Source organism: Tursiops truncatus, chromosome X, assembly GCF_011762595.2.
Source record: "Tursiops truncatus isolate mTurTru1 chromosome X, mTurTru1.mat.Y, whole genome shotgun sequence".
In the NCBI taxonomy this organism is placed as follows: Eukaryota; Metazoa; Chordata; class Mammalia; order Artiodactyla; family Delphinidae; genus Tursiops; species Tursiops truncatus.
In genome coordinates, this window is record NC_047055.1 from 127,846,416 (window position 1) to 127,986,829 (window position 140,414).

The following is a 140,414-nucleotide window of genomic DNA, read 5'->3' on the forward strand; positions in this document are numbered from 1 at the left end:
ACTGATATGGCATGTCCCAAAGTCCCCATCATAAATCGCATCGTTAAAGGGTCCAGCAGCCAACGTCCCCAAGCAAACAAAGACACGCCTATGAAGCGGGACACTGCAGGGGCCTGGAGGTCACCTCTCGGGAGTAGAGGGCAAAGACAGGCCTGTCTCTGGGTCAGGTTAAGTCTTCACTACGCACAAGCAAAGCACAGGAGTGCTACAATTTATGGCAGTGCTTTGAAGGAAGATGAGAAAGGGTGACATAAAGCCTGGGGAGGGCGAGGGTGGGGTCCCCTCATGAGAACAGGGCGAGAGCTTTACGGGCAGTACAGCAGGGCTTGTGGAAGGTAGTTGAAGGGAACGTGGCCTCCTGGTGCAAAGAGGCACCCTCTGCACAAGCCCAGGCAGGAGTGGCCAAATGTCCTTATGGGGCTTTCCCTGGGGGAGATCAGAGAGCCCTCCGGTGGGGTCCCCAGGACAACGAGATCCTGGCGGGTCCAGGAGAGGCTGAACCATACACCAGCCGTCAGCACCCAAGTGGAGGCTGCGGTTATACCTTGCTGCGTTAAGATCGATTTCATCTCCCACTTCCCCTCGCCTGTGTGGTCCATCATACGATCGCAGAGAGACACACAGTGTTTCCTGGAGCAGAAGGTTGGTTTAGCAAGGGCCCTCCCTCCTCACTCTGTGCAAAGATGGACTGTATTTTCAGGGTGGTTGTTCCCAGTCTGTAGACATGAGTAAAGTGTCTTCATGATTTGGTGCCTTCCCCATTACTTCTCAAGAACGTTCCTTAAATCTCTACATTATTTCCTCCCCAGATCTGCATAATTAGAGCTGGAATTTTTTTTTCTTTTTTTTAGTAAACGGTACCAGCCTCACCTCTCCAAGTCTTTGGAAGGAAAGGTATTATGTGTGTGGTTCTCTCGGAGACTTTCTCCCACCGTCCCTTTCTCTTCCCCCGACTGCACTACAACACGTTAATCATCTGTGAGCTTGGGTTTGCAGATACAGAGACCTAAGGGGTGGTCGACAGGAGACAGACACCACCCCAGTCACTGGAAGTGGTCTGGAGGTGAGGTCACCAGGAGAGATGATCCGTGTCTAGCCCTGTTAATGATGAGATCACAAGAATCAAATACACTCCATGAGAAAGGACCCAGGGTACCACGACAGGTTACCTAAGGTTGCTTAGGAACAGGGGGAGTGGGGAGATTTCATTGACAACATAGACTGATGAGAAAATGCTGCTTCCTGTGTTGCAGAATCCGGGAATTCATTAGATGTTGATGTGCAAGTGATATTTTAAGGAGATATGCTATGGGGGGGGTGGGGTCTTATATGCTATGGGGGGGTCTTATTTCCTGTGTGAGGAGGAGAAAATCAGATGTTGTGAAGATCAGAGCAGAGGGCAGTCTCGGAGCAGGAGAGAAAGGTACAAAACTGAGATAAAGGAGAGTCCCTCCTTTCACAGAAATGTCGTCCTCAGGTCTGTCAACAGCGTGCGGGCCTTCCCTTTTCTCTTTAGGGTAAGTGGGGTGTAATTCAGAACAGAGTGGAAGGTGTTTGTCCGGGATGAACAGAACCAGGAAAAAGCATGGGCTCCAGAGCCAACTGTGTAGCGATGGTCAACTGGAAGTTTCCAGTGGCAGGTGACAGCTGGGGGTGGGGGAGGCCCAGGACTGTGGCCCACACCACGAGGCCCCCAACAAGTGAGGGCTGCCAGACAGACTCACAGACAGGGCCCAGTCCTGAGAGGTCGGCGAGAGAAGGACTCATCCTCGGGGACTGGGCTCTCGCCTCCTGGAGCTGGACCCTGCGGGCGACGGGGGGAGTGGGTAAGCGTTGTGTGGACTGAAAAAAATGCAGAACCTAAAAGTTGAGAATTATGTTTTATTTGGTGGACTTGCTGAGGACTTAAGTCCGGGAGGCAGCGTCTCAGAAGGCTCTGAGGCACTGCTTCCAAGAGGTCGGGGAGGGGCCAGGGTATCTAGGGGTTTTTGCAACAAAGACCAGGTGGTCAGAACATTAGAAGGTCACAGTTAATTAAAGAAAACCAGGCATTTCAAGTGCATGAATTTAGCGCGTTTCTATGCATGGGGAGATGCAAGAGTCTGGGCTCATCGAAATCATTCCTTTGATGTGCACCTTAGCTGTCCGGGGCCAGCATCCTGTTTTTCTCCACCCTGAGTCCCCCCAGGGTGCACCGTTGGGAGTGGCTGTTGTGGCCTCATGGCCGCAACATCCTTTACTTACTGAAAGGGCAGGCAATATTTTTCATTCACGGTTGCAAGAATCCCAGCGACCAGTGAACTGAACGAGGGTCCAGTGTTAGAGCACTGGCCACCTTTGTCCTCTCCATCCACCCACCCATCCTTCCTACATTTCTACTGGCCCAACTTCGATGGATGAATGCTCATCAAAAATATTCTCAAAGTCTCCTTCTTCACCCATCTCATCTTAGGTTGAGAGAATTGCCCCACTTGACAAAATTCTCTTGACCAAGGGACCATCAACCTCTCATAATGTTTTACTTCACCTCATGGGTCCCATCCTTATTTAAAACGCTAATGTTTTGTTCCTTGTGGATTTTTGCATCAATTTTTATTGTTGTCAGTGATCACATGACAGGAGCATCGTTACGCTGAAGACTGAATTTGGGGCACAGTAGTTTTCTTTTATTTTGCCCCCCCCAGGACGTGCAATCAACAAACCCAGGGAAACTCTCACCAGTAGTGCTGGGTTTTCCCCCCCACAGCTGGGTTGCCAGCCCTGTTCAGTCACCCAGGTTTGCTCAGAGGTGGGGCTCCCCAAGGTAAGAGGATAGCTCGGGCCGGCTCTTCATTTCCTGCCTTTTTTCTGTTCCATTTGCACCTCATTGCTCACTGGACATCCTGTGGACATGACTGACATGCAGAAGTCCAGGGATGTTTAGAGCTGGAGAAAGTGTTACCCGCCGCGTTCCCCTTCTCCCTCTACCCACTGTGGCCAGGACCACCACGCCTGGCTCTCTCCATAAACCAGCCAGTTCCCTAGCATTCACTGTACCACCCTCTGGTCCCAGGCAGGTGCAGAAACGCAAGCTGGCTTTATGATTTTCTTCCTTGAGCACGGAAAGCTGTGAGGGTAAGATCAGCCTGGACGCAGGAACAATGGTATCTGCTCAATCTTCTTGTCGGCAAACCGAAAGCTGAGCACCGCCTTCTCACTGGAAGACTTGTCCACGGAAAGTTAGCACCTTCCTGAAGCTCAGAAGAGCGAGCCTTTTCGGTAATGAACACCTCCCAGCCTGGGTATGAAACAGACAGCAGCCCCAAGCCTGCCTGCCTCTCCACAAAGGCAGCAGCAAGAACTCAGCCACCTGCCCTGGTCCAACGTCCCGTTTTAGCAAACGTCATCATCATGTTTCCCTGACACCTTCCAGGGGTGACTGCGTCCCCGGACAAACACCACAGGGTCCGCATCCCAGACAACAGCCTGTCTGTGGGACAGATGTCCCCCCTGTGACCAAGCCTGGACCCCACCGCGGTTTGTCACCCGAACCCGTTGCATTCCATCAGTGTCTACGCAAACCAGCCGACGCCAGTAGATAAAAACAGACAAGACTCCACCTCATAAGGCTGTGGATTCACTCATGGTGGCTGACCGAATGGCCGCCACTTCTGGGTCTGCGTTTCGGATGCGACGTGGAAACGAAGAACTCGGACTCAGGGCACAGCGCGCCACACGAGCTGGTCACAGGACCTGCTGGATTTTTGTAAATATTCGCAGGCTCATTCCCGGTGGTTCTATCACGTGGACCACCTGCATGGTCTTACGACGTTCACTGGCGCAGTGACCATTGGCAGAAGCGCTGGACGGCTGCCCAAGGCGTATTAGGAGTGCAGACAACGGCCCTCCTTCCCCACCCTGGTCCCTAAGAAGCTTAATTTAAAACCAGGTATTTTTCTTTACTGTGGTGACCCACAGAACATGTAACTCACCATGTAAAACGTACAGCACATTCACAATGTTGTGTAACCACCACTTCTCTCTGGTTCCAGAACCTTCTCATCCCCCTAAAGGAGACTCTGTCCCCATGAGCTGTCACTCCCCATCCCACTGCCCCAGCCCCTGGTAACCAGGAACCCACTTTCCAACTCTGTGGGTTTGCCTGTTCTAGAAACTTCTTACCAGTGGAATCCCACACTGTGTGTCCTTCTGTGTCTGCTTCTCTCACGCGGCATCCCGTGTTCGAAGTTCATCCATGTTGTAGCCTGTGTCAGGGCTTCCGTCCTTTTCATGGCTCAGTTTTCACCCCAAGGAAAGAAAGCCAGTTATTTTTACTCTAAAGAGAGCAGCAGGGCATTCTGCTGGTTTTTTAAACTGGGTTTGTTTTCAGTAGGTGTTCTGGGAACAGGTCAGAGCAGAGAGCATCTGCCTACACACTTTCAACTAGCATGGGCCCGTGGACCTGTGGGGCAGGACGGTACAATCTTTCCAGGTGTAGAAACCTGCCCAGTGCGTTAACTATCACTGGGGACTACCACGGGTTTCAGAGCTATCCCTCTAACCACCCAAAAGAGAAAGGGCCCTGCTTAGGGATGGGAGCTGGGGAATTTTTAGGGACCAGATAGCGTTTGTGCTTCGCTTTGCATCTCTGCATTTCTCTTGGGTCCTGCTGTGATCTGCTCCCTGCAGACAGGTTTTCTCCATTCTCCATGTGGAGCAAAGAGGCAATCCCTCCACCTCTCAGCATACAAGGTTATCTATTTGTGACGGTTACTGTTACGTACCCACGTGGCTGGGCCACAGTGCCCAGATATGGGGCCATATATTATCCTGGATGTTTCTCCGAAGCTATTTTGTGAGTGAGATGAACATTTACATCAGTGGACTTTGAGTAAAGCAGACTGCCCTCCCCAGTGTGGGCGGGCCTCATCTAACCAGTTGAAGGCCTCAAGTGAATGAAAACCCATCTTCCCTGAGCCAAAAAGGAATTCTGCCAGCAGATGGTCTCTGGGCTTCAGCTGCAACCTCAGCTCTTCCCTGGGGTCTTCAGCCTGAATATCTGAGACTTGCACCCTGACAATTGCGTGAGCCAATTCCTTAAAATGAATCTCTCTCCACACCTATACATCTGATGGGCCCAGTTCAAATCACGTGTCTCACCTCAGCGTCTGCCCCGATGCCATCGGTAGGTCTAGCCAGAGGTCCTGCCCCCTTTCCAGGGGCAGGATCCTGGAAAGCACTGTCGGGAGATGACAGGACAGCCCTGACTGTTCCTGCTGTGGGAGGTGGGGGCCAATCCTTGGTGTCACCCCGGTGAGCAGGGCAGCATCCTCTGCTTGCCCCCCACCCCCTAATCCCACCCCCTACCTGCTTGTGAGCAGAGACCCTGCCTGAAAGATGCAGACACACAGGGAACCCAGAGAACCGGGGAAGCCCTGCAGGGCGACTGCTGATTGTTCAGAAACACGGTAGACCCCACAGCAGCTGCTCCTTCTGCAGATCCAGCACGAAGATGGGGGACAGGTGGTCAGAGATCCCCGCCTCTTATCTAAGTGCCAGGGGAAGGGTGTCCTTGGGACTGGAGTGGTCAGAAAAGTTACGAGTAGGAAGGACAGCATGGAGAATTCTTAACAGGCAAATTAAAATCAAGAGCCAGGGCAGTAAAGATGGGAGGTCACCCATCATTAAATCCATCAGGAAGGGTCAAACTCCGGCGGAATAGTGAGGTAAAAGGATTAAAAGATAATTTAATACCGAATATATTATTACATGAATGTGATATAACATATGTATGAGTTACAGGAATATATATAAAGTGTATGAATATAGTATATATATGGTGTTTGTGTATAGACACACATACGGTGTATACACAGATTACATTATCTATGTGCATGCCATATTTATTATTTCATATCTCTACACATAGTATATTTGCAACATAAATTCCATGAAGAAAACCAATAAAGCAGAAACAATAATCAAAAAAAAAATAAACAAAAATATCCCTGTACTGAATACAGCTGTGCAAAGCAAAGCACCCCTCCCCCAAGGGAAAAGAGACCCAGAAATTCCTCTTGGTAATTTTTCTTAAGTACTGAAGATAAAGAACATCGTCTAGAACCCAAGAAAAATAAACAGATTCTTTACAGAAACAAATCCTCAGTCATCCCCAGAACCAAATACCCAAACATCTGAAGCACCAGGTCTCTCCAGTTTTTTTTGGGGGGGGGTGCCGGGGGCAGGGGCTGTCTATCTAGTTTTGACAGGGAAGGGTTTTCCACCCCAAAATCCTATGCTGGAAAAGGTGTCATCTTGGAAGCACAAAATTGCAGGCATGATTCAAAACATGCTCCTCATGTTCCCTTTTTGGAAAAAAAAAAAAAATCTCATAAAACGAACTCTGGCCAAAGAAGAGAGGAAGTGAAATCTAGAATTTTAGAGTGGAAAAGCTTTGGTACACAGTAATTGGCAGTTTGCCATAAAAAATAAAGAGTTTAACAAAAAGCATTTTAAATGTGTAATATATAAAAATACACAATGCATTGGCATAATTACATTGTAATTAATAATTAATGGTAATGGAGTAATATTATACATATTAGTTGTTATGAACTAATATGAACATTATATATTTTTAACCTTTTTAAAATTGAAGTATAGCTAATTTACAATGCTGTGTTCACTTCTGGTGTACAGCAAAGTCATTCAGTTTATATATATATATATATATAAAATATAGTTCCCTGTGCTATACAGTAGGTCCTCGTCGTCTATCTTATATATAGTATATATAGTAGTGTGTATCTGTTAATCCCAAACTCCTAATTTAGAACACAATGTATTTTTAAAGTACAATATAGAAAACACTGACTTTGAAATAAAAGATGTAAAATGTTTCAAGAAATATAGGATCTAGCTCTGGAATACCCGACTGTATTCTCATCCCACAGACTGGGGTCCACAGTGGACTGGGGTCCGCTTTGCATGATAATAATAATTTTTTTAAAAACAGGATTCCATACAGTTACTTCTCACTGCAAATGCAACTGTCAGCAGGGAAAGGTTGATATTTGCAAAACACTGAAATAATAATTCCTGAAAATAATTCAAGCAAGTGTAGCATGAGAAATAGAGGGCATGAAACAAAGTAATAATACTTTTAACAGTAAATGCAAAGATGTTCCATTCTAGGAGCCCAGACTGTTTTTTTTGTTTGTTTGTTTTGTTTCTTGTTTTGTTTTTTGTTTTTGCGGTACGCGGGCCTCTCACTGTTGTGGTCTCTCCCGTTGCGGAGCACAGGCTCCGGACGCGCAGGCTCAGCGGCCATGGCTCACCGGTCCAGCCGCTCCGCGGCACGTGGGATCTTCCCGGACCGGGGCACGAACCCGTGTCCCCTGCATCGGCAGGCGGACTCTCAACTACTGCGCCACCAGGGAAGTTTATCTCCATTCCTACCGCCAATTTTCTCCAGTGGGCGTTCTTTTTACAATTAGAAGAAAAGTGATTAAGAAAAACTGAAGCAGAGGCAGCAACAAGGCAATAAAGGTGAAGCACACAGCAGGGAAAGAAAACAATTTTGGAAAGGCGCAAATGATGTGAAAGTCTTAGAAAATGGCAACTATAACTAGAAAGAATCATTTTTTCCACTTGTTGCCCCACGTACTTGGAAAATACCACAAACTTTATACAGCTTATTTTATGCTGTTATGTTTTTGTTTTTATTTTATATTGGAGTATAGTTGATTGACAATGTTGTGTTAGTGATACAAGTTCTATTTTATTTTTTTAAAGAATCTAAAAAGGAGTGGGTACATGTTTTTTTATAACAGATTCACTTTGCTGTACACCTGAAACTAACACAACATTGTAAATGAATTATACCCCAATAAAGATTTTTTAAAAACTAGTTATGCAACGTCTAATGGAACACCATAGATCTTCCCTCCTGGCTTTCTTATAGTAAATTAATATAGATACCCTTGTATTTCACTTTGATGACATAAAAGGATACACAACTCCTCCTTCCTTGTATTGAAAAACAGAGAGAGTCCCAGGGAGGTTTCAGAATTCAGAAAGATTCCCTGAAGGATGAGTTTGGACCTGCTTCCCATGGATGAGTGGGGTGAAGGTCGGCTGACCGCAGAGATTGCTGATGTCGTGGGTGGGGGGAGCCCCACTTCACGGGGTGTGCAGCCAACTTAGAAAGGTCCCTTTGCCACACGGTGTTGAAGGAATACATCCCATCATCCCAGCATTATTGGATTATCTCCCAATATTAAAAAAAAAAAGGATATGGTGTTTGCAGGTGGAATTCCTGACCCAAATGTCCTTCCTAATTGCCTTGCAGATCCAACCTCAGGATCAACCCCAAATGCCTCGCCCTTGACATCTGCTTCCCTACCCCTCCACACTCCAGCCACACACACGCTCAGGGTCTCCTTCCCTATAAAACATCCTGAGAAATGACACCACGTTATTACAGAAACTAAACAGCACATATCTTCCCAATAGGGTGACTGTTCCCTGATAAGGAAAAGTCACCCGCAAAACAAGGGGGAGCGTCAGTGCCCTGGTCCCAAAATCGAAGAATCCTTGGAGACCAGGTGTCTTGTCCATAAGGCACCTGGGGGCCTGGGGCTGTTTCTTACACCTTCCCTGCCAACTGGGTCTGATGTGCACCCTCCAGGGGGCTGTGAATCCCGGGAGACGACTGTCCTCTCTGGGGTCGCAGTCGCTCCCCAGACGGGGACGGCAGGAGTGTGAGTGAAGTGTGACCCTCCCCGGAGCCAGGTGGGACCAGGCCAGGGCCCCCGGGGGTGGTATGGCCCCGGTCACAGGACAGAAGGGCCGGCAGGAGCCCTCCAGTGCCTCTGCCACAGCCAGGGTCTCTCTATTCGGCTGGTCTCCAAATCTCCGTTCACAGCAATGGTGACCGCACGGAAGCTAAGCGACCCCAAAAGCACGCTGTGCCGGGAGATCAGTGCGGGACAGACCAGGAAGGACAGTGCGGGCCGACTCGCCCTCTTAGGGCAGACTTCTCAGCCTCAGCACTCCTGGCATCTGGGGCTGGAGGACTCTCTGATGTGGGGCGTGCTGGGCTCTGTGGGGTGTGCAGCAGCTTCCCTGGTCTCCACCCACCACGTGCCAGGAGCATCCCCTCCCCTCCGTGCTGACAACCGGGAATGTCTCCAGACGTTGTCATATGTCCCCTGGGGGCAAAGTCATCCCTGGGTGAGAACCACAGCTGTAGATAGATAGATAGATAGATAGATAGATAGGTAGTAGATAGATATAGAGAGACAGGCAGATAGATGAGGTTCTTTGCTCAGTTTCTGAGCTGCCGAAAGCCAGGAGTCTGACGAGGAGTCAGGGAGGGGTCCCTCGCTCTGAGCAGTTCTGTCTTCGCCTTGATGAGAGGGAATCAGACAGATGAAGAGTGGCCCAGCACTTGCCCCAGAGGAAAACCCCAAACCGCACAGGCGTGGGTGCTTTCTGTGGGTGGGTCCACAACCCCCGGATTGCCTCAGAATTAACCCATTCACAACCACAAAGCAAGCCCCGGTCCAGGAGAGACTCCGGCGTAACCCCGTGGCCCCTCCACCGCAGGTGAGCCCTGGAAGCTGAGGCTTCATGTCAACCTCCAGAACTTCTCTGTGGGACGTAATGGAAATAGTCTTTGCAGAGGTAATTCATGCAATGATCCACATGAGGTCCCCCTGGAGGAGGGTGGCCCTACCTCCAATGCCAGGGTCCTTCTAAGACACAGAAGAGGAGAGACCCAGACACAGAGGAGAAGCCCCGGGAAGACAGAGGCAGAGACAGGAGGGACGCGGCCACGAGCCCAGGGACGCCTGGAGCCCCCAGAAGCTGGAAGAGGCAAGAAGGACCCTTCCCTGGAGCCTCCGGAGGGAGCACGGCCCTGGGATACCTTGACCTCAGACGTCTGGTCTCCAGGACTGGGGGAAGATGGATTCCAATCATTTTAAGGTGTCCAGCTTATGGTCATTTGTGGCAGCTGCCCCAAGAGACTCACACACCGGTATTATTTAAAACGTGCAAGATTTCGGGTCTTTTGGACATGTAGAGAAATCTGGGGTCTGGAGACCCCAGGCCAGGAGACCCAGAGGGCACGCACGGGCCTGGCAGGTGAGGGTTTGCTCTCTCGGGGCTGTGTCCTTGGCTGGGAGCCCGCACACATCCCGATAGGCCAGCCAAGTGCAGGTGGGCCTTGGGCGTCCCACAGAGCCTGGTGTTTGCTTTTGGTTTCAAGATCAGCATTGCAATGTCCCAAACCCTCATGGGGAGCTCACGCTGATGGGGCCGTAGAAACTAAAACTGGGTGAGTCAAAAGCAGGTTATTTATTTTCCATCCATTGTCAGTTTTACTTTTTGTTTCCAGAGAGCGACCTCCAGGGTCCCATCAGCTCTGTGTGCAGCCTGGCTCTGCTCTGCAGGACCATACGAATGCCAGAGGGACCTTATTGCCGAATCAAACACTCCCCCATCCCAACGGTGGGCTCTGGGCTCTCAGCTCGGGGTGGGAGGGGGCCCAGTGGGAGACCTGAAGGTCCTGGTGCAGCTGATATTCCCATGAACGGAGGCCAGTCCGTCTGATTCTTTTTATTTTTTTTAAATTACAGGGAAATCCACATAGCATACAAGTAATCCCTTTAAAACGCACAGTCCAGAGGCACTTAGCACTTTCACAGTGCTGTGCAACCACAACATTTATCTAGTTTTAGGACATTCTCATCCCCCCCAAAGAAGACTCTGTCCCCATTAAGTCATCCCCCTTCCCCTTCCACAGAAAGCACCACGAACCCACTTTCTGTCTCTGGGGATTTGCCTGTTCTGGACGTCTCCTATCAGTGGAATCACACACTGTGTGTCCTTCTGGGTCTGGCTTCTCTCACTGAGCATCGTGTGTTCAAGGTCCATCCACGTTGTAGCCTGTGTCAGAGCTTCACTCCTTTTCATGGCTGAGTCATATTCTACTGTATGGATGGACCCCGTGCTGTTTATCCAACATCCATCCACCCACCCACCCATCCATCCACCCATCCATCCATCCATCCACCCATCCACCCATCCATCCATCCATCCATCCATCCACCCATCCATCCATCCATCCATCCATCCATCCATCCATCCATCCATCCACCCATCCATCCAAGGATCCATCCATCCATCCATCCACCCACCCACCCATCCATCCATCCACCCACCCACCCATCCATCCATCCACCCATCCATCCACCCATCCATCCATCCATCCATCCATCCATCCATCCATCCATCCAAGGATCCGTCCATCCATCCATCCACCCACCCACCCATCCATCCATCCATCCACCCACCCATCCATCCATCCACCCATCCATCCACCCATCCATCCATCCATCCATCCATCCATCCATCCAAGGATCCGTCCATCCATCCATCCACCCATCCATCCATCCATCCATCCATCCACCCATCCATCCATCCATCCATCCAAGGATCCGTCCATCCATCCATCCATCCATCCATCCATCCAAGGAGCCGTCCATCCATCCATCCATCCACCCACCCATCCATCCATGGACACTTGGGTTGTTTCCACCTTTGGGCTGTTGTGAATCATGCTGCTTGAACAACACAGAGTCATTGCCTCCTGGGTCCCAGTTAATGGGGCCGAGAGCTTTTTCTGACACCCCCTAAAGCTGGAGGATCACCCACACACCGAGACCGCCCAGCCTGGCCTCACGCCAGGGCTATGGGGAAGCGAAACGGTTTCCCTGGGCCTCCCGTACCCATGAGCTTGTTTTTTCTCTTGAGGTTTTGTCAGTACCAGCCTCTGGAGGGAAACAACCGGCCCAGAAGTTGAGGACCTGATGTTGTGGTGTGAGCTGGAGGGTGTGTCCCTTCCTTTTCCTGTGCATTCACCAGATTCTCAGCACCATTCGGTCCACCCAGGGCTGCACAGAGACCAGGAGGCCGTGGGGCAGGGACCCACCTTCCTGAGAAGCCAATCATGGTTTCTGTAGAACCGGGGCCTCGCTTCATTGCCTCTTGGGGTCGGCTTTGCTCTGAAAGTGGGGGTGGGAACAAAAGTGCAGGCTTGGGGCTGTGACCCGGCATGTGGGTCTGATCTCTGTGGTTTGGATGAGGAAGTGTGGGCAACTGGATTTCCCCTAACACATGCTCAGGGCACTCGCTCAACCCAGATGGCATCAGCGTCTACCCTGGGGGGTCTGACCCTCTCCAGTGGCAGATCACCCTTCTCTTCCTGCACCCCATGTTTGTTTGCTGGAGACAGGACCGCTGTCCCAGCAAGCCAGGATGGAGCGCAGACCCTCCACCTGCTGGAAAGACCCCAAGAGGATGGGTCTTGGGGTTTGGGGGTTTGTGGGGCTCGGGTGGCTGCCACATTGCCATCCTGTCATCCTAAAGTGTTTTTCAGCAACTAAATAATCTCACACCACGTGGAGAATGGACTTCTCTCTCCCCACTCTAACCGAACAGGACCCTGTAGGGGAACAGATCCCCACCACCACCACCCTGCAATGTCCTCCGCATGCCTTCTCATTTGTAGAAAAGCTTTAGCCTCCGAGGCCTTCCGAGTTCCAAAGAATACATTTAATCAGAGAAGTGAGAAAATGCAGGAAGAAAGGAAAACAGTCAAGCAAGACAAAATAATAATAGTTTGGCCATAAAACAAAGTCAAGGACCTTTAGTTCCTCCTCAAGGGCTGTAGATCATATTCTGAGCTGAATCCTGTGAGCTGTTTTGCCGATACTGAAACCTCCACCAGGTGGGAGAAGTTACCTTCATATGCTGCTCGCCAGCATGGAGACACCAGACCAGCTGGGACCAGAAGGTTGATGATGTGGACTCCCGATGACCTCGCCACCAACCACTCAGAAGAATGTCCACCAGCTGATCACACAGCCCACAGCTCCACTCCCTCACTGTCTTTAAAACCCTTTCCCTGAAAGCCGTCAGGGAGTTTGGGTCTTCTGAGCACCAGCTGCCTGGACTCCTTGCTTGGCGCCTGCAATACACGCTGTGCTTTCCTTCACCACAACCCAGGGTCAGGAGATTGGCTTTGCTGCACGCAGGCGAGTGGACCCCAGTTTTGTTCGCTGGGGACAGGATGGGGCACATCTCTCGGATGAAAACCCTAGAAGATGAAGGTCAACCAGGGTGGGTCCAGCATCAGGCATGCAGGTGGCACCATTGGGGCTGTTTGTCACCCTCCTAATGCCTTGTGGGAATTAAGGGGCACCAGGGGCCATTTGCCATGGAGCCTCTGAACTTCCCAGAGCCGGTACCTTGCCTACACTGCGGCCAGTCCTGGGGTCCGTCTGTGTCAGAGGCAAACCAAGAAGCAAGCTGAGGATGTGGAGAAATCGGAACACTCATGTACAGTGGGTGGGAAGGCGAAATGGAGCAGCCACTGGGGAAAACAGTCAGCGGATCCTCAGGAAGATGAGTCCATTTTCCCCACCAGGCACACACAGACCACGTCCCACCAACACATGGGGTTCACGAATGGCCCTATGTTAACCCCCCGCGTGTGGCCTCTGCACAGGGGACTTCGCCGTTCCACCACAGGGGCCACAGAACAGGGCTCCAAAACTCAGCCCTCAGACCTGATCTGGCCCTCAACCTGCTTTTGTAAATAAAGTTTTATTGGAACAGTGCTGGGTCCACCACACTGTCGTGGTGTCAGCACCACATTGTTCATCACAATGGCAGAGTCCAGTGATCTCAGCAGACACCACATGGGGCTCAAAGCTTACATATGTACCTGCTTCCCCGCTACAGACAAAATGTTCCAATGTGTGTTCACCACAGGTCTACACTCCAGGGCAGGGTCTCTGACGCCTTCAGCCCATTCTTCAGCCCATCAGGATTCTGAGGTATTGGCTGCATCATTTAAAAAACTTCTTTCTTGGCATGGGTCTGCCTTAGACCTGCACACTTTGGAGCTGATGGGACAGCGGATTCAGGTAAACTCCACCTGGTCTGTTTAGAGATGAGAGAATTGACCTTAGGATGGTGAAGTTAATCACTCAGCATCCTCTGTATGGCCGGGGCAGCATCCTGTAGATAACGATCCCATCCACCATCTCCTGGACCAGGTGGTTCTTTCTCCACATGACTTCATAGGACCTCTCCACCTCACGGCCACACCTGGGCACACCTGAGCCCTGCGGCCCAATCCACCTGCCCCCTTTCCCACGCACGGTGCCCATTTCCCATGAGGAACTCCATCATGGCCCCTCCAACCTGACCACCTCCGCAGGAACCTTGTAACGGTTTCCTGAAATCAGCCATGGACACCAGGGAACAGTTCCTCTCGAATCTGCCTTCCAGTGAGTCAGCCCCCTTAGAGGTTGAACTTTGTCCTCCCCAACCCCACCTCCCAAAAGTTACTTTGGATTCCTCAGCCTTGATGAGAAAGGATGGTTTTGAAAATGGAAATCATGTGCAAACTCACCAGGTGGAACCTTTAGATATCAGGGGTGATGGGCAGAATTGTGTCCCCCTCCTCAAATTCTTTTTTTTTAATATAAATTTGTTTATTTTATTTATTTATTTTTGGCTGTGTCGGGTCTTCATTGCTGTGTGTGGGCTTTGTCTAGATGCAGCGAGTGGGGGCTTCTCTTGTTGTGGAGCACGAGCTCTAGGCATGTGGGTTTCAGTAGTTGTGGCACACAGACTCAGCAGTTGTAGCTTGCGGGCTCTAGAGCACAAGCTCAGTAGTTGTGGCGCATGGGCTTAGTTGCTCCACGGCATGTGGGATCTTCCCGGACCAGGGCTCAAACCCGTGTCCCCTGCATTGGCAGGCGGATTCTTAACCACGGCGCCACCAGGGAACTCCAGACACAGGGTCTTTATGGAGGTGATCAAGTTAAGATGAGGTCATTAGGTTGGGCCTGATCCCATAGGACTGGTGTCCTTACAAGAAGAGGAGATCAGGACACAGACACACACAGAGGGACGACCACGTGAGGACACAGGGAAGAGACGGCCGTCTACACGCCCAGGAGAGAGGCCTCAGGAGGAACCAGCCCTGCCCATGCCTGGATCTCAGATTCCAGCCTCCAGGACTGGGAGACATAAATGTCTAACGTTTAAGCCACCACCCGTCTGTGGTGTTTGTTATGGCAGCTGAGCTGAGCTAACACAGACGCTTTCAAACACAAACCAGAGAATAGCGCACGGAAGCCCATATACCTTCACCCAGTTCCAATCATTACCCACAACTTACTGACCTTTTAAATTCTCCTCTGACACTTATGCCCAGCACATGTGCACCATTGTCCTTTCTTTTCTTCCGTTTTACATTTGGGCCATTTAAAAAGAAACAGGGACTTCCCTGGTGGTGCCCAGAACCGTAGCAGCCCGGGGCCAGGTCCTCTCTGAGGGGCCGACCCACCACCATTAGCTGTGAACTTGCCACATGGGAGAACCACAGTCTATAGAAGGATGATATGTATAAATCGATGGATGGACTGCTGGATGGTAGATACAGATAGATGATAGATACACAGTGAGATGCTGGATGGATAGATAGGTAGTAGATAGGTAGGTAGATAGATGGATAGTTAATAAGTGGTGATAGATACAAGGATGGATGGATAGGTAAGCAGACGGATGGATAGATGGACAGATAGATCATAAGCGGTGATAGATGCAAGGGTGGATGGACGCATGCATGAATGGATGGATGGGTAGGTAGGCAGACTGATGGATGGGTGGGTAGACAGATAGAAGAATGGGTGGAAGGTTATGTGTGTGCATGGGCAGGCAGATAGATAAATAAATGATTGATAGAAAAGTGACTGATACATACATGTGAGATAATAGGTAGATGATACATAAATAGATACAGATAGATGACAAATAGAAACACAGATAATAGATAGATATGACGGATGGATAGGTAGATAATAGATATCAAAGACAGAAGACAGATGATAGGTAGATAATATCATCTGATATCTAAAGATCACTGATAGGTAGATAATAGATAAATATAGAGATAGAAAGATGGATGGATGGATGGATATATGTCATCAGGCAGGCGTATTGATGGATAGATATAGATAGATAATAGATGATAGATATAGAGATAGAAGATAAATAAGTAGAGAATTGATAGGTAGATAATAGATCAATATATAGATATAGACGATAGATACATGATAGAAAAATATAATTAAATGATAGATAAACGTAGATACAGGTATAGAATGTAAATAGATGATTGATCGACAGACAACAGATGCCTAGGGGTACATACATCCTCCATACTCTGTAAATAGATGATCCTGGATTTCCCCGGGAACAGCGTTTCCATATTCGCGAATTCACCACCCCCATGACCTCCCGGCACACAATCTCTGAGAATCACCACCCTCTTTCCCCCTTCCAAGTGACCCCCGGGCGCCAGGGCTGGACCTTGGTTCGGGGGTGGGGTGTGGGGGTGGGCTTTCGAGCAGCTGCCTCTTTCCGATGACAGCGCGCCTGGCTGTGAAGTCATCATCCTCACCTGCGCACGTGCGCCCCGCCGGCCACCCAGCTCCCTCTCTGCCCTAGAGGACGCGGCCCGGGAGGCGTGAACCCCGCTCCATCGGGGGTGGGTGGGTGGATGGGGAACATGTGTCAGGGGCACGCCCCCCCGGCCCCCCCAGGGCAGTGTCCGGGCAAGGGTCACCGGGCGGGTCACCTTCTGGCTGCAAGACCAAAAGAGGTCGCCAGGCACCCAGCTTTCGCCTGCAAGAGGAAGTCAGTTCGCTTAGCATATTTTTAAAACGTAAAAAAATTTAAAATCCCAGGCATTTATTTGTTCCGTCTGGGAATCCACTTCAGGTCACCGCCAGCTACACCATCGGACTGGGCCCTCCCTCCCGGCCCGGTCTGCAGGCAGCAAACCCTTTCAGAGAGGCAGGGTCTCCCCGCAGCCGCCTCGGGACAGGACGAGCCCTGAGGTCGCGGCTCTGGGGGCCGGCACCCCGCCCCCGGCAGGGCGCGCGCTGATAGGACGGGGACCGGCGGGTTTGGACTACGGGAGCGAGCAGACAAACAGACGTTACACAGGAAATTTCAAAACGGGTTTCCTCTCCACCTGCCCTGGGTCTCCACAGCAGCCTCCGGAGCCCGGCAGGGGGACATTGGAGGATTTGCAGCCGGCGAGGGTGCAGCCGGCGCGTCATGCCCCGCGCGCACCTAGCCCGAGAGACGGCGGGGATGCTGGCACTGGGGCTGCGCCCCGACACCCACCCCGGCTCCTTCGTGGGCAGCGGGACGCCGCTTCCTGACACCAGGCCCTGAGGCACAGCTGCTGCGTCTTCCGATCCAGTCCCGGCGGCGTCTACACTGCAGACGCGCACCGCTACAGCAGCCCCGGCCGTTCCAGGTGCGTTCAATGCCTGCTCTTTATTGACGTGCGTTGTCTGCAACAGGGAGGGTCGCGGGGGGGGGGGGGTCTTACGGGGTGAGAGCCTGGGAGGCGGGCTCCGTGCGTTCTCGTCTCCGCGGTGCAGACAGAACAGGAAAACCTGTAGAAAGACACGCACGGCCACTTGGCGGGGAGACGCTCGGGACACGCTCTCCTGTGCAAACTCCTTCAGGAAACCGCACCTGCGTACAGGTGAGCGCTGAAGGCGGCCAGGCACGAGGGAGGACGGGAGGCTGAGCCTGGAACGGTTCCGGCCGCTGAGGGCCCCCCGTGAGACCTCAGATCAGCTCTCAGGCCCCGGCTCACCCAGAAACCCGAGTTCTAGGTGCATTTTACAAACCGTCCCAGACGAGCCTGGGAAGCAGGGGCGCCGCACGCGCGGGCTGGCGGCGGCCCCGGGGATTCGCGGCCGTGCACACCAGCCGTCTGCACCCTTCGGATCACGCCCGGCCGAGAGGAATTACGGAGCGTGTGGTTCCGCTTCCAAAGCGAGGTGGGTTTTTTTTCTGCCGTCTGTCGTGGTGTCACGTGCGCTCAGCGTGTGCGGTCAGAAGCGGGGCCCCGGACAGGAGCCAGGAGGAACCAAGACCCGGAGGGCCGCCCCCGCATGGCCGCGTAGGAAGCCCTTTGAGCGGCTGGATTTGAAGGGGGCAGCTGGGCCGGACGTGCGCGTGTATTCTCCGTTTAAGATGCTTCCACGGCGCGAGAATGGTGTTTTCATTTGCTGGGGCGTTGCCAAGGCCAGCGTTGGTGGAGGGAGGGGCCTTCAATCCCTGGGCGTTGTCCCTGAGTCCCGGCGACCCCCTCCCCCTCCAGGAGGAAGCGGGCCGTGGGAAGAGCCAGGAGGACCCTCCAGACCTGGGCTGTAGTTTCTGAAATATCCCCGCTCAGCCACACGGACTGAGGAGGGCGCAGGGGCAGGACCACCCTCGACAGGCCACCTGAGACCCCCGGGCAACCCTACGGAGGCCTGTGCTGTCACCTTAGGGACAGGGCAGGGGGTGTGGGTAGTGACGGGTTAGCGACAGAATGGCGGTCCCCAGGGTGCGGCTTCTCACCCAGCCCTGTGCCTGTCTGCTCCCCGCCCGTAGGTGTGGCCACCAGCCGGCAGAAGCGGGGGACTGCCGCCCACACCCCTGTTCTGGCCCGGAGGCAAGGGGCTGGGCGTGCGGGATACGGGGAGCCCCATGCTCCCCTGACACCTCGCCCTGCTCCCTGACCGCTGGCAGCTGTCCAGGCCCCCGGCGCCAGCCACAGACCCACGCCCCCCAGGGCCAACACTGCACCGCGGGGAGGCATGACCTGGCGAATGAGCACACAGAGGGGCTGCAGGGTGGGCTCCCCCAGTGCGTCCCCTGGGGTCAGCACTGGGAACCCCCAGGGAAAATTCTGCAGCCGTGTCCACACCCTCCTGGCTGGACAGACAGACCCATGGATGCAGGGTCTGCCTTATTCTAGGGAAAGCCATGCTTTGAAAGGCAGCTGGTGACTGGGTTTGCTTTTGAGCCATGCAGGGAACTCGGGTGGCCATGTTCCTGCCGGGACCTGGGGGAGGGTATGTACTTGCTGTGACCTCTGGAGGCCACGTCTGTGCCAGGACCTTGGGGGGCCACATCTGTCCTGGGCCCTCGGAAGACTGTGTATCTGCTGTGACCTCAGGAGGCCTCGTCTGTGCCGGGACCTTGGGGGGCTGTGTCCATGCTGGGACCTGGGGGCCACATCAGTGTGGGCGCCTGGGTGAGGGAGCAACGCCTGCCGTTCTGTGCAAGTTTTCCTGCTGGGGGGAAGGTGGCCAGGCCTGAGGGGCAGAAGCTGGCTCTCTCCGTCCCAGGCTCCTTGGCAAAAGGAGGGCAACATGCCAGAGCCAGGGCGTCTGTGGATGGGTGCTGTGAACCAGAACTGTGTGTGCATCGACCCCAATGCACACGCTGCCCGTGGACCGTCTCCTCCAACCCTAACCTCGCCGTCATCATCCCCACATCCCAGGTGGGGAAACTGAGGCTGGAACTCGGCCAAGCACACGGCGCCTCTGAGGGGCCGAATGGGAAACTTGCACCGACTTTTGCCCTCCAGGGCCCTTTTACCTAACTCAGTGTCCAGCCGCTGGCCTGGACAGTTGATGCAGGCAGTGGACTAGGCACCCTGTGCCTGTCGTGGTGCTGAGCACTTCCGGGGAATAGAAAGACCACACAGGGAGATGCAGGCCACGAAGGTTCAGGGCGGGAAGGAATCCAGGAGGCCTTCCTGGAAGAGGAGGCATTTGCCGGGGCTGAGTGGGACAGCTGGGAGAGCAGGGCTGTGGCAGAAAGGATGTCATGAATGGGAGCCGGGGGGGGGATGGGGGGTGTGTTCTGGGTGGAGGGAGGCTTGGGGCGCATTGGACAGAATGGTCCCGGGAGGATGGTGAGACTTTAGCGGCTGGCCCAGAAAAGCTGTGGAAGCTTCCGACATGGCTGGCGATGCTGGACTGTGCTTTGGAAAGAGCTCTGGGCAGGGCCATTGTGCCGGAACAGGGGTGTCAATGGGGTCAACGGTGTCCTGAACGGAATCTGTGCTTCGCTGACCGATGACGGGGCCAGACAGGAGGTAGGGACCGAGGTGGCGCATGGCTGGGGAGAGGGTGGTGTGGACCAGGCAGGGCAGAGGGGCGGGCCGGGCTGTGTGTGTTCCAGGTGGTGCTGGCCTGACCCCCAGGGAGGCTCATGAATGGGCAGGGGGCTGAGAGTGTGGACCCTGGGCTTTGAGTAGTCATGGGGGTGGCTGGGCGTTGTTTATGGGGGCGCAGCATGAGCATGGGACCCCTGACAGAAGGAGGGGGTGCAGGAAGAGAGGGGCGAGGGGGTCTTGGGGAAGAATCAAGGGTCACATTTACAGGGTCAGGACCCATCTTCTGTGATGTGGCACGAGTGACCCTGGGGCTGGGTGGTCCTGTTGTGCAGTGTGGGATGTGGAACAACCTCCCCGGTCTCCACCCATCAGGTGCCAGGAGCTCCCTCTCCCCCAACCAGAAATGTCCCCAGACATTGTCATATGTCCCCGGGTGGGAGGGCAAAGTCACCCCTGATCACTCACCACTGATAGATGAATAGATGACAGATAAATGACAGGTAAATAGATAGATAAATTAGATGATCGATAAATAGACAGATGGTTGATAGATAGATGATACATCAATTGACATGACTGATGGATAGACAGATGAGTAGATGTTAGGTAGATAGACAAATAGATTATAAATAAATTAGGTAGATAATAAATAATTGATAGATAGATGGTAGACAGACTGACAGCTGATAGATGGGTAGATAGACAAGTAGGAGATTTTTGATTCATAGATAAATACATAGAAAATAAATGATAGATGCATAGATGATAGATTGACAGATGGATGGATAGATAATAAATTATATAGACAGATAAATATAGATACATACATAATAGAAAAATATAGATAGATGATAGATAAACAGATGGTAGTTTGATTAATTGATTGGTAGATAATAGATGGATAGATAGCCAGATAGATAGATAGAAGGCTCTCAACTCACACTACTGGCATTTTAGACAGGATAATTCTCGGGGTGTCCTACACACTGTAGAGTATTAAACAGGATCCCTGGTTTCTACCCACCAGATGTCAGTAGCAGCCCCACAAAGTATGACACCCCCAAACTGCCCCCAGATATTATCAGGTGTCCTTTGGGGGGCAGAATTGCCCCCAATTCAGGACGACCCGGAAAAACACAAGAAGGGTCAAGGGACAGTGCAGCCAGAGGGCTGGGGGGAGAAGCAGGGCCAGGTCCCATCTCCCGGGTCTCAGGGAGAGAACCAGGCTGGGTCAGGGCATCCTGGGCCACTTTCTCCCTTGTCTCAATCTTATCTGTGCGCTCCTGTTCCTATAAGATAATAATTAAAGTTAAAAAGACCCTGTGATAGGCACGAGATCATGTGTATAGGATAAACAAATATCCCTCTGGCAGGCCGCGTCCCAGGGCAAATGGGTCAGGATTTAATGCCCACCAGTCCACAGGAAGGGCCCCGGCTTGAGCATGTGTCATCCCCGTCCCGTGGGATTATCTGCCCAAGAACCAAACATGGGCTCCAACAAGTGGCATTTTCCTGACAAACCAGGACCAGTAGGAAGACTCTTTGTAATATCCTGTGCTATAAAGGGAACAGAGGAAGTGGGTGGATTAGGTGATGCAGCTCCCAGCTGCCTGGTCACTCCCTGCCGCAGGCGTTGCCCATCTGCCACTCGCATCTTCTCCCGCGAGTACCCTGCCACTGGAGGCGCCGGTCTCCAGGTTTTTACGTGAAACATGCGCGTGTGCCAGCGGTGGGATGGGCAAGGCCATCTCTGCACTCGGGACGGGGCAGACCAGCCAGCAGGCACGTGGTGGGATAGGATCAGAGATAACCCCTCAGGCACAGCCACAGGAAACAAATGGGCTGGGTGCCCGCATGAGCTGTGACCTTGTAGGTGAGGGGCCGGCATAAATCAGCATGAGCTCACTGACGGTTTGTTGGATGATGGATGGGTGGATGGGTGGATGGATGGATGGTAGATGGATGGATGGATGGATGGATGGATGGATGGATGGATGGATTGAAGGATGGATGGATGGATAGACGGGTGGGTGGTTGGATGGATGGATGGGTAGATGGATGATGGGTGGTGGATGGATGATGGATAGATGGGTGGATGGACTGATGGATGGATGGATGGATGGATGGATGGATAGACGGGTGGATGGGTGGAGGGATGGAGGGATGGATGGATGGGTGTGTAGATAGACAGATGGATAGATGGATGATGAATGAGTGGACAGATAAAACAGGAGATGAGACTGGTTCCCCATGAATTCCCCTGAATTAGTTTCCTGGGACAGCCATACAAATTACCACACACTGGGCGGATTGAGACAACATAATTTTATCCTCTCACGTTCTGGAGGCCGGAACTCCAAGATCAAGGTCTCTGCAGGGCTGCGTTCCCTCCGGGGCTCCGGGGGAGGGTCCTTCCTGACTCTTCCGACCTCTGGAGGCTCCAGGCGTCCCTGGCTTACGATCAGCTCCCTCCAATCTCTGCCTCTGTCTTCCCACAGCCTTCTTCTGTCTGTGTGTTTCTGTGTCTCTCTGTGCGTCTTCTAGTCTTACAAGGACGCCAGTCATATTGAATTAAGGCCCACCCTAATGACCTCATCGTAAACATCTTAATTACATCTTCAAAGACTCTATTTCCAAATAAGTCCACATTCTCAGGTATTGGGCTTCAATACATCTCAAACAAATTCTCCACGAAACCCTGTGCTACTCATCCTAACCAGAGGAGGAGAGAGGGTGCGTTGGATGTGTGGAGACCCGGGGCCCCGCTCAGGCGCCCCCCACTCTGAGTCCCTCTCTAGTTCACGGACCCCTGGCCGCAGACTGCCTCATGGGGTCATTGTGAAGACTGCGTGAGATCCGTCTATCTGTTCAACACTGGTGGCGAGCAAGGCCCTGACAGATGTCATTCTCCTTGGGGAGTTCATCCCAAATCATGCGGGATTCCCAGCAGGGCCATTGTTGGCGCTCAGATGGGCTCGTGGAACCCTCATGTTGTCCCTCAGAGAGCATTGTCTAAATCCCTTTACATATGGGGACACTGATGCGCCAGGCGGCTTCGTGGCCTTCTCAAAGCCACCCAGGCCGTGGGCTACACTGCCTGCTATCGTTACGCCTGTGATGATGCTGATTCCTCCGTGCACGGGGATTCTGCGCATTCTGTCTGTCGACAGTACTTAAAGCTGAAATACCCGTCCACTTGGGCGTGCAGGGAGCGTGCTAGCGCTAGGTAGGGGTCGCGTCTGCACAACGTGGCGAATGCAGCCAACACCACTGAATGATTCCCTTTGAAATGGTGAGTTGTATCTGCGTTTAAAAAAACAGACAGAGGAAAGGAAATAACTGTCCGCTACGTTAGCCCTGCTCTTACTTCCTCATCCCGGGCTATAAACTCTCTGAAGGGGGGTTTGAGCTTCCGAGAGCTCTGGAAGGTTCTGAGTCACACTCACAGGAAGCCGGTAAAGGGGCGTTGCTGAGATCCCCACCACAAGGTGCCTTTCCCCGGCCTCGGCTGGCTGGTTTCCTTCACTGAGCTCACTCGTCTCCCTTCTGAATAAACGCGGCCGTTGCCGTTTCTAAACAGTCATGCAAATGATGGACGGCCAGGTTTCTGCACGTGGGGCTCTGTGCGGCCATGGCTTTGATTCCGGGTTCCTGAGGTGCCTCACAGCCAGGTTCCCTGCTGGCTGCTCTGTAAAAACATCTGTGTCCACGTTGCCAATGATTAAAACGGACCGTGCAAGAGAGATGATGGGGGACCGGAGAGGATATCGGGGACCAGAGACACTGCTGGGGACAGGAGAGAAGATTAGGGGCCAGGAAGATTCCCAAGGAGCAGAGAAAATATTAATGAGCAGAGAGAATATTGGGGATCAGAGATATTATTGGGGGACCAGAGAAAATATTGGGCACCAGAGAGATTGTTGGGGGACCAGACAGACTATTGGGGACCAGAGACTACTAGAGGACCAGAGAAAATATTGGGCCTCAGAAAGATTACTGGGGGCAAGAGATTATTGGGGACACGTTGCGAACATTTTGGCCTCATGCCCCACCATCAGGGGATCTCACCTGGGTCTGAGACAGCAGAGCACACTTTCCCCTGAGAACACGAAAAGGCCGTGCCCGTGCAGAGTGACCCCAACTTGGAGGATTTGATCTCTGCCCGAGCGCAGCGCACGGATTAGCTACAGACCCTCATTTTCCACCGAAAGTGGTTTCCATTTTACCCAGAGCATCAGAAAACTTCCTTAGTGCCTATCCTTTGTCCTCGGACTCTGGGGGGCGGGGGCCCATCAGCCCCAGGCCACGTGCCGGGGCTTCCGTAGGGGAGGGACGGGGGCTGGTTGCTCCCCCACGTGAGGGCTGACATCTGTGGTGCTTACAGCTTGTCCTTGGAGGTCTCTGCCTCCCCGGATGTCCAGGTTCACACCCACCAAGCACAAGCCAGCTCCCACTCAACACCGCCACACTCACCTGTCCCCCAGGTGTGCACGGAGCCCCTACGCCACCTCCTCGCCGCTCACCTAGCACCAGCCCACGGTCTCCACGCCGTCCCCTTACAGTCTGCGTGTTAGGTGTGCGGTCACCAGCTGTCTCGATTTGCCTGGGAAGCAGGAAGCTCCAGGGGGGTAGAGCTTTGGGGGCTAAAATGGGGACAGTCCTGAGAAATGGAACTAATTGATTACCCTGGTGTAAGGGATTGAAGGACGTCCCCAAGCACACATCCATGTCCTGACCCCCAGAACCCAGGAGCGGGACCTTATTTGGAAACAGGGCCTTTCCAGATGTGATGCAGTGAAGGGTCTGAGATGAGGTCCTCCTGGAGGAGGGTGGCCCTACATCCAATGACCGGGTCCTTCTAAGGGGCAGAAGAAGAGAGACCCAGACACAGAGGAGAAGCTCCGGGAAGACAGAGGCAGAGACGGGAGGGGCGCGTCCACAAGCCCAGTGACGCCTGGAGCCCCCAGAAGCTGGAAGAGGCGGGAGGGACTCTCCCCCGGAGCCTCTGGAGGGAGTTAGTTTAGGGTCACTTGCTAGAGCAGCCCCAGGACACTCGTATTCTAGACTGTACCCTGGAAGGAGACCTACAAGGCCTGTGACCACCAAGCCTCCTGGCGCGTCCTGTTGATTTTACTCATGTCCTATGATGGGCCCTGAGTGAGAGGGTCCAAAAGGAAGGCTGGAGGAGGAGACCGGCCCTGAGATACTCAGGTGCCCTTGGGAGGGTCCCTGCGCCTCCCGGCCTCAGTTCCCCTCCCTCCCTGTGCACCGTGGTCTTGAGTCTTTCTGCCATTGCTCCTGGCCCCGCCGTCCTACACTCAGTCCTAACAGTAGTGACCGCAGACTGATCCTGAGATGCCCACGCCACCTGGGGGCCATAATGAAGATCGGACCACCAGCCACTCCTGCCCTCCCGCCCAGGATGGCCCGGCCATGGTCAGGGTGACCCCACGCAGGGGATCTATCTAACCGCAGCTCATGGACGCCCACCTGGGTAAACAGGAACATGACTCCATCTCAGAGGCTGACCGTCGGTGACATTGAGGGACACTGGGGCTTCCTCACGTTTCAGGGAACACCCAACAGTGTTGTCATGGAAAATCAGAGTCTGTTGTATCGAATCCAGTGAATTATGACCCAGGCCAGCTTTCTTGTCCTCAGCCCTGTGGACATTTGGGGCTAGATGGTGCTCTGATGTGGGGCGTCCTGTGCACTGTGGGGTGCTGAGAAACATCCCTGGTCTCCACCCCCCAGATGGACCCTCTCCCAAGTTGTAACAACCAAAAATGTTTCCAGACATTGTCAAGTGTCTTTCTGGGTGGCCAAGTCACCCCCAGTTATCAACCACTGAGATAGATAGATAGGGAGACAGATGGATAGATGGATGAATATGTAGATGGATAGATGGATGGATGAAAGGGTGTAGGGAGAAATGATGGATGGATGGTTAGACATAGAGATATGGATGGATGGGTAGGTAGATAAATGGATGCCAATACAGATGGATAGACGGATGGATAGATAGATAGATAAAGAGACAGATGATAGGTAGATACTTAGATGATACATAGACGGATGAATGATAGATACATGATGGATAGATAGATAGTCGGATGATAGATAGATGTCAGATAGATAGGTAGGTAGACAGACAGATAGACAGATAGAGTCTTTCATGCTAGGTCAGGGTTTCTCAGTCTCGGCACTCCTGACATGTGGGGCTGGGTGGCTCTCTGATGTGGGGCGTCCTGGGCCCTGTGGGGGGCGGAGCAGCTTCCCTGGTCTCCACCCACCAGCTGCTGGTAGGACCTCCCCCTCCAGACTTGTGACAACTGGAAACAACTCCAGACGTTGCCAAGTGTCCCCTGGGGGACCAGATTGCTGAAAGCCCTCGATGGGTACTCAGCCTAGTTAAAGCACAATATCAGCTGCATCTCGTGGGCTGACTGCCCCCGGTTTTGAGGGATGCCAGGACTTCTAATATTGACCAGAAAATCAGAGTTAGCTGGACCGAATCCAATGTACTTTGACCATGACCAGCCCTTGGTCCTTCCCCCAAACCCACAGGGAGTCTGTCCGGGGCTCTGCCACGAGACTGAATCAGCGGCTCCCTCTGGCCCTGTGTGAAGCCGTGGTGGTGGGAGGTGAGAACCACGGGGCCACCTCTAGCATCATGACATGGACCATGCATGGTCTGGCCTCACCGTGAGGAGGTGTGTGTGTGGCAGGGACCCGTGTGGCTCTGCATCTTCCATGCAGATCTTGACACAACCCCAGCTGTATGTCTGACCACGGCCACCCCATGACCTAATGACTTAACCTCAATTTCCTCTTCTGTTAAAGAAGAAAAACACCACTTTCTCAGCACAAGGACGCTGTACTAATAAACGAGCCTCTATAGATATAAAACTCCACAAACGAGAGGTGTCCACCCACGAAACAGGTTTACCGGCTATCGATGGTGTGTCCTCAGCTCCTCCGAGCCTGGGTTTAGCAATCCATACAATGGGTATACCGGCACTCTTTGGTGTTGAAAGTTGAATCAGCTCCGTGCCTCCATCCCAGGACACACGGTAGATTAGGCAACGTTGATTATCCGCTCAATGACGATTTTCTGGTGTTGAGGCTTGGTGGGGTCCCAATGTTGGTCCATGAGTGATCGGTCTGTAGATTGTAGACGTCAGATCCTGGAAATTCTCACCCTCCACGATCACGGGATGGCTTCTGGGATAAGCCCAGCTCCCCCATCCAGGATAACCTCCTCCAACTCCCCACTTTCTAAACCTTCCTGGCTCTGCTCAGAGGCAGGTGGTAGGTTGTGCGTGAGAAGGGGTCGCCAGTAGCCTCGTGATGGTGGGACAGGGCTCCTTGGACCCACATGGCCTCTGGTTTGAACCTTCCCCAGGACAGATCTTGGCTTTGCCTGACTCCCGGGGCCCCTGAGTCTATGATGCTTCCAGGAAAACTGCATCTTTTGGTCACCCTGTCCCTTCCGCTGCCCCAATTCACGCCGTTGCTTTGAAGTTACCTGATTCTGCCATTGATTGAGAGTCTTGTCACTGGCGTCCTAGGGGGCATGGCGGGAGGGTAATGTGGGTGTTCTGGTGGGAGGTGGGAGGGTTCTCTTGAAGGCGAGGGTCTCAGAAGTCAGAGAGAGACATGTGTTTTCCCTCTGCACTGGGAGGAATCAGGAAGGTCGTCCAGGGTCTTGCTTCTGTGAACTTTCAGGTATAAGTCAGGGTTCTCCAAACAAACAGACTCAGGTGGGTAATTTTATGTGTCAAGTTGATGGGCCACAAGGCGCCCAGGTATTTGGTTAAGTGTTATTCCAGGTGTGTCTGTGAGGGTGTTTCTGGACAAGATGAGCATTTGAATGAATGGACTGAGGAAAGCAGATGGCCCTCCCCAGGGTGGGTGGGCCTTGTCCCATCCTCCAATCAGCTGGAGACCTGAATAGCACAAAAGGCTGGGTAAGGAAGAAGGAGTTCTCTCTACCTGACCATCTCTGAGATGGACTTTAGTCTTCTCAGAATGAGACTTACATCGTTCACTCTCCTGGGTGTCTGTAAGATAGTAGATGGCATATCCTGGGACTTCTCACCCTCCGTGATCATGGGAGCCAGTTCCTTATTATATACACCCTATTGGCTCTGTTTCTCTGGAGAATGCTAATACAAGAACCAAAAGGATGGATGGATGGATACATAGATAGATCGATCATGGATGGATAGATAGACAAGATAGATGATAGATACATGATAGATAGATGTATATATCTATATTTATCTATAGATTAGACAGATGAGAGATAGATAGATAATAGAAATAGATTGAGCGAGAGGTAGATAGATAGATAGATCATGGATGGATAGATAGAGAAGATATATGATAGATGTATACATCTATAGTTATCTACAGATTAGATAGATAGATAGGAGAGACAGAGAAAGATTTAAGGAACTGTCTCATGTGATTGTGGGGCCTGGCAAGTCCCAATTCTGTAGGGTAGACCAGTAGTCTGGAGACTCAGGGACGAGGTGATGCTGCAGCTTGAGTCTGAAGTGTGTCTGAAGGTAGAATTCCCTCTTCCTCGGGGAACCTCAGTCTCTTTTCTCTAAAAGCCTTCAACCAATTAGATGAGGCCCACCCACATTATGGAGGGTCATCTGCTGTACTCAAAGTCCACCGATTTAAATGTTAATTCCATCTTTAAAAAAAAAATACCTTCACACCAACATCTAGACTGGCATTTGACCACATATCTGGATACTGTAGCCCAGCCACACCGATACACAAAATTCACCATCTTGGTTTGGTAGCAATCCACATGGATAATGTCTGGTCCGTGGGGCCATGCTCAGGGCTGACCCTGCCTCTCACAGCCTGGCCTGGGTCCCGGGGTCAGACCAGCCCCCAAGTCTCCTCTGTGTCCTCCATCAGGCCCCCAGATCTGATATCCACCCTGGGTTTCTATGACTAGCTCCTTACTCCTCAGGCTGGGCCCCCAGGTCTCCTTTCAGCTGCCCCTTCCCCATCCTCTTCTGTAGCTGTGGAACTCACAGGGCCTACCCATGTCCCAGGGAACCACAAGTGTCCAGAAAACAGAAATATCAAGGACTCAAGTGTAACACTCATAAGTCACTGGGCCATGGTGACATGGCTGAGCTTCTGGTCACCATGGCAGCAATGGGGAGAGGTCTCTCAAGGGTCCTTGGGGATCTGGGGTGGGCGACAGCCTCACATTCACCCAACGGGCATCTTTGCTCGCTAAGGAGGTGAGCCCTTTTCTCCTTTCTGTGTGACAAACCTCCCATCTCACTGTAGAGGGGATAAGGGCATGGGGAACATGTGTTTTGATGTCTTATACAAGTCCTTGTGTGGACGTGTTTTTTTCCTTTCTTTATCCCTCCAACATTTTTTTTTTTTAAACTATTACTATTCATTAGAGTGGAGAGAAAGAGCAAACACTGGCTACAAACAATATGCAAAAGACACAAATACAAACAGTAGTTAACATTTCTGAACTTCTAGACTTAAGTTCTAAAAGGATGTCAAAACTCAGGACACTATTACATTTAACCATGATGTCAATCACCTCAAAGACAGAAATCTAGCTCCTGAGAAACTGCTTTGTTTTAATAACAGAAAGGCATTTTGTATGTAAACGGATGGGCAGACCTCTACCAAAGGAAAAGCAACACTTGCAGTTTATGGAGGCCCCAAGAAAGATGTTGAAAAGTCTCTCACTCCAATAGCTGCCCTACACATAGGGTTTGCTTCTCATAAATATTTAAACTGTTTAGGATGTAGGAGTTATCCCCGCAAACTTTATTGAGATGTAAGTGACATATAACATTGTCTGAGTCCAAGGTGCGCCACACGATGATTTGGGTACCAGTGTGAGGGAGCAGGGTTTAAGAAAGAAACAAAGATGCTTTGTTCAGTATCAATCAACATGGATTTCTGTTATGAAGTTTAGAAATGGGAAACAATAAAAGAAGCCCATACTTCTTTTGGACCTCAGAAACAGAAGGGAAGTTTTACACATGGAGAACTGGGAGCCTTGTTATGCTGATGGACGGGATGTAAATTGCCAACAGCCACTCTGGAGAAGTGTATGGTGTTTCCTGAAACATCTAAAAAACAAAGCAACAGAGCCTAGGGCACTTCCACTTATGGTCCTATAGCTTAGGGAAATTAAAATCAAAAAGACACAGCCACCCCACAGTGGAAGAAATGGAGAAAAATTACAACCCCTTCATTTGCAAACCAGTCTTCTTTATTTTTTTTTTCCTAATCTCACTGAGAACCCTCTGAATTTTGTGGTCAGAGCCAAAGTGAAGAAACCTTTATTTATGCCTTTGGAGATTCATCAGCTGTATCGAGACAGAGAGGGTCAATCTTTTGATCCCCACCATGGTGAACGCTGGGAAATTCAGTAAGGGGATAGGCTATCTGGTCGTGAACACCCCAAGGTAAACGGAAAGGCACCTTGTGGGATACTCATCACTCCGTTCACAGAAAGATAAAGATCTGCTTCGTATGATCTTACCAATTATGCAACGATCAGCCCCCTGGTCTCCACTTGTCACACAGGAAACCTAGCCCTTCTCCACCGTGAGGCCGTGCCTCTGCATGGTAGGAGATGGGGCCTCAGATTCTGTGTCTGCACAGCACAAGTGTCCAAGGGTTCACAGACACAGAGAAACAGTGAGAGCCCGAAGCGAAGTTTCATGTAATTCATTCAGTGGGAAACCGACAGCATAACCGTCTACCTAGCTATGCATCCTGCTGATGATTTAAATGTGGGAGGGTGTGATGAGCTGAACTGTGTCCCTGGAAAATCCAGTTGTGGACGGCCACATCCCCAAGACCTCAGAATATGACTTTTTTGGAAATAGGGTCTTTGCCGAGGAGGATCTTTTAAGGTCCTTTTGCAGAATAGGGTCTTTTAAGATGAGGTCCCTAATCTAGTAGTGCTGGTGTCCTTAGAAGAAGAGGAAATTAGGACACAGACACACACAGAGGGATGATCCTGTGAGGACACAAGGAGAAGACGGCCGTCTACACACGCAAGAGAGAGGCCTCAGGAGGAGCCAGCCCTGCCCACACTTGGATCGCGGACATGCAGCCTCCAGGACTGAACGAATAAATGTTTATTGTTTGAGCCGCCCTGTCTGCTTCATTACAGAAGTCACCAGACATTCTACAGCTGGGACTAGTTTCTACTCAGCCTTGAGTCTACAATCACTGTGTCTTTCTTCTCTGCTTCCTGTTCTAACCTGTTATTTCTCAGCAAGAGTGACCAGTCCCACGGAGGAGAGACCGACACCGTTGTCTGCTAGAGGACGCCTTCTGTCCGGAGCCACCCTCGCTGGCCTCCTAATGAAATGTGGCCTGCGTGTGGCTTCCAGGAGGAACTCCTTGTATCCACGGCCCCTGTCAGCTGGAGCCTTCTCCGGACCAGACAGACATGGACCACCCTGTAGAGTTCTCTCTCCCGTCAGCTACTGAAGCCGGGCACCCCAGGGGACAGAGACCATGAAGGGCAGTACGTGGACAGCCCTTGGCCTCCGGCCACCCAGGATTTCCGTATCTGTGCTCTGGACCCCACAGACATAACGATCATCTCCACACAGCCCCCAAACAGAACATCTCCTGAGTCTGCAGGAAACCTCACACGTTTCAAAGGATGAGACACATTCAGGATACACTCTCTGACCTTCATGGAATTAGGCTGGAAACCCGTGAGCTAAAAGATGACTGAAGATTCTTCAACTGCTGGACATTTCTGAATAACCCAAGGACCAAAGAAGGAATTATGATGAAAACAGAAGAGATTTTTCATGAATGATACAGTAGACAGAATAATGTTCCCTGAAGATGTCCAGGTTCTAAGCCCCAGAACCTGTGAATATGTAACCTGACATGGCAAAGGAGCCTTAGCAGATGTGATTAAGTTAAAGATCTTGACATGGGAGATGGTCCTGGATTATCTAGGCTGCCTTAATGTCGTCACAAGGATTCTTATAAGAGGGAGGTATGACTCTGAAAGTCAGAGAAGGAGATGTGATGACAGGAACAGAGAAAAAGATATTTGAAGATGTTCAGAATAGAGAGAATCAGAGAGGAGAGAAGAAGCTATTCTGGCTTTGAAGGTGGAGGAAGGGGCCACTAGCCAAAGAATGGAGGTGCCTCTAGAATCTGGAAAATGCCAGGAAACTGATTCTTCCCCAGAGCTGCCGGAAGGAACAGCCTTGCCAACACTTTGAGCTGGTGAAACTGATTTCAAACTACTGGCCTCCAGGACTGTAAAGAAAATAAAGTTCGGTTGTCTTAAGCTTGTGGCAATTCATTACAGCAGCCACAGAAAACTCACAGAAATGATACTGAAGATACAAAAAATCAAAACCTATGGGATGAAACCAAAGCAGGGAAAACAGGCAAATTCATGGCCTTGAATGCATTCACTGGAAAAGCAGAAAGGTTGCAAAGCCATGGCCTAAGATTCCATCTTAAGAATCTAGAAAGAGTTTCTCTTTTTAGATCAAACCCAAAGAAAGTAGAAGGAGCGAAATGATGAAGATAAGACCAGAGATCAGGGCTTCCCTAGTGGCGCAGTGTTAAGAATCTGCCTGCCGAGACAGGGGAAACGGGTTCAAGCCCTGGTCCGGGAAGATCCCACATGCTGCAGGGCAACTAAGCCCGTGAGCCACAACTACTGAGCCTGCGTGCCACAACTACTGAAGCCCGCGTGCCTAGAGCCCGTGCTCCACAACAAGAGAAGCCACCACAATGAGAAGCCCGTGCACAGCAACGAAGACCCAATGCAGCCAAAAATAAATAAATAAAATAAATAATTATTTTTTAAAAAAGAAAAGATCAGAGATCAGTATAACAGAAAGAAAAATGTGCACAAGAGAAAAGCCCACAAGAATAGTATCCTTTTGGGGGTCCTTTTGAGTTGAACAAGATGCATCTGTTGGATGCTGGCTGATAGTAAAGCCTGAGGCACACCCATTCTTTAGAGTGAGATGTTCCAAAGAAAGCCACACCTAAGTTCTCCAACGGTAAATCACCACCCTGCTTCATGTGACACCCTCCAAAAACGTATGTTTGCCACAAACACAATGACATTCTGAAGCGTCTGCCTTCTGTCTACACCCATTAAAACCAGAAAGAAAAAAATAACAGACAACCTCTGAAACACTTTTGAGACCCAGGCTCAAAGACTAATTCTATTTATTCTAGTGTTTTTATTGTGTTCGGTGTAATACCATATAGTCATCGAGCTTTTTAGTAAATAGTAAAGCTAGTCCTTTGAAGTAATCACCCTTGTCCCAAGAGCAACTTTTCACTCCCACTCTCTGCTGGAGTTTGAGCCGGTCAGTGGAGAGCAGAAACGTTCTCATTAATATTCTCTCCCTCTCCAGATACTGTTCAGCTGGGATGGATGTCAGTCTCCAGCTGTCCAGATCCATGCAGGGTTCCTGAGGCTCTGAGCTGAGTGATTCTATGTCCCTTCTGAAAAATGCCCCCAAATCACACTCCCTCACTTAACATTTTCCACATTTCCACATGCATTTACAATCCCATACAAATCAAAATAATTTCATTTAGGAACGCCTTTTTGCACATAGGCCGGCACCCCTTGAGTCCTGGGTTATCCCCTGCCTCTTCCTGCATGAAGGTTTAGGGCAGTGGAGTTTTCATGCTGGGATACCCAGAGCACCAAAGATCATCTTGGTTTTTAGAACAATCAAGGTCAGATCCTGTACAGTCCAAGAGGATGATTCTAGTATTACACAGACCTATGTTGGAAAGTCTTTAATTCATCAGCTCATCCGACTCGTGACAAGCAAAATCGTTTTGTTTTGTTTTGTTTTAATCAAGATTCTCTACAGTTCAAGTGCAAGTCCAACATAGAGAACAAACTGGTGGCTGCCAAGGGGGGAGGGATTTGGGGGAGGGATGGAATGGGAGGTGGGAGTCAGCAGATGTCAGCTTTTATATACAGAATGGATAAGCAACAAGATCCTACTGTAGAGCACAGGGAACTATATTCAATATCCTGGAGTAAACCATCATGGAAAAGGATATGAAAAAAAAAGAGGAATATATATATATATGACTGAGTCACGTTGCTGTACAGCAGTAATTAATACAACACTGTAAATCAAGTATACTTCAATGAAAAAAAAAACAAATGCAAGTCCAAGAAAATTGTAGAATTCTGGGTGAATATGAAAAAGCAAGCCCTCCCCCAGGACAGATGTAGAACAACAACAAGCAAAGGAGATGCCCACCTTCTTAACATCCAACCCAGGTGTCACAAACCCAGAGGGCCTCACGTCCACACTCCTGGAGGTACCTGTGTTTTGAGGGTTGGGGGGCTGACTCAGACGCAGGTGCTCAGGGCCCCAGGCAGCGGAAGCTCCCCTCCTCCCTCCATGACGTTGCAAAGAATGGAGAGGTGCCAGTTGGACACACCAACTCATTTCAACATGGCGGGATCATCTCATCTCCTTGTGATTTTCAAGATTCATGGGTTAATCTCAGGGAAGAAACTTTTGCACCATCTCCTTCAGATCTGCTACATGTTACCCCAAGACTTAGCAACCACTTACTTGAACAAGTCACAGTCTACTAGGTCTGGTACATGAAGTTCTCATCCTTTATGACCCTATAAACTGTGCAATACATTCAATGCCTATTAAAAGCTAAAGTGAGACAAATGAACTTATTTATGCGACAGAAAGAGACCCACAGACTAAGAAAACAAACTTACGGTTGCCGAAGGGGAAAGAGAGGGGATAAATTAGGAATTTGGGATTAAAAGATACAAACTACTATATATAAAATAGATAAACAACAAGGACCAACTGTTAGAGCAAAGGGAACTCTATGCAATATGTTGGAATAACCTATAATGGAAAAGAATCTGAAAAAAAATAGAGCTATATGTGTATGACTGAATCAGTGTGCTATATACCTAAAATGAACACAACGTTGTAAATCAACTATACTTCAATTTAAAAAAAAAAGAAAGAAAATAAATAAATAAATAGAAGCTAAAATGATATACTAGAGATTGGTTCAAGATGGCGGAGTAGAAGGACGTGCTCTCACTCCCTCTTGTGAGAACACTGGAATCACAACTAGCTGCTGAACAATTGTCGACAGGAAGACACTGGAACTCACCATAAAAGATACCCCACATGCAAAGATAAAGGAGAAGCCACAGTGAGACTGTAGGAGGGGCACAATCCCAATCAAATCAAATCCCATAACTGCTGGGTGGGTGACTCACAAACTGGAGAACACTTAGACCACAGAAGTCCACCCACTGGCGTGAAGGTTCTGAGCCCCACGTTAGGCTTCCCAACCCGGGGTCCAGCAATGGGAGGAGGAATTCCTAGAGAATCAGACTTTGAAGGCTAGTGGGAATTGACTGCAGGACTTTGACAGGACTGGGGGAAACAGAGACTCCACTCTTGGAGGGCACACACAAAGTAGTGTGCGCATCAGGACCTAGGGGGAAGGAGCAGTGACCCCACAGGAGACCGAACCAGACCTACCTGCTAGTGTTGGAGGGTCTCCTGCAGAGGAGGGGGGTGGCTGTGTCTCACCAAGGGACAAGGACACTGGCAGCAGAAGTTCTGGGAAGTACTCCTTGGCGTGGGCCCTCCCAGAGTCCACCATTAGCCCCACCAAAGAGCCCAGATAGGCTCTAGTGTTGGGTCGCCTCAGGCCAAACAACCAACAGGGAGGGAACCCAGCCCCACCCATCAGCAGACAAGCGGATCAATAAAATTAGAAATGAAAAAGAGGTTACAACGGACACCACAGAAATACAAAGCAACATAAGAGGCTACTACAGGCAACTCTATGCCAATAAAAAGGACAACCTGGAAGAAATGGACACATTCTTAGAAAGGTATAACCTTCCAAGACTGAACCAGGAAGAAATAGAAAATATGAACAGACCAATCACAAGTAATGAAATTGAAATTGTGATTAAAAATCTTCCAACAAACAAAAGTCCAGGACCAGATGGCTTCACAGGTGAATTCTATCAAACATTTAGAGCAGAGTTAACAAGAACACACTTTGACATAAGTCACAGCAAGATCTTTTTTGATCCACCTCCTAGAGTAATGGAAATAAAAACAAAAATAAACAAATGGGACCTAATGAAACTTAAAAGCTTTTGCAAAGCAAAGGAAACTACAAACAAGACAAAAAGACAACCCTTAGAATGGGAGAAAATATTTGCAAATGAACCAACAGACAAAGGATTAATCTCCAAAATATATAAACAGCTCATGCAGCTCAATATTAAAAAAGCAAACAACCCAATCAGAAAATGGGCAGAAGACCTAAATAGACATTTCTCCAAATAACACATACAGATGGCCAAGAAGCACATGAAAAGCTGCTCAACATCACTAATCATTAGAGAAATGCAAATCCAAACTACAATGAGGTATCACCTCACACCAGTCAGAATGGGCATCATCAAGAAATCTGCAAACAATAAATGCTGGAGAAAGTGTGGAGAAAAGGGAACCCTGTTGCACTGTTGGTGGGAATGTAAATTGATACAGCCACTTTGAAGAACAGTATGGAGGTTCCTTAAAAAATCAAAAACAGAATTACCGTATGATCCAGCAATCCCACTACTGGGCATGTACCCAGAGAAAACCATAATTCAAAAAGACACAGGTACCCCAATGTTCATTGCAGCACTATTTACAATGGCCAGGTCATGGAAGCAACCTAAATGCCCATCGACAGACGAATGGATAAAGAAGATGTGGTACATATATACAATGGAATATTACTCAGCCATAAAAAGGAACGAAATTGGGTCATTTGTAGAGACGTGGATGGGTCTAGAGACTGACATACAGAGTAAAGTAAGTCAGAAAGAGAAAAACAAATATCATATATTAACGCATATATGTGGAACCTAGAAAAATGGTACAGATGAACCGGTTTGCAGGGCAGAAATAGAGACACAGATGTAGAGAACAAATGTATGGACACCAAGGGGGGAAAGCGGCAGGGTGGTGTGGTGGTGGTGTGATGAATTGGGCGATTGGGATTGACATGTATACACTAATATGTATAAAATAGATAACGAATAAGAACCTGCTGTATAAATAAATAAATAAAATTCAAAAATTCAAAAAAATAAAATCAAATGACATACTAGGGGCTTCCCCGGTGGTGTAATGGTTGAGAGTCCGCCTGCCACTGCGGGGGACACGGGTTCGTGCCCCGGTCTGGGGGGATCCCACATGCCGCGGAGCGGCTGGGCCCGTGAGCCATGGCCGCTGAGCCTGCGCGTCCGGAGCCTGTGCTCCGCAACGGGAGAGGCCACAACAGTGAGAGGCCCGCGTACCGCAAAAAAAAAAAAAAAAAATGACATACTAGCTGCAGGGTTTTATAAATCCTTAGCTGTACAAATATTCCTTTTCGTCAAATGTGTAGGAAGATCTTGACGGTAATGCACCTCCTTCAGGAAGCCAAATCCAATACATTCTTTTCTAAGTTTATTGTTTAATTACTGTGCATCAAGGTGCATGATACACTTCTGTTGCTCTGATCACTTTTCGTCCTAGGACCACTCACTCGGAAGAGACCTTTTAGCACGTAGGCCCTGATGGTACAGGAAGTGAAACCCGTGTTGAGGTGCCAACGCTTACACCTATTTTTGTTGCCGTGAGTTGGATGGGGTGATATACAAAAGATTTTCCGACATAGATTTCGACAATACTAAAATTAGACTCTAAAAATGGTAGAAATGAAAAGACAATTTCACAAAAGGAAAGATGTGAATTTTTGAGGAAAAAAAAAAAAGATTTTAAAGAAGAAAGAAAGGCATACTGTGAAATTCCCCAATCTTTAAATAGAGTTTCTCCATGGGCTATTTCAATGGGTGATGGAGTATATAGCACCGATACAGTTAGAATCCACTGCATACCCTCACAGTTGTCACCCAGCAGTTGTATGTTGAAATAGCATGGTTCATGATTTGTCAGAAATTGTTTGCATCCTTTAAAACTTAAAATATTAGCTGTCAACACTGAAATTCTTTTAGCATGCGCAGAGAACGTTGTTCGTGCTACTTCCCTGGGGGCCGTAAAAAGGACCACAAACTGGGGACTTAAAACAGCAGAAATGCATCCTCCCCCATCCTGGGGACCAGACGTCTGAGGTCAGGGTGTCCCAGGGCCGTGCTCCCTCTAGAGGCTCCCGGGGAGGGTCCTTCCCGCCTCTTCCAGCTTCTGGGGGCTCCAGGCGTCCCTGGGCTCGTGGCCGCATCCCTCCCGTCTCTTCCTCCGTCTTCCTGGGGCTTCTCCTCTGTGTCTGTCTCTCCTCTTCTGTCTCTTAGAAGGACCCTGTCATTGGATGTAGGGCCACCCTCCTCCAGGAGGACCTCATCTCAGACCCTTCACTGCATCACATCTGGAAAGGCCCTGTTTCCAAATAAGCTCCCGTTCCCAGGTTCCAGGGGTCAGGATGTGGACACGTTTGGGGGGTCACCACTCAGCTCACCGCACCACTGGAGGCCATGAACCCCGCTTTGCTGGGTGGAGGCTACTGATCCAGCCTCACTGCTGAGGGGCCAGCTGGGGACAGGGCTGTCCCACAGCGGGGACCCCCCGGGGGGCTTGGGGGTGGGCATGGCAGCTGGCACAGAGGCCCCAGCAGGATGTCTGCAGGGGAAGGGGGCAGGGCCCACTGAGAGTGACAAGAAAGAGGAACTGTGTCCCCAGCGGGGCTCGTCCCCGGCCGGCTCTCACCAACACAAGCCCCATGTTACCAGCGGGGAGGGACCGAGGGGGAGGGGCTTAGAAGCAGGATAAATAAACCCATTCTCTTTGCAAGGTACACATGGGGACATAGTTCCACCCATCACACGTCTGGAAATGGCTTTACTTCCAAATCCAAAAGTGAAAGCTGAACAGAAACTCATAGACACGCAAAGGCCTGCAGCTCCCGGACAGCAGCGCTACCAACGGCTCTGGGGTCAGACATTTTGCGCTAGTAGGAGTCACCTCCCAACACAGACAAGCCTGGGCCAGACCCAGACACTGGAGGACAGTCCCACACCCTGCCACGTTGCCCTGTGGTCACGGGAAAAGGTCAGGGTTAAAAATCCCCACTTCGATAAACAAGGGGGGGGCGGTGGAGGGAAGGCCTGGGAGTTTGGGGTAGCAGGTGCAAACTGTCATATATGGGATGGATCCATAAGGCCCTCCTGTAGAGCCCAGGGAACTGTATCCCATCTCCTTGGATAAACCATCACGGAAAAGAATATGAAAAAGAAAACGTATATGCAGACACATATACGTATATATGTGTACAGCGGGGTCACTTTCCTATACAGCAGACGTGGGCACAGCATTGGAAATCAACTACAGTCCAATCAGAAAGTAATAATGGAAAAAAAAATCCCCACCTCAACAGGACAGAACAGCCCGGGCTGCAGACGGGGGCCACTTTGGGCCCCCACGCCCTGTCCCTTCCGTGGCTGCCACCCAGAGGGTGGACCGGCTACAGCTCACCCTCCTGACGCTGGGGACTCTCCCGGGTTAGTCCTAAAGGTCGCTCCTCCCTGGAAGCCCCTGCAAACCCTGCATCCTGGCTGAGGGAGCTCGGCGGGGCCAGAGACACAGACACACGCAGAGAGTGTCCTCGCCGGGCACACGGGGAGCAATGGACCTTCTGGGGCGGTCGGGGAAGGCTGGGGAGGGGCCGACCCTCAGACCCCCAGCCGCCTTCTGCTGATGCCATCATGACCCCAAATGCTGCCTCTGAGCCTGGTTGGATCCGGAAACTCCTGAACATACAGCAGCACCCACAGCATTTAGGGTGTCTCCCTCCTGCCTCCCCATCACCCTTAGAAGGACTCTGTGCTGACACGGGGCCACCCAGACAACCCGGGGTCATGTCGCAGCCTCGGCCGCCCCTGACCAGGCAAGGCCCACAGCTGCTCGGGCAGCTGCATCCTGTTTCCAGGCTGTGCACCGCTGACCGAGGGCTTACACTGGAATCAGTGTAGAAATTCCCTTTCTTTTCCCCCACCAAATCTGAAAAGCTCCATTTTATTTTATCTTCTTTTTTATTGTATCTTATTTTAGTTTACTTTGTTTTCCTTTTTCATATTGTTTTCCATGATACGTCATTACCAGATATTGAATACAGTTCCCTGTGCAGGGTCTGGTAGTTTATCTATTTTACAATATATAGAGGAGTGTGTATCTGCTAATCCCAAACTCCTAATCTATCCTGCCCCCCCACGCTGTATTTTACTTTAAAATTTTAACTTTTACCTTGCTTTATTTTATCTCATTTTAGTTTGTTTCTGTGGAAAGAACACTTAACATCTACCCTCATCACAGATTCTTAAGTGCATAATACAGTATCGTCATCCGTGGGCCCAGTGCTGTACGGCAGGTTGCTAAAACTTGTTCATCTTCCCAAACCGAGGCTCTGTCCCCATTAAACACTGACTCTCCATCCCCCTCCCCCAGGCCCCGGCCCCCACCATCCTACTGTCTGTCTCTATGAATCTGACGGCTCCAGGGAGTTCCTAATAAGTGGAATCACAGAGTATTTGTGTTTTTGTGACTTTATCTCGCTGAGTGTCATGTCCTCAAGGTTCATCCTTGTAGCCTGTGTCAGAATCTCCTTCCTTTTTCACGCTGTATAATATTCCACAGTATACAAGGACCCCATTCTGTGTATATCCGTTCATCAAACAATTAAAAATAGAGCTACTGTGTAGTCCAGCCATCCCAGGTCTGGCTCTATATCCCAAATAATGGAGATCAGAACCTCAGAGAGAGATCGGCACCCCCATCCTCACAGTGGTAGGACTCACAGCAGACAAGACGTGGAGACGCCCCAAGGGTCCCTCCAGGATGAACCCGTGTCAAAGTTCTCAACCTCCGAGTAATCCCTGGGTGACACGCGTGCCCTGCGCATCCCGGCTGTCCCTGGGCTCCCGGGCAGGACGGTCAACCCCATTGCTGGTCCTACAAACTTTAGGGAAGCAGGGAGGCTGGACTCCACCCACGGCCATGGGAAACGTCCATGGTTCCCACGGCCACCAGGGGCACCAGCGTTGGCCTCCAACTTCCCTAAACTCTGTCACGCGGCCCCACCCCCATCCTTCCCCACCCACAAGACCCTCATCCTGTGCCGGCCACTTCCACGGCCGCCTGCTGCTCTCCTGGGCCCGCCGGAGACTCTCTCCTCTTGGTCTTCACCGTGGACCCTCAAAAGCCACGGCAACCCAGGAGCTGCAGGCTGCTAGCCTTGGGGGGCATCCGTGATCACAGCCCCTTCTCCAGGCAAGATGCCCCGACCGTACCGCACCTCCTTCGCCAGAGGCGCCCACGTCCCATAATCCCCAGAGCCTGAGAGTGTGTTTTGGTACTGGGCGCAGGGGGCTGACCTATACCATTCATGAAAAATCGCTTCTGTTTTCACCATGATTCCTCCTTTGGCCCTTGGGTTATTCAGAAATGTCCAGCAGTCGAAGAATCTTCAGTCATCTTTTAGCTCACGGGTTTCCAGCCTAATTCCATGAAGGTCAGAGAGTGTATCCTGAATGTGTCTCATCCTTTGAAACGTGTGAGGTTTCCTGCAGACTCAGGAGATGTTCTGTTTGGGGGCTGTGTGGAGATGATCGTTATGTCTGTGGGGTCCAGAGCACAGATACGGAAATCCTGGGTGGCCTGAGGCCAAGGGCTGTCCACGTACTGTTCTCCATGGTCTCTGTCCCCTGGGGTGCCCAGCTTCAGTAGCTGACGGGAGAGAGAACTCTACAGGGTGGTGCATGTCTGTCTGGTCCGGAGAAGGCTCCAGCTGACAGGGGCCGTGGATACAAGGAAGTCCTCCTGGAAGCCACGCGCAGGCCACATTTCATTAGGAGGCCAGCGAGGGTGGCTCCGGACAGAAGGCGTCCTCTAGCAGACAACGGTGTCGGTCTCTCCTCCGTGGGACTGGCCACTCTTGCTGAGAAATAACAGGTTAGAACAGGAAGCAGAGAAGAAAGACACAGTGATTGTAGACTCAAGGCTGAGTAGAAACTAGTCCCAGCTGTAGAATGTCTGGTGACTTCTGTAATGAAGCAGACAGGGCGGCTCAAACAATAAACATTTATTCGTTCAGTCCTGGAGGCTGCATGTCCGCGATCCAAGTGTGGGCAGGGCTGGTCCCTCCTGAGGCCTCTCCCCTGGGTGTGTAGACGGCCGCCTTCTCCCTGTGTCCTCAGAGGGTCGTCCCTCTGTGTGTGTCTATGTCCTGATCTCCTCTTCTTATAAGGACACCAGTGCTATGGGATCAGGACCCACCCTAATGACCTCATTGTACCTTCATCCCCTCTTTAAAGACCCCGTGTCCAAATACAGTCACATCTTGAGGTCCTGGTGGTCAGGATGCCAAGATACGAATTTTTGGGGGGAATACAATTTAGTCCATGGCAGGGGGAACCTCAGAGAATATATCCCACTGCTTGACAACCAGGAGCCCTCTTATCCCAGTGCAATGAGTAGGCTTTTAAATAGTTAATATTAGCAGTTTTTGAAAAATAAACTAATATTAAATATATTCAAAGGACGCCACACTTCAACTCATTACAGTCTCTCAACATAAACTAACAGCTCTTAGGAAGTGATTCCTGAATCTATTTGGGTGAGACTTTTTTTAAAACTTGTTTTTCTAAAAAGACATATTATAAAAATATGTAAAATCCACTCTAGTGACCCATTCCACCACCAACCCCAGGGACCCCACCGTGAAAAAGAGGAACCTTTTCCATCCACGGCGGCTCTGCCCTCGGGCTCCGAGTTTCGTAACCTTTGTGCACTTAATTACATCTGCAGATGACAAGTTACCGTTAGAGGCAGTCTGCTGCGTCCCTGGAGGGTTGGGGACTGTGTCTGTTGCAGGGCTGGTTGGGGGACAGACAGTAGGGTCACCAGCAGAGTGGGGAGCTGTCTTGTTCCTGTGTGGACCTTTCTCTGAAGGGGCAACCTCCCGTGCCCCGGAGTGAGGGTCCCCAGCACCCGGCTCAAACAAGCTGCAAGGGGCCTGCTCACCCAAGACCGCCACCCTCCCAGCAGCCACCGTAAGTCACGGGACAAGGTGTGGGGGTGGGGGAAGGCAGTACAGGGTCCCCCGGGGGTGAGCCGGGAGGCAGGGGGACGCGTGTCTCCATTTAATTGCGGGCCAAGGGCTCACGTCACATCAGCTCACTTTAGGGCTGTGTTATTTTAACCCGGGCACCCCAAAGTCCTAAAAGTATTTGTGGGGTTTGCCGAGAGAGGACAGAGGCTGCAGGGGAGTCATGAGACTAGGGTGGCGGTGCTGACAATGGTTGAGACTTCCATGGAAAACCCCCATTCTTCCACATCCTAAGGTGCTATTCTTGTCATTTCTGTTGATATGGAAACTGAGGGTCTGCGTTAAGGAACTTGTCCAAGACTCAGATCCAGAGAGCCGCAGAGGCGGGTGCCGGTGGCTGCACGCACGTGGCTACCGTGGAATGTCCAAGCGTTGGCTGAGGCGGGGGGGGGGGGGGCTCCGTGGGCGCCCTCCTCTGGAATTCCATCCCGAGTGGGGACGCGCTGCTTCCTGGTGGGTGAGTCGTCACTCTTGGTGGCAAACAATAGAAACTTGGCTCATGCTAGCCGAGGCCAACGTGGAAATTGTCGAATTGGATAATTAGGAATGTCAGGGCAGCTTCAGGCATGGCTGGATCCAGGGGCTCAAGTGGTTCTCCGCTCCTGTTTTCTCTCTTGTCCCAGATTTCAGCTCCGCCATCCTCTGTCTCCCTGGCAGGCTTTAGTGGCCCTGGAGGAAAGGCCAGTCACTCCGTGGAGGGAAAGAGGGTCCCGGCAGCCCCAAACCCCCATCTTTACAGAGCAGAACTCACAGGGAAAGGAGACAGCCTCTCTCTCCCAGCACCTCTAGAGGGTTCTGACTGGCCCTGCCAGGGTCAGATGACCAGCCCTGGACTGATGCCTAAGGACAGAGTGAGGGAGATCCGTGATGGGCCAGGCTTCAGCCACTTCTCACTCTTGTGTGATTGACAGTCTCTCGGACCAGGGGCTCAGAGTGGGACAGGTTCCAGAGGAAGAAAGGATACTCTACACCAGGTCCCCTGCAGCAGGGGGATGTGGGGGGGGGGGGTTCTGGACACCAGGTTCACTGCAGGGGGGAGTGACATGGGGGGTTCTGGACACCCCTCCGCTGCAGCAGGGGGATGTGAGCGGGGTTCTGGACACCAGGTTCACTGCGGGGGGGACATGAGGGGGGTTCTGGACACCAGTTTCACTGCGGGGCGGGCGGGGGGACATGAGGGGTGTTCTGGACACCAGGTTCACTGCAGGGTGGACGTGAGGGGGGTTCTGGACACCAGGTTCACTGCGGGGGGGGGGCGGGGGGACATAAGGGGGGTTCTGGACACCAGGTTCACTGCAGGGGGGAGTGACACGGGGGGTTCTGGACACCCATCCGCTGCAGCAGGGGGACGTGAGGGGGTTCTGGACACCAGGTTCACTGCAGTGGGGGGACAGGAGAGGTGGCTGGTTAACTTGTCCGAAGTCACAGGCCTAGGGCTGGTCACCTGCTACGCCATGCCCTTCCTTCTGTTTGTCCATCACGCCTCCATCTGTCCATTCGCTCTGCATTTCTGGAGACCGTCCTCGTGTCATCTATTCCCTCACTCTTCATTTATCGGGAACGTCCTTGTGTCCGACTTAAACTCAGGACAGAGCTGTCCATGTCCCACGCAAGGCCCTTCATCCCTCTGTGCGTCGGTTTCCCCATTTGTAAACGGAAAACAGTAGGGGCTTGTCTCCCGAGGAAGGGTCTAGGAGGACACGTTTGCACACATGCAGGATGATTCTTTCCAAGGAACGGGAGACGCAGCCCGAGGGCTCAGGGAACGGTGGCCCGAGCTTTCCACGTCATCCCCCGGGTGCAGGGCCAGGAAGGATGCTGTCTGTGGCCTTGGTACAGAAGGAAATGAGAACAATGGCAGCCCCTGGGAACCTCGGCCCATCCACGGTGGCTTCCAGGACGAAGCTTTGCGTAATCAGCGAAGATGTTCAGGCCACCCCTTCCTCCTGTTCAGGTCGTGGCTGGGATTCACTCAGCCGTGGGGACCACAGAGCTGAAGACGTGGGCGGTCAACTCCAGATACGCTGGCAGTGACCCGAGGGGTGAGGACGCTGGGGTACAGGGACGAAAGCCTCAGAACTAGGAGTTCACGGGGCAAAGGGCCAACTACACACAGGGAAGCACAGCAGAGGCGTCCTCAGGCTTCTCCCTGCGATTTATGAGGCATTTTAAAAAATTGAGCTATAATTCACACAACATACAATTAACCCTTTTAAAGTCAATAATACGGGAGCACTTAGCACATCCACAGTATTGTGCAACCATCACCTCTGTCCAGTTCCAGAAAATTCTCATCCCCCCAAAAGGAGACCCTGTCCGCACTGAGTAATCAGTCCTCATTCCCAACTCCCTGCGGACTCTGGCAACCAAAAATCTGGTTTTTGTCTCTGTGGATTTGATGATACTGGACATTTCACATAAATGGAATAATAAAATATGTGTCCTCCTGCGTCTGCTTCTCTCACTGAGCATCGTGTGTTCAAGGTCCATCCACGCTGTAGCCTGGGTCAGAGCTTTGCTCCTTTTCATGGCTGAGTCATATCCCATCATGTGGATGGACCCCACGCTGTGTATGCACCCACCCACCCATCCATCCACCCACCCATCCATCCATCCATCCATCCACCCATCCATCTACCCAACCATCCATCCATCCATCCACCCATCCATCTACCCAACCATCCATCCATGCATCTATCCATCCATTCATCCATCCACCCATCTATCTATCCATCCACCCATCCATCTACCCAACCATCCACCCACCCATCCACCCATCCATCCATCCACCCACCCATCCATCCACCCACCCATCCATCCACCCATCCACTCACCCATCCATCCATCCATCCATCCATCCACCCATCCATCCATCCATCCATCCATCCGTCCACTCACCCATCCATCCACCCATGGACACTTGGGCTGTTTCCACCCTTCGTTGTCAATACTATGGCTACGAACATGCGTGTACATGTTTCCATGTGGACATACGCTTTTATTTCTCTTGAGCTTCTACCTAGGAGGATAAGTGCTCGATCACATGGTAACTCTACATTTAACTAATTGAGGAACCACCAGACTGTTTTTACGAGGCAATTTGTAAAGAGTGAGGAGTTGAAGGGGACAGGATGAACTCTATCCTCGGTCCAAGTCCTCCGGCTTCCCACCTCATCTGGGGCCACCCTTCACACTAGGAATTGTTGGGCCACCCCTCACTCTAGCCTGGCTCTCAGACCCCAGACTTGTATTGAAATGCTGACCATAATAATCGATGTATTAAGTAGTTTGTCCCAGGAAGGACCACATAAATCTATGTGTGTGGGTGACCCCATCAATCTCAGAACGGTCCTTTGCCTTATCACCACCCGTTTCTTGGGTTGAGACATGTCCCCCCAAATTCACATCTGCCCACAGCCTCCAAACAGGACCTTACTTGGAAACAGGGTCTCTGCAGATGTGGTGCAGGGAAGGGTCTGAGATGAGGTCCTCCTGGAGGAGGGTGGCCCTACATCCAATGACAGGGTCCTTCTAAGACACAGAAGAGGAGAGAGACACAGACACAGAGGAGAAGCCCCGTGAAGACGGAGGCAGAGACGGGAGGGACGCGGCCACGAGCCCAGGGACGCCTGGAGCCCCCAGGAGCTGGAAGAGGCGGGAAGGAAGGACCCTCCCCTGGAGCCTCCGGAGGGAGCGCGGCCCTGGGGCACCTTGACCTCAGAGGTGTGGTCTCCAGGATGGGGGAGGACGGATGCTTTAAGTCCCCCGTTTGGAGTGTTTTATTCTGGAAGCCCCAGGACACGGACCCATATTGACAAGTTTCCACTCTCTCCATGGACACTGGGAATCCAGTCGCCAGCTCGCACTGTCTGCTATAAACTAGAACCCCTGCCTCCACCACTGATTTATCTATCTTTAACTTTCTGGCCCGGTAAGGAATCCCAGGCTCGTGGGCACTGCCACTCCCTGCCACCCGTGACTCAGGCTGGAATTAGCCCTTTCCTGAGCCTGAGTTGTCACCCTCGGGCCCTGCATCTCCTTCTGGGGTTGGTGACTCAGCTCTCCTATGGAAAGGTGGTACCCCACTGACCTCATCTCTTCCCCAGTAAACAGCTTCCAAGCTCCACCTGGTTTTCCGTTTACTCATTTCCAGACCTAACCCTTGCGGGGGGAGGGGTAGGTCAATGTCTGACCGTGCATCTCAAAACATGTGCGTTCATTTCGTTTATGAACCAGACACACGGGTGGTCAATCCTTCTACTAATTCTTAGCAAAGTGCAATGTCTTTCTTATGTTCCAGACGAAAACCAGAATTCAATTTGCAAGCCCTGAAATGTTCTTCTCAGGCCCCCACGGGTCATCTTGGACCCTCTCTGGAGGATGGGCTTCTTCCTTGGAGACCCTCACTCCAGGCCGTCTCTGATTCGCCGGGTGCCCTCGTAGGTTTTGGTGTGTGGTCTGCTCAGCCCGGGAGACCCCCACCTCTGACCTTCTCCACCTGTGCCTGGGGGCTTGGGGGCAGAGAACCCAAGTGGGAGGCGTGTCTGTGAAGTTTCTTGTGTGATGCAGCTGACTGTCCAAGAGGGCTTATTGTGGTGACTTCATTTAAAATATCCTTTTTGCAGGGGGGCACAAAGCACTTCCTAAAAAGTCGCCCTGACATGCATCGGTGTCTGTGCTTATCGCCATTTTAGGGGAGCTTTTCCACTTTACCAAGAGAGACGTTTCCACGGCATCTCCAGAGCAGGAAAAAGTATATGTCACACCTCGGGGTTCTGGTCACCAGGGGTCTGAATCGAGACACCAAGGATGGAGCCCCTCTTGGGGTTCAGGCAGGAGCGAGATGACAGCGGTACCTTGGTCCCTTCTCAAAGGTTCCTTAGATGGTTTTCTCCCTGGCACCTGGGCAGGTCACATTGATAGCAGTTGGATGAAAGGAATCACCGCGAATGATTAAACGGTTGCATGGCTAGCCAGTAACCTAGAGAAGGCATTTGAGTGACCACCTTTAAATAGAGGAGAGTATTAGTAAATCAAGGGTGTGCACCTCTCTCTCTGTAGGTCTGTCTCTATCTCTCTGACCCTCTGTCTCTACTGATCTGTTAAGCAAGTCTGTCCACGTTGTTCACACAGCTGGCGTTCCGGTTCACCCACGAAAGAAGCGCTTTTGAATCTCACAATACGTGCCACTTGCACACTCCTATTTCCCAGCAGGGCCCCAGCCAACACCCCCCAGGCCGGCTCATTTCTCTTCTTTACATCGGCACTTCACGTTCATTACCGCTTAATTAATGCATCCGCGTCAGGTTGCTTCCTGCCTCACAGAGGGAGGCTAACTGTGCAGGTGTGATTCAGCCCAGACGGCTGAGAGGTGCAGCTTGAAAATGGAAACAAAACAAACCAAAAACCCCATTGTCATGCAAAAGGAAAGCAGAGGCTTCTTGCTTTGGGCAGAATGTGGTCTCTGGCTACTTTGGTGTCGCCCAGAGCTCGGAGAGCGAGACACAGGAGGCCAAGAACACTGGAGCGTGCAGGAGGTGGATGAAAATCACCTGTGTGTAGACGGCCAGCGGCATGCAAATCACCTGTGATGGACTGTGTGCAGATTGTGTAATCAAAGGGAAAATAAACGGAGGGACGGAGATAAGAGCTCCGCTTGTGTGTTTGCGCTTAGCGGGGAGCGTCCTCGCCCTGCGGTCTGAGGGTTCTGCCGAGAGCACAGAGGGACAGATGCCCTATCTGTCCTCCGTCGCCCACAGCTGCCTCGTCTCTGCTGCTCCGTCCTCACTTTGAAGCTGGCAGAACCTAGCAACCCCTTAGGGGCGAAACAGCGGTAATGGGAGTCTTGTGGCTACAAAGACGGGGAATCTGGAGGGTGTGGAAGCTTGAAGGCATCAGGTCCCACTCAGGAAAGTGTGGTTCCCGCCTCCAAGTGAGCAGACGGCCACAGAGGATGCAAGCACCCTCTTATAACGCCCAGCGTGGAAGAGAGTTCCCATTTCAGATCCTCACTGGCGTGTGGTGGTGGTGTTTGCAGATCTTAGTCATTCTGATAGCTGCCAGATGGTATCTCGATCTCGTGGTGGTAATTTACAATTCCCTGAGAGGCGACCGACGGGGAGCATCCTTTCCTCTGCCTCGTTGCCATCTGTACATAGTCTCTGATGAAGTGGAGTCTTTGGCCCGTTTTTATATTGGGTTCTTTGTTTTTCTTATTGTTGATTTTTAAGAGCTCTTTGTATATTGTGGATTCCAGTCTTTTTTTTTTTTCAGATGTGTCTTTTGCAAATATGTTCTCCCAGTCTATGGCTTGTCTTCTTATTCTATTTACAGGGTCATTTGCAGAGCAGACTTTTTTTTAAAATGTTGACAAAGTCCAGCTTATCCGTGATTTCTTTCACGGATTGTGCCTTTGGTGTTGTATCTAAAAATATCTGATTGAAATATGCAATCAGATATTCAGATTGCCATGCCCAAGATCATGTAGGTTTCCTCCTGCATTACGTTGTAGAAGTGTTATAGTTTTGTGTTCTACATGTAGGTCTCTGGTCCATTTTGAGTTAATTACTGTGAAGTGAGCAAGGTCTGTGTCTAGATTCCTTTTTTTTTTTTTCCATGTGGATGTGAGTTGTTCCAACACCATCTGTTGAAGAGACTCTCTTCACTCCATTGTATTGCCTTTGCTTTTTTGTCAAAGATCAGTTGACCATATTTATGGTGTCTACTTCTGGACTCTCTATTGTGTTCCACTGATAAAGTTCTCTATTCTTTCACCAACACCACACTGCCTTAAAAAAAAAAATTACCTAGAATATTCCTAAAAGGTCATGATTCTCTTTTTTTAATTGAAGTATAGTTGATGTACAATATTATATGTTACAGGTGGACAATCTAGTGATTCACAATTTTTAAAGGCTATACTCCGTTTATAGTTATTATAAAATATTGGCTATATCCCCTGTGCTGTACAGTATATCCTTGCAACTTATTTTATTTTTTTTAATTTTTTTAAGGGGTTAGAGAAACTTTACTTCTCTCTGCTGCAGGAAAACCCACCATAGCTTATCTTTTTTTTTTTTTTTTGTCTTTTTCTATTTATTTATTTATATAGTTGCGGCACCTTCGCTGTGGTGTGAGGAATCTTTAGCTGAGGCATGCATGTGGGATCTAGTTCCCAGACCAGGGATCGAACCCGGGTCCCCTGCATTGGGAGTTCGGGGTCTTATCCACTGCGCCACCAGGGATGTCGCCACCACAGCTTATTTTATACATCGTAGTTTGTACCTTTTGCTCCCCCATCCCTGTATTGCCCCTCCCCGCTTCCCTCTCCCCCCATCTTGCTTCCTGTAGCATTAGAGTAAGTTTTGAAGTCAGGCAGTGTCAGTCCTTCAATTTTGTTCTTCTCCTTCCATCGTGTGTTTCCTATTCTGGGTTTTTTGCCTCTCCCTATAGACTCCAGAGAATCATTTGGTCTAAATCCACCTCTTGTAACGAGGTGTTAGGATGGCAGGTGTCTCTGCGGTGCCCCAAACAAGCCCCTTAAGGCAAGGCTTACAGCCCCAGTTGGGGAGACAGTCAGGTTCGGGTGGGTGAGTGAGCCCAGGGACATCTCAGATACAATTGCTTTACAAGAGTGTGGGATTTTACGTTGTGTTTTCTTGGATCCCACCATGCATTTGCTCGGTAGACACGGAGCCTCTGCAAAGAGCAGACATACTGACAATCCCTGTGTGTGACGGCACACGAGGACTAGTGACAGTACAGCCTGGGGCACAGCAAATAACAAATGCCCACAGCCTGGGGAGCAGGGCGAAACACCCACAGAGCATTCCAGCGCGGAAAGTGGCAGAGAGGAACTCCATGTAAGCTCGAAGTGGGAACGTTGGGACAGGTGATAGGGACAGCATGCAGGTGAAAACTCCTACCTGTGTGGGTGCATGCACATACACGTGTGTGGGTGTCATGTACACCGAGGCGTGTCTGCAAGGATGCGACACAGCAAACATACCCCAGTGGTCACCTCTGGGCGGGGGGAGCAGGGAGGGGCCTCGTCCTGCAGGGGAAAAGCATGAGGTCAGACACAAATACTGCTGTTTCTTTTTATTCCTTGACCCGGAGCAAATATGTGCTGCTCTATAATTGGAATGTCTAAACGCTTAAGCAATGTTGTGCCTCTTTGGAGCCTGGAAGCTCAGTAGAACCTACCTCTGCCTCTTCTTGGGCTGTGGGAACTCAGGAAGCTGCATAGAAGAGACAGCCTTGACCCTGGTCTTGTTGGGACGAGTTGGGGTCCAGTGGGGAAGGACCAACAGGAATGCAAAGGGAGCCCTGTACAGGGGAAGGTGCAGGGTGGGAGGCTTCTGGTATGTACCTCAAAGGCATCTTGTCCTCAACCTCCTCCCTGCCCCTCTGCTTCTCCAGCTCCTGCCCTCTCTGGTCAAGCTTCTCTCTTGGTCTGTAATTTCTCTGCAGTCTCTCTAGTTCTTGGGATTTCTCTCCCCAAAAGACAGAGAGGTAGAGATATATATATAGAGAGAGATCATAGATAGATGATAGATACATGATTCATAGATAGATAGATAAATGATAGATACATGATAGATAAGCAGATAGATGGATAAATAGATGATAGATAGATAGATAGATATAGTAGACAGGTGATAAATGAAGGGATGGATAGATAGACAGGAGAGAGATGATAGGTTGATAGATGCTTAGATGATAGATGGATAGCTGGAGGGATCATAGGTCAATGATAGGTAAATAGACAGATACATAGATACATAGATACATAGGTACGTAGGTACGTAGATAGATGGATAGAGAGTCTCTCATGCAAGTCAGCGTTTCTCAGCCTCAGCACTACTGACATCGGGGCTGGATGACTCTCTGATGTGGGGCGTCCTGGGCATTGCGGGGTGTGAAGCAGCATCCCTGGTCTCCACCCACCAGGTGCCAGGAGCTCCCCCTCTCTCAGCTGTGACAACCAGAAATGTCCCCAGACATTGCTGAGTGTCCCCTGGCGGGGATGACAATGTTGACTGGGTGAGAACCCCTGGGGTCCGTCCACTATCTCTGCCCCCCTCAGGACTCCTCATATATCGAGATGACCTGTCAACCAAGACTCTTGCTCCAACAAGTTTCAGTGTGTGAATGGGGACCACGGGACCATGTCTTACTGGCCATGCCAGTAAGTTGGCCCAAAGCTGAATTCTCCTTGAAGCCAATGTGACTCTGCCTACAAACATACACCTGTACCCCTGTCCCCACCAGGGCTGGACGGGATGCTGTGTCTGGGTCCTGGGGGGTGTCCCCCAGCCCTGTGGGTCTCTGGAATAAGGGGTGCTGGGGGGAAGCTCACCCACTGTGGGCAGGAGACCTGACCAGGAGAGCCTGGAGTATTTCTTTAGTCCTCGGGCGCAGCTCCACGCTGGCTGGAGCTTCCATTCATCCTGGGCTTCAGCAAAGCTCATTTATATGCCCTCCCCCTGAGAGTGTTGGCCAAAAAAGGGGGAGAGGTCACATCAATATATGTTGATGTTGCTTGCCATGAAGTTTTTACATCTTTCGCTATTTCTATCCCTCCTCCCCGCTAGCGATGTCACCCCTGAGGCTGTCGGCTGTCGGCTGTGTCTTCGTGTCTCTCTGTTTCCTACGATCTCATCCTTTCAGGCTCCATCTTTTCTTTGAGATCCCTCCCTCTCTTTTATTTTGCAGGATCATTGCTTTGGCTTTCTGAAGTCTGTCAGCTCAATCCTTTCTCTTTTCCCTTGTGCATTTTTCTCCTGGGGCTGCTGGGGGGCTTCAACAACACAGATTCAGCGTCTCTCCTTTCCGGAGACCTGAAGTCTGAAGTCAAGGCGTCTGCAGGGTTGGTTCCTCCTGGAAGCTGTCGGGGAGACTCTATTCCACGCCTCTCTCCCAACTTCTGGTGTTTCCTGGCCACCCTTGGCATTTCTTGGATTACAGAAACATCACCTCCGTCTCTGCATCCATTGCCACCTGGCTGTCTCCCTCCTTCTGTGTGTTTGTGTCCAAATGTCCCCTTAGGGACACCGGTCATAGTGGACTCAGGTCCCACCCTGCTCCGGTGAGATCTCAGCTAAATCTAACTAATTACATCTGCAAAGACCCTCCTTGGAACTAAAGTCACACGCTGACCTACAGGGAGTTAGGACTTCAACCTATGAACTTGGGGGGAGACGGAGTTCACCCACGACAAACCCAGAGTTTCCTATGTCTTCCGTGAGTTGCCCATGGTCGACCAGAAAACCCAATGCCGCTTCCTCTGCCGGGCAGCTCCAGAAGCATCAGCCAGGTCCTGGGGTCGCTGGCAAGAAGGGGGTCTTCCACACGAGGCTGGTGGTGAGGGCGCACAGCCTCCTGGCGTCCCGACCCTTGAGGGAACGGCCAGACTTCCTGGGCGTGATGGTTAGATTCCAGACCAGCCTTGTGTTCCCTCCACCTCTGCAGCATGGGTGCCCGGGGTGGGCGGAGGGGGTCTTCTCTCCAAAAACCAAGGCCTCAGCCTTGGTGCTGGAGGGGATGTGGCTAAAACTGGAACCCTCACCCTGGGATGCACTGAGGTCAAAGAGCGCTTACAAATAATCTCCCTGATGCCTGAAGTTGGCTGAGTGGGGGTCTGCAAAAAACATCTCCACGTCCTGGCCTCCAGAGCCTATGAGTGTGATTTGTTTGGAAACAGGGTCTTTGCAGATGTGATGAAATGTAGGATCTGCAATGAGCTTCTCCTGGAATTGGGGTGGCCCTGCATCCCACGACAGGGTCCTTCCACAAGTGTGTCAGGCAGTCGGTGACCCTGAGCTATTCTTTAAAAGCCTACTGATTAGTACTGATTATTGGCACCTACGTAAGGATTCTGGAAAGACAAGTGCATCAAATGTCATGATCAAATTCCAGGAGAAACTCCCCTGTTATGAGCTGAGCTGTTTATCGGGCTCTTGCCCAGTGGGAGGGTGTGGTGAATTGAATGGTGTCCCCCAAGATGCATGACCACCCAGAACCTCGGGAAGGGGTATTATTTGGAAACAGGGTCTTTGCAGATGTGATGAAGTGAAGGGTCTGAGATGAGGTCCTCCTGGAGGAGGGTGGCCCTAAATCCAATGACAGGTCCTTCTAAGAGACAGAAGAGGAGAGACCCAGACACAGAGCAGAAGACCCAGGAAGACAGAGGCAGAGACGGGAGGGATGTGGCCACAAGCCCAGGGACGCCTGGAGCCCCCAGAAGCTGGAAGAGGCGGGAAGGATCCTCCCCTGGAGCCTCTGGAGGGAGTGCGGCCCTGGGACACCTTGAGCTCAGACGTCTGGTCCCCAGGATGGGGGAGGGTGGATGCCTGTTATTGCAAAGCCCCCAGCTTGTGGTCATTTGTTAGGACAACCCAGGACACCCCCCAGTTACTGACCTAGTTAATATTTATGGGCACACCCCAGTTTATGACATGCTTCACCATCACTGGGTCACTTGGTACCCTGGCCACCCTCAGAGGATGAGTCTATATCCCCGATGTGACACACGAGGACACTTGAGCGTTTGGGTGGGGAGACCCCACGCCACTCGTTTTCCCAGCACTTCCCACATCGCTCAGCTGTTAGTGCAGCGTGGCTCCGTCATCCTGAGTCTGTTGAACAAAATCTGTGGGGTGGGAGCTGTCCCGGGTACGAGAGGAACCAGTGGTCCCTGCAGCGATCAGCCGGGCAGGGCTGCTCAGCCCATGTGCATCTCAGGAGTGAATATTCTACGTACCACGAGGCACCAACCATTTGGAGGCTCCGACATCACCCGCTCTCTGAAGCAGAGGCCCTTGAACGCTTCGGGGCTGAGGCTCCCGTGGTAGAGCACCACAACCCCAAGAAACCCAGAAGGAAGGCCGGTCCACGCTGCACAGGGTCCAGACCCTCCAGTCCCCGCCACTGTGAGTTTAGCCCCAGCACTCGGGAAACACTGGCTGTGATGGTTGAACGGATATGGGGGGGCGGTCCCCAAACGGCACTCATCCCTTTGACTCAGGGGTGCTTTTCACCTCCCCACCTGAGTAAGACCCACCTCAACAGAGATGGAAGGACCACTGTACTCAGCATCTCCAAACTTCACATCGGGAGTGGTCCCAGGCGGGGTGTGACCGATAAGCACTTTGGTTCACAACAAACAAAAAGTGGAAACCCAAGTGTCCATGGATGGAAGGATGGATGGATGGGTGGGTGGGTGGATGGATGGATGGATGGATGGATGGATGGATGGATGGGTGGGTGGATGGATGGGTGGGTGGGTGGGTGGGTGGATGGGTGGGTGGGTGGATGGGTGGATGGATGGATGGATGGATGGATGGATGGATGGATGGGTGGGTGGATGGATGGGTGGGTGGGTGGATGGATGGGTGGATGGATGGGTGGGTGGGTGGATGGATGGATGGATGGATGGATGGATGGATGGGTGGGTGGATGGATGGGTGGATGGATGGATGGGTGGATGGATGGGTGGGTGGATGGGTGGATGGATGGATGGACGGGTGGATGGATGGATGGATAAACAGCATGGGGTCCGTCCACACAGTAGAATATGACTCAGCCATGAAAAGGAGTGAAGCTCTGACACAGGCTGCCACGTGGATGGACCTTGAACACACGATGCTCAGTGAGAGAAGCAGACACAGAAGGACACACAGTGTGTGATTCCGTTGGTAGGAAACGTCCAGAACAGGCAAATCCACAGACACAGAAGACAGATTAAGGGCTGGGGGAGGGAGATAGGGAGAGACTCTTAATGGGGACGGGGTCTCCTTTCGGGATAATAAACACTTTCTAGAAACAGATAGAGGCGATGGTCCCAAAACGTTGTGAATGTGCTCCGTGCCACCGAATGGTCCACTTTAAACATGGTCACTCGTACGACACATGAATTTGAACTTAATTTGTAAACCTGTATCCATGTGTGCTGGGGCAGGGGAGTGTGGGGTGATGGCCGTGGTGTGCAAGGTTTCTTTTCGAGACAATGAAAATGTTCTGGGATCACGTGATGGGGGTGGGTGCACATCTGCAAATCTATGAAAAACTGCTGCAGTGTGCATTTTTAAAAAAAATTTATTTTATTTACTTATTTTTGGCTGTGTTGGGTCTTCCTTGCTGCGCGCGGGCTTTCTCTAGTTGCGGCGAGCGGGGGCTACTCTTTGTTGCCGTGCGCGGGCTTCTCATTGCGGTGGCTTCTCTTGTTGCGGAGCACAGGCTCTAGGCGCGCGGGCTCAGTAGTTGTGGCTCGCGGGCTCTAGAGCGCAGGCTCGGTAGTTGTGGCGCACGGGCTTAGTTGCCCTGCAGCATGTGGGATCTTCCTGGACCGCGGCTTGAACCCATGTTCCCTGCGTTGGCAGGCGGGTTCTTAACCACTGCGCCACCAGGGAAGCCCTGAAGTGCCCATTGTAAACGGGGGAACTTGATGATCTATAACTTACAGCTCAATAAGACTATTAAGAAAAAAGAGACCAAGACGGGGGGCGGGGGGCCTGCAGGGGGGATGCACGGGAGCCCTGGACACCTGAGACGCAGCTGAGTCTGTGTCTCAGAACTGCCTGCGGTTTCCTGCAGAGAACAAGCCAGAACTTCCCACCCGCCGCCTCCAGGCCGCCTGCTTCGGGCAGCCCTGTGTCCGGTGCCTTTTGCAAGAGCCACCTCTGCTCGCCCAGCGCCTGGGGAGCGTCTGGCGGCCACCAGTGGCTGTTCGTTGCTCGTTTCACAAAATTTCCATCCTGTCACCGCCCAGACCTCCTCCAGGTCCAAACCACAAACGCCGTGGGTTTCAGAGAAGCCGGCATCTGTTAGAGGTGATTTCTTTATTAATCAGCCGCGATCTCTGCAGCCGGCGGCAGGCTGGGCTTCCGGAGCCCCAAGGGGGCTGCCTGCCCTCCCCTGAGATGGTACAGGTGAAAGCACGGGGAGCCCACGGCGGGGGGAAGGCAGCAGCTACAGGGCTGCAGAGGGTGGCCGGAGCCTCCTGACATCCACATGGGTTTTCTGCAACCCATGCAGGGCAGCCGCGTGTTATGCAAATTCACACTCTTTTGAAGCTCCCACCTGGAGCTTAGGACAGATCAAAACCCCTGGGGGGTGGGGGTGGCATTCATAACTGTTTGAGCAGAAATGGAAAAAGGCCTCCCAAATGCCGCCCCGCCCTCGGAATTCCACTCGAGGGGGATGGGTTCTCTGTCTGAAGCTCTGTCCCTCATCGATCTTCTCAGACCACCCCCCCCATCCCCCGGGGACACACAGCAGCCTCCCAGGTCACACACACCCCCACCCCCCCACCCCCGTCTTCTGTAAATTATCGGCATCTCTCCCTTCCATGGGTCCCGCTGCAGCACCCACGGGGATCCCAAGAAGTACGGCTCCCTTTTCCTCCTGAAGCCGAGGATGGATGGAGGTGGGTGGCTGTGAGGAGGGGCCCGTACCCACCCCCCGCAATGACCATAGGATGGCACCTGGCCGTGAGCCAGCAGAGCAGAACTCTTTCCACTCAAAGCGAAACCCGGGCCATTTTTAAGTGGGTTTGCGGAAGCTCGCTGTGCACACGCGCACCACAGGTGGCACGGCTCCTGCAGAGGAAGAAAGACCAGGGCAGGAAGGCTTGAAAGGGGAGTTGCAGTCAGATCAGCGTCGAAGGCTGGGTCCTGGCCTCGCCGGTGGCTCAAGGACCACGTTTCCCGCTAACAGACATCCAGGGATGGACGCCCCTGTGACCATGTCGGGACAAGTCAGACTGCAGTGCGGATGGGAGCCGTGGGTGTCTTAGGGTCCTGTGCCCGGCTGAACCCCACGCCCTGATTTCAGGAGCCCCGGCATCGTACACACTCGCGGTCAAATGCAGAAGGGACAGCCTCGGCCAACGGCAAAATAGCAACGCGGTCATCCCCGGCGGGATCTCGAGAAGAGAAGTAAGAGGTACGGTGAGAAACACAGACCTCGAAACCCCAGGCCGATGGCAGAGTTTCCTCTCGTGGGGTGTACGCTGGGCTCCAGGGAAAGACCCCCAGGCTGGCTAAGACCCGGCCAACTTTTACACAAGTGCTGTTTGCACAAGCTTGCAGCTCCGGTTTCCAAGTCCCAAACCCTCGGGGGCAAAGGGCTTCTCCAGGTGACCCCAGCCAGAAGGAAACTCTGGATTCAAGTGGAGCGAGTCAAAACCCAGGTGAACCCATCAGGGAGACCTAAGAGCCAGATGCGGGGTCCTGTGAGGTGCGGTGCAGGGAATACACACCTGTGGCCACCGCCGTGTCACCACCACAGCTCGCATGCAGCCACGGGCTGAGGCCATCAGCATAACGTCTGTCTGGCTCAGTTCGGGCAGCTATCACAGAATATTGCAGACGGGGCAGCTTAAACAACAGACATTTACTTCTCCTAGTCCCGGAGGCCGGATGTCTGGGATCGAGGTGCCAACGGGGTCACGTTGTGGTGAGGACCTCTTCCTGGCTTGCAGACGGCCCCTTACAGGAACGTGGCATCCTGGGCAGATCCTCAGCACAACAGCACACCTAACGGTCCCTTACAGCATCCTTAAGCCACGTCCTTGACCCCCACCAGCTGTCCCCACCCCGTGGACTCCAGGTCAGGTCGCCCAACTTGAGTGCCATCTTTGAAAGTGAGAAAACGCACACGCCGCGCTTCTCTTTCTTCCTTTTGTGTTTGTTTGTGTGTTTTGTTGGGGTGTTTTTGTTGCTGGTTTTCCTACTTTAAGTGTTAAAGCTCTTTTGTCCGGCATTCGAAGAAAGAGAAATCCGGTGTCCTCCAGGTCGATAGGGCAGCAAAGCCGTCACCCAGACTTTGAAAACCAGCAGAAGTGAACAGTGCGCCGCCTTTGGTTTGCATTTACATAAGAAATTAGAAAGAAAGTGAAACGGGGACCCGCTGTGCCCAGAAGGCGGGGTGTAGGCAGCCCCAGGGATCCCTTGTCCCCGCCGGGCCCGGGCCCTCCCTCTCTGCGGGTCTGAGGGGCCGGCAGTCAGGAGTGGGGTGTGCGGACAGCTGGGTGGACTTCTCTGTCACGGGGCGGGGGCAGATCAGCGGGAAAAACAGAAGTTCAGGAGTGCGAGGCTCAGGTGCCAGCAGCTCAGAGCCCACTGGCTCCGGAGGGCATCCAGGGCATCTGCCCGCACCTCAGTTATGCCCATATTTGCAGGAGGGACCTGGCGTGTTGGGACCTGGCATCGGCATGGCTGCCCGGCCGGGCTCTGGGGCTCTGGCTCCAGACTCTGCTCCGTGAGCTCTGAAGGGCAGGCTTGGTGCTCCCCAGCGGCTCCAGGCAAAGAACAGGGGCTTTCACGCCATGAACGTGGGCAGGAGACCCAGCCACTTGTTCCCAGCTGGTTTTGGATTTAACGTTTCTGAGAAAGCGCGGCCTGAGGACGCGGTGGGAGGTGCCGCCGTGGGCAGGGACCTCGCACCTCTGTTATCCCCAGCGCTCTATGGAAGGGTCTGGAAATGCAAACCCACTGTCTCTTAACAGGAGGGTCAGCATAAAAGTAACGAGCATCTCGTCATGGTCCCCCAGCCCCAGGAGGGCCCTCAGGACCATTGGCTCTGTATCGTCAGGGTTCTCCGGAGGAACAGAAACCAAAGGATGGAGAGCTATAGAAGCATGTATCTATACACGTGTATATTCAATTGCATGTACATGTATGTGCACACATGTACTACCGCACAGATGTGTGTGCATATCTATACATAGACATCCTGTGACGTGCATACACACGCACACACACACCCTACGGCATATATACCCTGTTGCATTTAGATACATATTTATGTCTACATATATACACATACTTGTGCAATTGAATATACACACACATGCATGCATGGATATGCCATAGGATATATATCTGTGTGTGTACACACACACACACACACACACACACACACACACACACACATATATTGGGTTGGCCAAAAAGTTTGTTTCGGTTTTCCCATAAGACCGTACAGAAAAACCCGAGCGAACTTTTTGGCCAACCCACTGTATGCAGGCAATAGGGTGTGTACGTGTATATACACGTGTGTGTACATGCAATATGACGTATATGCGACCAGACACGTGTGTATACACACACACACGTATATACACACCCACACATACAGCTATATGCAAGAGGATATATATATACATAAGTGTACAGGTGTATACACACACACAAGCCTACATTTGCACATATACGTCCCTACAAATGTAAAATACAATATATACAGAAAGATATTTATCTCAAGGAATTGGCTCACACTGGTTGTGGGGCTGGTGAGTCTGAAATCCGCAGGGCAGGGGGCGGGGCTAGAGACCCAGGCACCAGCTGACCCTGCTGTCTGGACTCAGAATTCCTTCTTCTCTGGGAAACCTCAGCGTCTGCTCCTAAGACCGTGACCTGATGGGCAGTTTCCCCCACTCCTGTAACACATATTCCGATCGCATCCTCCTTTGCCCACAAAGAGCCCGTCCTATGCTTGGGAAAAGCCCTGGGAGCTCACGGGGGGGGTCAAGACAAGAACAAAGATGCCACACACCTGCCCGACAGCCGTTCCGTCTTCCCCATGGTTTGCAGGGAATGGGCTGCCAGCCGCACGAGGTACCTGGGCCTCTCCATGGGCTCCTGTATTGCTGTGCACTTCCCAGGAGGCAAGGAGGCCGCTGGGGTTCCAAAACCACGTCCGGCGGGGATGGCGGGGACGTGGCACCTGGAAGCAGGTGCTTGCAAGACAGACACCGCTCCCTTCAACCGTGGTCCCTGGATCCCTCGGCTGGGAGCAGCCCGGGGGAGGTTCCTCTGTGGGATCATTGGGGAGGAGCGGAGGATGCTCTGTGTGGTCTGGGGGGGAACCCCCAGGACCCCCCATCAGGGCCGGAGCCGGGCAGGGGATCCACTCCCCTTTGCAGTTTGGGAACGTGTCACCAGCACACCTCTGAGCCCCTTTTCTATCTTCATGTCCTGCTGGTGCTACCGGTGATGTCACAATAAGAGGATTACTGTGACATCGCCGGGGAGGGAGGGAGGGAGGGAAGACATGGGGATGATGTCTCAGGGGCCCCAACATCCACCACCACCCCCGCCCCAAAGGAGCAGCCACAACGGGTGCTCTGGGATTGGGGTCCCGAACTTGGAAGGGAGTGGAGCTGCGGTGTTGGGGTGATGAGCGGTTATGGGCCAAAGGCAGGAGGCCAGGCGCAGGGTGACAGTTACTATCCTGCTGGGACCACGACGCCAGCAGCACAGCACACCCGTGTGGTCGGGGAGGGCAGACTGCGATACCGAGCACAGCCCTGGGGTGGGGGAACCCTGACTTCACTGTGTGCCAGTGAAGAAATCGGGGCTCAGAGCATCCGAGGGAAGCTACTTTGCAGGTTGGAAACAGAGTCATTCCCTTGGTAACTTTGTAACCTTGTACCTCAGCCTCACCGCCCTGCATCCTCATGGCCCCAGCATTGAAGCCTCCGCACCGTGCCTCACAGCACGCTCCCCATGCTTCCAAGTCACAGGAAGGAAGCAAGTTGCCAGGGGAGGGGCAGGAGTGCAGTGACCCAGGTGCAGCTGGGCCGTGGGCAGTTACAGGAAGAGTCCTGTGTCCTCTGGCCCCAGCAGACTTGAGCCCACACCTGCTGCCTGCAGGGACAGGACACGGGGTCTCCACGTCCCGGTGTGGGGTCTCTTTCCCCCACCACCACCCGGTGCAGGATGGGGGGGGCAGGTTTGTGACCCCCATGCTGGGTCAGGAGCCTGGCAGCCGGTGGTGGGTGTTTTCATATGGTTCCTTGTAGCTTTTGTGGGTGATGCAGCCCTTGAGGATTTAGCATCTATTGGGTCTGGGATACAGGTGGAGGGCGGGAAGAGGGACCAGAAGGGAGGGAGGGCCAGCAGAGGAGGAACCGGGAGCTGCCCGCCCCCCGGGCGCCGGAGACCCTCGCATCTCTCCGTCCCTGTGCGGGCAGACCCCGTCGTCCGCCCCTCTCACCCCTGGCGCCCCTTTTCTCTTCCAGATCGGCCCCCCGACCCCCGGCTCCAGGATGGACATGAACGTGACGCGTCCGGACAACGCCACCCTCCTGATGCTGCGGGACCCGGCCATCGCGGTGGTCCTGCCGGTGGTGTACTCGCTGGTGGCCCTGATAAGTATCCCTGGCAACTTGTTCTCCCTGTGGGTGCTGTGCCGCCACATCGGACCCAAGACACCCTCGGTCATTTTCATGATCAACCTGAGCGTCACGGACCTGATGCTGGCCTGCGTGCTGCCCTTCCAGATCTACTACCACTGCAACGGCAACCACTGGGTGTTCGGCGAGCTGCTGTGCAACGTGGTGACCGTGGCCTTCTACGCGAACATGTACTCCTCCATCCTCACCATGACCTGCATCAGCGTGGACCGCTTCCTGGGCGTCGTGTACCCGCTGGCCTCCGCCCGCTGGCGCTGCCGCCGCTACGCCGTGGCTGCCTGCGCCGGCACGTGGCTCCTCCTTCTGGCCGCCCTGTCGCCGCTGGCCCGCACGGACCTCACCTACGCCGTGGAGGTGCTGGGCATCGTCACGTGCTTCGACGTGCTCAAGTCCAGCATGCTGCCCAGCGTGGCCATGTGGGCGGTGTTCCTCCTCACCCTGTTCGTCGTGCTCTTCCTCGTTCCCTTCGTGGTCACCGTGGCCTGCTACACGGCCACCATCCTCACGCTGCTGCGCTCGGCCGACCGCCACGGGGAGGCCCGGAGGTCCCGCGCCGTGTGCCTGGCGGCCGTGGTGCTTCTGGCCTTCGTCACCTGCTTCGCGCCCAACAACTTCGTGCTGCTGGTGCACGTGGTCAGCCGGCTCTTCTTCGGCCGCAGCTACTACCACGTGTACAAGCTCACGCTCTGCCTCAGCTGCCTCAACAACTGCCTGGACCCCTTCGTCTACTACTTCGCGTCCCGCGAGTTCCAGCTCCACATGCGGCACTACTTGGGCTACAGGCTCCTGCCCACCGGCAGCCCCGAGGGGCACCTCGAGAGCCTCGCCTCCGGACGCACGCTGTCCGTGCGCTCCGTGGAGGGGCTGGACGCCGCCGGCCGGCCCAGCGTCAAGCGGCAGGAGAGCGTCTTCTGAGCCGGGCGCCCCTCGGGGGCGGGAGCGGGGCAGCCGGGAGAGGGCGGCGCGGTCCTTCCCCCGCCCTGCGACAATCCACCCGCGGTCCCTCCGGGCACTGGGATTTGGCCACGTGCCCGTGGACAGGCCACCTCGGGACCCGTGCTCTGGGGGCCCATGGGGCCCTGCGACATCACCTGTTTCCCCCGACATCACCTGGTTCCCCCCGTCCCCCGGAGCCAAACAAACACGGGGGCTCCCCGGCGGGGATCAGGTTCTCCTTAAATATCCCCAAGCCACAGCCCCCAGACCGGAAGGTCGTCCGTCCCGGAGGTGTGGACCGAGGGTCTCTGGGCGGATGACAAGTTTCTGAGTGTTCGCAGCTACAGCTGCACCTCCCTGACCCGCCTAGGGGTTCAGCTTGCCTCAGGGGGCCCCTCCGGCCCGTTCTCTGGCTCTGCCTTCGAGCTGAGAACCCCGGGCCATGGCAAGTCGTCCTGGGGGTCTGGGAGGCTCCTGGCCTGACCCGTGGGATCCTTGGAGGACCAGGGGAGAGCACTGACCACACGAGCCCGTAGCAGGTCTGCTCAGCACCTGGGACACACCTGTGCCAGCCCCACTACCTGGGCTGCTTTGGGAAGATAAGGGGCCCAGTCCCCGGACTGCCCAGGATGCTGAACCAGCAGGTTCCCGGGAGGCCGGGATTTGCCTGCAAGAACAAACATTGGGGTGCTCTGCACATCACGAGGGATGCACAGGACTCAGCTCAGGGCTCTCTTGGGAAAGGAAAACAGCCCTGCAGCCTATAAGGTGAGACCTTGGAGGGGCTGGCAGGCGGGGGCTCAGGGACCTCCAGGGTGGCTTGGCTGTGGGGCAGGTGACGTCCCCTCCGTGGGTCAGAGATGCGGATGGGGGTTGGGAGCTGATGTTCTGGAAGCACCTGGTCACATTGGAAGAGAAGCAGACATATGTACGCCGGGGTGAACGGTGTCTCGCCCAAGTCCATGTCCGCTAGGAACCGCAAAGTGTGACCTATGGGATCAGGGTGGCCCTACATCCAACGACAGGGTCCTTCTAAGGGGCAGAAGAGGAGAGACCCAGACACACAGGAGAAGAACCGGGAAGACAGAGGCAGAGACGGGAGGGACGCGGCCACAAGCCCAGGGAAGCCCGGAGCCCCCAGAAGCTGGAAGAGGCGGGAAGGACCCTCCCCTGGAGCCTCTGGAGGGGGCGCGGCCCTGGGACGCCCTGACCTCAGACGTCTGGTCTCCAGGATGGGGGAAGATGCAGGTCTGTCCGGGGTTTTAGCCTGCAGTTTACGGGAACTTGTTATGGCTGCCCTCAGACGTGTGGTCTCCGGGCTGGGGGAGGGTGCAGTCCGTCCGGGGTTTTAGCCTGCAGTTTATGGGAATTTGTCACGGCTGCCCCAGGAGACACACACACTCTGAAATTCTGAGCCTGAGCCTCTGGCTTCTGCTTCGGTGGCTGCAGGAGGGCCCATGCCTGGTGCTGGCTCCCAGGGTGGGACCTGCTTTGTGGAATCCAGTCCCTCGGCTTGGAGGTGCAGGCTGGAGGGCCCCTTCACCGTCCTCCGCCCCAGGCCACGCAGCTGGGGCATCTCCACAGAGGACGGTGTCCGAGCCAGTGTCTGTGTTTACAGGGAGCCGAGAGCCACCCTCGGGAGCCTCAGAGGGACAACCGGACGTGCCCCTGGGGAAGGACTTGAGCCCATGGGTGCAAGGGACGAGAAAAGGGCACGTGTCCGGGACCTGGATGGTCCGTGCATGGCGTGCTGTCCCCCCGCTCTTCCCCACTGTCCCAAAGGCGAACCCTAGAAAGCCAGGTCAAGGGAGCAACAGTCTGGGGGCGGAAACCCTGAGCCGGAGAGACAGTGGCACCCACGTCTGGGCGTGGGCCTCCAGCATCTGATGCTACAAAAGTGTGAAAAACCTCAAACCACCCTCACAGGACGTTTTTCTGCTGCTTTGTGATTAAGCGTCACAGTTCGAATTCAGAGGAAGCCAGTCTAGGTAGTAATACCCTCCCCCAGTGGCTGTCACGTCCCTCCAGCCTTTGGGTCCCAGAGGGCTGTGCGAGCCCTTATTTGGTTGGCGGCCATTCAGCCATCCAGGGCTGTCGACCCCATGACTTCTGCCTTCTAGGGGCCCCCAGTTCCACCGAAGTTCAGGAGGTCCGACAGGGTCTTTCGAATTGCTGGGAATTTCCATCCAGAACTTCAGGTGACCGTCAGCCTGTCCGAGAGGTCCGTCAGATCACCTGAAATCCCAGGGCGGGATTTGCCCCTCTTTCGGCCTTTTAATAATGGGGTGTGTGTGTGTGTGTGTGTGTGTGTGTGTTCTCCCCACACACTCCTTCAATCTGTTGCCCTCTTAAGCCTCCTGTAAAAGGATAACACATTCGCATGTACATAGACATGAGAAAAAAACAAGATGTGGTTCTGTGATTCACCTCTTGGGAGGGTGTGGGAGGAAAAACGCAGAGACCCATATCCCTGACTTCTCCCCGTGTGCTGGGCGGACAGGTTTCTCCCTCGGACTCCTGAGACCCCTGCCTGACCAAGACCCTCCCATCTCACGGCCGAGCCGTCCCATGACCCTCCCACCAGGCTCCCTGGAATTTCAAGGATGGCAGAATCATGGTGTTCTGGGCTCCTGGCGTGAACCGGGCCAGCAGAACACGAACGGGGCACGGGTGGAACCCAGGATTGGTTGGGGGGGATGATGGGGCTTTGGCCTTGTTAAAGGAGACCCTAAAATGCTGAAGGTGTAAATGAAAACAGTCCTGGGCGGAGTGCGACGATGGTTGATGCTTGCTCTAAAATATGACAGCAGATACAAGCACGCACATATATACACGCGTGCACACCCATATATGCACACGTCACACACGTGTACACGTGCATGCGCCCACGTCTCTGTGTGTGCACGCGCGTGTGTGCATTTGTGCCCGCGTATTTGGGGACTGGACGAACGAAAACTGCCAGAACGCTGATAGCTCATAATGCTTGAGCCTGGGTGAAGGGAACACGGGGTTTCATTATGTCATTCTCTTTACTTGAGCCTGTTTTAAAATATCCATGCTCAAAACAGGTGGTTTGTTGGAAACTCTCGCACGGAGACGTTGATTTATTTTTTCTTCCAGCGTCTGATCTGTCTTTGGAAACCTATACGGTTCTGTAATGCCAATGAGATTCCTTAGTGCTGTTAACATACCTCTAGGGTAGGAGTGGATGTAAATAAACGTGCAGGGCGGGTTCCTAAGTGGGATGAGATTACTGCTGTGGGACTCACCGATAAAGGCCACAACGGTGGACCGGAGCTGGTGAGTTAGCCAGCAGGGAGTCGAACCCAGCGCCTGCCTCAGAGTCCCATCCCACACCCGTGGGGACCCAGCTTTGGCTGGTAACCCCTGCCGGACATCCCTGGCTAAATCCCTAGTTTACAGTGTGTCCCGTGCCAACCACCGTTCCTTTCTTGCCTTCCTTGTCCCCTTGTTGATTTTGTCTGTCACCAAGACCTTCCTACAGCGTAAGTCAAAACCATCAAGACATCCGTCAGTCTGCTCCCCTCCTTGTCCACAATCCTGAGAAGATGGAAGCTGGAACATCTAAGGAAAATGAGAGGATCGCAGACTGAATCCCAGAAGAGCACGGGGAACACGGGCGAGATTCCAACCCCGATCCCTCCTCGGAAAACGACCGATGTCGGTTCTTCGTTATGGCGGGGATGTCGGGGGTTAACGTGACGGGGAAGGATGGGGGAGGTGGCTGAGGAGCCCCAGTACTACACTGACAAGCGCCCTGTACACCTCGAACTTCCTCAGAATAAACCGTCTATTTTTGTAAGCAAGATGTTCGGCTTGTGCAGTGAACGGAATGGGAGCCTTCGGGGCTGGTTCTGGAGATGCGGGGGGAATTGACCCCATCGGACAGTGATCCTTCATTAAGTGGTTTTCCAGTTTGCCTTTGCAATACCTTCTCTGATGTCTTCATCCAGATAAAACTCAGTGACACCAGCATCGGCAGAGGAGAACCAGTAAGGGGGCCTCAAGCTCGGCTGGAGGGCGGGCAGTTTGACACCTTTTCTGCTGTGCAATTTGAAAACAAGTATTTATGCCTCCACCCTGACCTTTCGAGCTAAACATTCATTGTCACTGTCCGGGGAAAGATGATTCGGTGATAAAGATGCTTCCTGACTGGTTGAACTTGTACATTTCCTTGAAATGCCTAGAATTAGAAAGAAGAAGAAGAAAAAGAAGAATGATTTCTAACTCCAGACATTGGAGGGAAACGTAAAGTTCAACCAATCAGGAAATGACTCCCCCCAAATGGGTAAAGTTTGGGGCAAGGTGAGTCCACACGGTGAATCAGAACTCACTGTGGAGGGGCTTCCTGGTGGGTGGTCAGCCTCTGATGGGTTAACCAAGAGGGGGTTAGGGTGGAGACCTGGGGGGCTTGGTGCACAGGAACCTGGTTTGCACGACCATCTGATGCCTTGTGCTGGATCACCCAGCACAGAAGGTTAAGGGGGAAAAAATAGGACATTACGATGCTATCAAAACATACATTAGGGGGCTTCCCTGGTGGCTCAGTGGTTGAGAATCTGCCTGCCAATGCAGGGGAGGCGGGTTTGAGCCCTGGTCTGGGAGGATCCCACATGCCGCAGAGCCACTAGGCCTGTGAGCCAGAACTACTGAGCCTGTGCGTCTGGAGCCTGTGCTCCGCAACGGGAGAGGCCACAGCAGTGAGAGGCCCGCGCACCGCGATGAAGAGTGGCCCCCGCTCGCCGCAACTAGAGAAAGCCCTCGCACGGAAACGAAGACCCAACACAGCCAAATAAATAAATAAAATTAAAAAAAAACATACATTAGGATGTCATGTTGATATATACAGGCACATGTACATCTACGTACACATAGGTGTGTATTTATATGTGCGATGTATTAGTCAGGGGTCATTTTGGTTGTCACCGTGGTGGCGAGGGGTGCTCCTGGCACCTGGTGGGGGGAGACCAGGGATGCTGCTCCACAGCCCACAGTGCATAGGACGCCCCGTATCAGAGAGTCACCAGCCCCCAATGTCAGTAGTGTGAGGCTGAGAATTCTGACTAGAATGACTCTATCTGTCATCTATCTATTAATCATCTGTGTATCTATCTATGTATCCATCCATCCACCCATCCATCCGTCATATCTATTTGTCTCTATATTAATAAATAATCTATCTCTAGCATTTATCCATCTAGCATTTATCTAACATCTATTTATCTATCTACGATCTATGTATCTGTGGCCATCCATCCATCTAACTGCCCATCCATCCATTGTATCTATCAATCATCTATTCAACTTATCTATCCATCATCCATCTATCTATCTATCTATCTATCTATCTATCTATCTATCTATCTATCTATCTATCTATCTATCTACTATCTATGTATCATCTATCTATCTATAGCCCTGGCACACAACGAGGGGCGATTCGGTCCCCCAGTGGCTAGGACATGCGCAGACGGTCGGTTGTCCCCAACTTGGAGGGCAGCTACCGCCATCTAGTGGACAGAAACCAGACATACTGCTAAATACCCTGCAATCGCCCAGGGCAGCCCCACAAAAATGAATGACCTGCCCCCAAACAGCACTAGCGCTGAGGCTGAGAAGTGCCGCACGCCCAGTGCGCCCCGTCGACCCCATCTCCGCCCCCCACCGCGCCCCGGGGACCCCTCATCTCCGTCCCCCACAGCACCCGCGGGGACTCCTCCACCGATTCACACGGACACTCCTTTTTTTTCCCCCATCGCCCTCTTAGTGCTCCCAAGGTGCTCCTTGGTCTCCGGGTTCTGAGGACCTGGAGACCGCCCTCGCCCCAGGCCCCCAGCCCGCGCCCAGCTCGCGTCGCCGGCTGCGTGGGGGCGGGGCTTCGTGGGTGGGGCGGGGCTTCGTTCGGGGCCAGCACGGAAGCGGTCCGGAGCCGCTTCCTCCGGGGGGGGGGGACGGGGGGAGGGGGGGAAGGGCGGGCCCTGGGTGGGGCTTCGTGGCGGTGGGGGGGCGGGGGTGAGGCCTGGGCGGAGCTCCAGTGGCCGGGGCGGGGCTTGGTTGGGGCGGAGCCGGGGCGGGGCCTGGGCCGCGGTGGTAGGCGCCTGTCGCTGGGCGCGCGGCCTGGGGCGTGCGGTTCTAGGCGCGGAGTCGAGCTTGGGTCGGGTCGCGGCGGCACCATGGTGCTGTGCCCGGTGATCGGGAAGCTGCAGCACAAGCGCGTGGTGTTGGCCAGCGCCTCCCCGCGCCGCCAGGAGATCCTCAGCAACGCGGTGAGCGGCCTGGGCCTGGCCTGGGCCGGGGTCTGCAGGGCCGGGGTCTGGGGCGGGCCTAGCGGCCCGGGGGCTAGTGACCAGGACTTAGCTGGGGGCGGGGTGGTGTCTGCAGGGCCGGGGCCTAGTAACTGGGAGTGGCCAGTGATGGGGGGGGCAGGGTCTGGTGGCTGGAGACGAGTGACCGAGGGTCCTAGTGACCTGGGCTTAGTGGGGGGCGGGGGCACGGGGGTCGGTTGGTCTGCAGGGCCGGGGCCTAGTGACTGGGGGTCTGGGGTCTCTGCAAGGCTGGGGCCTTGAGGGAACCAGGGGGCAGGACCCTAGTGACCGTGGTCCAGGCCTGTGGGCCGGGGGGAAGGAGGAGTCTACCTGATCTGGGGGCCAGCGTCTTCCAGCCAGGGCCCGGAGACCTGGTGCCCTGCCGGCCGGGGTCTGTGGGCCTTCAGGCCAAGGCCAGGTCTGTGGGCCTGAGCCGTGTCTGTCCAGGAGCCGGGAGGGAGCGGACAGAGGCTCCAGTGGAGGCTTGGTCTTGGTGGGGAGGCCCTGCCTGGTGGGGGGGAGTGGGCTGGGGTAGGGATAGGTGCCGAGTAAGGGGTGCTGCCTGTACCTTCGGGGGAGGACGGGCGGGTGCTGTGCTGTGTGGCGTGGGAGGGTAGGGTAGGGGGGAGTGGAGGGGGCCCTGGCAGGACATGGGCGGGGTGAGGAGCGGTAGGTGCAGAGTGAGGGGTGCCGGCTGGGGTTGTACAGAGCCAAGGGCGGCTCACAGTGTGGTCCAGGGGGACCTGGGGGTGCGGGAGGTCCGTGATGGAGGGGAGGGCGCTGGGATGCAGGGAAGGTAAGAGCCAGCTGGGTGCTCCACGGGGCTCCCCGTGGGGATGGGAGTTTTATCCTCTGTGGGCAAGACCCGCAGTCCTGTCCCCCATCCCACTCTGGATGTCGCTGTGTCCGTGACCTGCCTTCCACAGGCGCTGCCTGGTCACACGTGTTGGGGACCAAGTTAAAGCAGCCATGTTCACCCTCGCGCAGCCCTCGTTAGTGGCATTTTTGTGGCATTTCCTGCAGGCGGTGTCATTTCAGTAGTTTGACCCCTGTGGAGGCAAAGCCTTTGGGACTCTCTGGGAGCCCTTTGACCCCTCGGGGCTGCGGGCCCCAGCATGGCAATCAATACAGCCCTGCTGGCCTCTGCGTGTGCAGAGGTCTTCCCGCCAGCGCCCCCGGGTCCTCTGCAAGTCCCGCACCCCCTGCGGCCGGGGGCTGGCGCTGGGTCAGCACCCAGTGTCTAGACCAGATAGTCAGGGAAGGTGGGCCGCGCGGGGAAAGGCCAGTTCCTGCAGAGCCTGCACGTCCGTCAGCATCCTCAGGTTCCTCCCATAAACCCTCCTGACCCCTTCTGTCCTGTTGCAGGGCCTCAGGTTCGAGGTGGTCCCTTCCAGGTTCAAGGAGAAGCTGCACAAGGCCTCATTCGCTACTCCGTACGCATACGCGGTGGAAACAGCCAAGCAGAAGGCCCTGGAGGTGGCCGGCAGGATGCACCAGGCGAGGGCTCCTGCTTCTGCTTCTTCCTGGGTCTCCTGCTAGGAGGGCCTCTTCAGGTTTTAAACATACGTGTTATCAATAAGTGCAGTTAGTCTAGCGTCTCTGCGGCTGAGGGTCCTCGTGTTGTGCACTGCTGTTAATTTACGTGATAGTATCACTTATAGAACATAGCTTACCTCTTCCTTTGCTAGAATGTAACATGCTATTGCAATTCCCATCATAGCATCATTTACGATAAAGAATTGATCTACCTGATCTATTACTAGGCGTTACCATGTCATATGCTATTGTAACTAATATAATAGCATCGTTTATGATATAGAATTAATGTAGTTTATCTGTTACTAAGTGTTACTATATAATATATTGTGATATTTAATATAACAGCATCATTTATGGTACAGAAATAACCTAGCTTATCTACTCCTGTTCCTATATAATATCCTATGGTATTTAGTACGTCAGCATCATTTACGATATAGAAACAATGTAGCTTATCTATTACTGTTACCATATAATATACTATGGTATTTAATATAACAACGTCATTTCTGATATAGAAACAATACAGTCTCTGCATTACTATGAGTGTTACTATATAATATATCATTGCAATTAACATAACAGTATGACTTACGATGTAGAACTAACTATAGAATTAATGTACCTTATCTATTATTAGGTCTTACTATATAATATACTCTTATAATTAATGTAATTACATTAATTGTATCACAAATGTATCATTTATGATATGGAATTAACGTAGCTTCTCTATTGCTGTGTGTTACTATCTAATATACTAATTAATATAATAGTGTCATTTATGATACAGAATCAAAGTAGCTTACCTGTTACTATGTGTTATAATAATACCTAATCGCAGTTAACATGTAGGACCCATATATTCAAGTTAATGCTGTAAGAAGTATTGGTATAAATAAATGAACATTGACGGACTGATTTCCGGCCGTGGAAAGGTTAGAATTTAAGTGCAGCCAGAGCAGAAGGTTGTGTGCAGGTTTCCAATGAGTGTCTTGGGGTCACGTCTTCCTTGCTTGGCGTGTCGAGGACACTGAAATCTTGCTTTCCGAAGTGAGACTGGATTCGCAAGTAAGCAGCGATGCTGTGTCATGTGCGTCATGGCATGACAACGTGTAAGACGTGCAGAGTCGTCCTTTCTAAAGCTGAGTCTGGATTTCTTGCAGAAGGACCTGCGGGCCCCTGACGTTGTCATCGGAGCAGACACCATCGTGGTGAGTCTGCTTTCTGGCTCTCAGCGTGGCGGGCATGTCCTTGGTAACCGAAATCAAGGCCTCGGCAAGGCTGGTTCTTTCTGGAAGACCTAAGGGAGGATCCGTCCCAGGCCTCTCTCTCTCTCTCTCATCCCCACCCCCCGGCTTCTGGTGGTTTGCCTGAAATCCCGGGTGTCCCTGGGCTTGTGGCCGCATCCCTCCCATCTCTGCCTCCGTCTTCACATGCCTTCTCCTCTGTGTCCCAGTTTCCTTCTTCTTATAAGGACACCAGTCATCATGGATTAGGGCCCACCTACTGCAGTACGATCTCATCTTAAATTTTCTTACATCTGTAAAGACCCTATTACCAAATAATGTCCTGTTCACAGGGCTGGGCATCAGGACCCCGGCAAATGTTTTGGAGGGAAACGGTTCTCGCTAAGATAGGGGTTTTGGCCACTGAGGGCTGGACTTTTTGGTGGGAGGTCACAGTGATCGGTACGGTAGCGGTGCCATGCTGGTGACAACCCTCTGTCTGAGACCCTCGCTGGCCTGATGGCAGGCATCTCCCAGGGATGCTGGGCCTCATTGCTAGGGTACCGTCATGGTCTCCAGGCGAGGGACCACCTGTTTGAAAGAGTCTGGAGTTACTGTGTAGAACAGGGAACTATATTCAATATCTTGTAATAAGCTGTAATGGAAACGGATCTGAAATACATATATGTGCATATATATAGATATGTATACGTATAACTGAACTACTTTGCTGTATACCTGAAACTTACACAATATTGCAAATCAACTGTAAAGAGTCCAGGGTTGGAAAATGCCAGATGGGGTGATCCCAGGGTCTGCCTTGCCCTCAACGTGGCATTTGTTTCTGTGCAGCCCAGGTGGATGGGACCTACCTGTGTGCAGGTGAGAATCAGACGTCGTTTCTGGTTCATGCTTAAGGCTGCATGGAAGTAAAAGAGTGAACGGTGCAGGTTCTTCAAAATGTTAGTCGAAGAATTACAATGTGACCCAGCAGTTGTGTTATGGGCTGAATTGTGTCCCCCAACCCGATTCCTATATTGAAGTCCTAGTGCCCAGGACCTCAGAACATGACTGTATTTGGAGATGGGGTCTTTAAAGAGGGGATGAAGGTAAAATGAGGTCACTATGGTGGGTTCTGATCCCACAGGACTGGGGTCCTTATAAGAAGGGGAGATCAGGACACAGACACACACAGAGGGATGACCCTTTGAGGACACAGGGAGGAGACTGCCGTCTATACGCCCAGGAGAGAGGCCTCAAGAGGAACCAGCCCTGCTCACACCTGGATCTCAGATTCCAGCCTCCAGGACTGGGAGAAATAATGTCTGCTGTTTAAGCTGCCCCGTCTGTACTGCTCTCGGGCAGCCCCAGCTAAGACATCTACGCTTAGGTACATGCCCCAAAGAATTGAAAACAGGTGTCCCGACAAATATTTGTACGTGAATGTTCATAGCATTATTCGCAACAGCCAAAAGATGTGAACAGCCCAGACATCCCCCCTTTGATGGACGGATGGGGTCCATCCACACAGTGGAATATGACCCAGCCATGAAAAGGAGCGAAGCCCTGACACAGGCTACAGCGTGGATGGACCTTGAACACACGATGCTCAGTGAGAGAAGCCAGACACAGAAGGACACACAGTGTGTGACTCCATTGACAGGAAACGTCCAGAACGGGCAAATCCACAGAGACAGAGAGCGGGTTGGGGTGTCAGGGGCTGGGGAGGGAGGTGGGGAGTGACAGCTCACGGGGATCGAGTGTTCCAGATGATGAAAAAGTTCTGGAACTCAACAGCGCTCCTCGCCCAACCCTGGAAATGTACCACACACTTGAGTTCAAAATGGTGAAATTCATTATACACATCTCTCCTGCTTTAAAAAAAAAAAAATGTGAATCTAAACAGTAGACAGTGCCGTTTGCACAGACCAGCCCAAGGAGCGGAAAAGGACGCTTTCCCTCCCGTTTCTCTTGCAGGCGGTGGGAGCGATGATCCTGGAGAAGCCTGTGGACAAGCAGGACGCCTACCGCATGCTGTCAAGGTGGGCCTTGGCCGTCCTATGGGGAAGCAGCCCTGCATCCGACAGAGCCTGGGCCCGGTGGAGGGGCCGGGCTTCCTCGGCGTGGGCTGTGGGTGTCCGTGCATCACCTCCCCCGTCTCCCACCGGCAGCCCCTCCAGGTCCAGGTCCGAGCATGGGCCGGTGCCTCGAACGTCCGCTGCGCTGGCTTTGCCCTAACGGGCTCGTCCGGGAGCCCCGTGTCTGCCCCTCCTCACTTTCCTCATCCTGACTCCCCTTGCCTTGTCGCCCCAGGAGCCCAGTGCCCCCGAGCTCCCGCCATGGGAAGCAGGCCCTGTCCCTCTCAGCGTCCCGGAACCCTGCCCCCGGGCGGGAGCGGGGGGCCACACCACCGCCCACCTTCAGGGTCTCTTCCTGGCTCAGCACTCCCACGTGTCTGCGCCCAAGAGAGCGAAGGGACCCGAGAAAGAGCCGCTGAGAGCTGCCAGGACCCGGGTCCTCCCGGCGTGGCCCAGGTGCTCCGTCCTCTCATCCCGTGAGACGGCCCGGCCATCCCCCAGCCCCGACTCCGAGGGCACCGAGCGCCCTCTCGCCTGGACCTGCGCGCTTGCTGCGGGAAGGTTTCCCCGGAGGCCGCGTGGCCAGGGCCGGCGGGTGGACCAGGGGCTCGCGCCCGGTGGTGGCAGGGATGGCGCTGTCTCGGACACCCCACACGGTCGCCTGCTGGGCCCCGTCGTGTCTTGCAGGCTGAACGGGAAGGAGCACAGTGTGTTCACGGGCGTGGCCATCGTCCACTGCTGCAGCAAAGGTACCACGGCCCCCTCCGTCCCCGTCCCCCCCCCACCCCCGGAGTCGGGCGTCGTGAAGGGAGCCTGGGTCCTCGGGGACGGCTCTGTCTTTGCTCCCCGTGACCCTGCCTTCCCGTCCTGCCTGGGAGCGTCAGGCAGGAAATCCTGGGGTGCACCCTGAGCGCCCGACGGAGACCGTGCTGGGGGGCGGGGGCCGTCCTAAAAGCCCGTCCCATGCGACCGGCCCAGACGCTTTCTCTGAGGTTTTTGGTCTGGAAGGTGGAGGAGTTCGGCCCCTGTTGGCGAGGGTTTTCTCTGTGTGTGTTTTGGCCGAGCCCTGTGGCTTGTGGGGTCTTCGTTCTCCGACCGGGAATCAAACCCGTACCCACTGCAGTGGAGGCGCAGAGTCCTAACCACTGGACCGCCAGCGAAGTCCCAACGGGCTTTTTTTATTTTTTATTTTTTTAATGCACAATTTTTAAAGCTGCTTAAGAGATATTTTAGGTCCAGGAAGGACCCTGAGGCTGACTTTGAGCTCTTGGGCTCCCCGAGCACATCCCACAGGTGGGTGACCGCGCACCTGTCTGCTAATTAGCGATTGGGTTACTCTTACCTTCTTGGTCTGTCCTGGACTTTAACCTGTGCTCTTTGGGGAGAAAGCACTTGCTGGACAGTGTGGTTCCTTTACCTGGGGCTTGAGACCACAGGCATCCATCCTTCCCCATCCTGGACACCAGACGTCTGAGGTCAAGGTGGCCCAGGGCCGCGCTCCCTCCAGAGGCTCCAGGGGAGGGTCCTTCTTGCCTCTTCCAGCTTCTGGGGGCTCCAGGCATCCCTGGACTCGTGGCCGCCTCCCTCCCATCTCTGCCTCCGTCTTCACAGGTCTTCTTCTCTGTGTCTGTGTCTCTCCTCTTCTGTCTCTTAGAAGGACCCTGTCATTGGATATAGGGCCACCCTCCTCCAGGAGGACCTCATCTCAGACCCTTTGTTCCATCACATCTGCAGAGACCCTGTTTCCTAATAAGGTCCGGTTCTGAGGTTTTCAGAGGGTGTGACGTTTGGGGGGCACCGTTCACGCCAGGACGGCTGGTGTGGAGAGCCCTCACAACTGGCCGCCATGCACAGCCACCGTACTGTGGGCCTGGGGCATTTCCAGCCCCACAGCCGAAAGCCTCGTGTAGACTGCAGCATCACCCTGTGGTAACTCTGCTCCACGACTTAGCACAGAAACCAGAGGCCCGTGTCATCCGGCTCTGCAGGCTGCAGCTTTTTCTCCTGCTTTTGCCAATTCTGTTGCCCTCTTTCTGTTTTATTCTTTCTCTTTTCCCTTGTCTAAAAGGAACCGTTAACGACCGTGTGTGAATCCCACGCAAAGCTCAGGCCAACTCCCCCCAAAGGCAGCGGCTAGAACCTGGGGACGCGGGGGCCTGGTGCCGGCCACGTACCCTCACTGCGGGGTCCTTCCTTGCAGACGGCCGGCTGGACACGGAGGTCTCGGAGTTCTACGAGGAGACCACGGTGAAGTTCTCAGAGCTGTCAGAGGAGCTGCTGTGGGAGTACATCAACAGCGGAGAGCCCATGTGAGTCTCTGTTGGGAGCTGCGGTGCCGAGTCCCCACTGTGGGCGGCGGATACACCGGGCGCGTGGCTCAGCCTGTGTTGGGGGCCAGGGTTCCTGACGAGCCCGGTGCCCCGGTGCCTGGAAGGTGCTGGAAGGATGCCTTCCTAGGGGTCCCCGTCCCGTGGATGCTCCTACAGCGCAGCCAGCCCTCCCAGGGTGCCACGCCCGCTCCCATGATGGTGGGGCGCCGGGGCCGGTCCCTGGAGGGCAGAGGTCACCATGACCCCAATGTCACTGACCGCCCCAAAGCGCGCCGGGTCCGGGCAGCAGTCTTCTCAAGGTCACGGAGGCTCAGCTCGTCCTGCAGCCTCGCTGGCTTCACTCCCCACCCCCGCCGGGGCTGGGCTCGGCGCCAGCTGGTGGCTGGTGGCCTCGCCACGGGTCTGACGGTGCCCCGGGGACCAGCCTCCCCATGTATCTTCAGGAAGCGGCTCACTCAGGGTGCTCACGAGGGGCCGGGCACCGACAGCCGTGGGGAGGTGAGCGCAGGCTCAGGAGCCCTGGGCTCCTGAGACCGAGGGTCCGAGCGTGTGTTCTGCTGGTTAAAGCTGGTCTCAGGCCTGCTCAAGGTAAAGGCAGGGGAGAAGAGTCTCCCTGGGGTATTGATCTTGTGGAAGCAGCCCCAGCAAAGGAACTCCCCAACCGGCTTGTCCTTCTGGCGGGCGTGGGAGCCCCCTTTGCAGGGTAGTACGAGAGTGCTGTGCGCCCAGCCCTGTTCGCACCATCTTCTGTGATGAGTCCTCAGGAGCCTCAGATGTGGGGCATCCTAGTCTGCTTGGGGCCCTAAGAAAGCGCTACAGGCAGGGAGCTCGTAAACAAGAGACTTATTTCTCACCGTCCTGGAGGCTGGAGGTCTGAGATCCTGGCGGGGCCAGACTTAGCGTCTGGTGAGGCTGCTTCCTGGTTCATAGATGGTGACTCCTCGCTGTGTCCTCGCCTGGAGGAAGGGGCCAGGGAGCTCCCTGGGGTCTCTTTTAGGAGGACACTAATCCCATCCACGGGGGCTGCACCCTCATGACCTCATCACCTCCCCGAGGTCCCACCTCCTGACACCATCGCGTTGTGGGTTAGGATTCCGCAGGGTGCCGGGCTCTGGGTGGTGACGGCTGTCAAGAGCGGAGCTGCTGGGTATCGGGGTGTCTGATCAGGACAACACACCAAAACGAGAGGCAGGGTCAGGCCGTTCACCGCTGCAGCTGCAGCGGGACCAAGAGGCCGAACCAGAGGGCATGCCAGCTCCCCTTTCCCCCAGGAAAGGGCCCGGGCGAGGGTTGGGGGGTGAGCGCAGGCGTGAGGACTATGGGGGTGGGTTCACTGCCGGGGGGCCGCCCAGATCACTGCCCCTGTCGCTTGATGGACCCGTGTCTGGCACAGCGGGAGAGGCGGGGGAGTCAGGGCGGAGGGAGGGGCTTCACGGGCCCCTCTTCCCCCGTAAGGAGGTCTCAGCAGTGGCGCCCGGGGAAGACCTGGGCCGAGGACCCACATGAATGGACATCCGAGGGACGGGGATGCAGGTGGCAGGAGAGTACGGCCGGGGGCCTGGGTCCTTGACAGCAATCCCCCTCCCCTCAGAGAGCCTGCTGGTGGCCATGCGCCAGGCCTGGGGTGGGGGGCAGCTTCCTGAGTGGCCGCCAGGTGCCCCTCGTCACGTCCCAGGGGCGGGACCGAGGGGTCACTGGGATCTGGGCCCGGACGCCCCAGTGCACAGCCACCCGGGTCCAGGGTTGGTGGGTTCCCCTGCAGGGGGCCTGGCTGCAGGTCTGCTGACCCCAGGAAGGTCAGCGTCGCTGCCATCTTCTCTACCCTCCTTCCCTCCCCGCTGTGGTTCCCCGCCCCAGGGACAAGGCTGGCGGCTACGGGATCCAGGCGCTGGGCGGGATGCTCGTGGAGTACGTGCACGGGGACTTCCTCAACGTCGTGGGCTTCCCCCTGAACCACTTCTGCAAGGAGCTGGCACGGCTGTACTACCCGCCCCGCCCCGCCGACCTGCGGCGGGTCAGGCACGACTCCATCCCCGCCGTCGACACCTTCGAGAACCTGAGTGACTCGGAGGCAGGTGGCGCAGACCCAGGCCAGAGCGCCAAGGGCGGCCGTGGTGGCGAGCAGGCGGACGGAGACCGGTCACAGGCTCCGCGCGCGCTGGATGCAGCCCTTAACGGGGCGGACAGCCGGCCCCGGTTCCCCACAGGCCTCCTGGAGCTGATGGACGGCTTCAAAGCATCCAAGGTACTTGTGTGATTCATGACCACATGACCCCAACACAGGGGAGCCCAAAACCGCACGCATCCATCCTCGCCCATGCCGGGGACCACAGCTCAAGGTGTCCCAGGGCTGCGCTCCCTCCAGAGGCTCCAAGGGAGGGTCCTTCCCGCCTCTTCCAGCTTCTGGGGGCTCCAGGCGTCCCTGGGCTTGTGGCCGCGTCCCTCTCGTCTCTGCCTCTGTCTTCCTGGGGCTTCTCCTCTGTGTCTGTGTCTCTTCTCTTCTGTGTCTGTCATTGGATGTAGGGCCACCCTCCTCCAGGAGGACCTCATCTCAGACCTTTCACTTCCTCACATCTGCAGAGACCCTGTTTCCACATAAGGCCTCATTCCCATATTTTGGGGGTCAGGGCATGCACATATCCTTTTGGGGCCACCGTTGAGCCCATAACTGTGGTCTGTGCCTGGAGGGGGCAGGGTGGGGTCTGTGCGGGTGTTTGAAGGTAAGCAGGCCTCACGTGACCCCAGCGAGGGGCCACATTATGTCCCAAGTCCAGGGAGGTGGGGCTGGAATGCTGGCCGCGCGGCCGCCTCTGGGACCCTGCAGCCCTGCTGGCCGGGCAGCAGGTGGATGGTGGCCCCCAGGACACCAGCTGCCTGCAGGGCAGACCAGGTCAGTGTGTGTGTCCTCATCGTCCTGTGGCCTCGGGATCCTGGGCAGCCGTCCCAGCCAGAGGGCGTCCTGGGCAGGGGAGGGGGCAGTGCTGGGCCAGCTCGATGCTTCCTGGAACCACCAGGTACCTTTGACCACAGGTTGCCCTGTGCCCACGTGCAAGGCAGCTGTGTGCAGGTGCTTCAGGGAAGCCCCAGGCCCGGGGCCCGATGGGAAGTGGGTTGGGCAGCGGCCCATCCAGCTGGCCTCCACCATCTCTCTGGCTCTTGCGGACGCACTTGTGCACCCGCCCAGCTGTGACACGTGGCCCGGCCCACCCCCTTCCCCACCAGACCCTCTCCTGCAGCTCTGGGCTCCTGGGGGTTGGAGCAGGGGGCGGCCTTGCTCGCGCTAGGGCCCCTCAGGGGTAGCCTCAGTGGCTCGTGGAGAGACAGGACACTGGCTGGGGAAGGACTGGGGGCCTGACCTTCCCCCCTCCACCCCGGCCACCTTCCTGTCACCTCCTCCTCAGGAGAGGGGACCTGTGTGCCTAGGACAGAAGGTGGTTATGCTGCGTTGTAGGTCAGATTCTCTGATCCACCTGGAGATGCTGGTGCAGACAGCGTTGCTGCAGCCCGTCAGGCTGGCGCCCGGTGGAGCTGTGCTGTGCTTCCACGGTCTGTCGCTCTAGCATCTGTCCATCCATCCGTCTGTCCATTTCATTTGTCTGTCGTCTATATCATCAGGCTATATATACTGTCATCATCGTCTGTCTGTGTACCTGTCATCTGTCCCTCCATCCTCTGATCTAGGTGTAATCTATATCCGTCGTCTATGTGTGTCTATTGTTTACCTGTGTCTGTTGTTACTATCATCTGTCTACCTTCTGTCCATCCATTCATACATCTGTCTCCCTACCTATCATTTATCTCTCCACCAATCTATCAATCATCTCTCCAGCCTATGTATCTGTGTTTATATCTATCATTTATCTATACACATCATTATATATATATATCATTATCTGTCTTCTCTGTATCCACCATTAATCTAGCTATCATTTACCTATCTGTTTCTATCTGTTATCTATGTTTATCAATCTGCATCATCAATGTATGCATACCTATGGTTATCTACCTGTATAACTATCATCTGTCTATCCATCCCTCTACTTATCTGTGTGTAATTTATATCTATTGTCTCTCTATATCTGTTATCATCTGTCTTCTCTCCATTGTTCATCCATCCATTTTCCCATCATTTCTCTGTCTTTATCTATTTATCTGTCATCTGTCTATCCACCTGCTTATCTGTCACGTCTATCTATATCTATCGTCTGTGTCTCTATCTGTTTATCTATTTATCTGTCATCTATGTATCCACCTGCTTATCTGTCACGTCTATCTGTATCTATCGTCTGTGTCTATTTTTATTCCTATCTATGTATCCACCCATTTATTTATCATCTCTGGCTATCTGTATATATCATCTACATGTCTATTATTATCACCTGCCTACCTGTCTATCCCTCCATCCACCCATTTACTTATCACCTGTCTGTATCTGTCACCTACCTACATACCTCCCCATCTGTCCGTCCACCCTCGTGTGACACGGATCTCCTTACAAAGGTCTCCCAATGGCGGACCATGCCGACCAAGCCGGGGTCTGCTGGGGGTCTTGGAGCAAGTGTCACCCACCCCCGCCCAAGGTCAGTCATGGTAGTTCTAGACGCAGCTCAGGTAGGGCCCTTTCCCGAAGTGCCCCTTTACTCGTCCCTGGAGGTGTTTGCGTTACGACGAGGTGAGAGCTCCAGGGAGGTTTACGGTGTCACGTGAGGGTGTGTCCTGAGCAGCGTGGAGCGTCCGTGCCCTGCGCAGAGGCCCCGTCTCCACGTGGTCTCATCCTGAGGTCCTGGGACTTGGGGCATCGACATAGGAACCTTGGGGGGACACCACACAGCCCCTGACAGCAGCGCTTTGGTCTTTCTCCGCTGGGACAGTTTCTCCGCTTGGTGTTCATCGACTTGGTCTTACCTGGAGCAAACCTTGTACAACCTGGAGCCTAAACCCACTCGCCTCTGCAGAAGTTTCCCTTGATGAGCTCGATGTTTTTGACCATCCTGCCGTCCCTCTTTGGAGTCCCTGGGAATAAAGAGCAATTGATAAGTCACGTTGTACGTCTAACTGTAACTGTTCTGCACGGACAGGTCCTGTTCACGGCTTGCAAGCTCAAACTGTTCGATGTGTTAAAAGACCAAGGCCCCCTGCAGGCCGTGGATGTCGCCCGCAAACTCAGCACCTGCGCGGGCAGGACTGAGCAGCTGCTGGATGTGTGCGCGGCCCTGGGTTTACTGGAGAAGACGCGCAGAGGTGAGGGGCTTCCTGGGTGTCTTTCCAGCAACTGTGCCTGCGAGACCAAGTCACCAGGTGGCAGTGGCTTCTGAGCCGAGGCAGGGAGGACAGACCATGCGTCATCCCTGTGCCCCAAGAATGCCCCAGAGGGTCAGGAGCGGAGGAAGGATGGAAGGAGGAAACGCGCGCGCGCGCGTGTGTGCGCGCGTGTGCGTGTGTGCGCGCGCGCATGTGCGTGTGTGCGCGCGTGTGCGTGTGTGCGTGTGCTTGTGTGGTGTGTTAGGAGACAGGCTTCTTTATGGGCTCAGAGGGCCTGTATCAGCCAGGGTTCTCGAGAGAAACAGCCCATAGGGTTTGCATGTGTGCACAGCATAGATAGCAGTTTATTCTTCCTTATTTGTTTAGATAGGCAGACAGATGAGGTGGATGGATGGATAGGTAGATATCGATTGATAGTAGAGATGATAGATAGGTACGTGGATGGATAGCTAGATGATAGATGAACAGATGATACGTGGATGGGTGAATGGACAAGTAGGTAATAGATGGGTGGGTGGATAAATGACGGATAGATGATTGTTTGGTTGATAGGTGGGTGCATAGATATGTAGATAGATAAGCAGATAGATGGATGAAGAGGTAGAGGATAGAAAGATAGATAATAGAATAGATATGACGGATTAGATAGATAATAGAATAGATATGATGGATGCATAGATCAATGATAGATGATAGAAAGATAGATAGATAGATGATAGAAAATACATGATAGATGGAGGGATGGGTGAATAGATAATAGATGGGTGGATGGATAAATGATAGATGAACAGAGAGATGATAAAAAGATAAATGATCGGTATATAGATCATGTATACATGCACAGGTGATAGATGATAAATGAACAGGTGGATGGTAGATGGACGAATAGGTGATGTTGAAGATAGATGATTACTAGATGAGAGAGATACATGTAGTGACTGATAGGTAATAGATGGATAGGTAGACACGTAGATAGACAGACAGATAAAACGAAGTAGACGGCGTATGTGGTAAATGGACGGATGAAGGGTGACAGTGTGGGTTTGCTGGGTGCACAGAGCTCTCGAGGGTGTTCTCAGAGCAGAGGGTGCTACGGATGGTCCTTGAGCAGATGGAGAGAGGCAGGGGCTCAGAAGACCCCAGAGCAGGAGACACAGCATCCCTTCTGTGGTGAGCAGGGAAGCAGGGTGCTGGCGGAAGCCCCCCAGAGCCACCCCTCATACGAGAGGCGGACAAGTACACGCTAAAGATTTGGGTCGCAGGATGCAGAACTTCCCCCCAGCCAGAGCATCTTAGTAATGTTCTCCTCCATTTTTTAAAAAAATATATTTATTTATTACGTTTGGCTGTGTTGGGTCTTTGTTGCTGCGTGCGGGCTTTCTCTAGTTGTGGCGAGCAGGGGCTACTCTTCATTGTGGTGCGCGGGCTTCTCATTGCGGTGGCTTCTCTTGGTGTGGAGCACAGGCTCTAGGCGCACGGGCTTCAGTAGTTGTGGTTCACGGGCTCAGTAGTTGTGCACAGGCTCAGTAATTGTGGCACGTGGGCTCAGCAGTTGTGGCGCACGGGCTTAGTTGCTCTGCGGCATGTGGGATCTTCCCAGACCAGGGCTCGAACCCGTGTCCTCTGCATTGGCAGGCGGATTCTTAACCTCTGTGCCACCAGGGAAGCCCCTCTCCTCAACTGAAAATAATGACCAAATGTGGAGAAAGGGTCCAAGGTCCGGACTTCCAGTCCCTGCTACCTGGCAGACGCCCTGCAGGGTCCTCAGCTGAGCCCTGCCAGCCGCTCCTGTGCCTCTGCATGGGGCCTGGGGTGGGGCGGGCGGGGTGGGTGTTGCCCGTCAGAGGACCCCAGGCCTCAGAACTCAGAGCTCTCGGTCATTAGGGAACACTGCTCAGCGTCTGTGACAACCTAAATGGGAAAAGAATTTGAAAAAGCACAGATACGTGTCTATGTGCAACTGAATCACTCTGAGTGCACCTCAAACCAACACAACATCGCTCACCAACTATACTCCAATATAAAATAAAAAGTTTTTAAAAAATATATATTTATATAATTAAAGATAATAGTCTTTAAAAAAAAACGTGTGAGGACTTCCCTGGCGGTTCAGTGGTTAAGGCTCCACGCTTCCACTGCAGGGGGCCTGGGTTCCACCGCTAACTAAGATCCCGCGTGCCGTGCGGTGCCACCACAAAAAGGAAAAAAAGAAAATTAAGCAACAGTAAAAATCCAGTTTCTAAAACAAAGACAACATGTAAAGTGCCAAATGGGGCTTCCCTGGTGGCGCAGTGGTTAAGAATCCGCCTGCCGATGCAGGGGACACGGGTTCGAGCCCTGGTCCTGGAAGATCCCACATGCCGCGGAGCAGCTAAGCCCGAGCACCACACTACTGAGCCTGCACTCTAGAGCCCACAAAGCACAACTACTGAGCCCGTGAGCCACAACTACTGAAGCCTGCGAGCCTAGAGCCCGTGCTCCGCAACAAGAGAAGCCACCGCAATGAGAAGCCTGCGCGCCACAATGAAGAGTAGCCCCCGCTCGCCACAACTAGAGAAAGCCCGCGTGCAGCAACGAAGACCCAATGCAGCCAAAAATAAATATAATTAATTAATTAATTAAAAAAGAAAGTGTCGAATGGACAGTTAGTTTCAATAAACTTTTTAAAAGTTCAGAAAAGGAAAACCGTAGACACCATGCTGTTCTGTCCGTCCGACGACAGACGGTGTTACGTGGGGCTGTGGAGGTACAGGGCGTCTCAGCCACCGTCCCCTCTGCCTGCAGCCTCCAATTCTGCAGGTAGGGGTGTCTCGGAAGGGCCCTTGGAGACCGGGCCGGATGAACAGCCCGCCAGGAAGTGGGAAGAGAGCGGGGCGCCCCGTACCCCTCAGGGCTCCGGAGAGGCAGACCCCGCGGGATATGGACAGATGGGTCCGTGCCTTTGGGCTCCGGCGCGTCTGAACCCCTGCGGCTGGCCGCTCGGTGCTTCTCTGCTTTCAAGGCCGTCAGCTGATGGGATGAGACCCACCCACGTTACATAGGGTCACCTCCTTTACCCGAAGTCTGCTGACTTGCAGGTCGAAGCACATGACCAAACCGCGCCCTCTCCCCGACGGGGACGTCTCACTGGGGACTGTAGCCTGGCCAAGTGACCATCCCAGGGGCTTGGAGGGTCATCTCGAGGAAGAGCAACACCCTTGCGTCGTTCTCTGGGCCGCCTCTGGGCGTCCGTGCGCTTGGCACTTAGTCAGATAGACATCCCGATGACGCTGGGCGGTGGCTCGCCCCGCGGTCAGCTGAGCCGTCACACGGCGCTCCGTCCTTTCAGGTTACAGCAACACCGAGGTGGCGACCCTGCACCTAGTGTCAGACGGCGAACACTCTCTCCAGGGCGTGGCCGAGTACAATGACGCCCACGTCTGGGGCGTCTTCACACGCCTGGGCCTGGCCGTGCGGGAGGGGGCAGAGCAGACCCGCGGGGCTCTGGGGGCGATGGAGGAGGAACGCCTGTCCCAGGTACTGTAACCCCCGTGCTCCTTTTCACGCCCCGTCTGTGCTGCGAAAGGACCAGTGGGCACGGAAACGTCTCAGATTCCGGCCGACGTGGGAATCCCTGCGGGAGGCCGCCGTGACGGGGAGCGTGCGGCTGGCTGGTCACAGCTCCTGAAAAGAGGGCTTTTGTAGGAAGGGGCTGCCTTGACTCAAGGCACCGTGTTTCCTACGTGGACTTGCATTGCACAGACTCCTGGTTCTTAGCTCAGCGCAGGGTGTGCCAAGGGCTTCCCGGCCCTTCCCCCGCCCCCTGGCACCCACGACCCCTGTTCACCGTTGTGTGGGAGGGAAGGAGTCTCAGAGGGTCTTGGAGGGTCTTGGGTGATAATCTGAGGGTCTTGGGTGGTCTGGGGGGTCTCGGAGGGTCTTGGAGGGTCTCGGGGGGTCTTGGAGGGCCTCGAGGGGTCGTAGAGGGCAGTGTCCTGGGAGATGCTGAGGTCCCCAGGCCCGAAATCTGGGTGAAACGGCAGCAGCACCATCGTGGCCTCAGGCAACGAGTCCGGCCCCCTCGGGCCCCGGTCTGCTCCCCCTGCCCCTTGGGATTTCAGCTGACTCCCTGCCCATCCCTCGCCTCCTGACCACCCTCAGGAGCCCTAAGAGTGTCAGGCCCAGGCGGGTCCCCTGCACGCTGTCCTGCCGGCCTCCTTCTCTGCCCCAGGGACTCATTCCCTCCCACCTGGGTGGGGCCCGAGCACACGTGGACCCCACCGGGGAGCTGGGCAGGGAGCCCTGGTCTCTTGTAAACGGTCAGATCAGATCCTCCTCAGTGAGGCGACAGCTGAGGGGGCAGGGGGTCGTTACCCCCTAAGTCCTCCTGGTTTGGTCCAGTGAGACCCGAGTGGGGAGTCGGCAGTCTCCCAGGAGGAGACCCCCTGCAAACTGGAAATCAGACCCAGATAGTGCGCTGTGTCAGGGTGCAGTGGAGCTGCCCTCCTGGCAACGCTCCAGCCTCACCGCCTAGGTGGACACAGTTCAGACCCAGTGCCCCCTCCCACCCTGCTCTACCCAGACCCCTCTCGCCCTCCTCTCCTCTACCCCGGACCCGCCCCGCCCTCCTCTACCCCAGGCCCCCTCCCACCCTGCTCTACGCTGGACCCATACCCCTCCTCCTCTACCCCAGGCCCCTCCCACTCTCCTCTATCCCGGACCCCTCCCACCCTGCTCTACCTAGGCCCCTCCCACCCTGCTCTACCCCGGACCCTCCCCGCCCTCCTCTACCCCAGGCCCCTCCCACCCTCCTCTACCCAGACTCCTCCCACCCTGCTCTACCCCAGACCCCTCCCACCCTGCTCTACCTAGGCCCCTCCCACCCTGCTCTACCCCGGACCCTCCCCGCCCTCCTCTACCCCAGGCCCCTCCCACCCTCCTCTACCCAGACCCCTCCCACCCTGCTCTACCCCGGACCCCTCCCACCCTGCTCTACCCCAGACCCCTCCCACCCTGCTCTACCCAGACTCCTCCCACCCTGCTCTACCCCAGACCCCTCCCACCCTGCTCTACCTAGGCCCCTCCCACCCTGCTCTACCCCGGACCCTCCCCGCCCTCCTCTACCCCAGGCCCCTCCCACCCTCCTCTACCCAGACCCCTCCCACCCTGCTCTACCCCGGACCCCTCCCACCCTGCTCTACCCCAGACCCCTCCCACCCTCCTCTACCCCAGACCCCTCTCCATGATCCCTGCTGAGCTCCCCACCCACACGAATGCCGGGTGGAACCTCATCCCGGGTGCAGGACGGCCTGCGCTCCGGGTGGGTCTCCTCAGACCTGCTTCCACCACCAGAGCAGGGAGCTGACGCTGCAGTTCATGAGGGCCAAGCACAGCCTCAGCAAACTGACCGCCCACCACGTGGCCACGGCCTTCGACCTGTCCCGATTCGCCTCTGCCTGCGACCTGGGAGGTACACTCACCGCCCCCCCCCCCCCAGGAGTCGGGTGCAGAGGGCTACGTGCTTTTCTTCTTTTGTATTAAATCTAGGGCACCTTACCTGCTAATGAGACTTGCAGAATGGGTTTATCTCTACAAACCATCTGAGGACCTAAATATATCCAGGGTGGGTGCGGGGGCTTGAGCTGATATTCCCAAGTGCTAGGAGGTCCCGGGGATGGCCCAGGACCCCCGTAGAGGCTATGGGACCCTTCCTGGTGGCTGCCAAGTAGGGGAGGGGCTGTGGAGCCCGTCTGCTGCCATTGCGTCAGGTCTAATTATGCCACACACACCCTCCACCCCATCCCAACCAATCCTTTCCCCAGGACAGTGGACGGAGGAGGAGGAGTTGCCCTGCCCAAGCGGTGTAGTGGGATTGGTGTCCAGGAGGGCTCCTGAGCTGCCAGCTTGCGTTTCCCCACCCTCTGCTCGCCTGTCCTCCTGGCGGTCCAGAGTGGCTGCTGTGGCACCAGCCATTGCGGCTGCATTCCCGCAGCAGAAAGGGGCAGGGAAGAGTACGGCTCCCTAGAGCTTTGCTGCCAGGATTCCCCACGAGTCTGTGCCCACCCCACTCACCTGCTCTGGGCCAGCACCCGCCCACGAGGCCCTGACTTTGAGACACCAGTGGTCTCCCCACTGGCTGACCTCATTTCAGGGCACAAGCTCAGGCCGCATCTGAGAGCATCGTTTTGGTTTTGTCAGAGCTGAACTCTGGAGACACTCCAAGGGCTTCACACATGCCAGGAGGGTCCAGAGTCTGCCTTTGCTTCTCGCAGGCTGCACGGGCATCCTGGCCCGCGAGCTCGCCCAGGAGTACCCGCGTCTGCAGGTGACGGTGTTTGACCTCCCAGAGGTCACTGAGCTCTCTGGGGGCTTTCAGTGTGGCGGACGACAGACAGAGCGGATCCGCTTTGTGTCAGGTTAGCGTGGCTTCGTGTCCGCTGGGCGTCAGCATTTGGGTGACCTTATTTATCTCGTATGCAGAGCGGGTGTGTGTGTGTGTGTCGGTATACGTGTGTGTGTGTGTGTATCCGTCTCTCTCTGTGTTTCTGTCTGTATGTCTGAGTGTGTACATTTCTGTTTGTGTGTTTCTGGGTCTGTGGGTATGTATCTGTGTATATATGCACATTTCTGTGTGTTTCTGTGTCTATGTACATGTATATGTATGTATCCGTGTGTCTGTGTGTAGCTCTGTCTTTGTGTGTCTGTGTGTGTCTGTATCCATGTTCCCGTGTCTGAATATGTTTGTATCTGTGTATCTGTATATCTGTGTGTATTCTCTGTGTGTCTGTATGTGTCTTATATCCATGTTTCTGTGTGTTTCTGTGTCTGTGTGTGTATATATACTGGTGTGTCTGTGTGTCTGTGTGTGTCTCAGTGTCTCTGTGTGTCTGTCTCTATACATGTCTGTATCTGTGTGTCGATGTGTTTGTATATGCGTATGTGTCTTTGTGTGTACGTGTATCTTGGTGCGTGTTTGCACATCTGCACACAGGGGCGCATCTGCAAACCCCGAGAACAGGAGTTTGAAGTTCTCAGCGAGGGGAGTAGCCGGGCGGGAGGGCAGGTGGGGATGGGCACGGGCCAAGATCGGCGTCTGCAGATGTCGACCAGCGACCCAGGCCTCACAGGGAAGTGACACGGGGGCTACAGCAGGAGGGCCTTGGGGTGGATGTGAGGAAGGACTTCCCGGCGGGGCCGGATTGAAAGGAAACTCTTGACATCTGGTGACTCATCCACACTGCGGCCCGGCCTGAGGGTGGATGTGCTAGACGGGCCTGTGCCCCACGACCACCTGATACTTTCCTACTTAAAAAAAAAAGAGCCAGTCACCCTGCTGTGGACTGAATTGTGTCCCCAAGTGCCTATGTTGAAGCCCCACCCCCAGCGTGACTCTTATCTGAAGGTAATTAAGGTGAAGGAGGTCACAAGGGTGGAGTCCTAATCCCGCAAGACTGCGTCCTTAGAAGGGACACCAGGAACGTCTGTCTATGTATCTATCGTTTATCCATCATCTGTCTATCTATGTATGTAGCGTTTGTCTGTCATCTGTCCATCCATCATCTATCTGTATATCGTTTATTTATCTATCATCTGTCCATCCATCCACTTAGTCATCTATCAGCGTATCTATCTGTCCATCAATATCTATTTATCCGTCTTATCCATCCAAGTATTATCTATGTATGTATCATTTGTCTGTCTGTCCGTCCATCATCTATCTACCTGTGTATCGCTTATCTATCATCTGTCCATCCATCCACTTAGTCATCTATCAGTGTATCTGTCTGTCCATCCATCTATCATCTGTCTGTCTGTCCGTGCATTATATCTACCATCTAGCTATCCATCCATCCATTCATCCATTTATTCATCTATCATCTATGTAACTATCAATGTAGCTATCTACCCGTCTGTCATATCTATCTATCTTTTATCTACCTGTCTTTATGTCGCTCATCTATCATTTATCTATGTATCATCTATTATTTATCATCTATGCATCCATCCACCTATCATTTATGTCCTATCCTATTTCTCTATCTAATATCTATTATCTGTCTATATCATGTATGTATCCATCCATCATATCTGTTCTATTATCTATCATCTATTTATCTATCACATGTCTATATCTCTCCATCCATCATATCTGTTATCAATCTATGTATCACCTGTGTATCTGTCATTTATCTATTATCTATCTATCCAATATTTATCAATCAATCATTTGTCTACCCCTCTGTCTTTATATCAATCATGTATCTATCATCTGTCTACCTCTCTATTATTTATCATCGATCTCTCCGTCCATCCATTCACCTGTCACTTATCTGTTCTTTCTATGTATGTATGTATGTATGTATGTATCATCCATCTCTCCCCACTGTGAGGACACAGCGAGTAGGCCACTACCTACAAGCCCAGCAGAGGGTCCTCCGCAGGAACTGACCCTGCCAACACCTTGATCTCGGATGTCCAGCCTCCAGACCGTGAGAAATCAGCGTGTGTTGTTGAAGCCCCTGTCGGTGGGACTTTGTTGCTTCCGCCTGAGCTGACAGACACGCCCTAAAGCTTCCAATCTAGGAGCAGCACGGTGGAAGCTGTGCTGCTGCTCCACCACGTATAGGACGGAGGACCACAAACGCAAAAGAAAAGGAACTGCAGATTGCCCACCTCTGTGCAGCTGTCTGGGGCCGCCCCGTGTAGGCTTGTCTGCACCCCCGTGTTGACTCTCCCCTCATGCCAACTCGAAGCGTCTGCTTTCTTTCTTGTCTTGTCCTGTGTGTGTAAATGTGAGCTACATCTGACCCTCTGTGGAACGAGGCAGGGTTAGGAGCCACAAATAGCAAAGGTGCTGTGTCCACAGTTACAGACACACATTGGGTAGATGCAGGGACAAATGACCCCAAACTGGGGGCTTAAAATGACCCGAATCCATCCTCCTTCAGTTCTGGAGACCAGACGTGTGAGGTCGAGGTGTCCCAGGGCCGCGCTCCCTCCAGAGGCTCCAGGGGAGGGTCCTTCCCGCCTCTTCCAGCTCCTGGGGGCTCCAGGCGTCCCTGGGCTTGTGGCTGCCTAGTTCCCGTCTCTGCCTCCGTCTTCACGGGGCTTCTCCTCTGTGTCTGTGACTCTCCTCTTCTGTGTCTTAGAAGGACATTGGATGTAGGGCCACCCTCATCCAGGAGGACCTCATCTCAGACCCTTCCCTTCATTTCATCTGCAAAGACCCTATTTCCAGAGGGCCCGTCCCCAGGTCAGCCCTTGAACGTCTCTTCTTTGGAGAACACAGATCTCCCCACTGCAGGCAGCGTCTCTTTCGGTTTCATCCCTTGTAGAACATGGTGCAACTCCTTTCTGTCGGGTGCAGGACCAGTTCCTGTGGCCCTAACGGTTCAATGCCATTTGTTTTTAAACCAGGTGACTTTTTCAAAGACAGCCTCCCGGAAGCAGATCTGTACGTCCTTTCCAGAATGCTGCAGGACTGGCCGGATGACAAACTCCACAAGCTACTGAGCCGGATCTCAAGCAGCTGCAAACCAGGTGAGACCACATCACGTACTTGCCTTTTTCAACACGTAAAGACAGTTTCCAATGTTAAAAAAAGCGTACATTTTATAGAGGAAGCTCCCCGTCCTCCAGCCCGCCGTCTGGTGCTCAGTTTACCGGCTCCCTGAGGATGCACCTGATTCTCGGGTGTCAGTGATGCGTTTCGGAACTTTATGGTGCCAGCGTCTGGGGCTTGGGCTCGTGGACACCCCCCCACCCACCCTAGCCATGTCCCTCCCCAGGCCCCGCCGGGCTCAGGGTCTCCCTCCTCCGATGATGATGATTTTCCGGGCTGCTCTGTGGTACCCAGCCTCTCCCCACGGCGCTCGGGGCCAACGTGGGTCATCGGGCTCGTGGAGTCGAGGGCAGCAAGCCGCCCGGGCCCCTCCCTGGGTCCCCACGTCCAGCGGCGCAAGACGAGCTCTCTTTCCACGTCCTGCGACCCCGGCGTCTCCCGGGGCACCTCCACTGCCTCTTCTGTGCAGTTATGAAACAAAATATTCAACAATCCGGGGTCATCTTCAACTCCCAAATGCCCCTCCTGTTCTCCACCTCTCAGGAAAACGACCCCCATTCCCGATCTTTTATTTGGGACAAAAACCAGAGCGAGGGTCGAGTCCATGCAGGCAGTGTCTGCAGGAAGTAACCACGTGGCAGCCGTCCTGGGGCCCCGTCTCCTATAGCCGTGACCTGTTCCCAGGACCCGCGCGGTTCAGTACGACTGCAGCCCCTCCCCTGGGGTCTGAGCCCTGCAAGCTGTGACGAGCATCTCCATCTGGGGCACCCAAAGGGCCGTTTCTTTTTTGTTTGTTTGTTAGATTTATTTATTCTTTTTTTAGACTGTACTTGCTTTACAACGTTTTGTTAGTTTCTGCTGTATAGCAAAGTGAATCAGTGGTATGTATACATATATCCCCTCTTTTATTTTATTTAATTTTATATACACTTTTTGGCTGCATCACGCGGCATGCGGGATCCTAGCTCCCCATCCAGGGATCAAACCCGCACCCCCTGCATTGGAAGCGTGGAGTCCTAACCACTGGACCGCCAGGGAAATGCCTAGGAAAATATTAATAAAAGCGTGGAAGGCTAAGTAAATTTTTTAAATGAGCCAGTTTTAGGCCCCCAAACAACAGTGTAGTTAAGGCATTCTTGTTGGTCCCCGTAGCACAATGAAGAGGGTCCCCCCCCAAATTCACGTCCACCTAGAATATTACTTGGAAGCAGGGTCTTTGCTGATGTGATGAAGTGAAGGGTCTGACATGAGGTCTTCCTGGATGAGGGTGGCCCTAAATCCAATGACAGGTCCTTCCAAGAGACAGAAGAGAAGAGACACAGACACAGAGAAGCCCCAGGAAGACAGAGGCAGAGACGGGAGGGATGCGGCCACAAGCCCAGGGATGCCTGGAGCCCCCAGAAGCTGGAAGAGGCAGGAAGGACCCTCCCCTGGAGCCTCTGGAGGGAGCGCGGCCCTGGGACACCTTGACCTCAGACGTCTGGTCTCCAGGACTGGGGGAGGATGGAGGTCTGTGGTTTTAAGTAGTTTGTTCCGGCCGCCCCAGGACACCCACGCAGCCTGTGAGATGCAGGTTTTCGTGTGGTCACAGGAGCATCACACGGACATTCGGGGTACCCTGTCCAAGAATGTGGCCCCAGGAGGGCTGGTTCCTGTTTGCTCCCTGCTGTGCCCCAGCCCAGAGAACAGAGTCCCCACATAATGGATGGAACACAGTTGAGAAGGAAGGAATCACAAAACAGGGGTGCCCCCAGGGGCGAAGAAGGGCCGGGAGATGTGAGAGCTGGATTCTCAACCGCCTCAGAGACAGGCACTGAACCTGGGGACAGTCAGTTCCAAGTTGCCTTTATGCTGTGAAGGGTTTTTGGGGGCGGGGGTGGGGGGGTGGGCATGGGTGTGTTGGAGCTTAGACCTGCTGGCTAGAACCGCTTGTTAAATGTTCAGCACTCCTGCCAGCCAGCTCATACCAAGCTGTCAGCGTGAAATTGGCAGTGGAGGAAATCCTTAGAGCTCAGAAATTGGCAGGCACGGGGAACCAGGCTTCCCTCCACCCCCGTAGCTGGGATTGCAAAGGTTGCCTGCACCCTGGGTACAGTGGGGGTCACAGATAAGAACTGAGCGTGACCTCCTGGGAATTCCCTGGCGGTCCAGTGGTTAGGAGTCTGCGCTTTCAGTGCCGAGGGCGCGGGTTCAATCGCTGGTCAGGGAACTAAGATCCTGCCAGCTGCACGGCAAGGCCAAAAAAAAGAAAACAAACCCTCAATATAGGGCTTTTGAAGCCGCTGAGTTAATAAACCCGTGTAGCCGTGGGTCTGAAAAACATAAAAACTGACAGAATGAGCGCACCATATGATCCCTTTTTTTTTTTTGCGGTACGCGGGCCTCTCACTGCTGTGGCCTCTCCCGTTGCGGAGCACAGGCTCCGGACGCGCAGGCTCAGCGGCCATGGCTCACGGCCCAGCAGCTCCGCAGCATGTGGGATCCTCCCGGACCGGGGCATGAACCCGCGTCCCCTGCATCGGCAGGCGGACTCTCAACCACTGCGCCACCAGGGAAGCCCGATCCCAATTCTTTTTATTGAAGTATAGCTGCTGCACAATGTTATATAAGTTACAGGTGTACAGTATAGTAATTCGCCATGGTTAAAGGTTACACTCCATTTATAGTTATTATAAAACATGGACTCTATCCCCTGTGCTGTACCATACATCCTTGCAGCTGACTTTATACCTAATAGTGTGGAGCTATGATCCCAGTTTTGTTAACTTCACGTTTACTTAAATGCCTAGAACCCAAATGAGATTTTGCACCAAAATTCTCCCAGTTACCGTCACCGGCAAGCAGAGCTGGGGCTCGTGTGCCACCACCTGCTTTGTGTCTCTTCTCGGGGTCCCCCCGGTAACCCAGACAAAAGGAAGAAGCAAGCGCGAGCTACCTCCTGCCCCTCTGCTCTCTGTCCCAAGGCTTGTCTTCTCCCGGCTTGGTTCCCCCTTCTTCACAAGCACTTCTGAAAATACATACACAGAGAGTTGGACAGATACAGGTGTGTGTACACACACACATGCACACTTTCTACTTCTCAAGGCTCTCATGTAGGTTGTTCCCACCAACAGTGCAGCTCCACATATAAACACCACTCTATATGAAACAGAGAACCAACAAGGACCTACTGTACAGCACAGGGAACTCTGCTCCAGTACGTTGGAATAACCTATAATTGAAGAGAATATAAAGAATATATATTTATATACATACATGTATAACGGAATCACTTGTCTGTACACCTAAAACTAACACAACGTTGCAAATCAAGTATAATTCAAAAAAAAAAAGATAATCTCGCTGAACCAATTAAACGTCAGAAAAAAACAAATCGTGCTCCTGGCACCGTCGTGGCCGGTGCTATCCCTGTGCCACGCAGGTCCGCCAGGGGCACCGCTGCCAGGGAAGTCCCGGTGCGGTTCATTATGGCATCAGGGAGGCTGCAGCTGTGTCCCTACGTTCAGAATCCCTGCCGTCCGTGTCTTCCTGCAGCGAATCCCTTCAGTGGGGAGCCCGGGGCACCCGCAGCCTGGGTCCTGAGACTCTTTCCCCACCCCGTCTCTCTCTGTCTCTGTGTGTCTGGCTCCCCAGGCGGTGGCCTCCTGGTGGCTGAAGCGGCGGCAGAGGAGGAGGGGGCGTCGCAGAGCCCCCGGCTGCGGACCCTGAGCGCCGGGCAGCCCCGGAGCCCCGACGAGCACCGGCGCCTTCTGCAGCGACACGGCTTCCAGGACGTGCGGGTGGCGCGCGCGGGGGACCTGCTGTGCGTGGTCCTGGGCACCCGAGCTGCGCCCTGAGGGTCACCGGGAACCCGGCGGGGCCCAGCACCCGGAAGTGAGGGGTTCCTGGAGAGCAGGTGTCACCGGACACATTAAAGGAGGCGGAAAGCACGGCTGTCTCCGCGCATCTGTGACGCGCCCGGGTGGTGGGATGCGTGGGCGGGGGGACCCTGGGGCCGGCGAGGGATGCGCGGGCCAGGCCAGGTCCCCAGGTGATGTCAGCATCTCCCTCGCTCCCTCTTAGCTGGTGACTAGATCTTGGCGCATCTAGACCCTACTCCCCAGTGTTTCACTCCTATTTTCAGTGCGTTTGTCCTCTGCCCTCCCGGCCGCGTGCACCTTCTCTTACCTTCAGGGCGGCGGAACCTACCTCTGCCCCCGTCCATGGTGAAACCGCGTACAGGAGCTCACGCGGTGGGAGGTTTATGGGGTCAAGATGCTTGTTTACTGCAAACGTTCTCCAGGTACCTGGGTGAGGCTGTGTCTCTTCTCTTAATGACTAAGCGAGTACAGTGGTGACTGCGTAGCAATGTATACGTTGTCTGTTACGTGTACACCATTATTGTTAGGAAAAAATGCCCCGAATGTCAGATGGGGTCCTTTCAAACAGGCCCCCTGTGAGTGTTGACATTCACCTGTGCTTTCCAGCTAAAACCACCACAGACTCTTAGATACATAACTTCCAAGAAGAGAGACGTATGTATAATTTTCTAGGTGTAAGGATATATTTTAGGGGCTTCCCTGGTGGCGCAGTGGTTAAGAATCCGCCTGCCAACACAGGGGACACGGGTTCGAGCCCTGGTCCGGGAAGATCCCACATGCCATGGAGCAACTAAGCCCGTAGGCCACAGATACTGAGCCTGCGCTCTAGAGCCCGTGAGCCACAACCACTGAGCCTGTGAGCCACAACCACTGAGCCCGTGTGCCACAAGTACTGAAGCCCATGCACCTAGAGCCTGTGCTCCACAACAAGAGAAGCCACCGCAGTGAGAAGCCTGTGCACCGCAATGAAGAGTAGCCCCCGCTCGCCGCAACTACAGAAAGCCTGCGCTCAGCAACGGAGACCCAACAGCCAAAAATAAATAATTTTTTAAAAATCCCTTATAAAAATAATATATTTTATATATTTAGAGCATATAAACTATGTATGTCATATATAAATGGGTAAGTATATATTTGTAACGTATAATATATACACACACACTAGTATATAATTTTGGACGGACTCCAAGTTTTAAAAAATCACAGATTGTGTCTCCATGTGAGACACAGACAGAGGAGGGAGGAAATGAAACACTGGCTATAAAGGGAGCTGTGCCATCCCGATGGAGCGCCGGCAGCTCTCCTGAGTGAGAGGGACAAAGGAGAGGGGTCACGGTCCCTCCATCCGTCTGGCCCCCGGGTGGACCTGCAGCCTCAGTGAAACTGCAGCTAGGGTCGCAGGAGACCGCCCACCGGGTCCCCTCTGCCCGCCGCGTCCCTTCACCTGGGCAGGGCAGTGCTTGGCTGCTGGCAGGGCCACATCCCCCGCGCGGTGGACCCGGGGTGACGCCGATCCTGTTCACTGGGGGCCACTCCCTTCAACCCGCTTCCTACCCGGGAGGAGAGGTGAATCCCTGCAGGTGACCCTGCGTCAGCCAAGGGCACCGTGTTGCAGCAGGGCTGGGTCCCCAATACCAAGCGACGGGTACAGGGCATGTGGAACGCCCGTGCTCTGGCCGGGCAGGGAGCCAGCCGTCTTGACACTGGGTTTGCTAGAAGAAACTGCGCTTGTAACCAGAGGTGTCAGAGCGCCTGCCTCGGCCGGGGGAAGGGGGGTGGTACCCGACCCCCGCTTAGTCCTGGCTACTGGGAGCCCTGCGGGCTGCGGGCAGGGGGGCTGCTACAGGCAAGGCTCTGACCCACGACTGTTCCCGTAAACCAAGGATGCGCCCGAGGGCCACGCCCAGTTGGAAGAGTAACTAACGGGCAGATGACGCTTGTGGAAGCAACGAAGGGCCCATGGCTTCCTTGTACCGCTCCCTCTCCTTGTGTTGGAACAGTTTGCAGTAAGAAAAAAAGATAAGAAACTAAAAGGTGAGAAAAGAAAGTGTGACTTCCACACAACCTGTCTCTTCATTTCTTAGAAATACATGCAAAAGCAGGACTTTTAGGGAAGCTGGCGTAAAACAGCACACGGGCGTGGCTGCCCACACGTGCCTGTGTCTTTAAATCAACAGGGATTTCTAGGTTGGAATTGCCCTGGACCTGACCCCCGCCTTCCGGGTCACATTGATTCATTCATCCATCCATCCATCCATCCATTCACTCAGGAGATGTCTGAGTGCCCACTGCAGACGGGGCCTGTCTGGATGCATCACTGGGTGACACCTCTGTCCTCTCCACTTGTCTGGGGTGGACGGGCAGTGGGCGTAGGGGACGATAAGGATGACACCCGAGACAGCAGCGTGTGGTCCCCCCCAGGTCCCCCCTGCAGGCTCCCTCCACCAGGCAGGCGCCTTCCCTGAGCAGCCCCCAGCCCCTCACCAGACCAGTTCACTTAAAGGCCACGCCCCCCAATGCCACCCTCATCCCTTCTGTGGCTCACTCTGAGCCGTCAGTGGAAACCCGATCATCTTTAAGCACCTCCTCCTTTACTTTTCGTTAGGCCACCCGTTTTTCAGATACCCAGCTTCTAATACTGTCCAGGTCGTAGTAAGACTTTGCGGCAGCGTAAGGAAGAGGGGGCCATACCTCGGCCTCCCCACCCCTGCCCCTGGGGATCCTAGGACATAACCCCTTCCTCTCCCCGCCGCAACCCCACCTCTCAGCCCCCTTTCTCCCTTTCCAATCCCCGGTGCGCAGTCTACCTCCTTTACCAGGTACACAGTATTCTTGTGCGTGGTCCTGCCGCCCTCCCGGGTCAGCCCCCCTGAAGCACGAGGGGTGGGTCACCCCCGCTCAGCCCCACCCCGACAGAGGCACATATGCACTGGTTAGACAGATGGGTCTGCGTCTAAGGCCCGCATGAGATGCTTTTTAAAGAGAAACGCGTTCTGAACCCCAGTTAGCAATGGGGAAGAGGTCACAGCCATTCATTCCTCCCAACAGCGGGGTGCTGACGTGCTAGGGGGGCGGGGGGCGGGCGCTGGGAATGCAGGTGGGGCACAGGGAGGGGTGTCCCTTGCCTGGGGGAGGGGAGCGGGTCGCTCAGAGGTTAACCGCTCCCACCGGGGCGGGAGAGGCTCTCCAACAGAAGCGCCTACTTCCAGGGCCTCACAGCCGGAGCCTGCAGGACCAGCTTCGGCTGGTTGGCCCCTGTCGGCCCAGCGGGCAGTGATAACCATCACAGGGTCCCTGCACGCCCAGACAGGTGGCGCCTGCGTACAAATGCAGACAGGAGAGATGCTCTCTTCACCTGGGAGTGCCCAGACGGCGCCAGCACCCCGTCCCTGCCCAGAACCCACGGCCGCCCTGTCCTCTACCCCAAAGCCCTGCGGTTGCTGCCAACGGGAGCCGGGCAGGGCCCCCCAGCTCTGTTCTGTCCCCCAGTCCCGTGAAGCCTCAGAAAGCGCCAGAACATCAAGCACACACACACACACCCACCCACACACACACCCCAATCCTCGCCCAGTGCATGCCCTGAGCCGCCCCACCCTCTGCAGCGGCACCAGCCTCAGGTCCCGCCTCTTACCTGCTTCTCCACGGAAGTCATGAGAGGGCAGAGCAAGGCCCTGCAAGGACACCGGGGCCCGGGGAAACGAATGGCAGGCTCCGGGTGCCCTGGGCTCTGGTGGGCCCGCCCCTGGCATCCATCCACCCAGCGTCACCGGCTGGAGGGGATGCAGGAAAGCCCCTCATGAAAATATGGGGGGTGGAGCAAAGAGAAAAAAGAGGAAGAGAGAAAGAAGAAACAGGCAGGGAGCGAAATAAATGAAAGGACGCATCCTTGCACCAAGAAAAGGATACTTTGTTGACCTGGGTGCTGAGACACCATTGCACTCACTTAGTGAAAATTCACAGAACAATACACTTACGACTTGTGCCATTTAGTTATAATTCAATAAAAAGTTCACAGCATTTCAAAACACCTAGGTCTCAGACTTCCTGGGGGGAGGGGGGTAGATGTGCTCCTGCGGGTGACATATGTGCCTGTCTGCGTGTGTATGCAGGTGTGCGTGGGCATGTGTGGGCACGTGTCTAGGCATGGGCACGTGGATGCATGTGTGAGTGAGCGTGTGCGGGCAGCACATGTGCCCCTGTCGCTCTTGGAGCCGCCACGTCGCAGCGCGCGGCATGGCAGGGGGACCCGAGTCTGAGGCCCACTGGGCCCCGGGAGGTCAGGGCCCAGGGAAAGCGGCCGGGTGGGTGGAGAGGGACCCCCGGGACCCCCCAGTGCCCGGCGCGCCCAGTGCAGCCGGAGTCTCGGGGTCAGGGTCGGGGGACCCCCCGGCAGGGCGGGGTCCTCCGGGGGCGCTCCTACGGGCGGACCCGGGGCCTACCGGGCAGGGGACAGGCAAGCCCTCGAGAAACCGGGCCTGGGGGGCTCGGAGCGGCCTCCTACTCCGGCCCTGACCCCGCGACCTGTCGCTTCTCCCGCGGGGTGATCCCTGGGGTCGCGGCCGGGACTCGGGAGTCTACAGGAGTCATTAAGACGAGTCCGGGGTCGCCGCCGGTCCTCAAAGGTCAGCGGACTTAGACTGGGGGTCGCGGTCGGGACTCGGGAATCACCGGGACGACCCCAAGGGTCCGAGGGTCCGATGCCGGGGCCGGGGCAGGATGAACATCGGGCGTCGGACTCAGCGACCCCTGGCCTTCCCCTTACATAACCGCCGTCTATCGCGTCCCCCTGGCCCGGCGTGACCTTCATAAGGTCAAGGCGGCCGCCGCGCCCCCCAGCCCGCAAGGCACATGGGCGGGGCCCGGCTCCCTACATGCCCCGGGCGCGGCGAGCGGGAAGGGGAGGGACGTCGGCGGCGGCTCAGCCAATGGGCGCGGCGCTCGAGGGCGAGGGGCGGGGCGCAAGCTGCTCCCGGCAGCCCGTGGGGGCGAGACGAGCGGGAAGGGGCGGGGCTTGTGCGGTGGCGCAGCCAATGGGCTCGGCGCGCGGGGGATCGGGGCGGGGCGTGGGCGCCTTAGCGGCTGCGCGCTGGCTACCCCGTCTTTTCGGTCCCGGCGGCGGCAGCGCAGACCAGCGGTGCCCACGCTCCGGCTCTCCGGGCCTCCCCTCCACTCTCTTCCCGCTGCGTTGCCCGCCTCGCCACCATGACGGAACAGGCCATCTCATTCGCCAAGGACTTCCTGGCCGGAGGCATCGCCGCCGCCATCTCCAAGACGGCCGTGGCCCCGATCGAGCGGGTCAAGCTGCTGCTACAGGTGGGAGCCGGCTACGCACACGCGGACGCCGGGCGAGGTGCGAGGGTCCGGGGCGCGGGGACAACGGGCCGGGCAGGCCGCGTGCACCGGAAGCGGGAGGCTGCGCCGCTTTGTCCGCGCGCCGCCGGCTTCCGGGGATTGCCCGGGCGCGCGTCACGTGGGCGCTATCGCCTGCGCAGAAATGGGGCCGCGGGCGCGTGCGCACTGGGCCTTGCGGCACAGTTCGGGGAACGCATGCGCATGGAGCAGCCGCGTGGACGGGCCCCGCGGGGCGAGGGCCGTGACCTTGGGCGGGTCACGAGGGCAGTCGTCGTGTCCTTCATTGGACTTCCGTTCTTTTCCCCTTTTTATTTCCCTTTTGCTGTTCTGAGTCAGAATAAGCTGTTTTTGTTGCGGGATTGTTAGAAATGTAGCGCTAATGCAAACATCGTTGCTAGTTTGTTGTTTGTAACACTTGTAGGGACCCGTAGTGACCAAAAGATGCTTTTTTTCTGGTAGGACGTTTGGCCAGCTTAAAGGCCCCATGCACATGTTATCTTACGAAGACGACACCTTTCGTTGGGGGTTCTTGGGGGCGTCTGACTTAGGCCCTCGTGTAAAACCCCTGTCTCTGCCCCCAGGTACAGCACGCCAGCAAGCAGATCGCGGCCGACAAACAGTACAAGGGTATCGTGGACTGCATCGTGCGCATCCCCAAGGAGCAGGGTGTGCTGTCCTTCTGGAGGGGCAACCTGGCCAATGTCATCCGCTACTTCCCCACGCAAGCCCTCAACTTCGCCTTTAAGGATAAGTATAAGCAGATCTTCCTGGGGGGCGTGGACAAGCACACGCAGTTCTGGAAGTACTTCGCCGGCAACCTGGCCTCCGGCGGGGCGGCCGGAGCCACCTCGCTCTGCTTCGTCTACCCCCTGGATTTCGCCAGAACCCGGCTGGCGGCTGACGTCGGCAAATCCGGCACGGAGCGGGAGTTCAAAGGCCTGGGAGACTGTCTGGTGAAGATTACCAAGTCTGACGGCATCCGGGGGCTGTACCAGGGCTTCAGCGTCTCTGTGCAGGGCATCATCATCTACCGGGCCGCGTACTTCGGCGTGTATGACACCGCCAAAGGTGAGTGCGCTCTGCTCTCGGGGCTGACTGGACGGGTGCTGGGCGGGGGGCTTCAATAGCATGTCTGTGGACTCCCAGGCCTGGAGGCTGGAATCTGAGATCCAGGTGTGGGCAGGGCTGGTTCCTCCCGAGGCCTCTCTCTTGGGCTTGTAGACGGCTGTTTCCTCCCTGTGTCCTCACAGGGTTGTTCCCTTTGTGTGTCTGTGTCCCAATTTCTTCTTATAAGGACACTAGTCCTATGTGATCTGGACCCACCCTGATGACCTGATTTTTTTTACTTTAATTATCTCTGTAAAAGCTTTTATTTCCTAGTACAGTTACACTCTGAGGTCCTGGGGTTTGGGGCTTTAGTATATTTTGGGGGAGGACACACTTCACGCCCTGTGAAGTAAGTCACCCTGGTTGTCGGGGCCCAGGCCCGCTGGCACCTTTGCAGTGGAATGGGTGTGAAACCTTCCACTTGCCAAGGCCCGTCTGTTTCCCTCTAGAGAGGCCCCTGCTGCCGGGTACTGGGTTGGTCTCTGGGGCCATCCTCCCAGCCTGCAGGTGGCTTCCCCATTTCTGGCTGGTGTGCTGACCCCAGTGTGACCAGTCTAGCGTCACCTGGTGCTGGGATTCCCCGCGTGGAGATCCCGGGGGCCTCACGCCCACGGTGACCCCGCAGGCATGCTCCCCGACCCTAAGAACACGCACATCGTGGTGAGCTGGATGATCGCGCAGACGGTGACGGCCGTGGCGGGCGTGGTCTCCTACCCCTTCGACACCGTAAGGCGGAGGATGATGATGCAGTCGGGGCGCAAAGGAGGTACCGTCTCCGCCCTGCTCCGGGCTGCCTGTGCTCTGGGGGTGGGGCATCGCTGAGTGGCCTGGCGTTCGGTCCTTCGGAGGTGCACAGCCAGCACGTGAGGTGCTCCGTGCCAGGCGGGGGTGGGGGGGGGGGTGGGGGCGTGCAGCATTTGGTCCCAGAGGGAAGTAGCTGGGCTTCGTGGGGGAGGCCTGGGCCGGGTGCCTGCCCCCTCTCTGCCCTTGATCCTCGGGTGTGCTGGGCCCTAGGGAGGCTGGGGCTCTAGTTTGTGTTCGATCCCACCCAAACTGGGGGTGTCCAGAGCTTCCTTTTCCTGCGGTCGAAACGCCTAGCCACCCAGGTGGTGGCAGCTGGGGCCCCGCGTCGGCACCGTGTCTCTCCGGGGCCTGCTTCGCGCCTGTGGGATCCTCTCCGTGACCCCCGCCCTCTCCCCGCAGCCGACATCATGTACAGGGGCACCTTGGACTGCTGGCGAAAGATCTTCAAGGACGAGGGCGGCAGAGCCTTTTTTAAGGGCGCCTGGTCCAACGTGCTCCGCGGCATGGGCGGTGCCTTCGTGCTGGTCCTGTATGACGAGCTGAAGAAGGTCATCTAGGCGCCCTGCCCACTCGCCACAGCGACCAACACCTCCACATAGAGGAATACCTGTTACGGACCATCGACCTTCGAGAAATTCCAGTGTCCTCGCGGAGGGCTGGGGCGGCCCCGCAGAGGGCTCCTCGTGACCGTCGGCCCTGGGTCCATGTACTGATTACGGGGGGAGGGTAATCGTGACGTCTTCGTGGGTCCACAGGCGGTGAGGCACCTCTACCCGCCAGACCTAGATTCCAGGTGCTTGTAGGACCGACTCGTGTTTAAGTATTTATTTAAGAAAATCTTGTCTCCATTTGTACTTAAGCACTATTCTTTTTTGCACAGCCGAATATTTAGTTATGTTCTATGTCAGGCGTTCTGCTGCGAAACAATAAAATCAGGACACACGGACGCCGGTTTTGTTTCTGAGTCGAGCGGCCTCGTGGGGTGGGAGCAGGAAACAGCAGGGTCTTGAGCTGGGGAAGGGGGGGCCCTGGCTGCCCATCTGTGGCCCGGCCTGTCCCAGGGGCCGCCCTCGGGTGCTGAGGGGAGCACGCAGATGCGGGGACCCTGGGGCTTCCTAACCTGAAGTTCCCTTCCCCCAGTGCCCGCCCTTCCAGGCCTACCTGTCACTGTGGGGTTTAACCACAGAGAAGCCCCCCAGGGTGGTAGCAGCTGTGTGTCCCGTGGGCCACCCCTGCCCTGGGCTCACAGTGGAATCCCTTGCAAGGTGAGCACGTGCACCCTCTCAGGTGTCCCTGACCCCCAGCCCCAGGCAGGCAAGCATCCTCCCCCCCTTGGAGCTGTATCTGCAGGAAGCCTGATGTCTCCAGCACGGAGAGAACTTGCTTTGAGCGTCTCTCCCAGGCTGGCCCCAGGGTCCTGGTACGTCATCATGGGGGAATGGGGTGTATTCTGGGGCTTGCTCTGGGTGTTCTCAGGGTCTGGCACTGTGCCTGTAGGGTCATCACCAGTCTGAGGCCTCACGGTCGCACGCAGAGCCGCCCAAGAACAGAACTGTCCCCTGGGTCCACGTGGAGCTTCCAGCACCAAGTGACCTTGAAGAGGTCAGACGGGTCCGCTGCAGGGGCTGGAGAGGGGAAGCCAGCTGCAGGCCACAGCAGGACCGCCTCGAGGGGAAGCCAGCTGCAGGCCACAGCAGGACCGCCCCGAGGCCGGCTGAGTTCATCGGAGAGCAGAGCTTCCATCTCCAGCCCAGGGTGAGGTCGGTCAGAGAAGACGAGCTGGAGCTGGCTTTCCCCAAGGTTACCTTGCTGGAGCTGGGTGGGGGACAGGACCGGCACCGGCCGCCACACGCCCACGTGGGTCCCGCCAGCCCCGGCTCCACAGAGGAGTCCTGAGTGGAGCTGGGTGGGGGACAGGACGGCACGGCCGCCACACGCCCACGTGGGTCCCGCCAGCCCCGGCTCCACAGAGGAGTCCTGAGGAGCAGCCTGGGCTTCTGACGCACCTGTGCCCCAGCCCTTGGGGTGGAGTCACTTAGAACTGGGACATCGTCTGTCTGTCTACCCAGACCTGTGCTGACTGCCGGGGTCACACCTGGGACACGGTTCCACCCGAGTGCATTTAGGCCCATAGACTGTGCGCCATCCTGCAGACGCAGCAGGGGTGCCTTCCGCAAAGCTAGCAAGTCTGCATCTGCCGTTGGGGTTGAATTCTTTGCTACAGAACTTGACATGTTAAGCATGTAAACAAGGGAACGAAATTAGAGGTCCTCCAGGGAAGCCTTGCCTCTTGGAGACTCGGGTTCCCGTGGGCCAGGCAGTGCACGTGGGCGTACAGGTGGGTGTCTTCACTGCCCACCACGACCATGTCTGGACGCAGGGCCACACCTCTGCGCCTGCGGGCCCCCGAGGCCCACAGGCCACACTGCCCTGACACCCCCTTTCCTGCCGCCTTGACGCCTGTCTCCCGTGTGCCTTCCCTGGGGTCGCACACGTAGCCAGGGGAGGGATGTAGACACCATCCCCCCCCCAGCCCCGCGTTGTCACACAAGTGATTTAAGGGGCTTACAAAGGGGAAATGCAGCAAGAAAACAGTTCAAGACAGAGAAACCAGGCAGGCAGGGCCCCTTAACGGACTTGGGAGGGAGCAAACCCAGTGGGCATGTGGGCGTGCGAGCACCGGCCAAGTCCAGGAGGCTGGAACGTGGGGCTCAGCGGCGCTGGGGGGTGACCCCCACTTCCAGGGGTCACGGATGAGGAAAAAAGCCGTGACATGAGACATGAGCCCAACACATGTTTTGTTCTTTCTTCCTCGAGGTGACCCCGTGTCAACTGCACCGGGCTTTTCCATCCCTGACCCCGCTTGAAACATCCACGACCTGCCATGAGCAGGCTGTGCGCCCTCTGCCTGGCGGAAAACCGGGCCTCTGCACCAGCTTCATGTTTCCCCCAGAACCTGCACCTCGGCCACTGGACACTCCTCCTGGCTGTCTTGGTCGGGGTCCCAGGTCATCTGCGGGGTGAGGGAGGCGAGGTGAGTGCAGAGCCACAGTGGGGGCAAGTGCACCCTGGAAAGCCCCAGGGGCAGGGCCAGCGCAGAACACACGGCGGCGGGAGGCTCCCCAGGGGCTCCCGGACCCGCATCTCGGAGTGGCCGCCTGTGTCACAGGACCGGAGCCGGCTCCTCCCCTGCCCATCACATTCCTAGGCCACCCTCCAGGGCCAGCAGTGCCCTGCTCCCTGGGTGGGGCTGCAGGCACCTGGCACCAGATGTGTCCCCGGCGGGAGACCACGTACCGTCCTTCCGTTCTGAAGTTTGCCATTGATATGGTCTTTCATGTGAGGGATGGGAGGGAACAGCTTCTGCATCACCGAGAACCTCGGAGGAGAGAGAGACACCTGTTCTGAAACCCGCACCCACCAGCGGAGGGGAGATGCGGCGTCCACTAGAGCCCCAGCGAGGCCCCGATGTAGTAGGAGTGCAGCCTCCTTTGGGAGGGGTCCCTGCAGGAGACGTGCGGAAATGAGAAAGCGGAGCCCTAGCAGAGCTGCATCTGCTCAGTCAGCTGCACCGCACCCACCTTGGCACCTCTCACGAGACCCCATCCTATCACCATGGCAACCTTCCCACCCCACAGCCTCCGCGCCGAGCCGGTGGTCCCCTCCCTGGGTCGGCGTCCCATCCGCTCCCAAACCAGGCTCAGCCTGAAGCGGCTGGGAGGGGTGGGCGTGAAGCCAGCAGCCAGACGAGGCAGGAGCCGGCGCTCGGGGCGGGGCGGGGCGGGGCGGGGCCTGTGCCGGGCGCACCCTTTCGGCTCAGCACGCAGGCCTGTGGAAGGGACCGCAACCGGCCTGGCTGACGCTGCCGCGCGCCTGCTGCCTGCCAGGCTGGGGAGGGGTCCCGGAGCCCCGTCCGGAGGAGCTACCTTTTCTAGGGTCGTTTTTACGGCTGCCCCAGGGAACCAAGACGGCCGCCCAAGAGAGAGCCCGGCCAGCCCCCCTTGGGAGACAGGAAGATGCCTGGTGCTCAGAGGGGCCTGGAACCTCAAGCTCCCTTTGCGTCTCAGCTCAGGCTCTTGGCATCCAAAGAAAAATATTCTTTCTAATCACTAGAAAGATTATTTCTAGTCGGCGTCGGGGTGAGGTGTGAGGGAGCGAACAGCGCGGGCATGTGGGGACCAGCAGACCCCCCACACAGGTGCTGGGGAGGGAGGGGCCCGCAGGGTGCTGCACGGGGGACCCGGCTCCTTGGGTTCCGCGGGCGGCAGGGACCAGGTGGCAGAAACCAGGTTCTGGTTGGCAAAAGACCGCTGGGGCGACGAGAGGCGGTGGCTTGCGACTGGCGGGGGAGCGTCCCGCAGCCCAGACGCACGGGTGCACGGGGCGGGGCGGGGGCGGCGGAGAGTGGGCAGCGCGGGCTGCCTGGCCTGCGGATCGCACTCCAGAAAACGACCGCGCAAACCAGGGGCCCGCGGGCTCACCTGCAAAACCGGAGCACGAGCCCCATAGCCAGCAGCGTCCCCAGGGCGATCAGCAAAGACGTCAGCCAGACGGGGAGGCGCGCGCCCTCCTCACACACTACGGAAGAGGGGCGGGACGCGTCGGGCAGGTCCCAGGAGGTCCGGGGTCAGCACCTCCACGGGGGCTCGGGAAGGAGGTGGCCGGCACGGGGGGCGGGAGGCGCGTCCAGGAGCACCGTCCACCTGGGGACAGCGGCCACCTGCGCACCGGGCCGGGCCCCTCGGGAATCCCTCCCAAGTCGCCAGAATCCCGATGCCCCCCGACCACCGACCGACACTTGGAGTTGGGGGCTGGTAGCGCCGACCCGTCGGATCAATTCGGGTCGCGGGCGGGGGGGACGGGGGTCAGCCACGCCCATCGGGAGGGGCGGGGCCGAGGTTGGTCTGTTCCCCACCTCCCTCCCTCCCTGCCACGCTGCGTCCTGGGTGCGCGCTGCCCTAGTTCTTGAATCTAATATATGGATTAAACATCATGGATTTTTCGCCTCAATTTCGATTCTTTTTTTAAACTGCATTAAAAGGTTTGTCTTGTAACTCAGAGTGTTGGCGATAGCCGTCTCCGCGCGCCTGGCGCAGCGCCATGGGACAGCTTGGACACACCATCACAGACGGGAGGGAGGCGGTCACAAGCCCAGGGACGTCGGGAGCCCCCAGAAGCTGGAAGAGACAGGAGGGACCCTCCCACTCACCGAAGTGTTGGGGGACACTCCACGGACCCCAAGGTTTGTAATGGGAGAAGGTGGCATCCCTGGCCCTTACTTGCACCGTGTAGGTCCCAGGATTGTTCAGCTCCAAGAAGGCTTTATAGATCTGCAGTTTAAAAGAAAGTAGAGGGAAAAAAAAAAAAAAAAAAAGAAAGTAGAGGGGAAAGTCCATTCCCAGTCCGTGGCAGAAGAATGGGGCCTTCAAGGGGTTGAGTGGGTCCTCCCCACATTCACGTGTTGGGGTCCTAACACTCAGCGTCTCAGAAGACGACTTTATTTGGAAATAGGGTTGATGCAGATGTGATGAGTTAAGAGGAGGTCGGATAGGGTACAGTGGACCCCTAGCCACTATGACTGGTGTCTTTATAAAGAGGGGAAACTCGGAGACAGACACGTGCATACACACAGGGAGACACCTTGTGGATATGGAAGGGATACGGCCACAAGCCCGGGGATGCCTGGAGCCCCCAGAAGCTGGAAGAGGCAGGAAGGACCCTCCGCTGGAGCCTTTGGAGGGAGCGCGGCCCTGGGACACCTTGACCTCAGACGTCTGGTCCCCAGGACTGGGGGAGGGTGAATGTCTGTGGTTCTCAGTCACCCAGTCTACGGCTGCCCCAGGGAACTAAGACGGCCACCCAAGAGAGAGCCCGGCCAGCCCCCCTTGGGAGACAGGAAGATGCCTGGTGCTCAGAGGGGCCGGGAACCGCAAGCTCCCTTTGCGTCTCAGCCCAGGTTCTTGGCATCTAAATAAAAATATTCTTTCTAATCACTAGAAGGTCAGTATTCGTGGTGGCCACCGCCGGTGAGGTCAAGAAGAGTGGTGGCATCTCGGGTGTCAGGCAGAATGGAGCCTGTAGAACATTCAGTGGGGTCCCCCCAAGAAGAGTCGTACCCCCAGAACCTGGGACCTTATTTGGAAACAGGGTCTCTGCAGAGGTGATGCAGTGAAGGGTCTGAGATGAGGTCCTCCTGGAGGAGGGTGGCCCTACATTCAATGACAGGGTCCTTCTAAGACACAGAAGAGGAGAGACACAGACACAGAGGAGAAGCCCCGGGAAGACAGAGGCAGAGATGGGAGGGATGCGGCCACAAGCCCAGGGACGCCTGGAGCCCCCAGAAGCTGGAAGAGGCGGGAAGGACCCTCCCCTGGAGCCTCTGGAGGGAGCGCGGCCCTGGGACACTTTTATCTCACTCAGACGTCTGGTCCCCAGGACCGAGGGAGAATGAAGGTCTGTTGCCCACACTGTGTGGTCCTCTGTATATACACACACACATATATCTAGTATGGATTTGAATCATATCCCCTAAAACAATAGATAAGTCCATATTCTAACAGCTGGTACCCGTGAATGCGATCTTACACGGACAAAGGGTCTTTGCAGTTGTGATGAGGTGAAGGGTCTGAGATGAGGTCCTCCTGGAGGAAGGTGGCCCTACATCCAATGACAGGGTCCTTCTAAGACACAGAAGAGGAGAGACACAGACACAGAGGAGAAGCCCCGAGAAGACAGAGGCAGAGACGGGAGGAAGAGGCAGAGACAGAGACAGAGAGAGACAAAGGAGAGACGGGGGCCATGGGGTCTGTGGCCGGTAGTTGCGGTACGGAAGCAGCTGCCTCCGCAGGTTGGAGGCAGTTAGGTAGTGAATTAGGGCGTGGTGACACTCCCACCGAATCCTGAGGGATTTGGGGGCCGGGGGGTGGACCTTTAGGGCAGCACCAGGCAGGTGATGGCATCCGGTCTATGGACAGGGGAGCTTCATCTCAGAGTCACTGGACAGTAATAGACGTAAGGAGCCTGCGCTTGGGATGCCAGACTGGGGCGGGGGCGGGGGACACCCACCTCCTGTTTGTAGGCGAGCTCCGTACCCTGTAAGAGAAAAGCAGAGCGTGGGTGCCTGACCCCATCCCCAGGAAGGGCCATCATTTGTCAGAGCCTCTTCAGGTTTACAGAAAAGTCGAGGATAAAATAATCAGTCATTGAGTAGAAATAATAAATAGAGTACTTCTGTACACAAAAATAATAAATAGAGGTAACTGAGTATAACATATCGATGAACTAAAAAGTACCTGGGGGAGGGATAAATTAGGAGTTTGGGATTAACAGACACACACTACTCTATATATATAATAGATAAATAACAAGGACCTACTGTAGAGCACAGGGCACTCTACTCACTATCTTGTAATAACTTACGATGGAAAAGAATCTGAAATATATATATATATATATATAAAACTGAATATATACAGTTAATATGTGTATGTAACTGAATCACTTTGCTGTGACCTGAAACTAACACAACATTGTAAATCAACTATGTTCCAATTAAAAACAAAAAGTTTTTTAAGTACCTAGTCTTTTATGAAAAAAATAAAATGGATAGACTTGATTTTTTTGAGTCGTTTTGGTTAACAGAAAAATTGACCATACGCTAGTTGAGTCTAAATAATAAATATAGTACATAAGTCAGTAGACAGCAATAGTGAATGTAAGTAAATTGTAGAGTATAAAATACCAGCTACCTCAAAAATATTTGGTCTTTTTAATCAATAGACTTGACTTTTTTTGAGTGGTTTTGGGTTTACAGAAAACTTGAAGATAAGCAGTAATGGAGTATAAATCATAGGTATATAAATACATTGACATAATGAATAAATATAAGTAAATAACTGAGTATAAAAATACCAATGAGCTCAAAACTACTTATTTTCTTTTAATTTATGGACTAATTTTTTGAGCAGTTCTAGGTTTATAGAACAGTTGAGTATGAAATAATCAGAACACGAATATAAATAATAAATACACACAAACAGGTAAATACACATAAAAGATAAATATAAGTAAATAATTGAGTATAAGATGCTGATTAGTGCAAAGATATTTGGTCTTTTAAATTAATAGATGTTTTGAGTAGTTTTAAGGTTGTGGAAAAATTGAGTATAAGCAGTGATTGAACATAGATAATAAATAAATGTAATAAATATAAGTAAATAATTGAGTATAAAATACTGATTGACTCAAAGTGCTTGGTCTTTTTTTAATTAATAGATTTTTTTGAATAGTTTTGTGTTTATAGAAAAATTGAGTAAACAGCAAGGTCCTACTGTGTAGCACAGGGAACTATATTCAATATCCCGTGACAAACCATCATGGAAAAGAATATGAAAAAGAATGTATATATCGGTATAACTGAATCACTTCGCTGTATAGCAGAAATTAACACAACAGAGTAAATCAACTCTACTTCAATAAAATAAAAAATGAGTACAAGCAGTTATTGACTATAAATACATAAACAATAAATAATTACAAGTAGACAATTAAGTACAAAATACCACCTAGCGCAAAAATAGCTGGTCCTTTTTTTTTTTAATCTATTGACTCCATTTTTTTGAGCAGTCTTGGGCTTATGAAAAAGTTGAGTGTAAAGTATAAATAAATGTAACACTACAGAAAAATAAACATAGTCAATAACTATGTCAGTCACTGAGTATAGAATACCGGTGATCTCCAGCATATTTTTTTAACAGTAGCTTTATTCAGGTATGATTTGCATACAGCAAAGCACACCAGCAGAGCATATAATCTGCTGACTTTGGCAAACGTGTGCGTGAAACCGGCACAATACAGGAAACGTGTCCATCACCCCCAAATTCCCTCCAGCTTCTCCTCCATATGCCCTCCTCCCTGTGCCCCTGCCCCAGCCCTCAGATCTGTCCCTACAGAGCATCCTGAGTTTTCCTGTGTAAATCGTTTCTTTTATGACACTTTCAAACATACACAAGGGACCCTCCAGTTCTTGGTGGCTAGGATTCCGCTGCGTGGCTATATTTTGTTCATCCCTTCCCTAGGGTTGTGTCCTGTTTAGGGACCATTATACACGTAGGTGCTACAAACACTTAGGTCCCATCTTTGGGGGGGGCTACTGGTTTCATTTCTCGCAGGGGAATTGCAGGCTCTGTGACATACGGTCAGACAGAGTTTCACCAAGTGGCTGTTTCAACCTTTTGCTCTTTTTCTGTAGGGTTATCTTCTGCGTGTTGACAGGTAAACATCCCTCCTCTACCCCAAACCTGACGAAAGCATGCAAGCATTCCCTTCCGTATTCTGATTCCTTTCCAACGTCAGCGGTGTCACTCAAACGGCCAAACACTTGGAGTTTTGCTAAAGCTCATTTATTTTACAGTTCCTCTGTTTTTTTTTTTTTTTGAATGTTTCACCTACCCCCAAAGCCCCAGAGTCCAGGGGGATGTAAGAGTATAAGAGATGCCCACCCAGGAAACCGCTTACCTTCTGTATCTGCAGTTCATACTTGAAGTCATCATTAAGGTGACTCCTCACTTGCCACTGCATGAACGAGTAGCTTTGGTTACACCACCTGCTAGTGATGTTGGGAGCAGCTAATACCTCTAGGGAGAAAAAAAACACTTTTATGAGTAAAGCACATCAAAAAAGAATTTCTCTCCCTCCCCCCCCCCCCCGCCCAGAGATACTTTTAAAAGAGGCCTCCTACAAGCTGGGGGGGTGGGGGGGGGAAGAGAGGAAAATGTCATTCCAAGGTTAAAAAGTATCAAGAGACAGAGACAAGTGAGAGAAAACTGTTGGGATGATTAGGGTCACGGAGCCTGCGGACCAGCTCAGACACTGGCCCGGGGGGACCCCTCACCCACTCGGAGGCCCTTGCAAAGCTTTCTTCTCGTCTGTGCAGGGACACCCCTCAGAGCAGCGCTGTTCTTTTCCCTCTTGGCGATTCCAGTCCCTGGGGCTACACTTCTCCAGCAGGGGGAGCAAAGCGCGGGCCAGCTGCAAGGTCCCGCCCTCCTGCCCACTGGACCAATCGGCTCTGCTCAGACCCCACCTCCAGGGCAGCTGGCCCCTCCCCGAGCTGCCCGGGGCCAGTCCTGCCCCCAAGACTTTGGCCGCCAATCCCACTCCCAAAAGTTCACCCGGAATCTTCTGCCCCCGCCTTGGACTCTGACCGGGTCCCACCCCCTGCTTCCTTCTCACCTGCCACCCCCATAGTGGGACCCAGCTCCTCCAGGACCCTCGGGGCCCCTCTGTGGGCTGTCCCAGGGCTCCGCCCTTTGCCCTCCCTGGGGTGTTGTGCATCCCTGATTCCGGCTCCATCAGTTTCCTGAGGGACGGCGTCTAGGTCTACAGGTCTGACCCCCCGCCAGGACCCCACTGGTGTCTGCCCAGGCTCACCATGGGGTGGTCCCCAGTCCCGGGTCCCCCCACTGATGTGCACTCAAACCTCCGGCCACCTCCACTCCCACTGCCACACGGGCTGGCACCACCCCGCCACCCCTGCTGGGAACCAGGCCGTGGACACCCCACGTGGACAGCAGGGCTGGGGCCGGAGCACAGTGCGGAGTTGCGGGCGGGGCTACACGTGTAGGGCTGCACTCGCCCAGGGGCGCGTGGTGTGTGAGGGACGTGGCATCAGAGTGAGGTTGGCTCCGGGCCGGGGGGACACCACAGACAAAGGCAGGAGGCCCATCCCGGCTTCTGAACCGGAGGCCCGCATCTTCTCCCCTTTTGCACCCACCTCTCCGCTCATATGCTTCCCTGCTACACGTGGACCAGCCAGGGTGGTGAGGGGCCAGGTTTCATGGGGCTTGAAGCTGTCCTAGTTTGGGGGGCAGTGGGGTCTAATTTAAAGTAAAAAGTATTGACAGAGCTTTGCTAAGATGGGTTTTGTGTCCTGAAAACCTGCCGTCGATAGATTCAAACAAAAAGAATAACTATTTTTGAGCTATTTTTGAACACAGGGCCTGGAGAGGGGCGACCCGTGTGAGACCCCCAGCCTCACGGTGCAGCTGTCCTCGGTGGATGGGGGGCACAGCGCCATCTGCTAGGTGTGTTCTGGAAATGCTTCCTTAGGTCCCGGGAACACAGAGCAGCTGCTGTGAGCTAGGTGTCTGTGTCTCCCCAGATTCACGTGCGGAAGCCCTGACGCCCAGTGGGACGGCTTTAGAGGCAGGGCCTTTGGGACACAATCCGGGGTTAGATGAGGTCCTGAAGGTGAGGCCCCCATGATGGGATCAGTACCCTTATAATCAGAGCAAGGGGGTGTGGGATGAATTGGGAGATTGGGACGGACATACGTACACTAAGATGTGTAACACAGATACCTAATGAGAACCTGCCGTACAGCACAGGGAACTCTACTTCGCGTTACAGCAGAAACTAACACAACACTGTAAAACAACTCTACCCCAATAAGAAATAAGAATAAAAAAGAAGTGGGGGAAGAGGCACCAGAGTTCGCTCTCCACTGTGTGAGGACACAGCAAACACGCAAGCCAGGAAGAGGGTCTCGCCAGGAACTGACGTGCCCACGCCCCGACCTCCGACTCCCAGCCCCCAGGACTCTGGGAGAGGAGTGTGTCATCTAAGCGCCCAGCCTCGGGTATTCGGTTTCAGGACGGCAAGCAGCATCTCCACGGAAGTACGGCACGCGAAGCAGGGTCACATTTTCTTACTCACCGATTTTGGCTAGTCTATCAGTCGTTTCAGAGCAGGGGATTTTGGAACCGCTGCCGGTACCATTCACCAGGAAACGCGTCAGATCCTTGGAGAACACAGAGATGTTGTGAAAACGGCACTGGACGTTTGTCCCTTGCTCATCTGCTCTGTACTGGGAGCACGGCCACTTCTCATAGGAGCTGTGAGGGGTGCGGCTGCGTCATGAGCGGCCCTGAAGCCCCCGCTCCAGCCCGGGGGAGCCCCGGCGAGCCCAAGGTCACACCTACTCCAGGTTCTCCAGGTAGAGATGGTACTGCACGTCCCTCGGGGCCTCCCGGCCCACCGCCCAGCTGCACGTCAGGAAATCCACGTCGTGGACCCAGCAGGTCAGGTTTTCTGCAGCCGCCCTGGGATTCCCTTCTGGGCTTGCAAAGAAGAGGGGAAAAAAAACCAAAACTGAGTCCCGGATAAACACCAAGGTCCTACTGTAGACCCCAGGGAACTATATTCAATATCCTGTGATAAACCATCATGGAAAAGAATATGAAAAAGACTATTTATGTATAACTGAGTCACTTTGCTGGGCAGCAGAAATTAACACAACGTTGTAAATCAACTATACGTCAATAAAATTAAAAAAAAATTTTTAAGTGAGTCTCTTTTTAGTGATCCTTGTGAATTCTCACGCGGTTCTAAGAAATAATAGAGGGGCTTCCCTGGTGGCGCAGTGGTTGAGAGTCCGCCTGCCGATGCAGGGGACACGGGTTCGTGCCCCAGTCCGGGAAGATCCCGCATGCCGTGGAGCGGCTGGGCCCGTGAGCCATGGCCGCTGAGCCTGCGCGTCCGGAGCCTGTGCTCCGCAACGGGAGAGGCCGCAGCAGTGAGAGGCCCGCGTACCGCAAAAAAAAAAAAAGAAAAAAGAAAAAAGAAAAGAAATAATAGACACATCCATGTAGCGCTTACCCTTTCTGCAGTGGTAACACCTCCCCTCCCTGCAAGGCTCCCCGCCCATGGCCCGCCCCCCGTGACCCCATATACCCTTACCGGACCCCTCCTGCCCCCAACCCTGCCCACCTAACCCTAAGCCTAAGAAACGCCCAACAGTCTTCTGGAACTTTCTTTCTTTCTCTTACTAGCTACTCCTCAGCTAAAGTCCGTTGCCATCAGAACCCTATTTTTAAGAAGTGACGTATTTTGGATGAAACCTGGATCAGCTAGAGTCACGGAAGACATTTTTGGTTTTTTTGCGGTACGCGGGCCTCTCACTGTTGTGGCCTCTCCCGTTGCGGAGCACAGGCTCCGGACGCGCAGGCTCAGCGGCCATGGCTCACGGGCCCAGCCGCTCCGCGGCATGTGGGATCTTCCCGGACCGGGGCACGAACCCGTGTCCCCTGCATCGGCAGGCGGGCTCTCAACCACTGCGCCACCAGGGAAGACCCATTTTTTTTTTTTTTAATGAAAGGGGAAAAGAAAAATCCAACAACATAAACTGTATTTCCAACAATTTGGAGCCAGAGTTTATCTTCCTCGTTTTCCCATTCTCAGAAGAGCACAGTTTTGTGATATTCCAACTTCCTGACAAAGAGCGCAGGAGGTGTTCAGACTTGCTACTGATGTTCTCTCTGTCCAAACCGTATATGGGATCAGACAATCTGTTTGCTTGGCATGAGGAAAATGATAAAACTCTGTTCTCAAACTAAAAAAACAAAACAAAACAAAAAAGCAAAAACACAAAAACCAACAACAACAAAACCGCTCTGTTTCTACAGCTCCGTTCATTCAGGCAGGTGCCGTGTGTGAAATTGCGTGAGACCCTCCGAGATGGTCTTTTTCCCACGAAGCTATGTCCCTGGAGACCCATCCAAGGTAAAAGCCATTATTTTGGTATTCAGAGCACTGACGGATGATTGAAAGCAAAGAACACCCTGAAAGAGCATCTTCCCCTCACCTTGACTAGGATACTGAATCCACGTGGAGAATGGCTGACCTTTGGTCACCTTGATGCTGTAGTTTGTAGCTTGGCATGACAAGTCAGGAATACTGCAATACGTCTTTTTCCGTGCCTGAGAGAGACAGAGCAATCTATTATTGCTCTGTTCCTAATTATTATTACCAATCATAATTAGGGGAGAACTAATAAAACACTGAGACTTTAGATTTAAAAAAGAAAGAAAGAAAACTATAGGTTTTCTTTAGTTTTCCTCAACATCCAAAGCCGGAGTCTTGGTATGCAGAGAGAGAGAGAGAGAGAGAGGGAGATGAAAATGAGGAGATCACTCACCAAAAGGAAAAAATATCCTAGAAGGTTCTGAGACAGAGTTGGCAGAATGCCTTGATATTTTGAGAAGATATTTAGCCATTTGGCCAAGAATGTGATGGTAAAGTAGTGATGGACAAACTGGGCAAACAGATAAAACCTCAAGGAAATGGAAATGATTAAATTTAGGAGAAACAAACATTTGTGTAAGACAGGAAAGAAAAATCCCCATTAACCACATGGCTCAGGTGTGAATAGTGTTCATATGGTTATAATAAACTGAATATTTGTCGAGAGAGGAGAGAGTGTGAGCTGGGGATGGCAACTGCTGGGGAGGTGAGTTGTGCATAGGAAATAGAGAGTGAAGCCTCCCGTCCCTTAGGAGAAAAATCAACACATTTTGGCTAAACGGAATGAATCAAGAATTTGTGTTATAGAGAGATGCAGAGGTCTAGAACAACAGCATCAGGTGTAAAAAGGTAAGAAGTGATGTCTCACTGAAAAGTTGCTATTTTGTTATAACGAACCCCGTACGACTATTTTCCTCTTTAAACTCTGTGCAGGTATTGCTTTGATTTGAAAACAAAAAACAGAAAACAGGAAAAGAGGGCTTCCCTGGTGGCGCAGAGGTTAAGAATCCGCCTGCTGATGCAGGGGACACGGGTTCGAGCTCTGGTCCAGGAAGATCCCACATGCCGCGAGCAACTAAGCCCGTGCGCCACAACTACTGAGCCCACGTGCCACAACTACTGAAGCCCGTGTGCCTAGGGCCGTGCTCTGCAAGAAGAGAAGCCACCGCAATGAGAAGCCCATGCACTGCAATGAAGAGTAGCCCCCGCTCGCCGCAACTAGAGAAAGCCCGCGCACAGCAACGAAGACCCAACGCAGCCAAAAGTAAATAAATTAATTAATTTAAAAAAATTTCTCGGTTCTTCTGCAACATTTGTTCTTGCAGATAGAGTTTAGGGTCAACTGGCCAAGCTCCATTAAAATCCCATAGGGGTTTGTCATGAACTGGATTGTGCCCTACCCCCCCCCCCCCGCAAAAAAAAACCCCTCATATATTGAAATCCAAGCCCTTAATGGAAATGTATTTGGCGTTGGGGGTCCTTTAAAGAGGGGATGAAAGTAAAATGAGATCATTAGGGTGGGTCCTGATCCCATAGGACTGCTGTCCTTATGAGAAGAGGAGATCAGGGCACAGACGCACACAGAGGGACGACCACGTGAGGACACAGGGAGGAGACGGCCGTCTACACGCCCAGGAGAGAGGCCTCGGGAGGGACCAGCCCTGCCCACGCCTGGATCTCAGATTCCAGCCTCCAGGACTTGGGGAGACACATGTCTGTTGTTTACGCCGCCCCGTGTGCGGTGCTTTGCTACAGCAGCAGCCCAAGCGGACTAACATAGGGTGTGATTGGGTTGTATTCAGTTGAGAGTCATTTGAGGGAACCAACGTTCTTCCCAAGGACGCGGACAGGTGCGTCCTTCTCATGAAACATGCTCAGCGGTTGGCATTCTCGCCACGGCCTCTGCCCATGAGACGTGTCACAGTTCTCACGCCCTCCGAACCCTCTGATACAGGAGGGGATTTGAGTGGGGGGCAGGGGATGGTGGAGGGGGACAGCGTTTCCCGAGGTCTCACTTTCAACTGGGCTTGGTTCTCTACCTGCAGTATCTCAGCCCATTTCCACACCAACCCTCTCCGGTGGGTACCATTCTGGATGTCTTACAGATCAGGAGCCCCAAGCCGCAGTGCCCATAAAGGACCCCACATTCCACAGCTGAGCCCAGGAGTAGAACCCGTGTCTCTGTGATGCTATGTACAGGGACGACGGTTTACCTTAGTGAAAGCTTTTGAATTGATGAAACACATAATTTCGGAAACGTTTCCATGGAGGTCCCAGGTCAATCTTTTTCTTTCTGGCTCCATCCTTAGGTTCTTAATTGGTGGGTCTGGATCGGAAATGTCTATAGGGTAAGGGTCTGGAGAGAGGCACACAGCGCTTAAACTTTGTCCTACTCAGTTACCCCTTGGGAAGCTGAGTTCCACACGGAGAAGTGGTTGCCTGAAGCAGGCAGAGGCCCCAAATCTGTAGTACCTTAGTGAGCTCACCAGCTCACCCTCCCAACAATGGGGGGAGAGAGTCAGAAAAGCAGATCACTGCTGCCGTCCGCGTTGATGGGAAATGTACCTTTCTTAAGCATGTATGTCAAAGAAGGTCGTTTTCACTGAAAACCAATTCAGGCTGAGAGAGTTGGCTCAGTGTCTGCTCTACAGGCTGAGAATTCGGAATGCTTTGCAAGTTGCAATAGAAATTTTAATGTAGGGACTTCCCTGGCGGTCCCGTGGTTAAGACTTCGCCTTCCAATGCAGGGGGTGCGGGATCGATCCCTGGTTGGGGAGCTGAGATGCCACATGCCTCGGGGCCAAAAAACCCAAACATAAAACAGAAGAAGTATTGTAACAAATTCAATAAAGACTTTAAAAGTGGTCCACAACAGAAAATCTTTAAAAAAAAAAAGAAATTTTAATGTGATATATTAAAAATATACAAACTTATATACAAGTATATATAATGGAGTATATATTTTCATAAAGTAGGAGACCTGATCTTTACACAATGATATTTATGTTCTTACACAGAGGAATTCTCATCTTCTTGGAAAACCACCCAAAATGCGTACATCTAAATACATTTTGAAGTGCAATCAAAGCACATATATATTCGTATGATGCTGTCAATGGGGACGGAGGTCAGAGTTTGCAGACCAAAGGATTCCACGTGTTTTATCAGTGACTTGCTTCATGAAGCAATCACATAGGACCAACAACTCAAAGTTATAAAGGTCCATCAGATATTTCTTCAGCTGTTATCTGTGACCCCTCATTTAGAGGATTTCGCAGAAATGACTGTTTATAAACCGCAAGTACTGTGATCAGTTATCAGGATCAACAACCTTAGTTTGACAAGCAAGACCAAATCCTGTGAATATCCTGGTTTCTGGCATTACGGTCTCCCAACCTATAAGGATAATTTATTCCTTAAAAAACAACTTCCCTAGGGAAATTTCTTAAAAGTGAAAATGTAATTTTTAATGGATTCTTATGCCTCAGAATTTATATTCACTTCTTCCAAAACAACAGTAAATATCATTAAAACAGCTATGAGTGATGCAGTAGAAAATATGAGTTTTAGCATATTTTTATTACATTTAAGTTTGTTTTTAATTTTTATAGCTTTATTTACAACTTTAATTATTTTATTTTATTTTGTTTTGTTTTGTTTTTGGTTTTTTTTTTTGCGGTACATGGGCCTGTCACTGTTGTGGCCTCTCTCGTTACGGAGCACAGGCTCCGGACGTGCAGGCTCAGCGGCCATGGCTCACGGGCCCAGCTGCTCCGCGGCATGTGGGATCCTCCCGGACCAGGGCATGAACCCACATCCCCTGCATCGGCAGGTGGACCCTCAACCACTGCGCCCCCAGGGAAGCCCACAACTTTAATTATTTTAAAATTAAAATTTAAAAATAATCTTTATAATCTGATATGAAATGTACTTATATAAAATTATATATATTTATATAAATAAGTCCATATATATTTAAATCACATAACAAGGGAGTTTTCTGTCACTATGTTTTCCATAAAATCTACCTGTGCTCCCTTAGAGTGGTTATTATCTACCCAATTACAGTTGTGCTCACAAATAAAAAAGAACTTTAATGCCAACAGAAGAAAGTAAAAGCAAATCTGTAAAGACAAAATGAAACAAAATCAATGCAAATACACATAAGAGTGTTTACTGCAATATACTCGTGACCCTCCAGTACTCTGAAAGAAAAGGGACATAGTGTTCTCAACCCTAGAGCTTTTGAAAAACTATAGATGGTGGGAAATACTCTTCCAGTCATGGTAAAGTAGTCTCAGATGTATCTCTCACCATAAGCCCCTAGAAAACGGCCAAATATATAAAGCAACTATTTTTAGACTTTCTGAAAACGAAGACAAACAATTCTGAGAGTGTATTTTGGGGTGGGAGACATTCACAATCCAGTGGGACAAGGTGGAGATTCCTTGCTGAACACTGAGAAGTCAGTAAAGACCCCAGAAGAGTCAGGCCTTTGTTTTCGGAGAGAAAAAGCTAAAGGTGACTCACCTTGAAAAATTTCAAAACAAGGTGACCCACCAATAAAGGAACGGCCTGCTGAAACAAGACTCACCATCTTTAAAGAAGGCAACCAAAGAAGACCCTCACCAACTCATCCTTCACAATATCCAGCACCCAATAAAAAATGACTAGACACGCAGAGAAGCAGGAATGTGTTGGCTGTGACCAGAAGAAATGTCAGGTCATAGAAATCGTCCCCTGAGTGGCTGACGATGAAATTAACAGAGACGTCCATTAAAACAGCCACTATAAATGTGTTAGAGGACTTGAAGGAAAACATGAACACTATGCAGTGAGGAATGGAAGATATAAAGGAGGAACCAATCAGAATTTTTAGAGGTAAAACATATAGCATCTGAGATGAAAAAATTCACTTGGATGAACTGGAAGACAATGGAAATGATCTACGCTGAAGCCCCCAAAGAAAAATATTTGAAGAAATTGTGGCCAAACATTTCCTAACTTAATGAAAATTATAAACCTACAGGCCCAGGAAGATCAAAAACCCTACTAGGATACACAGACACACAGGTACCAACAAACACAAACGCTAAGACACATCATCCTCAAATGCCTTTTTAAAAAGTGGAATCAAGAAAATCTTACAAAACCAACGGAAAAAAGGCACCGCACCTATCAGAGAACAAAGATAAGAATTTCTGCTGATTTCTCTTTAGAAACAATGGGAGACAGAAGGTGACAGAACGACTTCTCCCAATGCTGCAAGAAAACAAAACAAATCGTGGTCAACCTAGAATCTGTATCTTAGCGATAAATGGAAGGTGAAATATAAAGACTTTTTATAGTGACAGAAAGTGAAAGGTTTTTTTTTTTGTATTTTTGTGTTTGTTTGTTTTTTTGCCAGAAGAGCAGGTCTGTAAGAAATGTTTTCAAAAAAGGCTTTTGTGGCTGAAGGAGAAATCAGCAGATGGACACTCACGAAGGAATGTGGAACCAAGGTGAGCAGAGATGCAACACAAGCATACCAGAAATAGTAGGAATGTAGGCAAACTGGAAAGCTTTCCCATTTTTTTAAGGTTTTAAAAAGATAATTCTTTAAAAGAAAATATTGTATTGTGTATTGTGGGCTTATAGAGACGTAGAAGTACATGTGTGACATGGCATAAAGGATGAGGCAGGAAGTAAACGTATACTGTTGTGAGATTCCTATGTTCTGTGTGAAGTAGAATAACATTATTTGAAGAGAGTATGTACTGAATGAATCATCCCAGGGGAACGGCACAAGCCATAGAACAAAGAGGGCTAGCCCAAAAGCCGACGGTAGAGAAAAACACAAAAACAAGAAAAGCACTAAAAGAGTAACTGGAAAGAAGTCAGGAAAGGAGGGGCGACAAAAAGAAAAAAAAGAAAAACTGAAAAAAAAAAAAACAGCAAACAAGTAGCAAAATGGTAGAATTAAAGTCAATCATCTTAATAAGTTCATTGCATGCAAATGGTCTAAACGCTCCAGTGAGAAGGAAAGGTTTTCAGACTAGACTTTAAAAGTACCCCACAGTACGCTGTCTGCAAGAAAGGTACTTTAAATATAGTTTAAATGGCAATAATAGGAAAGCATATTTTATGCAAGCTCCAATTGTATAAAACCTAGGATTTTATCCCAGGATTTTATTTCCGGGGGTAAGAAGGGACCATTTCAAGCGATTAAATGGCCAATTCATCCTAATATATGTGCTCTCAACAGTCATTTTGAAAATACATGAGGCATAAGCACCACCTCCCTCTCTAATGGAACAGATAGAATACGGGAGGGATATACAGGACTTGAACAAAATATCAACAATTTGACCTAATTGACATTGTGGGGACATTCTAACCAATGACGGCAGGGTGCACATTTGTTTTTGTTTTTTTTTTGTCGGGGGGCGAGCCGCACGGCTTGCGGGATCTTAGTTCCCTGACCAGGGCTGGAACCCGCGTCCCCTGCAGTGGAAGTGCAGAGTCCTAACCACTGGACCACCAGGGAAGTCCCAGGATGCACATTTTTATGAACTACAGACAGAAGATTCATCAAAATAGACCGTGTACTGGCATGGGGAGTGTCAGTCCTTTTAAAAAGGTTTAAATCATTCACTGTGTATATATTCTCTGACTACAATTCTCTCTTGATTAAATTCAAGATCAGTCTTTTAAAATCTGGAACACACCAGATATTTGCAAACAAAACGACATACTGATAAATTACCATGTGCATCTTAGAAGAAATCACAGGAAATGTAGAAAATATTTTGAACTGAATGAAAATGAAAGAAAAAAAAAGTGCGACGCAGCTACAGCAATGCTTATAGGGAAATTTATAACATTACGTGTTTAGGTTAGGAATAGAGTTTAAATTCAAGAATCAGTTTCCACATGAAGACGTTAGAGAAAGAAGAACAAATTAAACTGAAAAGAAATTAAGCCTAAAGCAAAATCCCTAAAAAAAATAAAGGGAACAAAAAAAAAAATCAGTGAAAAAGAAAATGGAAAAACTATATAGATTGTCAAGGAAACCAAAAGCTGGTGCTATACAAGAGACAATATAATGGAAAACCCTCTCTCTTGCTACACTGATCAAGAAAAAAACAAAAAAAGACCAATTTTAGGAATGAAAGAGGGGACACTGATACACATCCTGAAAGACATTGAAAGAAGAATTGGGGGTAATTTGAACAAAAGTTATGCCAATACCTTCAACAATGTATGACATGAACCAGCTTCTTGAAAGACACACATTAGCAGTACTGACATAAGTGGCAAACCTGAATAACCCTGTAAGTATTAAAGGAATAGAATATATAATGAAAAAGCTTCCCCAAAAGAAAGCATCAGGTGCAGATGGCTTTGCGGCTGAATTCCACCAGCAATTTAAAAAAGAAATAGTAACAACGTGCAGAAACTTTCCAAAAACAGAGGAAAGGCGGGAAACATGTTCTGACTCACTTTATGAGGCCAGCGTTATCCTGATACCAAAATCAAAACATTAGAAGTAAACTGAAACCGAAAACGCCTTATACTCCTGGACACAAAATTCCTTCACAGAATACTAGCCCAGAAAATCAGGTAAAGTACAAAAGTGGTAACACCTCCTGACCCAATGGATTTACTCCAGGAATATTATAAGGCTATTTTAACCATCGCTATAATGGGCACCTTTAACAGAAAACTGGTGATCGTATCCATAGAAGCAGGAAAACCTTTTGACCATGTTTAACACCCCTTTGAGACGAAAAACTCTCAGCAAACTAGACAGGGACGAAAACGTCCTTCCCCTGATAAATCTGTGAAAATCCTGGCGCTAATTCAGACTCAGTAGGGAAGGACTAACCACTTCTCCGTACGATTCGAACAAGACAAGGTGTCTGGTTTCAACGCTTCTATTCCACCGTGTCCTGTACCCACGGCCTCTCTAATGCACTTTGACCAACGTTGTAGTTTTAGGGCGCTTTGGGGGGAAATGTTAGAACGGTACAACATGCTCCCTGCTTCCTTCAGCGTTTGGCTCCTAGAAAGCTACTCACTTCCTGCCTGTGGTCAGTGACCCCAGAATGCCCATGGGCCTGAAGCCACCACAAAGGTGGCAGCTGCCTCAGCCCCGTACAAGTGGGGCAAAGACGGGGGGCGGGGGTGGGAGCCTCAGGCGTGGAGAAAGCCCCCTCCCCTCCCAGACCTCCTGCATCTCCCGGCCCCTCTGGTCACCAGGTGCGGCCACGTGACTGACTTGGAGTCCAGGAAATGGACAGAAGCAATGTGTGGTCCTTTTAGCTCAGACCTGTAAAAACTCCCGTGTGATCCGTCTACAAACTCCTCCAAGGAGATGATGGAGCTTCCCAGGTCCATCTGTACGTAAGGGTCCCGGGTCTGTACATGGAACAGAGCCACCTGGGATGGAGTGAACTGTGTCCTTTCCCCAGCCCTCCCCAAATCATGCTGGAGTCCTAACCTCAGAACGGGACCTTAGCTGGAAATAGGGTGAGTGCAGATGTAATTAATTAAGATGAGGTCCTGCTGCCATACTGTGGCCCTAACCCAATCTGACTGGTGTCCTTATTAAGAGGGGAAATTTGGATACAGGTGCACACCCGGGGAGACCCCCTGTGAAGACAGGAGGAGGCAGCCACAAGCCCAGGGACACCTGGAGCCTCCCAAAGCTGGTAGAGGCGGGAAGGGCCCTCCCCGGGAGCCTCTGGAGGGAGCGTGGCCCTGGGACACCTTGACCTCAGACGTCTGGTCTCCAGGACTGGGATAAATAAATGTATGTCACTCAAGTCCTCCAGACTACGGTATTTTGTTAAGGCAGCCTGAGCTGAGTAAGCCAGCAGTCCCCGGAAGAATGATACCTATGCCCTAACACACACACACACACACACACACACACACACGCACACACACACACTCACACCATCTGAACTCCACTACTCTTTGAGGAAGGAACGAACTTCTCATGGTTAGGCAATGCTGTGGCCATCACAGCGGCACAGGGCGCGGCGCCTGATGCAAGCACCCAGCGTCCGTGGTGAGGGGGTGCACTCTGCTCCCGTTGCCTGAAGCGCTGCTCCACATGTGCGTGTTGTGCGAGCTGGACAGGAGGCTTGGTCACTGTCCCGGGTCCACCGGTCACTCAGCGAAGCCCTGATGGGAGGGGCTTCTCTGTAGACCCTCCCCAAGGCAGCATGCCCGCCTGGAGGGCACCATATCTCTTGTACTCCTGTAAACATCCAGGTCTTTGCACCCCGAGTTGGGCGCCCTCACTACTGGGCGCCCAGGAAACGTAGACTCTCCGTACCCCGGGGCCGAGGGCATGGCTCCCCTTGGGGGTTCTGCTGCCTGGTGGTGGGCACTCTCCACCAGCAGCAGACTGGCTCTGCACCCTGCCCCACCTGGGATATTCTCTCCCAGCCACACCTGTCACCCGGTCAGCCGGACACTTGACAGTCAGAGGTGGGCACGGCAGCTTAAGAACCGACATCACTGTCTTTTCACCTCCTTATCGTGTGTCACGGTCGAACTTCACTATCACGTCGCGAATTGTTTCCTACCCATCACCACCGTGCTTGAAGATGGTGGGAACTTCCTGGACGCCACGGAGACCCTGGTTTTCACCCTACCCCCCATAAATCTCCGTTACAAATGTGAGAAAAACAGGATGGAGTTGCCCCAAAAGCATCTTACTCGTTGCTCATCTGCCTGTCCAAGCTCCAGACGACGCATCTCTCATGACACCTGGATTTTTATCTCCCGGTCCCGGAGGCCAGGATGCTATAGGATTGGTTCTTCCCACAGACTCAGAGGGAGAATCCGTTCCAGCTGGAGAACCTCTGCAGCTTCTGGGAGCTGCCCCGCCCCAGTCCTAGGCGTTCCTGCACTTGTGACTGCATCACCCCAATCTCTCCTCTATCGCCACCTGGCTTCTCCCTGTGTCCATGCCTGGGTCCAAATCTCCCCTCCTCATAAGGACACCCATTGTTCTGGACGGGGATCCACCCACGTGACCTCATCTTAACTCAGGGACGTCTGTAAAGACCCTATTTCCAAATAACTCCGGTTGACAGGTTCTGTTCGTTAGGACTTCAGCGCATGAATCTGGCGAGGACCCAGTTCAGCCCATCACCCTAATGTTTGCACGGGGTTCTTCCAACCCAGAGAGAGGGTGACAGTAAATCCAAGCACACTGCCGGGTCCCAGCGCCGTAGCTACACCCAGAGCTCTGGACGTAGAGTCTTGACCATATCAGGATGAACATCCTGTCTGTGAGGTACCAGTTTTGCAAGATGAACCCGCCGGGGTGACTGAGGGGAAGGCTACGTGGAAAGTGTCTGCACTATCTCTCATGGCAGCCGAGTGACTCAACCGTGACCCCAACGTAAACAGTTTCACTGAAAAGCAACACAGCCCCAGGGACCCACAGACCGCACGTGGCTTTTCCTCCGGCTTTTCCTACCGTGGTCCGGTGGCAGCAGGCCGGAGACGGGCACCAGGAAGACCGCCAGGCAGACGAAAGCCATGGCCAAGGCAGCTCCCACAGGAGGGCGGGCACCAGCTGGAAGAGAAGAGACAGTGGCCACATGGGGTGGCGGCAGGGAGGAGGCTGAGCCCCCAGGGCTGTCTTGCTCCGAGCGCAGGGAGCTGCTTCCGGGAGGAGAGCCTCCCGTGCGTGAGCACGTGTGTGTGCACGTGTGCGTGTGCGTGTGCGCACGTGTGTGTGCACCCGTGTATGCCGCATGCCTGCGTGCATGTGTATGCATGTGCCTGCACATATTACTTGTGTGTGTGTGTCTGTGCACTGTGTGTGCATGTGTGCACGTGTGTATCTGTGTGCGTGTCTCTGCGTCTTGTATGTGTATCTGTGTGCGCTGCGTGTCTCTATATGCATATGCACGCATGCGTGTGCACACATGACATGTTTGTGTGTCTCTGTGTGTGCTGTGTATGCATGCGTGTGTCTCTGTGTGTGCGCACATCACACAGGTCTTTGTGTGTCTGTGTGTGCATGTACGTCTGTGTGCATGCATGCGAGCATGTGTGTGTCTTGCGCACACACATCACACAGGTCTGTGTGTGCATGTGTACATGCATTCCTGCGTGTATGCAGGTCTGCACATATGTGTCTGTGTGCGTGCGTGTGTGTGTGCGTGTGTGCGCGCGTGTGTGTGCGTGCATGTGTGTGTGTGTGTGTGTGTGTGTGTCAGCCTCCCTAAAAAGCTCCCGCCCTGGGGTTTGAGCTCACCCTTGGCTCCAGCCCCATCCCGGAACCCAGAAAACACCCTCCACGCAGCACCAGGAAACACTGGGCTCACAGAACAGTTGAAGGAAGTTTAGTTAAGAGCATGAAGTACAACGCAGTTTCCTGAACAGACGGAGTTACGGTCACTAAATCCCGTGCTGTCTCATCGTTCCTGCCAGAGCTTTTCCCCAGGTCCCCATGAAGCCCCCCTCTGCAGGCCGGCTCTCCTGGACCCTCCCCCGGGGGTCCACCTTCTGCATCTTCCGGGCCCCAGCGGCAGGGTCTCCCGACGGACCCCACCCATCCCCCCCCCACCTGAGTCACTCATGCAAATGCCTTTGGCGTCTGGAGGCCGACCTGGGGCTGCCACCCAAGCAGAGCCTTGGACCCTCAGCTGCCTCAGGGGCCACACCCTCAGCAGGGCCGCAGGCTCTCTGTGCCAGTCAGGGTCGCCCAAAGACCTGACCGCCACTCCCCGCCATCCCACCTGGAGCGTCTTGGCTGGGATTGGAGGGGGCCCAGGACGCACCCTACCTCCTTCAGGGCCTGTCCAGCACCCCCATCATGAGACCCAACCCGGACTCCATCCATCTGGGGTCTCACCTGCTCCCCCATCCAGGTCTGGGGCTCCCACAAGATTCCCCAGGACTGACCTGGTCCCCCAAAAGTGCCAACTTTCACACAGATTTGACACCGGAAGCCAACACCCAGGGTCCTTCTTGCCAAACTGGGTGGAGGGAAGCCCGAGAGACCCCTTTCCAGGACAAGGCAACGGGTCAGATCCGGAACTGCCCATCACGGGGAGGCGTCCCGGGACAGACGCCAAACCGTCTATCTGTGGTACAGGGATGAGGGTGAGGAGGGCCAGGCGTCGGGCACAAAGCTTCAGGGGAGGTGCCTCCCAGCCGGGCCTCACGATCCAGAGCAGTAAACGCCGTGCTCACAAAAGGCCCAGGCGCGGATCCACAGGGAGAAGAATATCGGATGAGCACGACCTCGGGCTCCTCTTTGATTGATGAAGACGGGCCCCCGTGGGCGTCGAGGCAGGGCTGGGTGTCTGTTCCTGGCGTCTGCTCAGGTGAGCTGAGCCCCACAGGTACCCACGGCTCCAGCCTCGCGACACTGAGCCCACCCACAGGCATCTCTCCTCGCTCGGAGAAGCTCACGTCCTTTAAACACCCACATTGCATGAGGGTCATCGACGTATCCTGCTGCCCCCCGATCGCAAAGGGAAGAGGCGTCCCTGGGCGGAGTCAAGCCCCCAGAGGCGGGGGATGGGGCCGGGCTCAGCAGGGTCGGGGCGAGGGAAGGGGCCTTGGGGCTCTGCACCCCGGCAGCTCGCCTGCCTGCGTCTGGGGGCAAATGTGAGCCTGCAGGAGTCGGGGGCACTGTGATTAGGGGGAAGCCTCTCGTCCGGGGAGAGCCACTCCGAACTGTTCATCCGTTCGGCCAACGCATAGGACCCGGCGCAAGACACAGAGGTGGTCAAGACCCCCGGGCACCCAGCCTGGTACAGGGTGGCACCGCGGTCGGATCCCGTAACCGGGGTCCGTGACACACTCGGCATCCTCCTTGGGCATAAAGGCTTTGAATCCGTTGTGTGTTGCCCCGGCCACGAGCCACGTTCAAGTCCTGGGGTCCCGCCCCCGCCCCCGGGGCTGGCAGTCGGTACTGAGTCTCCAGGGACAGCAGTGGAGGCCGCTGCCTGCCTCCCGCCCCCAAGCCCGGCCCCGGGGTCTTACCTGGGATGCAGGCAGCCTCTCCTGGTGCTGGTCTAGCTGGCCTGGGGGTGGGCCCCAAGCTCTCCTGGCTTCTCAGCTGTGCTGCAGGCAGCCTCCCGAAAGAGAAAGAACCTTGTTTCTTCTCTCATCAGTGTTTTTATAGCCTCCGGGGTCAGCCCCACCCCTAAAAACTAAGCCCCAGTGAGCCGGGGAGGCGGGGAGAATGTGTTGAGGGTGTGACCAGGTCCAGGAGCCCTCTGCACCCCTCAGCTCAGAATTACGGTCTGGGGTCAGGACTGCAGCTCTGTGCTCTCCTGGAAGGAGCACCCTTGCTTTCAAAGTCTGCTTTTCCCGTTCTCACTTCTGTTTGCAGGTTCCTCTTTGTCACAATCCTAGTGGCTTCCTGACATTCACCCGGCTTGGGCAGTTTCCCGGAGCCGTGTCGTGGGTAAAGCCGGTCAGCGTGAATGGCCGGGGCCCTGGCCCCTTCCTTCGAGGTCCCATTGGAATGACCGCTCGTGCCCAAGGGGACAGGGAGGTGACCCCGGGCCCCCGATGCGCTGGCTGCACGGGACTCACGCAGCTCTCAGCCTGGCCCCTACCAACCTGCTCCCGGGTGACCTTCCCTCACCCGGGCCCTCCTGGGCATCCCTTGCCTTCGCCCTACACCTGTCATCTGCCTGTCGCCGCTCCCAAGCTCCAGCCCCACGTGTCCGTCCCTCCACCCTCTCCCTTGAGGCAGGTCCTCTTGTCTCCTCCAGTGTTTCCTGTCTACTCCACAGCCCCAGTGCACATCCACCTGGACTCTCAGAGCGCGGTTTATTTAGAAACAGGGCTGTCACAGGTGTAGTGGATTAAGGTAACACAGACTCCACCTGGAACAGGCTGGTCCCTATGTCCCATGGGACTGCTGTCCTTATGAGAAGGTGGCCCCCGGGAGACAGGGACACAGGGAGGACACAGCCACATAAGGACAGAGGTGGGAGCCGCCTGGTGCCCCCAGAAGCTGGAAGAGCCGGGAAGGACCCTCCCCTGGAGCCTCTGGAGGGAGCGCAGCCCCGGGGCACGTTGAGCTCAGACGTCTGGTCCCCGGGGCTGGGGGAGGATGCAGGCCTGTGGATTTAAGCCGAGCAGCCTGGGGTCCTTTGTGACGGCCGCCCACTTCCCGCAGAGCACGAGTCTTGGTGGCTGACCAGCGCCTCTGAGAGACAAAAGCCGCGTCTCCCCAAGGGAAGGACCAGACGCCCATCCCCTCATCCCTGTTCAGGGCTGGTGAGCATCTTGCTAAGACCTGAGGCGACTGTGAAATGCATGCTAGGCAGTGCCCACTCTTGGTGGACACCTCACGTCTGCCCAGGGTCCCTCTTCGTCTGGGACTGAAGCAGTGATGCCGGGGCAGGGGGTGTCTAGGCAGATGCAGTGCGGGGCAGGGGTGGGCACAGATGACAAAGCTGAGGAATGACAGTCCAGAGTGGACTTCACCCCCGGGGCTGAGCCCAGGCTGGACCCCTTTCCTGGCAGTGCGCCCCCAGATGCTGAGGGGTGACGTTCAGATGTGGGTTCTGACTCCTGGGTCTGGGGTGGATGCCCCACGACCCTTCTTTCTTTTCTTTCTCTTTCTCTCCCTCTCTCCCTCCCTCCTCTCCTTCCTGCCCTTTTAGTTTTCCCCGAAAAGCCCAAAACCCCAGTAGAAAAGGAAGACACAACAGAAAAGCACCGCGGGGCCTCCAGGCCACAGGACAGGTGCTCATTAGCTCAGCAGATCCAAAAAAGCTGAGCCCTGACTGTCCGTGGGGATACTCAGCCCCAAGGCAGCCCAAACGTGCGGGCACGGCACAGACCCCGGGAACCTTGCCAACCGGAAGCCCTGGGCGTGCGTACGTGGGGTGACAAGAGGACAAACAGGGGCCACTGGTGTCAAGTCTGTTCCATGAAGGCCACACCCCCAAATCCCCCCGCAGCCCCGCCGGTGTCGCTATAACCCCGGGGAAGACTTGAGGTTTAGTGTTTGGGGGGGGGGTCTCCGGATGGGGGGTGGGACCAGGTGAGGCAGAGGATGGTGGCGCTACCCAGAGGAGGCGACAGAGGCCCAGGGGCGCATGCGTGCTGAGCCGTCTCCCTCCATGGGACCGCAGACCCCTCGGCCGCCCACTCCGGGGCCCCCGGCTCCGTCCCCATCAGCGGTTTAGTGCCGTCAGACAAGCAATGACTAATTTCAGAAAAGCCCCCACACACCCGGGGGCTGGCGGCGTGGGGAGTGTGCGTTGTGTGCCTGGAATCCAGCCCTCCATGTGGGGAAGGAGCTACGGGGAACAGAAATGGGGAACCGGGAAAGGGGGTGGGCAAGGCCAGGGCACGGAGCAGCTGGGCCGGGAGAGACCAGAATAGCAGCCCGTCCAGCCAGCGCCTAGCACCTGCCACGCGGCCCGGGGGCATGGTCGGCTCGGCGAGGAGGGCGGGGTCGGCAGCGCCTCCGCCCCAGGAAACCCGTGGCCCCCTGGACGGCAGACGACAGCCCAAGGCCGCATGCCCGTTGGGAGGCCGGCCGCCAGGGGACTCCTAGGGACCTGCCGAGGGGCGGGACGCCCCCCGCGGGGTGCAGTGGATCAGTTCCCGGGGGGCTGCTTCCCTGTGGCCATGGTCACCGCCCAGCAACACAGCCCCTAAACCCCCTTCCCACGCGGCCTCCGGCTGGGCCCGCGTACCCAGAACGCAGGCCACGGCACAGAGCTTCGACCGGCCCGTGGACATAAAAGTGATGGGCTCCCACCCTTATCATCCAGGCGCCCGGGCTTCCCATCCTCCCAACAACGTTTATGAGACAGGGTTTGGCCATGAGATGACGCTTTTTGGCTACATGTCCTTCAAACACCACAGTAAAATGCTAACAATACTAGTGACTGTGATTCTATGATGAAATAGTTGCAGGACCACCTTAAATCAAAGTAGGCTCACATATTTAAGAGAATATATGTACACAGTGCTATATATAGGATGGATAACCAACAAGGACCTACCGTGTAGCACAGGGAACTCTATTCAATATCTTGTAATAGGAAACGAATCTGGAAAAGAATATATATGTGTAACTGAATCACTTTGCTGCACACCTGAAACTAACACAACACTGGTAATCAACTATACTCCAATATAAAATAAAAAGTTTAAAAGTAAATAATAGGGAATTCCCTGGTGGTGCAGTGGTTGAGAATCCGCCTGCCAATGCAGGGGACATGGGTTCGAGCCCTGGTCCAGGAAGATCCCACATGCCGCAGAGCAACTAAGCCCGTGCGCCACAACTGCTGAGCCTGCGTGCCACAACTACTGAAGCCCACGTGCTTAGAGCCTGTGCTCCGCAACAAGAGAAGCCACCGCAATGAGAAGCCCGCGTACCGCAAAGAGCAGCCCCCACTCGCCGCAACTAGAGGAAGCCCGCGCGCAGCAATGAAGACCCAACGCAGCCAAAGATAAATAAATAAATAATTTTTTTAAAGTAAATAACAACTAAATAAAAGACTACATGTATATAGTATATTATAATCATACAGGTGCATTAATGTATGACTTACATGGTGTACATTAATTAATGTTTGCATCAATGTTACATAGCGTTCATGTCTATTAATTAACCTTGGTGTATAAGTACATTCGTATACATTAAATATTAAATGTGTGTTTATTTATTTAAGGGAAAACGTTCCGTCTGTCTGTCTGTCGCTACAGACACACGCGTGTTTCCGACGGGGTTCAGCCCGTCTCCCTGGGGTCTGCGTCTCACACACCCTGTTGGGTCCAGCGGGTCCATCCTGAGGGCAGAACCTGACCTTCCTGGGGCCACCATCCCCAGCCCCTGGGGGGCCCCGGACCCACTTCAAATCTACTCTGGTTTAGACGCCAACACCCACTCCTGCTCTGAAGCGTTTCAGGAACCTCTCTCTCACGGGGAGACTTGTATCTAGTCTTCCGTCCAGAAAAACGTGCAGAGACAAATTCTTGTCTCCAGGGAGTCCCCCCTCCCCCTCCCCCTCCCCCTCCCCCCCACCCCGCGCTCTGCCTCTAAACCGGAAGTCCCTCGATTTTGCACGACCTTCGGGGAAGCCAGGGCGGGGAGTGGCGGGGGGGCGGGCGGGGGGAGCGGGGGGTCTGTCTCAGGCAGGAGGCTCCAAACCGCAGCTCATGACCTGGGGTCACCCCATCCCGCCCCCCTGAGCTGCGCTGCACCTCCCTCGCTGGCCGAGGCCGAGCTCTGCAAAGCTGCAAACGGGCGTGGTGGGGTGCACGTCGGAACCTGCAGTCCTGCCGGTCTGAGAGCCCAGGGCAAGAGCGAGAAGTGAACATCACAGGCTGAGGGGACTTCCCTGGCCGTCCAGTGGCTAAGACTCCGCGCTCTCCATGCAGGGGGCCCGGGATCGATCCCTGTTCAAGGAACTAAGATCCCACACGCGTGCCGCAACTAAGACCCGACGCAGCCAAATAAATAAATAAATATTTTCTTAAAAAAGAAAGAAAAATAAAGAAATGCGCAGGCTGAGGCACAGGGTACCCCGTGCGCTCTGAGGTCCCCAGAGACCCTCCAGGGCCACTTCCCGGCACAAGGCTGGGCCGTGCCCTCGGGGTCAGGCCGGGCTGGTCTCCGGGATTCTCCCGAGGGGAGGGGCTGCTCTCCTGACCTTTCCCAACAAAAGCACTTCCGCCGTGGTGGCGGAGCGTCTTCCTGGAGGAGGGGACACGCCTTGCTGTAAGATTCCTGGCCTGGCGCTCCGGACACGGACACGGCGCGGGTGAGCTGTACCCTCTGCGTTCTCGGGGAACCTGCAGACCTGTCCTCCCAGCTGCTGCTTCTGGGGGCCCCGGCACTTAGGGATCACCAGCGCCCTGTCCGCTGGGGGTGGGAATCTTTGCTGCACTTTTTAAAAACTCTCCAAATTCACATCCCTTAGAGCCTCAGAACGGGACCTTGGTAGGAAACAGGGCCTTTGCAGATGGGATAAAGTCAAAGATCTGAGCTGAGGTCCTCCTGGAGGAGGGTGGCCCTACATCCAATGACAGGGTCCTTCTAAGACACAGAAGGCGAGAGACCCAGACACAGAGGAGAAGCCCCGGGAAGACGGAGGCAGAGATGGGAGGGACGCGGCCACAAGCCCAGGGACGCCTGGAGCCCCCAGGAGCTGGAAGAGGCGGGAAGGACCTTCCCCTGGAGCCTCCGGAGGGAGTGCGGCCCTGGGACACCTTGACCTCAGGCTTCTGGTCTCCAGGACTGGGGGGAGGATGGATGCCTGTGGTTTTTGGCCCTCAGTCTGTGCTTGTTAGAGCCCCCCTGGACTCTGCTGTAAGAAATAACACTCTTTTTCTCTCACCATGCACCCCTACCCCCTCCCTCTGGCCTCCTGAAACCTGCCCAGGTCCCTGGCCCCATGCCAGGGAAGCTTACCCTTCCCATAGGGTGCCTGTTCCACCGGTGCACAGGGCCGCTCTGGAACCTGCCGGTGGCCAGCCCAGGCTTGGGCCGACTTGCCAGGTTCTGATTTTTATCGTAAACCCTTCCGTGTAAATAAGAGTGTGCCGGGGCCAAGCCCATCCGTAGCCGGAGCTGATGCTCCCACGAGAAGCCCGTCTTTCCAGGTCCAGGTTGTCTCAGGTGGCGTCACGGCCAGAGGCTCTCTGGGGTGATGACACAGGGTATCTCGGGGTCACGGGTTCCTCGGCCACAGAGATAGCGAGTGTTTCCTCCACTTAGACCTCATCTTTTCTATTTTCTCTGAAGCACCGCACGTCTTTTGAAAGAGACGCCTTCTTAGCTCTGGCCCAACCCCAAACATGGAAGTTTCTAAATGAAATCTTCCTTATCAGTGGCCGCAGCCTTTCGTGAAACACCCGTTTCTTCGTAGTGTTTTCTTCGGTTGGGCTCAGGGCGTCCCAGGAAATCGGAGCAGGCGTCTCCCTCTGTGTCTGGGGCGCGACTCTGCTGTTTGCTTCCCTGGCTGACAGCCTGAGCGAGCCCCGCCTGGGAGATGGGTCTCTTGTGGGTGTGGACGGAACCCAGCCTGGATGTTTAATGTGGGGTTGTAGAGACACGCCACCGAAGAGAACTGTCCTCAGCTGGGCGTTTTCCATCCTCGTCCTGTCTGTACTCCCTTTGTCCTTCTTCCCCCCCCCCCCCCCCCGTGGCTGGAAGATGGGCAGGGAGATAGGTGTCTTTGTTGTTCATATCGAGTTTTGGGGATGCCCCATGTTGGCCACCTTGGGGGGAAGTTTGTGATTATTTTCCTCAATGCCTTCGCTCATTCTTTCTTTCTTTTTTTTTTAATAAATTTATTTATTTATTTTTGTCTGCGTTGGGTCTTCGTTGCTGCGAGTGGGCTTTCTCTAGTTGCGGCGAGCGGGGGCTACTCTTCCTTGTGGTGCGCGGGCTTCTCACTGTGGTGGCTTCTCTTGTTGCGGAGCACGGGCTCTAGGCGCACGGGCTTCAGTAGTTGTGGCTCACGGGCTCTAGGCGCGCGGGCTTCAGTAGTTGCGGTGCACGGGCTTAGTTGCTCTGCCACATGTGGGATCTTCCCGGACCAGGGCTCGAACTCGTGTCCCCTTCATTGGCAGGCAGATTCTTAACCACTGCGCCACCAGGGAAGTCCTGTCACTTTTTAATTTTACTAAAAATACACCACGAATATCTTTCCTTAGGCGCAGAAATGAATCTACGTCTCCTTACAATTTCTGCACAGCCCACACCATTGCATTCATACAAGTCCGTGAATAAACATCCAGGCGATTTTTCGTTTTCTTTACTTATCATAAACGGTTTTCCCTGAAAGGGAGAGAGGTCACACCCGGACAGGGGAGGGTCAGGGCGGAGCACAGATGCCAGCTCCGAAGTCTGCACGTGGTAGTGTGACAGCAAGGATGGGGCCGTCTGTCCTAAGTCGGAGGCTGTCTGTCTGTCTGCCCCCCAAGAGACGGCGAAAACCCATCCCTCCACCTGGGTTGCAGGCATCTCGGAGATGGAGATGCCCGTGATGTGTTCGTTCTTTTCTTTCTTAAAAACGGCTTTATTGACGTTTAACTCACGAGCTGCAGAATTCATGCTAAGCGCACAGTTTGACGGCACTCAGCACATTCCCAGTGTTGTGCAGCCATCACCTCTGTCTGGTTCCAAAGCACTATCATCCCCCCAGACGGAGGCCCTGGGGGCCCTACACATTCCCAAGCCCCCCAGGTCTCCCCAAGTCTCTCCAGATGTCCCCCAGGGCTGCATGAAATCGGAGAACCCCAAGACGCTCCATCAGTGATTCTGGTCCTTGTGTATGCAATGGTCCACAGACGTCCGCAGCGGACATGGGATGCCCCCACCTTCCTCCACACGCCCGCAGCCCCTTGGCTGGGTGGTCTCCTAGGGATGCCCGTGCCCCAGGCACTCCAGGTGGTCACCAGGCATTCAACACATGCTGCACAGGTGTGGCGAGCCAGCCGGCAAAGGGGGCAGAGCCTGCATCTGCAGCCAGGGCTGATGCCACCGCCCTGAGTCGACCCCTCGGGCCAGACACCACCCGCCTCGGGGCCTGGGAAGCTGAGAAACCGGGGCCGGGAAATAGGCGGGTTGCTCACCGCTGCCCCCGTGTGGTGGCTGTGACCATAGCCGGCCTCCATCGCCCGTGCCTGGACGGTCACCCAGCAGGTGGTTCCGAATTGTGACACCAGGGACAGCCCCTAACCGGTACTGAGCTCACAGTCGCTTTGCCCGGCGGCGTCCTCAGGACCCGTCTTCCAGACACGCGTGTGCTCTCTGCAGAGACCCCTGGCTTTGCCTCTTTCTTGAAAGCCTCTTCTTTTTAATCAATACACTAATTTATTCATTTTTTATTGGCGTATAATTGCCTTACCATGGTGTGTTAGTTTCTGCTGTACAATGAAGTGATTCAGCTCTATGTATACCTATATCCCCTCCCTCTTGGACCTTCCTTCCATCCCCCTCCCCCATCCCACCCACCTAGGTCATCACAGAGCACCGGAGCTGAGCTCCCTGTGCTATGCCGCAGGTTCCCACTGGCTATCTGTTACCCACGGTAGCGTATTTATGTCAATCCTAATCTCTTTTTAAAGTTTATTCTTTGGAGCACAAAATAATGACTGCCTTTTGCGGGAAGCGTAAAGCCCGCAAGCACACGGGAAAGTCAAACTCCCCCCGACCCGGCCATCAGGAGAGAACCAGTGCGGACATTGGGCCACGTATGGGGCTCAGGCAGCAGACGGGCCATCCCTTTAGCAGCCGCCCCCTGCCCTCATTCCCCTCCCTCCGCCCTAAGCAACCTCAAATCTGCTTTTTGAATCCGGGTTTCTGGCCGTTCTGCGTGCACGGGGTGACAGGCGTGGGCCCTTTTGTGTGTGGCCTCCGTCATGCTGTTCTCGAGGGTTTTTTGGGGGTGGGGGTGGGGGGGCGGGTGTTGCCTTTTACAGAGGAATTTCAGGCCCATGCTGGACAAAACCACTGCCCTCACCACCAGCCCGATCAGGACCACAAGGAAGTTCTTCTCTGGGAAACCTGATGGGACAGAGGCGCAGAGGGTCAGGAGTGACCGGGTGGTCAGGTTTGCACACATCGGCTACCAACCCGGTATCAGACTGTGGGGCGGGGGAAGCAGGGCTGAGCAGAGGAGAAGAGAACTTCCAGACACAGGGGCCTGAGGAACGTGGGAATCTTGGCAGTGAAGAATCGATTCTTCTGCGATCCTGTCCCACCCCACCCCACCCCTTTTCACTGTCCCCATATTTCCCACCCTGCTGCTCACAAGACAGGACCCACCAATTACATTTCCACGAGGGCACAGCTAATACCACACAATGCCTTCCTTCTCAATGGATATTAACTTTCAATACTGCACTACATAACCAAAGGAATGAATGTGTAATTGTGAAATGTCAAGGATGAGAGAAAGGGGTGTGTGTGTGTGTGTGTGTGTGTGTGTGTGTGTGTGTGTTGTTTTCGTTTTAATTGCAAACGAGGCTTTTCTGGGGGAACTCTGACTTGACTCGTGTAGCCTGGACCCCTTCTGCAAGCCATGAACCCACTGCCTATGGGGAAGGAGGCTCAGACATGGATTTGGTAGCTCCTCTCTGGGGAAGGGGTGGGGCAGCCTGTATGTCTTTTAGGCATTCAACAGGTGCATACTTAGAGCTCATGCCCTGTTGGCTGCTAATGAATCCCGAGGGAGCCCTGGAGGGAGGGACTGGGTGGATCCCGACCTTGTGGGTTTTCTGCTGGTCCTACAGGGCAGGCATGAGGCTGCATGAGGTGCCCTGTGGGTCTGCCAATCTTGAGCTTACGGGGCCAACCCTTGGCATTTCCTGCCAGGAGCCAAGCCAGCCGTGCTGACAGATGGCAGCTGTCAGATTTTCAGGCAACTCACTTTGTGATACCCCTCCCGGCCCCCTGAAGGAGGGAGGCACTCTGGAGGTCAGAGCCCCCTCATGTGGGGAGAGAAGTGGGGACACCCTGGCTGACCCCACGAGGCTGACATCCCTGGGGTGGGGGGTGACGGGCAGCCGAAGCCTCAGACATCCCAGTGAGATCGAGGCAGGAGTGACCACAGCAGCTTGTGTTCCTGTGGTTGCAGCTGGGTGGGGCCCTCCCCATAGGGTTACCCCAGAAACATGGGAGGGCGCGTAGGGCCGCAGGACAGGCTGCAGGATGTGTGTTTAATCAGAGAGCTTGCAGGACCCACCCTGGGGCCCCTCTGCTGGGAGGGGCCCTGCAGTTGGCTCAGTGGACCCCCGTAAAGATATGTCCCCATCCTATACCCTGAGAACGGGACCTTATTTGCAAAGAGAGTCTCTGCAGATGTGATGCAGTGAAGGGTCTGAGATGAGGTCCTCCTGGATGAGGGTGGCCCTACATCCAATGACAGGGTCCTTCTAAGAGACAGAAGATTCCTTCCTACCAACCAACCTCTGTACTGTTACCATTCTATAGGAGAATGGTTTCCAGGAACACATAATCTTTTAACAGTTCAATTATTAATGTGCAAGTTTTTAAGTTATAGAACAAACATTAAAATTGCACTTACAGTTACCTCCTCGCAAAATGGAGATTCAATGAGATAATGCATATACCTGACTGTTTTGTAAGCTCTTAATGAAGGTGAAACTATTTGAAATAAATGAGAAACTGACCCACCCCCCCAAAAAGAAGGAAGGTCAAGCAGCAGGATTCAGAGGAAGGGCCCCTGCTTCCCTCCCCCCTGGCCAGGCATCGGTGGCCTCGGGTGTTCCCGGGAGACTCACCGAACTGCTGCGTGGAGCTCCATTCACTCCAGATTTTATAGGACACGCGCTTCACACGCATGCGGGCGGCGTGCTCTCCCATCACGGCAGAATCAGGCCTTCGCTACTCATTTTTATCACCTCCTCTTTGGAAAACCTTTAGAAGAAAAGAGGATCTTGTGATGGACTTTGGTGACAAACGCCAGGCTGGGAACAGGGCGAAGGCAGAGCGTGTGCACATCGCAGGAGAGCGTCCTGACAGCGGGCGGACACCTGGGACCCGCTTCCTCGGTCCATATTCCCCTCCCTCCCCGCAATGGCAGGGCCCTAAGGGGTTTTGCCGGCTGGCACCTGGGTCTCACAGCTGTCCGTCTGTGCCCACATCTCGGGCAGGGTCCCCATGCCCTTGGGAAGTGAGGTTGGGGTTATTCTGATTCTTTCTACACAGAGGACAGATCCTTCACTTCATCACACCTGCAAAGGCCCTGCTTCCAAATGAAGTCCCATTCTGTGGTTCTGGGTGGACATGACTTTTAGGGGGACGCTTTCAGGTCGCTGCACTGTGTACTGAGAAGGTGTCAGTAGCTCCACTGGGAAGAAGGACGTTGCTCTCTCCTCGGGGCGGGTGACAACCGGCTCCTTGAGCTGAGTCAGAGGCATTTGGGAAATCACAGCTTCACCATCGGAGACAAAGCCCGGTGACCCCTAAAGGGGCTCAGTGGGACCCGGGGCTGAGCTGTGCCGGCTGCCCGCTGAGGGCTCAGCTTCGAGCATCTAAGACCCAAGC

At 53.9% G+C, this 140,414-nt stretch overlaps 5 protein-coding genes and 1 long non-coding RNA gene across 26 annotated transcripts in view; 4 read left to right on the plus strand and 2 right to left on the minus strand.

Annotated features, from left to right (window-relative positions):
- The first annotated feature begins 17,075 nt into the window (after positions 1-17,075).
- LOC101337115 (P2Y receptor family member 8) lies at positions 17,076-67,206 on the plus strand. Of its 8 annotated transcripts, none has more exons than XM_033849549.2 (3): positions 17,076-17,392; positions 17,627-17,927; positions 62,274-67,206. In XM_033849549.2, the coding sequence occupies exon 3, from the start codon at positions 62,301-62,303 to the stop codon at positions 63,360-63,362; it is 1,062 nt and encodes a 353-aa protein (XP_033705440.1). In that variant the 5' UTR covers positions 17,076-17,392; positions 17,627-17,927; positions 62,274-62,300; the 3' UTR covers positions 63,363-67,206. The 8 variants fall into 8 exon arrangements, with proteins under 8 accessions (XP_033705440.1, XP_019800329.1, XP_073655762.1 ...); XM_073799661.1 differs by lacking the exon at positions 17,076-17,392 and having other exon boundaries at positions 17,821-17,927; positions 62,274-65,604; positions 65,884-67,206; XM_073799660.1 differs by lacking the exon at positions 17,076-17,392 and having other exon boundaries at positions 17,821-17,927; positions 62,274-64,631; positions 65,002-67,206.
- Positions 67,207-69,465: 2,259 nt separating this feature from the next.
- On the plus strand, positions 69,466-95,617 carry LOC101338270 (acetylserotonin O-methyltransferase like). Of its 9 annotated transcripts, XM_033850173.2 has the most exons (15): positions 69,467-69,670; positions 71,075-71,206; positions 72,415-72,462; positions 74,455-74,519; positions 75,243-75,304; positions 76,756-76,864; positions 78,743-79,130; positions 79,631-79,775; positions 81,386-81,465; positions 81,964-82,126; positions 85,476-85,663; positions 87,479-87,596; positions 88,399-88,542; positions 91,544-91,666; positions 95,322-95,617. In XM_033850173.2, the coding sequence occupies exons 1-15, from the start codon at positions 69,578-69,580 to the stop codon at positions 95,522-95,524; spliced, it is 2,061 nt and encodes a 686-aa protein (XP_033706064.1). In that variant the 5' UTR covers positions 69,467-69,577; the 3' UTR covers positions 95,525-95,617. The 9 variants fall into 9 exon arrangements, 8 of the variants coding, with proteins under 8 accessions (XP_073654882.1, XP_073654881.1, XP_073654884.1 ...); XR_004524596.2 differs by lacking the exons at positions 85,476-85,663; positions 95,322-95,617 and having other exon boundaries at positions 69,466-69,670; positions 91,544-91,646; XM_073798781.1 differs by lacking the exons at positions 88,399-88,542; positions 91,544-91,666; positions 95,322-95,617 and adding an exon at positions 87,674-88,373 and having other exon boundaries at positions 69,466-69,670.
- Positions 95,618-100,727: 5,110 nt separating this feature from the next.
- On the plus strand, positions 100,728-103,757 carry LOC117310419 (ADP/ATP translocase 3). Its single transcript, XM_033849999.2, has 4 exons — positions 100,728-100,861; positions 101,482-101,968; positions 102,633-102,773; positions 103,211-103,757. The coding sequence occupies exons 1-4, from the start codon at positions 100,751-100,753 to the stop codon at positions 103,366-103,368; spliced, it is 897 nt and encodes a 298-aa protein (XP_033705890.1). The 5' UTR covers positions 100,728-100,750; the 3' UTR covers positions 103,369-103,757.
- On the minus strand, positions 103,277-135,010 carry LOC117310418 (interleukin-3 receptor subunit alpha-like). 2 transcript variants are annotated; one of them, XM_073798784.1, is made up of 14 exons: positions 134,808-134,915; positions 132,394-132,441; positions 129,398-129,489; positions 126,873-126,971; positions 118,606-118,748; positions 116,454-116,568; positions 114,793-114,925; positions 114,527-114,705; positions 112,328-112,446; positions 109,877-109,903; positions 108,021-108,141; positions 107,293-107,389; positions 106,109-106,190; positions 103,277-105,824 (listed from the first exon to the last, which is right to left on the minus strand). In XM_073798784.1, exons 4-14 carry the CDS (start codon positions 126,934-126,936, stop codon positions 105,750-105,752), a joined length of 1,155 nt encoding a protein of 384 aa, XP_073654885.1. In that variant the 5' UTR covers positions 126,937-126,971; positions 129,398-129,489; positions 132,394-132,441; positions 134,808-134,915; the 3' UTR covers positions 103,277-105,749. The 2 variants fall into 2 exon arrangements, with proteins under 2 accessions (XP_073654885.1, XP_073654886.1); XM_073798785.1 differs by lacking the exon at positions 132,394-132,441 and having other exon boundaries at positions 134,808-135,010.
- The window catches only part of LOC117310420 (uncharacterized), a 12,412-nt gene continuing 6,053 nt past the window's right edge, over positions 134,056-140,414 (plus strand). For all 3 annotated transcript variants that reach the window (XR_012329109.1, XR_012329110.1, XR_004524568.2), the window contains exon 1: positions 134,056-134,157. This is a non-coding gene — a long non-coding RNA (uncharacterized lncRNA). The remainder of the gene's footprint in view (positions 134,158-140,414) is intronic.
- LOC101335459 (colony stimulating factor 2 receptor subunit alpha) overlaps positions 135,525-140,414 on the minus strand; it is a 34,487-nt gene continuing 29,597 nt past the window's right edge. For 2 of the 3 annotated variants that reach the window (XR_002178241.3, XR_012329108.1), the window contains 2 exons: positions 139,649-140,414; positions 135,525-137,909 (listed from right to left, as the gene is read on the minus strand). The exon at positions 139,649-140,414 is cut by the window's right edge and continues 57 nt beyond it. The gene's annotated coding sequence lies outside the window, so the exon portion shown is untranslated. The remainder of the gene's footprint in view (positions 137,910-139,648) is intronic. The other variant, XR_012329107.1, reaches the window with a different exon arrangement.

What these genes read in the sequence shown, in the direction of transcription:
- LOC101338270 (XM_033850173.2), top strand. Translation starts at nt 69,578, where the DNA reads ATGGTGCTGTGCCCGGTGATCGGGAAGCTGCAGCACAAGCGCGTGGTG. An exon ending in TCGGAGCAGACACCATCGTG is followed by an intron (nt 72,463 to 74,454) that starts GTGAGTCTGCTT and finishes TTTCTCTTGCAG; the next exon opens with GCGGTGGGAGCGATGATCCT. An exon ending in CGTCCACTGCTGCAGCAAAG is followed by an intron (nt 75,305 to 76,755) that starts GTACCACGGCCC and finishes CCTTCCTTGCAG; the next exon opens with ACGGCCGGCTGGACACGGAG.
- LOC101337115 (XM_033849549.2), top strand. Translation starts at nt 62,301, where the DNA reads ATGGACATGAACGTGACGCGTCCGGACAACGCCACCCTCCTGATGCTG.
- LOC117310418 (XM_073798785.1), bottom strand. Translation starts at nt 126,936, where the DNA reads ATGGCTTTCGTCTGCCTGGCGGTCTTCCTGGTGCCCGTCTCCGGCCTG. An exon ending in CTCTACCTGGAGAACCTGGA is followed by an intron (nt 114,706 to 114,792) that starts GTAGGTGTGACC and finishes CACCCCTCACAG; the next exon opens with CTCCTATGAGAAGTGGCCGT. An exon ending in AGCTCGCCTACAAACAGGAG is followed by an intron (nt 108,142 to 109,876) that starts GTGGGTGTCCCC and finishes TTTAAACTGCAG; the next exon opens with ATCTATAAAGCCTTCTTGGA.
- LOC117310419 (XM_033849999.2), top strand. Translation starts at nt 100,751, where the DNA reads ATGACGGAACAGGCCATCTCATTCGCCAAGGACTTCCTGGCCGGAGGC. An exon ending in GGGTCAAGCTGCTGCTACAG is followed by an intron (nt 100,862 to 101,481) that starts GTGGGAGCCGGC and finishes CTCTGCCCCCAG; the next exon opens with GTACAGCACGCCAGCAAGCA. An exon ending in CGTGTATGACACCGCCAAAG is followed by an intron (nt 101,969 to 102,632) that starts GTGAGTGCGCTC and finishes GTGACCCCGCAG; the next exon opens with GCATGCTCCCCGACCCTAAG.